The sequence below is a fragment of the Catharus ustulatus genome, chromosome 2, assembly GCF_009819885.2.
Source record: "Catharus ustulatus isolate bCatUst1 chromosome 2, bCatUst1.pri.v2, whole genome shotgun sequence".
Lineage (NCBI taxonomy): Eukaryota > Metazoa > Chordata > Aves > Passeriformes > Turdidae > Catharus > Catharus ustulatus.
Genome location: NC_046222.1, coordinates 30,302,255 through 30,432,275, shown reverse-complemented (window position 1 = coordinate 30,432,275; position 130,021 = coordinate 30,302,255). Strand labels below are relative to the sequence as shown.

The window sequence follows — 130,021 nt, the reverse complement described above, 5'->3', positions numbered from 1 at the left end:
TACTGAAAAGTCATCTTAAAAATGCTCATAAATCACTTTCAATGATTCTTGCTTTACCTGAACAGTGTTCAATGTTATACATCAAATAATCTTGAAGAAAAAAAGTAGAACAAAGACGTAATTTGTAACTCCTGTCTGAAGTGAAGAAGAGGTGGAAAGGCATTGGTACCATATGTGAAAAGCATTTCAAAATATCCTGTCCTTCCCTGTCACAGAGAATAGGAGGAGAGCATTGAAGCTGGTTGTGAAAAGACAGTGGCTAAAGATCTTAGCACAACCTAAAAACCTGGACTGACTACATGCTTTCTTTCAGCATAGGTTCCACCAGATAATGTTGAAATTATTATGCTTTAAGCCCAGAGAGCAGCTCGGATCAACATCTGCTATTAGGTGAGCCACTCCTTCCACCAGCCCTGCCCCAGAGAGATCAGTATTTGTTAAAGGTCAGCTGCTTTAGAATGAAGATTGATACCCTGATATGTGTGTGCAGGCTGTCCACAGCCAATGCCAGCTGTTGACACAATGCTATGAAGCTGACCTCTTGCACACTGGCATTTATGATCCATTCCTGATTATTTCATATGTGGAATATTGTACAGTCTTCCCAGTGGGAGTAGGAGAGGCCCATCCTAAACACTGAGACACAGGAGGAAGAGGCATGCCAGCATTCTAAAGCATCTCAGCAATATTTCCAGAGTATCATGTTAGAAGGAACCAGTCTCTATTGCTTTAACAGTCCAGGGCACTTTCCCCAGGAGAACAAGCAAATTAACAGGACTATAAGCTTGGAAAAAGACCTAACTCTCATCTGAATCCATTGGATTCTGTTTCATGTCTGTCATAAAAGATAACGTGGGGAAGCACCATGGACATCCATGTGCAGAAGGAGCATGGATGCAGCTGCATGTGCCTTCTACCTCCATAAAACAAATTCTTGTCATTTTATTAACTTTCATTTGAAGTACAAAGAAATTAATTATTTGCCATGCTATGTCCTTGGGAATTCTAGGAAGCAAGCACTTTTTCCTCAGTTTTCCATCCATGACCCAGACAGAGCAATGCATAGTATGGTGCTGCCAAGTGGCTGTCAGAGCAGCTTGACTATACCAATAAAAGAGTGGATTAGTATGTGTTGCATATATTGTCCCCCTGGAAGCTTGAATTTAATGATATTTTATATTAAAATTCTTAGATTAATTTAGAACTTCTCAGAGATGATAAAGAATCATTCATTCTGATACTATAGGGTGGTTGAGCTTACAGAACTGTTTTCTTTCCTAGTCCTGATTTCAACATACAGCCTCAGTTAATTCTTTGCAACAAAAGGATAATTTCAGACAACCAATGCATTTGATTAATGAGTAGGAAGGTGTTCTAAGGACAAGGATTTCATGTATGCAGAGGGTTGATGGTAGAGCATGCCTCTTTTGGAGCAGCAGTGAGGAAACAATTTGCAATTATCAACTGAGCATAAAACAGTAGCAAGACCAGAGGGTTTTCATATGGGCCATCTCAGACATGCTTGCTTATATCTTCACAAGTTTCTTGTCTTGGATTGTAGATTTCTCAGGGTAGGACACAACTCTTGCCAGAGAGTTCAGAGATAAAGATAACTTGATTCTTAAAATCAATAGTTAATGGGTCTAAGTATTACCCTAATACTCCATGAACCAAGTATTTGTTGAATTGGTTCATTCCCATTTAGGAAGTTCTCAAAAAAGCAAGTGGATGACAGCAATAATTTAAGAAGTGGAGTAAACATCAAATTCAGTGAACCACGATCATACACGGGCATATTATAAAACTGAGCTATCTGTATCTGTTTTGCACGTGCATTACTGAGAAAACTCTGTATATATGTGCATTTTATTGCAAGCAGCTATAGCAAAGACAGTTGCCTCACTGTCCAACATACATCATTCTACAAACACTAAAACACATCTTCTCTGGAGAAGAGAGAACTGTCCTGCAGTTTTTACTGAACTCTCAATGACTTTATAAAACAGGGCCTTGCCAATTCATAGTTTGAACCAGAAATTAGTATTTAGAGCTTTATAAAAACTTTGTATAAAGAAATAGTTGAGGCAGATTGCTGTGGAGCAACATATTTAATAAAAAAGATTTAGTGTGGACCCATATGTGACAATACAATTTGTCAGCTAATGTCTATTATTGCTGCTAGAGAAGCAAACACAAAAATTAGCTCCTGATAGTTATTTTAGACACAAAGAAGTAGTCAAGATACTCCATATTGTTATTGTCAGCAAAACAGATCTCATTTAACTACAAACAAGTGGATCAGAACATTCATTCTTATCACATTATCATAAACTTCAGTAATGTAGAAGACAGTTTGAGGTTAGCACTTTCTGGGAGGGGAGGAATGTCTGCTTTGAAATCATTGCAATACATTAGGAGGGAGAGGAAAAACACCTTGCAACAGCAAGGAGCAGCAATACTGTTTCAGAATTTTAGGATATAACTACATCAAAAAGCACAAAACTTGAAGCAAATCTTGAAGCAGCACATTCATGCAGAATATTACAGTGAAAGTGCTTTGCCTCTATGTTACTGCAGTCACTGCTGTTGCTGAGTCAGAGCCAGATTGCATTGAAACAGCTCAAAGGTTATTCCAGTGCCTCCTATTACTTCATCACCTGAGATTCACATGAGTGCCCTTCATGTATACGTGCCCAAATGAAAGAGAGTAGGTATTCCACATTTATGTATTAAATTTAATATTTCCAACAACTGGTGTGCCCATTACATCTGCCAAATTTCCACACCTCTAGTTTTCTTCTGTAGACATTTATCCTACACATAAATAAAATTATTCCAAAAATAGTCTGCATCATTGATCATCAACAAAAGACTGAGGAATCAACTTACTATTGGTAAAATATTCTGCCCCCTTTTGCACAAGGTCCTTTTCCAGGGTGCTTTTTTTAAATATGCAAGTCATTTTAGGAAACTGGAAGTAAAATTCCAATAGGAGCCAGTAAGAAATTTTTTTACAATGAAGGTGGTGAAATACTGGAACAGGTTTTCCAGAGAGGTGATGGATGCATGATCTCTGGAAACTTTCAAGGTCTGGTTGGTCAGGGCTTTGAGCAACCTGATCCAGTTGAAGATGTGCCTACTTGGTTTCTGGACTACATGACCTTTAAAGGTCGCTTCCTTCTATGATTCTCTATCCTATATACATTAGGCAGCTCCAAAGTCAGAAAATCAATCAGTTCTGATGCTGTTGATTGTAAGGGTTCTGTGCAGGACATTTGAAACCTAGGTATCACAGGATGCAATATTATGAAAGAAGGCACTTAGACACCAGATGCCAAAATCAAAAAAAGGCCTAGCACTGGTAACTAAATTATGGTCTGCCTCCTGCCTTGTCAAAGTGTTGTTTTAATTTCTATGATCAAATTTCTCAATGTTCATAGCAATGAAGAAGAATGCAAAATCAGAACCAGGTCTCACACAGCTTGTACTTCAAACTACCATTATCATTATTATTATTATTATTATTATTATTATTATTATTTTGTCACAAGGGGGAGTTCTTTCATAAAAATGACAGTATGTATTTCCATCGTAATTGTATTTCAGTGGTTTTCAAACTAGTAAAAATTCTAATATATTTGGGGCCAGGGATAGGATCTGGTAATCATTAGTTGTCCCCTTCTTGCTATTGCCTATTCACTATGAAATAGAATTACAGTAATTTCACGAATACAAGCCGCAGCAATTTGACAAAAATTTTGGTGGAAACCCAGAAGTGCGGCTAATAGTCGGGTGCGGCTAATATATTAATAATTTTCTGACATTTACAACCCCAGACGTGCCAGCCAGAGTGCCGAGCCAAGCACCGGCCAGTAAAAGCCGGCATTTCGCAATTGTTACAGTGTTACCGTGTTGCCCTGGCTCCCTGCAGGCAGCACGGGGGGCGGGAGAGAGGCGGGAGAGCTCTCTTTCCTCCTCTGCTGCAGCCCAGGGGAGGAGGGGGGGGGGGGGCGCCGCCATTACCGCGGCCCGGGGAGGAGAGGTGGGGGGGGGGGGGCGGGGGGCGCCGCCATTGCCGCGGCTCGGGGAGGACGCGGGGGGGCCGCGCCGCCATTGCCGCGGCCTGGGGAGCCGACGGGGGGGGGCGCCGCCATTGCCGCGGCCCGGGGAGGACGCGGGGGGGCCGTGCCGCCATTGCCGCAGCCCGGGGAGGACGCGGGGGGGCCGCGCCGCCATTGCCGCGGCCCGGGGAGCCGACGGGGGGGAAGTGCCGCCATTGCCGCGGCCCGGGGGGGGGCGGGAAGTGCGCGCCGCCATTGCCGCAGCCCGGGGAGGAGGCGGGGTGCTTTGTCCGCGCCCGCCGCCGGCGCCACGGGCGCGGGAAAGCTCCGTCCCCGCCCGCCGCCGCTGCCGTAGGAGCGGGGGAAGCTCCGTCCCTGCCTGCCACCGCGGGGCAGCGCCGACCCGGGGTGACCGAGCCCAGTGGCAGCAGCGGCTGGCCCCGAGCGGCAGCACCGGGCTGGGCCACCCGGCCCCGTCAGCGGCCCCTAGCGGGCCGAGCCTGCACAGCCTTAGCTCAGCCAGTAAACCCCGCCCTCCCACGGTTCTGTTACTAATTGCACGCGGGTCCTCGCTGCGAACGACAGAGCGGCTTATATTCGTGTGCGGCTTATCTATGGACAAAAACCGAAATATTTGCCAACACCCAGAGATGCGGCTTATACTCAGTGCGGCTTGTATTCGTGAATTTACTGTAATCTACAATCAGAGCAACATTTCACTGTTCCGGTTAATGTACCACATTGCTCCCATTTCCACAGATCAGTGTAAAGGCCAAAGGTTTTGAGAAGGACTGACAGCACTTCAGTTACTGAGATGGAGCAATACCTTCAATTCAATAACATTAGCCAACTCAAAAGCACACAGTTGAATTCCAGAGTGACAGCCTTCTGTCTGTCTTGCACTGGAGCACAAAAAAAAAATAAATTATGCATTCAAGTAAGAGAAATTGGACCTTTAAATAAATACACATGATTGCAAAGATCATGGATACTCATTACAGCACCTGCAAGTGAGAAGGTGTAGGAGAGGTTTGCAGTGATATTTCAATACAATGAGAAAAGAAATCCAGTGGATACAGCTTTTTCATTGTCTGCTTTGATTATCACAGGGTGATTTGGCTCAAAGTCTAGTGCTAGATAATAATCTTCAATTTCTTAAAGGACAAAGTTTCTGTTACTGGTACCATTGGAATGAAATGTTAAGACCATGGATTGCTTTCTGCTTAACTCCTGCGACTGGAATGAAATTCCACACTCCTGAGAATACAAAAAAACTCTGAAATTACTGTCCATTTCTCTGAACATTTCTTCATTTTTCTTAAAGTGGCGTGAGGCAGATGATAAACTGACAGACTGGCACAGCGTCGTGCCTGGAAGGGAACTGTGTGGATGCCTCAGTTGTTCATTGGATGGTTTTAGACTTTCAGAGAGAGACACTGAGAGAGAGAGAGAGCACCCATTTCTGAACTGTCTCTGCAATAGCTCTCATTTATCTATTCAACATCTCCTCACCATTTCTCTCTGTGTTAAATAGGAGCTCACTACTCAACAGTGATGGCTCAGTTATATCGGGGATCTATGGTTCAGAAATATATTCTTCCACAAAAAACAAAAGACCAGCTTTAGCTTTCTTAAGAGATAAATATCTCTGCTGAAATTTCACACTGCTGAAAGTCACCTAACCAGGTCATACACTCTCTTGATCAGAAAAATTCCCACTTTAAAATCCTCCCAGGAATAGCAATCACTTCTTTTCAAAAGCTTAAAGTGCATTCATGTGACAAAAATTTAAAACAAACAAGCAAAAACATCCATTACCTATAAAAAATCCAACCAACCAAACCAAACCAAAACCAAAACAGTCCTGCTAAACCAGAAATGTTGAAACTGCAGTTAATGGAGACTACCTTTGTTCAGAGGGCAAAATCTGTCAGGCCCTGAATGCCAGCTGAGTAGTAGTAGTTACAGTCCTTTTCAATCATTACAGTGTCAACAACTACCTTCATTCCTGAGGTCAGTTACAGGGTTTGGGAGAGTTTGGGGTTTTCTTCCGTTGTATATCAAATCATAAATCAGAACTTCAGTCATTCTTTGCCATGAGAGCCTTGCAATTTTGTGAAACTGGATGGGGAAGATCCTACTCTATGTAACAGTCTGGAAGAAGGCTTACTGATCACTTAGTTGAAAATGGATGAAATTCCATTGCAGGCTTCTTTTGATCATTTGCATTACATAGCTCAATAAGCCCACCAGCTTGGTACAAATATCAGTGCAATTGCAGAAATGTTTATAAGTAGGAGAGAAAAAATTGCATTCTTTTGTCATAGCACAGATGACATGAACTGCTCACAAAATCTTTACCAGCAGAGTTCTCCAAGGCTGACTGTGTGTGTGGCATGATGGGGAGTATATGAGCAGCTGGAGAAGACAACTGTCGTGGCAAAAGGGCCGCTTCACATCTTGTGGAGTGAAAAATAGAGGCTTCTTAGACATCATAGACCTCCTCATCCACAGCAGGACCGACCTCTTCACAGAGCTGGCGGAAGGTGTTGCGCCTCAGGATCTCCCAGCCACGGTGAGAACTAGTTCTGGATGTGCTCCGTGACAGGGACAGTGACAGAGCAGACAGTTCCTTCTTGCACAAGGTATCCCCATTGGTTTCCAGCTTTTCTGAACCTTTGTCATAGTTTTCCCTATCCTGAGCCTTAAATGCTTCAGTGTACCGCATCATCTTGTGTTTGTTGGGATCAACCCTGTCTTCAATTCTGGAAGAGGATTAGAAAATATAAACTGAACGAAGCAGAAAAGTGACAGCTTATCAAAAAAAAACCCTCCAAAAAACTGGCCTACTGACAGAGATATTCCAGAAAAATCTGCACAGGAAACTGATTATAGGCAGCATGCTAGGAGCTGCTAGCACAGGTCCCAGACCTTCATCCCCATCACTGACTTCAGTACCTTTGTCTGCCCGTAGTTTCTTGTCCTTTAACTCATTTCCCAGTCAGGATTTGCCCTTTCCATTTTGCCAGCTGTAAGCAATTGGCAGACCTTGTATATATGCATATATACATTTGTTTTCTGTTCTTGACTTTCCTCCTCTGATACTCTATGGCTGCTAGCTTCAGAATGTCTCCTCTTGCTGAACCTTTTTTAACTTCTCCACTTCCACCAATTACATTACTTATAGATGTCTTCTGAATTACTATCCCACACATATATAATGAACACTCATGTGATTTGACAGAACTAAATCACAGCAATACTCTTTTCTCACAGCATCCAATGAATACTGGCATTCCCAATTATTCCCAGTGAATTTCTAGACATTGCTTTTGCAATATATTGTTATATTCCATGCCTTGAACTGAAAGTGTTGCATATTGGCACCACTTTAGGTCTGTTTGTTCTACCCAGTAAATCTGAAAATCTACAAGGCTCAGTTTGTCTGCAAAACCTGTAGAAAGTCCTGTGCAGGGCCAGGAGTTGGACTTTGATGATCCTTGTGGGTCCCTTCCAACTCAGATTCATACAGTCACCACTCCCCCTTCTGGATTTATCAGCAAAAGATGGCACAGTTAGAAAAGGCAAATGCCCAAAAGTTAATTATTTTCTCACCTGACATAAATATTGATTAAAATCAGATATCATGAGGAATTTAGCGTTATCTAGACTACAGGCAGTTTTTTAGTTCAGCACCTAAAATGAAATCCTGGACCTGTGCCTTTGCCACCTGATGCAGTCAAGTATAGCATATTTACTAGGTATAACATATTTACTAGGTTCACACGAGAAAGAAATTTTGGCTTTAATTATTCCTCTTCTGATTTTGAATCATTCATGGGCAGCTCCTTGCTGCTGAATGCCTGACAGATTGATTCTGCCTCTGGCATATCATGTATCTAAGGGACAGGGACAGCCAATCAAGCACAGAAGTGAAGTTCATTGATACTCATTATAAGAAGTCTGAAAGAAAAATTCAGGTCTTATAACCCATGCAGTTTCTGGAGTCCAATGTGGCTACTGGATGAGAAGGCATCAGCTGGTTTCACAAGAAAAGGCACAGCAGACATTTCTGAGGGTGACAATACTTGTCTATCTATCAGCCACAGACAGAAAACAGATTGGGATGTATTCTGTAAGGACAGCACTTCAAACACTCCCTAGACCACTGGAAAGGCTCTTTATTAACAGCCATAGAGTTCTTCTTGTTGGATCTGTACATGCGCACACTCCCAGAGAACTCACCTGAGATACCATCGGTCCCCCAGCCCAAACTCCCGCCCACAGATTCCCGAGCGAGGCCAGAGGCACCGGGGCAGTTTCCGCTCCAGCATGACAGTAGTAGCAACAACCTTTGGAATGACAAAAAAAAAAAAACTCAGATGAATTATAAAAAAAATCTGACTCTCTTTCAAAAATATTAGTCTCATGAGCATCAACACATACTGTACTTCCATTAGAGCTCCTTAAGGAAAAAAATAATTACAGAGTGAATATGCCATTTCAAATAAGGCAATCACTAATTTACGTCTAACTGTGACATGTTTTGAAGAAGTAATGGAGGTCTTAAAACACTGTTCCATTTCTTTCCTTTTATATCTCATGGAAATGATTAATTGCAAGATAGAGAACAGGACAGTATCTATACCCATTTTAATTGTCATCAGAACTTGTGGCCACATGACTACATTTAACCATTTGTCTGACTGCTTTTTCACAGAAAAGCATAGGAAATGGATTTCCTGTTGATTAGCTATAGAACTGGTTGAATTTCTTTGCTTTTTGACCAAGACAGTCAGGCCAACTTCTTTAATAGATCAAAAGATATTTCTGGTCTTGCTGTAATCATCATCTAGTGTTCTATTCCCCCTCATTCAATCCCTATAATTATAATTTAACTCTCAGTTACACAGCAGTGTGATTTTCCAACTTCAAATTCAATTTAATTCAATGCAGCTTCAATTCTCTTTAACAAGAGATTCCATGCATAGGGAACAAAGATCTAGGAAGACAGGATGGACAAGAAAGGCTGATAGGCTTCTAGCTGCTATTTGAAATAGGGTAGGAATGCCCACCTTAACTAGATTACCTGGGCTCTCCAGAGCTCATCCTGCTCGTGGGCTACTCTCCAGTGGGTGTCACCCATCATGGCAATCAACAAGTTGAGCATAAGAAGGGTGGCAATGATGGCAAAAGCAAAGTACACCACACTGTACATGAAGGGCAGATCCACATCGTAGTTTGCAGGGCCATCAATGATAGTGAGGAACAGCTCAAAAGTGGTGAACAAGGACATGGGATAGTTGTAGAACTGCCCAAGGTTTTCAGGGTTTTCTGTCTGGAAGATGATGTAAAAAGCTGGAAGAGAGAAATCAGGAGAGAAAAAAAGAGAGTTTAGCAAGAGGAATCACAATCCAGGAGGAATAACAGAATCCTATAGGAGATTCTGATAAAAAAAATTGGTCTGGGCAGGATGTGCCTATGTTTCTATGCAAGGACAAATCCCTGATTAGAATCACTGGTCTCCATGATAAAATGATCCAAAATTACCTTGATCATTTATTTATTTATTTTGCAAAGTAGTGATCTTTTCATCCTCAAGGATATAATAAAGCTATGTGTGTTAATCTAATTTTCCACAGAAAAATATCATAAATGCAGTATGCTATTAAACCTTGACTTATAAATATATGGAATTATCTGAATTATCCTGTTTTCTATTACCCTGGAAAGAGCAAGAAGTGAAAACCAAACCCATGGTTTGAGAACAGAAGTCAGTACTAGGAAAGTGACCATGCTCAGAGAAATAGAAGCTAAACATCATTACCAGTTTTTCCAGTTATTCAAAAGTCAATCAGAGATTAAATCAAAACCCACACTCTTAATTCATACCAAAGCAGGTGGCAGAGATAACATATGATTACAGTAATTTCACAACTGTAAGGCGCACTCTTTTGACTAAAATTTTGGTCCGAACCCAGACGTGCGCCTCATAGTCCAGTGCGCCTTTTATATTGTACAAAGTGGTGAAATTTGCCAACCCGGAAGTGCGAGCCGTGAACCAAGCCATGAGGCGGGGTGGGACCAGGCAGCCCCCAGCAGAAGCCGCGCAGGGAGAAGGGGAGCGGGTGGCCCTGTGCCACTCTGAGTCGAGGGCGGCCCCACCTCGCTCTGCCCCTGAGCCGAGGGCGGCCCCGCCCTGCATCGCCCCTGAGCCGCAGGCGGCCCGAGCCGTGCCCCGAGCCGAGGGCGGCCCAAGCCGAGGGCAGCCCTGAGCCAAGGGCAGCCCGAGCCAAGGGTGACCCCACCCTGTGCCACTCCCGAGCCGAAGGCGGCCCCGCCCCGCGCTGCCCCCAGGCCCTGCGGGGCTGCGGTGCCGGGGCCAGTGGGGCCATAGCTGATAGGGGCAGGAAGGGCCGCAGTGCTGGGAGCAGTGGGGCCACAGCCAATAGGGGCAGGTGGGGCCGGCTGGCCGCGGCTGATAGGGGCAGGCAGAGCAAGCGGCATGGGCAGGCGAGGCCAGCAGGGCTGCGGCCATCACGGGCAGGCAGGGCCGCGGTGCCACAGCTGGCAGGTGCAGGCGGGGCCATGGTGCGGGGCCGGTGGGGCCGCAGCCAATAGGGGCAGGCCGGGCCATGGCTGGCAGGGGCAGGTGGGGCCACGGCCATCAGCCGTGTGGGGGGAGCCGGCGGTGGATCCTTGCTGCAAAAAAAGAGTGCGTCTTATAGTCCGGTGCACCTTATGGTCATGAAATTACTGTATTTTCTCTTTGTAGACTCACCTGATGCAAAGCCCAATATCACCACAGCCATGAGCCAGCAAAAGCGCATGAGATCTCCAAATATCATCTGTAGAACAAAGACAGAGCCACCATGAGCCCCAATTGTTTCACCAAGTCACAGTGCCACCCTGTGTAAACCTTTCTTCAGATTCTAAGACCGTAAGTGGACTAAAGGAAACATTTGCACCAAAGAGAGAATGTGAAAGTTCTAAAACACTCTGTGCAGACAAGAACTTGTCAATTTGACATTAATGCAAAATTAAGCAAATAGTCTTGAGGGGTGAAAAAGAGTTCTTAGAGTTCTCCCTATCTGCAAAGAGGTGCCAGGACAGCCCATACTTGTTTGTGTCTCACACCTTCTGGATCATGATGGTGAAAGGTCCGAGCATCTGGAAGCCCCTTGCAAAGTACATGACGTTGCACCATCCCAGCACCAGGGCGAAGGACATGGGCACCACCTCCCCAGTTGTGCTAGTGAGACGCATCACCATGGTCACCAGGATCATGCAGGCATATGTGATGCTGCAAGGAAGAAGAGACAGAAAAAAAAAAAGGTTTAGTAAAGGAAATATTAGTCGAGCCATTAAGAGAAATAAATCCAGAGAAAGAATACTCTAAAAAAATGGAGAAAGTGACTCATCTGGCAAAAGAGAGCAGTAGGGAAAATGATAGACAATTTATTTATTAGAATTAATAGGTTCTATACTTACACAATTATGTGGAATGGCCCTCCTAGGATTGTTTGCCCAAAGTATTTCGCTGCTCCAACTCTAAGGATATCTGGAATCTGAGAGAGACATCCTGTTAACTTTAGCATTCAGACAGTTTCCATAATACTACTAAATGTCATGGCAACCACCAATATTTACAGGTGTTCTTAGGGGTAGCCTTAGGGTCCTTCTTTGGTGGATCAATTTCTGTGCTACTTTAAAATCAGAATGGTTGAGCCAGGTAGGCCCTTCTTGGGATGAGACAGAGATTGTTAAAAAATCTAAGAATGCTTGGGCAGATTGAGAGATGTGTCACAGAGAGGTGCCTCAGTAACAAAGACTTTCTTGGGGAATCAATGGAGTTTGTTATTATTCACACTGTGTTAGTTGTAAGCTTAGCCCCAGAGTGAATTCCTGACTAAACACAGGAAGAAGGAACATAACCATAGAACAGAAACTGCACACCACACTCAAGCTGAAGTCACACCAGTGCAAAGCGGAGAAGGGACAACGACTTCCTTTGACCAGCTGGTTACACTATTCCTGATGAACCCCATATAGGCAGAAAGCTATTTACAAGATCTGTTTTATTTTCAGTTCTTCCTGTCATCATCTTCAGAGTTTTCTCACAAAAGTTTAAATCTTCTATTTCCTATTATAATAAAATCAAGTGGGGGGTGGTTGAGAAAGGCTCCTGTTACAAGTCCATAGAGTAACTGATCTCCACTTAAATATAAACTTTTCTGTTTATGCACAGAAATCTCTTTACCCAGCACCCCTAAATCCAGGAATATTTATGGGTACTGGGTGTAGCAACATTTGGGAATCAGTTGGACCATGGATGGTGCTAACATGAACCATGGATTACCCTGCAGACAGTATTTGAGAGGGCAACCAATCCTCCTAATTGCTTCTTCTGCATCTAGAGTCTTACTTAGGACACTGTCACAGCCTCTGTCTCATCTAATAGATACTGTTGGCAATGTCTATTGCCACAGATCTATGTTGAAGCACTCAGACTAAGCAAATAAGCCCAACCAAGTAATGAGCACAAATCTATGTTTGTCTAGTAAGTAAAATCTTCCTTGATGAAACTTGAAACTGTATAGCTGTTTCACTTACCTCAAGGACCAAAATTACTACAGCTCCAATGACTGTGATCAGCTCCCCCACCAGCCTCAGCTCATCCTCATATGCCACATATGATTCCTGGAAAAAAAAGTGAATGAAAATTAAAATTAAATTTTAAAGAAAAGTGATAGCAAATTTTAAAAGAGGATGGGGGAGAAGAAGGTCTATTGTCACTTATAATAAACATGAGTAGACCTGGAAATGCCAGAGGAACCAGCCCAGCCCCAGCAATGGAGAACAGGGCACACCTCCTATTGCTCCCTGACAAAGGTCAGCCGGCCAAAAGAGGGGAGGAGGAGAGCTGCAATGGCTGAGGACTGGGGAAGGCTTGGACTTTCCAGTTAAGTAGGTTAGATGGGAATTGCCCAATGGGGGCTCTGACTCCTCCAGGCACAGTACCTGAAGCATTTTCTGGACATAGACTGTGTTGTCTCTGCTGCTGGTTCTGTTGCCTGTTCGGGGTTTCAGAGGCCGGTAAACGCAGCACATGGTGAAGCAGACCATGTAAAGGATGTAGAATAAGGCTAGGAAACAGAAATAGGGACGACCATACATGTTCCACTTCAGGCTCACCAGCTCCTTCACAGGTGTTAGGTCCAAGATCTGGCGTGCCTGAGAAAGAGAGAAAGAAGGAATTAATTACCAAAAGCACATTGTTTCATAAACAGCATTCACAAATTTTCCTGAGAGAGTTTTAACAAACTATTCTCATCTGCCCTATTCAGCATTACAAAACTGAATTTACTTTGCAAAAGTGGAATGCTCTAGTGGGCATTGGATTTGCTCAGTTTGACAGTAAAGAGCTTTGGAAAAAGGAAATACATCCTACAAAGAACAGCTGCTAAGTACCAGTGGGAAGTATAAGAAAAGCATGTTAGATATCGGAATAAATTTGTCCTTTGTGTAGGAACATAAAACTGAGGATGACAGAATATTCCTGTTAGTACAACACCACAGGTTTCCGTATCAGGTGTTTCAAAACAAGAAAACTGAAACATTTTTCTAAAAGATATTTGTACTTGTCTGATGCTCTAAGGCTTATGTAAAAATGCTGCCTTTTAAGTTCCTGCCTTATTATCTGGGTGATAATAAATTGACTCACCTATATCAAGCCTCCAGCTTATACTATAAGACTGACAGACCATAAGTAGGAGAGACTTTGCAACTTAGGAATTTGAGCCACACACACCTTATTAAATATTTCTAGACTTACTTTCTATTGTTTAGGGGACCACTGCAGTAAATGAGAAGAAAACTGAGTCAAATTTTTGTGAGTGGGTTGCTTTAAAGAAAAACTTCTTAATGCACTCTGGATGTTTTTCTTCTCTTGCTACAATGCCCTGCTTCCTCTAAGTCAGCCAAAAATTGCTGAGTGCACAAAGCATAGAAAATACCTACATAAATGGACGTGACTAACAAAACTCTTGAATGACCTATGAAATATCATAAAAGATCAAAACTGCATGAAAGAGAGCCCACCTGTGGGTGTTCCAGTTTCTGCAGAAGTCAGTATTCCAGAATTCTTTGCAAAGGAAAGTGAATTTCATTTTCAAAGGGATAATACAAGTTTGAAGATTACTGTAGTCTTCCTGTAGCTTAGTTCCCTTCTATTTTTTTACTTTTCAACCACTTCAGGTTCAGAAAATATATCTTAGTACCTATGTATATATGCATTCCCCTGAACACAAGAGGAACCTGCTTCTGATTGGGAGATAAAGGTGCTTCTCTAGTCCAACATTGAACTGGGAGGGGATGATGGGATTGGGTCACATATGGCATTCTTCTAGAGACAGCAATTATTTTGGGCCAGATATACCAAGTACAAAAAAGAATTACTGGCTGTGCATCAAAAAAATTGCGACTAATATATGTAATAGCATTCTGGAAAATAAATCATTATATCTCTTGATATTTGGGGACATCTTCTGAAATTAGGATTCTTGGATCTGCATGTACTACATGAATGTTTTGGGATAAGAGAGAAGCCCAATATTCTGCTTTCTTTTTAGGATTATGGTCTAGTCTTCTAAAGTGGAAAACTTCTAAGCCTGTTATATTTTTTTTAACACAGGCTACTTTTCCCTGGATTTCCATATGTATCCCCACTGACATTTAGAGGATTTCACATAAGAGCAAATGAGAGCTCCATAGACATAGCAACTCCATAGCAAAGCTCTCAAGAAGCTCAAACTTTTGTTGGAAAAGTTTGACTAAAATTTTGATAGGTGGAAATAACACAGGATGGGCAGAACTGTGCTAATTGAAGTGTCTTCTGATTCATTTCCTGTCCTGTTAGGATTATTTAAGGTCATTACAACAGATAGGGTTGTGTACCTTGAAAGTCCTAGGGAGAGCTCTCAAAGCTTGCCACTACAGTCTGCTGCTTTTGTCTTACTAATCCCTTTACAAGCTTTTGAGCCTATAGCAGAGATAATTTGCCCACTTTGTTTTGAGTCATAATCTGCCATTACATGAAGGAAATAATAACAGTGAGTGGTTTTTAAATGCACTCCATTTTGGGACTTTTGAGTGTACTCCTGTCTCACAGGGATATTGTGGGAGCTAATGAGCATCACAGTTACAGGAAGTGTATCTTTGAGCCTGGTGAGAGAAAACCCTTTTCTGTAGTTTGTTCATACCTAGTTCTTTCAATGCTTTTCAATTTCCACACCTCAGAAGAAATGGTATATAAAGCATCAGATGTAGCCAGAGCATTAATAAACCCCTATAATTCACGTATCCTCTGCAGCTAATGGTACAAAGTCCTTGCTCTACACATTGTATCAGTGAGCTTGAACCTTCAAACTCATCATTCCTCTCCTTCTACAATCACCATGGTCTGCACACAGAATGCATGCGGTGCCTACAGTACCTCTCTCTTCTTGGTGGATACAATGAGCTCAAGGAAGGATTGATCTTCAGCCCAGGAGTCAATCTCTGTGATATCATACAGCACAGTGCTCAAGGGGCCAAAGGACCAGAGATTCTGCTTCCGCTTCTGCATAAGGTATTGAAACATCTGAGGAGAAAAGAAGGGGAGAGAAGATATCAGAAGCTTTCCAGGGTTTCATGTATTTGCAATGAGAATGAATCAAGTTGTTCAAAACCCTTAACTATGACATATTTTTCTTGACCTTGGTTGTGGTTTTGTTGTGGCTCTCGTATCTCTTGGGAACAACTACCAGAAGATGAGAAGTGGAAGAAAATTTTCTGATTCCTATTTGATTATTAGTTCATGCTTGATGTAAAAGATGAATTATTTTTACTGTAAATTCTAATCAAACTACTAAAGTTACTTGACACAGTTATAGTTCCTGACAATAGACTTCAGATGGAATTACATGTTGATTAGAGTAAATGTTTGAATATTCTTTCACAAGACGTCAGAAAAGAGGTGTGACAAGGGAAATGATCCTGTCCCTTTTGAATCTACAGAAGAAACACTAACCACCTTTGTCTTATCAGTGAGTGGAAAGATAAGGGTTTACATTAAATGCTAAGATTTTGTCTATGAATAAATGCCTGTGGGTAGCTGAAGAGGTTTCCCATGCGGCACATTTAGAGTAATGAAATCAAGGCAACCAAGACAATCATTTCTGTGAGCATTTCAAAACATTACTTGGGGTAAATGTGTCTGTTAATACCCATTTAACTCAAATGTTTCAAAAATGGGGGAAAATATCTATTCTTTAAGCACTCATTTCTTTCATTAGGATAAAGAAATTTCTTTTAAAGGATTATTGGGACCTACATAAGACTTGTGAGAAAAAAAAATCTTGTGACATATCTTCTACCCACTAAGAACACACACAAACTCCCTTGCTCTGAATGATGTTATTTCAAGGTCTCCATTTCTCTTTTGTACAGAGGTACCAGTGTCACACAAACTCACCACAGTGTTGCCCTCAACTCCAGCCAGTTTGAATGGACTAAGCCCTTCATTGTTAGGAATCAGTTCAAGTGACCCTGGTCCCTCTTTGCTCCTGTCATAGGAAAGTATCAGGCTGTACATGTGGCAGGCAAACGTCTTATTAGGTTGGAGAACCAGGATGTGAAGAACAGTGTTACCTATGAAGGAAGCAGACTGGATGAAGTATCTGGAATAGCCCAGCCCTGTTCCAAGATTGAGAATGGGCTGATGGCTTTTATTTTCCTCATATCACTCATCCCACAGCTGTTTCTAATGAGAGAAGAATATTTGCATGCAGAGATGACAGTCTGAATTAAAATATTCAGATCCATTCTGTGTAATTCACTGAGCCCCACAGCACATACCCAGAGAATCTTGAGCTCTGATGTCAGCTCCATTTTCAATGAGCAGCTGCACAATTTCTTCATTTCCCACACAGGCAGCAAATGATAAAACATGCTCTCCTGAAATGAAAGGAATGGGGAGAAACAACATTAAGGATCTAGGAGGCAGGAGAGGTTGAAGCATGCTGAAGGAAAGCTATCTATGTCTTGAAGCCACAGGGTATGAAAGGAGGAGTTACTTTAGGTACAGTAATTTCACGAATACAAGCCGCACCATTTTGACTAAGATTTGGCTTCCAAACCGGAAATGCAGCTAATACTCAGGAGTGGCTAATATGTGAATAATTTTCTGACATTTACAACCTCAGAAGTGCCAGCCAGAGTGCCGAGCCGAGCAGCGGAAAAGCCGGCATTTTGTGATTGTTACAAATTGTTACTCTGTTGCGCCACGGGTGGAGCCTGGCTCCCTGCAGGCAGTACAGGGGGCGGGGAGAGAGGAGGGAGAGCTCTCTCCTTCCGTCCTCTGCCGCAGCCTGGGGGAGAGATGGGGGGGCCCCGCACCGCCATTGCCGCGGCTCGGGGAGGAGGCCAGGTGCTCCATGCCTGCCCACCGCCGTGGGAGCGAGGGGGGCTCCGTCCCTGCCTGCCACCACGGGGCAGCACCGGGCTGTGGTGACCGAGCCCAGTGGCAGCTGCGGCTGGCCCCGAGTGGCCCCGCCAAGCGGCAGCGCCGGGCTGGGCTACCCGGCCCCGTCGGCAGCCCCGAGCGGGCCGAGCCTGCACAGCCCGAGCAGAGTCAGTAAACCCCGCCATACCGCGGTTCTGTTACTAATTGGCAACTTTGTTGCACGCGGGTCCTCGCTGTGAACGACAGAGCGGCTTATACTCAGGTGCATCTTATTTATGGACAAAAAACGAAATATTTGCCAACACCCAGAGATGCGGCTTATACTCAGTGCGGCTTGTATTCGTGAAATTACTGTAACCTGTAAATTTCCTGCCCCACTGCTTATCCTAATAAAAGAGGTTAAAAAACCTGTCCCACACAACACTAAAAGGAAGAAATGCTCTTTTCAGTGGTTCACCTCCATAAGAAAGTTGACAAGTAATTTGCTGCTAGGAAGACACTAAATTATTGATATGCATACAGGCAAATGTATAAATGTATTGTTTATATTCCCATAACATTCACATACTCAGAGGAACTCTTACTGTCTGCTAAAAGGTGTATGTGTAAAGTAAGGCTCCCCCATATCCCCTCACCACTCTGCTGGTCCCCTCCTATAGCAGCAAGGGGAGAGTCAAGGCTGTACCAAAATAGAAAAGGTTCTGGGAGCTGCGTCTGAAGAAGTGCCCAGTGGCCCTCGCTGTGCTGGCATTGGCTCCTCTCTTAAGCAAAGCCTTCACCAAAATGGTGTTCTGGTTGGCTGCTGCAATGTGGAGAGCTGTCTGCCCTGCAAGACAGAGAAACAAACCTTGCCTTTCAAGAAAGCAACTTCAGGCTGATCAGCAGCCTGCGGTTCACATGTCAGTCGTGGTAAATGGACAGCAGCTGAAGGAATTAGCTTTGAAGTTACCCCTCTTGTGTGCAAAAGGTTGTGCTAGAGATTTTCCAGAGGTTCCATTCTACTTCAATTTTTTCATTAATTTATTAAAATTGACTTTACAAATTGCCAAAAAAACTCCAACAGGGTGCACTTTCTAGTTTTTTTTCCTATGGAAAATCAAGACATGCCACATTCTTCCGGGAAGCAAACAGAAGCTTGTGAGATTGACTATGCTTTTCTTCATAAGAAATGAAGACAAAACTCCCAAACACCTCCTCTAATCCTTCAAACTAGGCCTTAGAATTTTTAAAACTCCATTATTATTATTTTAGTGGTTTTGAAACTCAGACTGGAATTTCTGTGTACTCAACCAGAAGCATTCTTTAAAAATCTGGATAAGAGTCTAGTCTCAAAAGCAGTGGACACATTTCTCATTTTCTCAACCAAATAACTACTTTTTCTCTTTTCAGGGGAGGTGAAGCAGATATCCCTTTTTTTACAAACAAGTATGTCAGAAAGCAAACTGTATATATCCTTGCAATCCCTTTCCAATCCACTGCAATTCCCTGGTCAAGGCCTTTGCATGTTTACACATGTGTGGATTCATGTTTAATATAATTCTACCTTCCAAGAAAGGTCAGAAGCCATTTGCATGTTGTTTTTGCTCTGTAACAGCTTCACAACATATTGAACCAGAAACAGTGTAAGCCAATTTCCCCAATGTACAAGTAGTGCTTCCTCTCCCCTCCTGCAGGGAATCCTGCCCATCCTTATTCCCAGTGATTCTACCTTCATAAAGTTCTGATGTCATCCTCTCATTGATAAGCTCGGGAGCTGCTTCCATCAGAGCCACTGCTGCCTCCAAGTTATCGTACATGGCAGCTACATGAAGGGCAGTCTCTCCCACTGCTCCTAGAAACAGTAGGACAAGCATGAGGACTGTTGAGACATTCAACTGTATGAGACAAAAGCAGAAATAGATTCATTGAGGTGGGGAATTACAGGAGGCCTGTGTCCTCCCTTAAGTAGTGCCTGGTACAGCCACATAACTGCACAGTCTCCGTCCTTCACTTCTTCAAAATCCGAAACCCGAGCAGAAGCTTCAGGTGTCTGTAAGTGATGGCTGACCTCAGGCACGAATGAGTACAACCAAGTCAGAAAACTCACTTTATTGCGAAGCTGCTGACATAGAGTTAAGCCATCTGAGTCTGCTGATGCAAATGTTTTAGCAAACTAACAAGCTAGTCATTGTAGGAAGCACTTGCCTTCCACAGAAAACCATTTTTCTCAAGTAATCCCAGTTACCTCTCTGATAAATATCACATGTTCCGTCAGTGAGAAGTTTCCTAATGGCAGCAAGGTTGTTCTCTTTGGCAGCCTGGAGGAGCGGGGATTCCCAGATCCTGTAGTCACGAAAAAGTGGCTGATAAGAAACAAAATCAAACACATGGTGCCTCTCTCCAGAGCTAGTGTGGCCTTTGCTCAAGACAGTTTGTATCTTGAACATTTTCACTGAAAAATCAGCAATGCAGCTCTACCATCTGAGGTATTCTTGGATGCACAATGAAAAAAAAAATTTAAAATAACAGGAAAAAGCAGAGCAGTGAATTCATAAAACACTGAAATCCATCATCTCTTGACTTATTGATGCTGAACCATATGGTGGCAGCAGAGGGAAAGACAGCAGAGGGAAACAACCAAAATATTTCTTGTTTTTATATCCCACTTTTTGAGGCACAGAAATAGTGAATGATGGGTCATTGAAGCCCTCCTGCAAGTAGACAGTTATCTCAGGAGCCAGAAAAAGCCAGTTGTTTCTTCACACAGCATGATAAAATAAGAAAAGGTCATTGTCTGAATTGCTCCCATAGTTGATAGAAAAGGGCAAACAAGAATTCCATCTGTGTTCTAGAAACACTTCTTATAATTAAGAGACTGAGCTCTGAAATGTAGTTCTTTCATATACAAAGTTATAAAGAAAAATTTGACAGCTTGGCTCTATTACGTTTTTCTCTAGTGCTGAGAGAATTGAGGAAATTGTTGAGAACTGAAATATGTTCATGTCCTGGGAAAGAGCATGCACTCAAGTTCCAGACAGAGTGGTTCACTTATAGCTGAGGCATGTCCTTGAGTCTTCCATGAGGATCTGGGTTATTTGAGTATATCTTTCAGGCTTCATGAAGAATTTATAAGTACAGTCACCAAACTTCACTACAGCAAGGTCTTTGGAAGCAAACAGCAGGTCAAGAGAGGTGATCCTCCCCCTCTACTCAGCTCTGGTGGGGCCATACCTACAGCCCTGTATCCAGGTCTTAGGATCTTCAGTACAAAGCACATATGAGCTACTGGAGAGAGTTCAGCAAAAGGCTGATCATGAGAATAGAACATCTCTCAGATGAGGAAATGCTGAGAGAACTGTGACTGTTGAGCCTGGAAAAGAGAAGGCTCAGGTGGTGTTTCTATCAATTTTTAAAAGTACCTGAAAAGGGTTACCTGCAGTGTTTGTTCAGCATCCAAACAAGGTTTGCCAATGTTCAAAATCAGCACAAAAGTTTAAAAAAAAGAAAAAAATCTACAAAACTGAGGTGACTATTTTCGTTATCCTTGAATATTTTCAGGTTTGGCTTTTAATTCATAAATTAAAAAGTGGATTTGGGTGGGCTTTTTGATTTTTTGATTTTATACAAATAATGAATTATAAGCATCCCATATTTAGGAGATAAAGATTAAAGGGGAGGAAAGCCTCTCAAACCAAAAGAAAAAAATTATGTCTCATGAGTTTTCAGTATGAAATAGAAAGAGATTCCTCTCTTCCAACAACACAAGTTTAGTTTTAGATTTTTGTCCAAATTAAAATTTTGTGCTGTTTTCTAGTACAGACGTTTAATTTCATCTTAATTATCTACCATGGCCCAGGTCAGGTTGCAATGTGTGATGTAAAATAAGTCTCAGTATTACAGTAGAAAATGACAAATTCAAGGATATGAACAAGTATAACACCAGCCCTTGTTTTTCCACCAGCCTGTATCTGTCCCTTTACTACAATCTAATAACTGGCAATAGTTGTCCTAAGCGCACCAGCCCAAAAGAAGCATGTGGGACATATGGGACAAATACATTTGTCAAACCATATACCTGCAGACACAGTAAATGCTTCCTCCTGGTGATGTTCCATGTATTCTGGCACTATTTAGTTACAAGATTTTGGGGATACAAAAATTCCTACATAAAGGAACAGGTGCTTTTTATTAAGTAGTAACACTGATGTGAGGATACATCACATCATACTCTTTTACAAGCCAAAATAGAGCCCACATCAGAGACAGAGAGAATATAAATGGCCCATTGCAAAAAATGTTTTCTTACAACTCTCCCAGGAGAGTTTAACAATTAGACAATACAAAAGCAGGCAACAGGAATTCTGTGGCTCACAGGAGTGTGTATTTCTTGCTTTAAATTATTATTTTATGAACAAGATCTCGAGTCAAAAAGAAGTTTATATGCCATTACCTCTGGATTTAATCCACTTGAGATGTGATAATTTTGCTCTCCTTTATAGTGGAAAAACACTGGAAACACTTGAGAAAACTTGGGGGATAAAGCAAAACAAAAAATATCTGAATGATACAGATAAATGGAAATCATTTGAGTAAGTATAAATTGATGGACATGGGCTAGAAGTAATAGAAGCATAACAGAACATCATGTTTGTCATTCCACAAAATAAGCACTTCCTGTCACCAAAAAAACCCCATTATCTAAGTCACTAGAAACGAAACTAGAAAACCCCTGAAAAGCAGAAGAGAAATAAAAACATTCAGGATAACAAGAACCAACCTCAACAAATCAAGAGCCAATTCTGAGATATTTTTATATGTCCTTCACACTCCTAGTTAGGGAAGTATTCCTTCTATAGCTTACTCATGCGTCAGTTTCATTAGTAACTAATGGCAAGATGATTTCATGAGGAGATTGCATCTAGGATCAAACAAACAGGAACTAAATAAAGAAGAGGCACTCTAAGCAAAAGTCCTAAGAGATTCTGTGTTAGTGAAGTCAGCTTGCCACCTCTGCCACTGTTTTGGCTAAGAAAGACTGTGTTTCTGGAAAATACAAGTTTCAGAGGCAGGAAGTGGGAAAGAGGTGGAGTTTCAATAGTATAAACAATGCTACAATTAATATGTTGATGCTTTACTGGGTAGGCCTTTATCCCTCAAATGACCTCAGAGAGGAGGAAGGATTGGGCAAGAGACGACATGGGAGGACACAAACACAATACCTTTCTCTCACAAATTGCCAAAGTTCTCGTAAACAACTAGTTAAATCAAGATACTGCTATGAGGAAGACACCTAAAAAACACCATACTCAGCTTTTCGAAACTGAGGAAAAAATTGTCAAGTATTTCTTCTTATTGTAGCAACCTCCATCTGGTCTTAAAATGCCAGAGATCTCAGGCCAAAGAGCAAACCAGAAGAGGAACTCAGAAATGTTGGCAAATGTCATGGCACACTGCCAGTGATGTCTCAAAGGTTCGTGAGTTACATGCTCCTAGCATATGCTTTTACTCTCATTTAATTTTCTGTCTCATAATTGGGGAAACATTTTAACCTCATTTAAAACATACCATTGTAATTATCAACTAATTTTTAATACATTACAGCAATGTACTGAGCATACAAATGTCAAAAACTAGGGGAAGCAAATTTGCTAATATAAAAAATTAAATGAAGTCACCTGAAACTAGAACCTTCAAAACATTTTCAATTATTTAACTTCTGCATCTTTAACCAACTTTCTTCCTGACAGATCAAATACAGTGTGAGTCTTCCATTTTACTTGGGCCCCTTTGTGTGTCAAAGCAGCAGCTGGCAGAATCTGTAACTTAAGTCTCTTAGCAGAGCTGCCTACAGTACATGCTTAGCTTCCATAAAGTACCATTATGTCACAGAATAGTGAGGCTGGCTTTCAGAAAATGATTCAGCAGACATATCTAGACACCTTGAGACAATAATTCAGCACATCTAAGTTAAGTTCCTCTTCTAATCCTGTTCATCCCCTTCAACAGCTATGGAATCAAGGAATACTAAGCTCCTGATTTACCCAGCTAAGTTAAGTTTTTGACATTAGGCAGACCGGATGTTGCCTTACAGGATCAGTCTAGGAGAAGTACAGTTCCATAGCAAAACAGTAATTCTGAGAGACAATGGGAACCAAGAGCTCCTGCGTTCTTCTTACTGATCTATGGAATGTGTCAGTGTGGAGGCAGCTGGTGAATCTTGATCATGCCAGCTTTCTTCATAGATGATTCAATGTGCAATCTGAGCACATCAGATGATGTGCTCAGGAAAAAGTTTTTCCAGTATAGGTGAGGAAAAAATCAGGAACACCCGAAAAACCATTGTGAAACAAAGAGAAGATAAAATGTAGGTCAGATTCTGACTGAGGGAGTCATGTAAAACAGTTCTAAACAAGGTTAAAGATTTCACAAGCACTTTCTGCTGGTAATATGCACCCTTTTAGGTTTACAGATTCTTAAGCACTTCTTTTGGAGTACAGCCTGCTCATTTCACTTATGGAGAGATAGAGAATGCAAAGACTAGTAAATAAGTTTTAATTTCATTATAAAAGAAGAATTTGGATTGCTATGGTAATTCTTTCAGAACAGGGAAATACATGAAATAGGTGAACTCTGGACAACAACCAATCTGAAAATTCTATTTCAAGACTGAACTCTCCAGAAGAGCAATGAAGCATCTCTTTCTATTCTTCCCTTATCAGATTCTACAACTTCAATCATTCACTATATGGAATTTCCCTATTCTTTGCTGTAATTTAAGTTTGCTTCCAGCTTCAAGATTTATGCCCAAAGAAAGTCAGTCCCTGAGGTTCTAAGGCAGTTATTTTAATTTAAGCTATAAATTCATCATCGGGGTATTATTTAAGCTTTCTCATCTTTCCCTGTTGTTCATTTTCCAGAATGAATCATGAAATGACCAGAGGAGATTCATCTTCTCCTTTCTGCTAGCAGGTGCATGTATGTGTGAAAGTCTTCAGGAGAGCAGAGGGCTACCCAGAGGAAGCCAACCAGATGAAAGAGGATCAAAGCAATCACCTAGCAAGATGCCAAAGAAGGAGGTAGAGAATAATTGCACAAAGTGAAAGGGAGTCAGATAACAGGGGCTTGGACAACCAAAAGGCTCAGCAAATTTCTTCAGCACGAGCAACAAGACTCAGCAAGTTAACTGGGACCTCTTGTTCGAGTATGTAAAAGACCCTTCAGCTGGGAGCAAGCAGAGCTTCTCTGGAAATAAATTAAACAGGTTAATAATTGCCAATGTTACTAGACAATTCTTATCCCTTCAGATATTTAACTATCTGCCACACAAAGCAATAGAAATCTTGTCCAGCCATTTCTAGCAGGGCATTCTGCTTGCATTAACATATTTTTTTTCCTAATTCTGCATCTGAGACCATTGTAAGAATAATCTCAAGCTAGAACTTCTTTAATGGTTCAGAAGTTGTTAGCTGTTATTCATTATCACTGAAGCAGTCATAAAATGAATTTGTTCTCTGATGAACAACCTCATTCTGCATCAAAACTTCCAGACCTCCTCAATAGGGTTTTTCTTGCACTTTTATTCCAGGTTGTTTTCCTTACCCTATGTCAATAATTTTTTTCCAACAGCTTTTTAATTTGAGGTGGGGTTTTTTCCAGACACAAATTTCATGTTTTCTTTTTTATAAGGAAACCTATGGCCAAGTTTTGGATACCAAATAACTTCCTAAATCTAAAAATAACTTCATAAAACTATGAGCCTGAGATGCATCTTAGGCTGAGATCAGGTGTGTGTATGTCTGTGCATTGCTGGGGAAACATGACTTCTGGAGGGCCTTTACACTTGTGCAATTGGAGATACTGTTTTCCAGTATTAGGGTCAAAACATTCATTATGATGAAGGTGTATCAGTAGAAGAAAAGATCAGAAATGCTGTTATTGATGCTTTTGATTTTATTTTATGTGCAGCAGCCAGTTGTTCTTTGCATTGACTACTCAGAAGCGCTGTTGTTGAAACAAGCTATGAATTAAGTGCTGGAGTCAGAAGTTGGCATCTTTATTTCACTGTCACCTTCGGTAGCAAATGAACCAATTAATACTGACAAGCATTGTGGATTTTAAGACAGTATAATCTTATGTTAAATTGTGGGATGAAAACTCAGTAATGTTGCTTAGACAAATGAACAGCCAAACTATAGGGACATCTCATTCATTAACAGCTTGAGAAAGATTTATAGAGAAGTTGAAGGCTCTCTGTGTCCTGTACAATTCCTAAACAATTCAGTTTACCTGTATTAGGCTGAGCTGCTTTTTTATTTGTGCCACATTTGTTTCCAGGGTAAGCAAAGCACCTTTAGTCTGGGAGACTAAAGAGCCAGCAAAGAATTTGGAAACTAAAGCTTTTATTGTGACTTCTTTGGAATGACCATAGCTCTCTGCAAATTATGCATGTTGTTCCAGGCATCTCTAATGCATTGCTTATTATTTATCAACCAGAGTTATGGATACAGGCAATATCAGGAGGAAAAATACTACATAACTTTTATACTTTTACAGGCAGTAGAACCATGTACTCGCTCTACTTTATAGATTGCTTTTTTTTTATGAACAGTGCAATTCTCAAAGGGTGGAATTTCTAAAATCCCATTCTAGGAGGAATTTTTTCACATTTCCTTAGAAACTCTTGCACTGAAAATAATTTCTAGAAGATCTAATACACTGTGAGAGACATGTGATTCTTCTCCACCTCTATCAGGCCCTAATTTTCATAAGTATTCATCTTCCTGTTCTCCATCATTATGAATTATGTTGAGGGTTTGTGTTCATATGCTTCAGGCAGTGTAGATCCCAGAGCTGGCTTCCAAACATGATTCCAGAGAGGACATACGAGATGTGACCACTGTCCCTGGGACTCCACATTCAGCTACAGGCTGTTTAAAAAGGAGAATCTTCAACAAAGAGAAACCAGATTAAGGCCAAATAAAGTCCTCTTCAGTGTTAGGAGATGGTATTGCATTTTCTGAACCTGGATTTCCCCTGGGAAATATTACAGAGTGCCATACAGAGTGCCTTTCTGTGAATAATGCTGAGATCTACTGCTAGTAAGATTCAAAGGACTGTTTCACACAAAAAAGAGAATGAATATCAGTGCCAGGGAAGGTGACAACTACCAAAACATTTAGTTTTCTGGTATTATCACCAGCCAAAAGGCTTGTTCTTCTCTTGCAAACTTTTCTGCGTGTGATCAGAGAATGCCAGTTAAATAGTAACATATTTACCACAGGTTTTCAATAAGACAATAGTAGAATTTAATGACTGCTAATTACTGTATGTATTTCAACACCATTTTCACTAAGAAAGACTCAGGCTGAAGCCACAACACTGCAGTTCTATACCACAGAATGACAGGATGCAGCAAAAGCCCTTTTGGCTTACAGCAGTTTTTCCACAAAAGCAGAGGTTTCCTAAGAGTAGTTCCCACACACCAGTCACCAAAGAAAGTCTTCCTGCTGTGTTTTTCTATCTGTACATAACTAAAAATGTGAAAGCAATGAAACTGATTCCAGTCCTCTGCAAAATGTTCATTTTTTTTCTCCTCAAACTCTGAGCATCCCTGGGGACAAGAAAGGAAAGAGTAGGATAATACAAGGAAGAACTGATCCTGTCCCTCTTTAGGAAAAGAGTTTCCACATATTGACACCATGTAATTTGTGACCAAATAGCAGAAGGCTAATTTGTGTTAGTTGAAAGCAGTGGGAATCACATAGACCTAAAATGGAAGGGAACAATCATGTCCCCATGCAACCCTGATTTCTCAGTGAATATTGTGCACACAGCATCTGTTTTACAGAGAGCTTTTTAAAGAAGCATAGAAAAGTTAACTTTGGGGCCAGTGGTGATCTAAGAGAAGTTTATGCAGAAGGGTTTCTATGACTAACATTTCTGTTTTCCTCCATCACTAGCAACACACAAGATGTTCATGGGCCTGTAGCACATGATTCATGAGGACTAATGTGCAGAGAGAAGTGGGAAGCTAACAGTAGCCTATGTGAAAAGGAGCAACAAAAAGGAAAGGACCAAACCCCTCTTGGCAACAGCAGATGGTAAAAAAGGAATTGGAATATCATCAAAATTTATTGTTTTGGAGGTTCAGATTGAATATTTGTGAAAAAAAAAACCCTCTCACTAAGAGGTTCCTACAGCACTGTGACATGTACCTAAAGATATGGCAGAATCTCTGTCCGTGGAAGCCTTCAAGACTGAGCTAGACAGAGCTTAAGCAATGTGATCTCTTGCTGGCAATAGTTCAGCTTCAAGTGGGAGGTTAGATGGAGATTGGCAGAGCTTCCTTCCATATCTCTTTGACTTAAAAATATGAAGATAATGTAATCATAAAAAATACTGTATTACAATTTATTGCTTATTGGTAGTAATTATTACTATATAAACAATATAATATATTAATATATTTGGAATTCTATTTTGTACTCATTTGGACCTCACAGAATCTGATGAGAACTTATTTTTCAGTTATCTGTGATGTTTTTCATGAACACACCAAAATGTAAACACTTCAGCATTCCACAGAAACACTATTGTTCCCATTGTCCCTCCCATTTTAAGTGTATTTAACTCCCACTGCTCTGAAGTAAACTGGAACGGTAGGTTAGAAGTTAGGTAATGATATAAGGTACACATTTTTCCCTCCTAATCTGTTTCTTTGCATATTTCTATGCATATATGTGTATATATGTGTATATATATATGCATACACATATGTAGAGATAAATTTTGTCCCACACAGCCACCTTTTTGTCCCTGGAGATGTTCAGAGTTATATGTGGTAAGAAAAAACAGATTTTACAAACAACTGGAAGCAATTTGTTATTTGAGTACTGTAGCATTTGTGCATGCAGAAATTACAATGAAAACCAGATCCAGCTGTATTTCCATGAATAGTCCCACATTTCTGTGTGTGGAGGGAGCAACCCTGCACAGCAGTAACAAATAGCCTTCAGTGTTCACATGGGAAGTCAAAGCCAATCTTCTAGATAACCTAAGGTCTAAGAGGAGTCACTGTACATGTTGACACCCAGGTCACAGGCCTGAGAAACCACAGTCTGACCCAGGAGGTGACTGACCCCCAAAACGTTCAACAACATTAAGCCTATTCTATCCCACAGCAATCTTTAGAGAGGCAGAAAGCAAGATGCTGACAAAAAAACACCACTATTTCAGCTGACTGCAGCCTATACATCACACACATGCCTAATAATAATAATAATAATAATAATATAATTATGCCAATAATAATAATAACAATAATAATAATTTAAAACAAACCTTCATGCATTTTCCTATGAGCTTTACCAATGAAGCAGGAAAGACAAGATAATACATTATTAACTTGTGACTGAAGTCCTGCACTCAGGGTAATTCAATTGCAACGTGGTAAATCTACCTGTGAAAGCAGATAAGATTGGAACTCCAGAAGCATTCCAGCTTGAAAGAAGAAATCTGATAGAGAAAAGTGCTCCAGGGTTGTTTAAAGTTTATCTACTGGCAGAAAAGCCTAAGGGGAAAGAGTGAGAATCAGCTACAGGGAGAGCAGCAGAAGAAAGAGAAGACAAGAAGGCTGAAGTGCACTGTACCTTTTCTGCTGGAGTAAGTAGATTTCATCCAGATGTTTATCCCACGATTTTTTGCCTTGCAGTTTCTGACCTAGTCCGTTCCATATGCGGGAATAGAAGGCATTGCTCTCCCCAAATAAAGGTACCCCCATATCACGTCCCTTTTTCGCTCTTGCCTAGCTGCCAGAAAGCCAGCAATCCCCACTTCAGGAAAAAGTCAGGAAAGGCTTACTGCAGGTCAGCACTCCTCTGCCCTCAGTTACTTACAGAGGAGACTGTCAGTCAGCTGCATCAGCTGATCAAAGTAGGTGTAAAAATACACAATAAAATCACTTGTTCCTAGTAGACCATACCTTGAGCCTCATCAATTACTTAAGTTTCCAAAATAGCCCAACCCAAAGGTGTGTCTGATGGAGAAGCAGCTTGCCAGCAGCCTACCCCTCAAAAAGACCCTGTCCAGCACTCAGGAATGCATACAGCATCAAGGTCCTAGGCTTCTACTATTTTGATTTTGAAATCTAGACTTTAGAAGCAATCATCCTCCTTTTGTATCTCTGAATTCCTCTGGAAAGCAACATGAAAGAAATAGACAGCTGAGCAAGTCAGGCAAAACACCTGTAAGGTGAGTGAACATGTGGGAACGTGCCCTAAAAAACACGGAGCTCTGGGAAGGTGGCAGAGAGGAGGACACACCTCCCACCTCAGCTGTCTGCAAATCCCATTAAAGAAATTATCATTACAGACTCCACCTTCTTCACGTAAAACAGAATCACCTTACTCTGCAAGCTGGAAGAGGAGTTTATGTAGATTAATGAGTAAACTTTACATATTCCATTTTCATTTAATGTTCTACAAACTCTAAATTCTTCTTATTTCTTCCAGAAAAATCTTATTTAGGAAAGGGATGAAAATGTCTATTGCACAATACCTATTTATTTATTTATTTATTTATTTATTTATTTATTTATTTATTTAACGGAAACTGGATTTTGGCACAGAAATACATATTCAGGGTCAGGAGGTATTTACCTGAAGGTAGTAGACCAAAGATCAAAATGAAGAGATGAGACATCCTTCTTTGTGTGAAGAAGCTGGAAGCTATGAGGGAGAAAAGAAAAAGCAAGAAGAAAAAAAAAAAAAATAGAAAAAAGAAAAGAGAGAAAAGGAAAGGAGAAAGCTCCTAGTTTCTTTCCAATCGCCTTTCCCTAAAGACTTGTCCCAATATTTTTCCACCTTGAATCAACAGAAATATCCCTTCATGTTATTATAGTGGAAAAGAGTTCTATTCAGGGTGCTTGGACCTAGGCAGAATCAGCAGGTAAGAGAGAAAAGTGTATATAACACAATAGGACTGGTTTATTTAGAGGTTTCTTAGAACTACAAAACCAGGATTAACATCCAAACTTCTATAAACTCTTGATGTATCCTATAAAATCATATATTGCCACGCAATTGTTAACAAAAAACAATACTTTAAGGCAAACTTGAGGGATCATACCCTTAAAAAGTAAAATTCACTGAGTTGACCTGATCTAGGAGAAAGTGTCAAGTTAAGCTGTCATAATGGGAAGAATGTATTACTTGGTACTTTGAGAGGTTAGAGTTTATACCAGCCAGGTGTTTTGAGCATATGTTGTGGTTTTAATTTTTTTTTTAAAGAATATCAATATTGATTCCCTCCTAACTTTGTGAGGGGTGGGGGGAAGCAACTCCTCTTGAACTTGAGAAAGGTGTTCAGACACTGAGGTGTTAAGTGTCTCTGACAGATGAACACAGTCTCTATTTCTCCCAAGTAGAGAATACTTTCCACTGTTTCTCCAAGGAAGCCCTAGAAGAGTGGTATCAGCAGGGCAGGAATGCAGTGATTTATTCCTGCCTCCTCCGGGCAGCACTGCCACCCTGACAGCAGCTCTCAGGTACAAGAAGTGAAGAACAGTCAGCAGGTTGAGAAAGGTGCTCTTAGCTAACCATGGGGGCAACAGCTGCAGCAGCCAGGGCAGTCCCAGCAGCTGCAAACCCATGTCTCAGGTGGACTCATCGCATGAGTGGTGGTTCATTAGAGCTCTCATGGCTTCAGACTGCAGTAAAGCTGGCTCAATCGTTTTCCTTTACCCACTTCTTTGAACATAAAGTCTAATACTAAAAAGAGTGTTTTCTTGTAATTCACGGTAGTGGGCATTTTCAGCTGAAATAAGATAGGCAGATGAAAGGTGGATGAAATGTTTACGCATATGGTAGGGACTGAAACCTCTTTAGCACATGATGACCACACCACTTAAGCACTGCTGGGCTTTCAGTCTAGCAGGCTGTAAATCGTTTTATTCAAAAACTAAGGACCTGATAAGACCTTGCAGTTGAGGTGTGGATTGTAGGTCCATACAGTTTTGGCATATGTGGTTTTCCACATACCTGATAAGTGCTTTTAGGTTTTTGAATCCCTTTCCTCAGGTCCTGAGTCATATTGTGACTGGCTTCTAGTTCCTTAGCTCCTGACATTATTCTAGCTCTACTTGTTCCTTGTTCCAAGCTCCTACTGCAAATACTGTTTTTATCCCGGTTGCCAGTGATGTCCTTTACTGCTGTATGTCTTGACTTCTCTTATTTCTGAAATGGGGTAATTCTGACTGTCCTGATTCCTGGACTCTTGATTCCAGCTTGACCCCTTCTAACAAATATAACAGCTGATGTCAATATCTCCTTGCACACCAAATCCCTTCTATATCCACAGGACATGCATAGCAATGTAAGCATGAAGAAATGCAAAGCACAATCTGTCCAAATGTTTTTTCACACCACAGTGTCTAACAACACCAAATTAAAACAGACCAGCAATGATGGAACTATGTGGGTCCTGTGCAGTTCAGTCACCCCACGGCTCTGGGGCATCTACCAACATCGTATATGGCATAGGTAGGATGTGCTACCCTTTGCAGGACTATAGAAACTGTGCAAATAAGCCAGATATTTCAGCAACAACCAATTCCTATTTTCCCGTACCTGCCATAAATACAAGGGAGCAAAAAACCCGCTTTTTTGCTGGGGATTGTTATCTTGCTAGAGACAATACTCGGCACTTTTTTATAGTACAATGCATTCCTTCTAGGTCAGCCTTGAATTTTTTTTTAATTTTTTTTTTTAAAAGCAAATCTGAATAGTCAAGTGTGAATGAGGAGACCTTTGGTGAATATGAAATTCAAGCTAGCATTTACCAGCAACATAATTGAAAAGGAAAACTTAGAATTAGAGAAAAACACTACAGGAGAATTCTTCAAATAATCTCCAGTTTTGTTTTCATCCCGGCCACCTTTTCAGTCCCTTCTTTCTTTGCAAAATTAAATTGACACCGCAATTACCTGGCCTACTATAGAAGTAATTTCAGTGCTAATGTAGAGACAGATATAATTTACACAGTACATGGATTCCTTTCCTTCTGAATGTTCCTGACCCCTACATTCCATTGTCTTACAAAACTCCTGTTAACCTTCCTGGAAATTTTGAGTGCTGGAGGTATGTAAGATTAAATCCAATGTGCTTATCTGGTGACAAATCAGGATGGGAGTGTGGTTTTTTGGTTTTGTTTATTTGTTTTGTTGTTTTGCTTTTTGTTTTGTTTTTTGGGGTTTTTTATGTTACAGGATTTTTATGGGGAGCGGGAATTGCAAGAGCTGCACGATATTTTAAAGTTACTACAAAGACATTAGTGTAATCCCAGGCTTCCACAAAATCCACAGGAATGCAAACTCTGAACAGCAGGAAATGGAGAAGATAAAAGACATTGTAAAAGTAAGGAAACCTATTGAACCTAAAGGAGAAACCAAATTAGCTAGACATGGTAGATATCCCCCATTTTGATTTTCTGAAAAGATTTTAAGGTCTCTGTTAAACACACAAGATTATGCAATGAGTGGTATCAGAACTTACACAAAGAGACTTTTTAAGAGAAAGGAAAGAAAGGGAAGTCAACTCATTTATTATGATGAATTGAAGTCTCTTCTTCATTTACCTTCCAAATTTGCCCCCCACATCCATGTTAAGCATCTGGTAGACAAATAAAGTAGCATAATTAGATGCTTAACATGTTCAAAACCACTGAGTAGCCAAGTTTTCTTGGCTAGGGTACAGACAAGTTTTATCTGTCAGAGATAAGTATTGCTCCCAACCATCTGCCTGGACAAATTTCCACACAAAGATTTGCCTGTTTTTCCAGAGCCACAGACTCCCAACTCAATTCAGAAACTCTTATTCTTCCATTTATTTTTTGCATATAATCTCTCTGAATCCCATATATGCTCAAACCTTAAAAATAAAACCACATTTCCTACTTTTTTCTCAATCTCACGAAAGAATTTAACTATAAAAAATTAGCTCATAGAAATTCCCAATTTGGAAATCACAAAAGAAATTCTGTTATTTCAGCAACAGCAAAAACAAAGTGCATGGATTGCATTCCCAAGTTTACAGTACCACCTTAAGAGCAAGACTGGAAGTGCAACCTACAGTCAGACGAGTCTTTCAACACTTCCCCTGTACATTTCTGGTTGTACTGCAATTCTTTGAAATCTCAACATCTAATAAAAGCTCTAAAGATGTAAGTTGTGAGAAAAAAGAATGAGAGCAGAAGTACAGGAAAAAGCAATGACAAATAACAGTTTCTAAGTACAGAGAGAACACAAAACAGAAAGACAAGAATTTGCCAAGTCAGCAGTAAACAGTGATATAGTTTCTCCATGTCTACAGTGGATAATTTTCCATCTGAGAAGATTGTAATAATAACTAGGCAGCAGCTGATTGATGTATTACAAATATGTTAGAGAATCATGTTGGACTGTGATATTTCCAGTTATTCAAGTTATATATCTTAGTTGTGTAGCATAGGAAAACAAAGCTGCAGATGATTGTATGGAAATGCACGGCGTTATGTGCACTTTGATATCACACAGCTGAGTGGTGACACCTATCAAAACCCAAAACAAAATAACAGAGGAAAATAACTAGATATTCCAGAAGCAGAATACTAGTGGTGTTATCTCCACCAGTCTTGAGAAATTCTTATCTTCACAAGATCTCATCTGCTGTGTAAATATGAATTACTTCACCACCATTAAATCACAGGTAACTCAGCAACAGACGTAACTTAACAATGCATAATAAACTATGTCAGCGCATAAGTGTCCTTGAAGGATCAACTCTATATTATGCAGCTAATTTCATGTGCAATTCCATGAATCCATCTCCTGGTTTGGAGGAGTGCAAAATGGTAGAGGGAAGCTGGTTCTAAGTAAAATATTATACTGAATTCCCCTAATTAATAGTGTGACCTTGTTGTGTGCGAATGTGTGTGTAGTAAGCTTGGTTAAGAGAGTTAAATGGAAGTAGTCTCTACTTCTTGACCCAGATTAGCAGAAGCAAAGACAACTACTCGTGGTGAGGAATGGCAGAGTCACAGACTTCCTTGAAAGATGCATTCCTGAAGTCCTGGTCATTTGAATGAGGGCTCGGTGATAGTGACATTGACTTACAGAAAAGCAGCACAAAGATTTTGTGAAACCTACCACCCACCCCCCAACATTTGCAGCAGACTTTGCAACATTTCCAGGAAAAGCCAAAAGATAATTGAACACCTCTGATAACTGTAGTCATATTGGCAATGTGAAGGAGATCTCTTAGTGTAATAGGTTCACCAAGAGTATTAAGATTTCATAAAAAACCTTGACTGAGGGAGTCAGTGGAATTGTACCTCACATGAGAAGCCCAGGCAAGGATCCTGGATGGTTTTCTACTGTTATTATTTGAGGTACTAGCTCAAGTCAGAAAGCTTTCTGCTAGCAAGTTGAGAAGCTTATTTACTGGCAGTTTACAGAGAGACCAATCCCCCAGCTCCTGTCAAGAGAGTATGTCCCGGGAACTCATGTACTCAATAGAAGCAGAAGCATATTCCTTTATAAAAGGTGGACTGAGTAAATGTGAAACCAACACTCTACTCCGGTAGATAGGGAACTGTTAGTGCGTCCTAACACAAAAATAGGTAATAAAGAAAAAGTAAAAATAAAGGGCTTAGATCTCCACCTGGACTGTAGACTGACATTAAAATTGTAATAATGATGCCTTGAGAAGCTACCTAGAACAGAGGCTAGATGGTGTTAAAGGAATAAAGTAGGTATTTATTAAAAGGCCTTCAAAGGATACACCTTGAGTAGTACAACAGCCAGGTTGAGGCTACACCCAAGATGGATGATGGATCACACATTTTCACACTTTTATAAGTTTTCGTCCATTTACATATTGGGACTAAATGTCCAATTACAGCTTCAGGTTATGAAGTCTCAGCCTCTCAGATTGTGCTCCTCAGTTCGCTGTTTATACTTTTTAGGTTTGAAACAGCAATGGTGTCCTTGGTTCTCAGGCTGGAAAAGGATTGTTTTGTCTAAATAAACTGTGAAGAGAACTTGCTAACATACAGAATCTGTAAAATATGATAAGGCATCAACAGTAAGGTTATAAGATACTGAAATCAAGTCATGAGAGCCTTCTCATTGAGATTTTCTCAAAGGAGGTCTGGGATTCAAAGGTAGCCCAAAGGTAGCCCAGGAATCTCCAACCCAGGCTGTAACAGAGTGGGAAAAACCATTAGCAAAAAAGAGCACCTCACTAATTAGTTTTATTTTGTGCCCTGGAATCCCACAAGAATATTTAAGTATTTCATTCAGCAATTGTAAAGTTCTGTGTATGAATGGGTATGAGATTCTCCTTGCTCTTAAAGATACACAAAAACATGAAAGTATAGCTGTGGGATACATCTATGGCAATGCTAACCCCCAATCTATGGCCAGCAACATTTTTGCAGTTTGGAGAAAGGAAGAAGTTGGTGTAACAGCTGCTTGGTTTTCATGCCTTATAGCATTGATTTGAGATTGGGTGTGAGTAGATTGACTCCCAATTTCATAGCTGGCATCAGGCTTAAGAGATTCTCTGAAACCTCTGAAGTATGAATAAATCCTGATTTTATTCTGAGTTTTCTTGGGTCTTAGCCTATAGCAACTATACTACTAACTCAGGATAGCAGACAGGAAATCAGATTTGGATTGCCACTGGGGTTTTTTTTGTGACAACAGGTGGCACCACTTAGTACTTGGAACGCACAGCTCTGAGTTGTCCAAAGTACCATTAGGGGAGCTCCCGAATATATACTTTGGTGTAAGAGGAAGAATTTTGAAGGCAAGTGCTGATGACAGATGTTAAACTTTGGTTGTGACAAACAGGGGAAATCTGGACCCCATTAAATGTATAATAAGAATAAGAATATTGCATCCCAAGAGCGATTCCTGTTAGAGCCATTCAACTGTACATCTCAGATTACAGGGTTTACTACAAATAATCTGCAATAATCTGTGAAATCTCAGAGTAGACTAAACATCCTCGGTTTTATTTCTCTGCCCCATCTTGGTCAGGCCCCTGAGCGTACTAAAAGGTTTTAATAATCCTGACCTCATCTGATATCTCCAGCCTCATACTCATCACCTCTAAGTCTGTATCATCTCCCACATAGCCTAGGTTTCCAGGTTTCCTCCCATGTTTCCCAGGGTTTCTTTCTCCCTGCCTCCTCTGCCTTGTCCCATCCCAACTCTTGTCAAGGGTAGAGTGAATTTCTGCCCCACTCTTCCCCTACTGTCTCCCAAACCCACTTAGCCTTTAGGAACCTCATAGGCACTCTGAGCTCTGCTATCCTGCCCAAATTTTCTCACGCTTTCTTCTCAATATTTTGTCCTTGGCTTTGTGTCCCTTGAAATTGTCCTATGGAAACCCACAACAACTATTCCACTCTACTTACAGTCCTTTCTGACTCCAGAACCTGAGGGGTGTGAGGACACTTTTGCTGGGAGGCAACCCTTACTGAGTGTACTAATGGGTTTTCATTGCCCTGACCAGTCTAACCCAGAGCCTCCAAAAAAGCTACGCACACACTGATAAGATTTCCCAGAACCATAGAAACCCTGTTTAAGGTCTGTCTTATGTCTTCAGCTCCTGCCTGCAGCTGCGCTTGTGTTTGACCATGGGCTCCAGTGATCTGAACTGCGCTTTGCTGACTGACTTCTAGCTTGACTTTACACTTCCCTTGTCAACATGGATATATACTTCCTGATAAACAGGCCTTGTCACCATCACTGGCTTGATCTTAGACCTGCCTCATGACTACAAAATTGACTGAAAATCTAGGATCTTGCTAGCGTGATCATCTCCAGGTCTGCCTACTCCCTCCCCTTGCTCAAATAGTGTGGGACTGTACCGCTGTGATGTGAGGCCTCTGTCCTGTCTGGTGTAGAGTCAGGCTCTGTCCCATCTTTAAGGTGCACCCAGCCTTTGCTGCTTTCTAACACTTCCCTCACAATTTAAGGGATCTTGTAAATACCTCTGCACTTATTACTCTTCAAATTGCTGTCTTGAAGGTAGTTCCAGTGAAATCTTGACCTGTTTCTGAAAGTTTTGGCAGTAGCAGAAGATCATGGGCAGATTCAGATCTGACTGGTTGCTCTGCAAAATTAACTTAGAGAATCTGTTGGTCCTAAAGTAGAAACAAATACCTCTGCCTATGTGAACTTGTTGCTTTTAACACCAGAAAAGGAATAATTACTAAAAACAGTAGATTCCACTTATGGTATCCAAAGAGCTGCTTACAGAAATTTTCTGGTAGAGATGTGACAAGGAAGAGAGTGGTTTATTGCATTATTGATTAGGTGAGTTTATCAGAGCTGGATCCCAAGCCAACAGAGTTTAATATGGTGTCTTCTGAGACAAAGCACAGAAGCTAGATATGTTCCTCTCAGAGGGAATATCCTGGAGGATATTCTTCAACATACTTGTTACTGGAAGGAACACTTACTGTTAGGTAAGAAGTTCAGAAGTATTTGTCTATTAATCAACTTTGGTTAGCTAAGCCAGGCAAGGTTCAGGTTTCTGTGTTACTGTGTGAGTAATTCTGCTCTTTGTGTGCAGATGGTATTGCAATAGTTAAGAAAGATAGTCAAGGGCTGCAGAACTCATTGCCCTGAGCTTCTGGGAAAAAAACTGTTATACACCTCATGGAAAATTTTATGGCAGAAATGGGAGCGTTTTACGCAAAGGGAAACTGATCCAGGGAGATGGCAGTGAGCTAAACCTAAAATAAAATTTTATAAGCCCTGAGGAAGGAAATAACCAATCTCCTGTAAGATGGAATTAGTTGGCTTTTATTTAATGCATTTATTAAAGTAATTTCTAGAACTAAAATAGTTTGATTATTTGTTTACTTATCAGCAATTCATTATGGTCCCCTTTAGTTTTCTGTTGGAAAACCTGATGATTTGGATCTTTTTGTCTGAACTTTTGTTTTTCCTCAGATTTTGTTGTATCCACCCTGTTGAATAAAGCAGGATTCTTCTTCAGATTCACGTTATCTGGTTGGACTTTATCAGCTAATGCACTTTGAGCCTGACATAACAGGAAATCCAAAGAGCTACAAGGGCTGTATTTGCATTAGTGAATTTTTACTCTCATCCCCACCAAGAAATTGAGAGAAACTTTATTCTACCACAGAAAGAGGTATGTTCTAACCTCACAATTAAAGACAGATGAATGATCAAAATTAATCATCCCATTCTCCCCCCTGAGAATGCTGAATATACCAGAAAGCTGTCCCCTGAAACAGATGTGCACTGATTAAAACTGAGCACAGAACAAAATTATGCTGAGAAGTCAGGTCTTTGACCACATGTACATAGTCCAGGCACAGCTGAATTTTTCTGTTATGAAGATAGTCCTGAAGATTTTCAAGTACACGTTTGCAGTGACAACTTTCATAAATGGAAAGAAGTTGCATTGACTTATATAACCCTGAATAGGACTGACATTTAGAAAGCAAACTATTAGAGCAAGTTTTCTATCTTATTGAGAGAATCTGAGAATAGAATTTGAAATTAAAAGTTACCATTTCCTTTGTAAGTATGATTCATGACTTCTCCCAGGCAGAGGCTCATTTATAGCCTCCCTAAAGTCTCTTACTATCATTGACCATGGACCAAGCTATTAAATATGTTTAAATGCTCCTTAAACAACATCTTAACCAAAAAATTATTTTTTAAATTGTTTTGATGATCCAAAATGACACCTTTCTCTTGAATGACCAACAAAAATATCACTCCTGCTACTGAAGGGAATATAGGTGCTGTGACACAAAGATCACAACAAGACACCACAACTTTTGTATCATAAAACGTGGTCAGGAGGTGACTCAGTGGTAACACTATTTCTCCTTGATTCACCCTTCATGTCCCAGTGTGGAACTGTGGTCAGTGTGCATCCACCATCACAAAACATAAGCTCAAGTCTCGGTCTAACAACTGAATAGCAAATATGAACGCATATTTTATCTTAGTTATTCCCAACAGTCTCCATAGTGAGTTCCCTAGTTTTTAACCTATTTATCTGTGAAATGCACCAAGAGTTGGTGGTGGGGAAGCTTTGACATGTCTCTGTGCCCTGTGTGACAATTAAGAGAGACTGACTGACCTCTGCTGGATTGATCAGAGTTCGTTCACACTGTTGATGGTATCACAAATACATTCAAAGTGCAGAGGGCACCTTCAGTAAGCTGATGACCCCAAAGTGTGGGGAATGCTCGCTGTACTGGAAGGCATGGCTGCCATTCAGAGACAACTTGATTAAATGAAGTAAGAGTCCCAGAGGGATCTCATGGGGCTCAACAAAGACAAAAACTCAGTCCTGGACTTAGGGTAGGAAAACTACAGACTAGAGAAAGATTGGCTGGGGACCATCTCTGCAGAAAAGAGTCTGCAAGTTGAACATAAGCCAGCAGGGTGTCCTTGCAGCAATGAAGGTCAACCACATGCTATACTGCATTAGCAATACTGTAGGCAGTATGTCAAAAGAAATTATTTTCCCCCTCCATTTCAGAGGGGTTAAGCTGCTTTTAATAAGACACTGAATCCAGGATTGGGCTCCCCACACTGGCAAACAGGAGCACATCAAACAGAGGGTCACTAAGATGGACAACACTGTTCAAGGGGAGACTGAGGGGTTGCTTTTGTTTGTCATGGAGATTGCTTAAGGGGAGGGGGAGAGAAGGGAAGGTGTAGGACTAATTGCTGTGTCCAGCAGGGTCACAGAGGTGATAGAACCAGACTATTCTAAGAGGAACCAAGGGAAAAAAGCAACAACTTTCAAACTGCAGTGAGGGTGATCCAGCAATACAATGGGTTGTCAAGAGCGGCTGTGGCATCTCTGCTCTTTGAGCTTTTCAACACTCAGTTGAACAAGATTCTGAGCAGGCCGATCCAGTTTTTATGTCAACATTGCTTTGAGCAAGGAGAGACTACAGATCTCTATGAATCTATGAATACTATGAATGTATAGAAGTGCTTCTAAAAACGAAAAATTCAGCAACTCTTGAACATGCATTTTATTAAGATATGAATGTTCTGTATCTGATCATTACTTATTCACTGATGTTAGTGCATGCTGGAGCCATACAGCCATCAAAATTACAATATTGTCATCTCATACAAACATTAGCCAAAGTAGTTAATGCAGGTGACCAACTATCCAAAAAATGTGACTGTTGTCCTGCAGGGTTTTTTGTGTGAACCAGTTCTGCACACCAGAGTACTCTGTAAACCAGCTTGTTTCTTAACCTGACATCTCTTGAAACATCTACAATTTTTGTGCTTATAGTTGGGAAGAATCTGCGTCTCATCTGCCCCTCCTGATTTCAGAGTCAAGTTCCTGGATGTTCAAGGCACTCAATCTCCAAAGAAATGAAATGGTAGCATCACTTAGAATGGGACTTCCACAAATACTAAGTCAAATCGACTGAAGCCCTTAAGAGGGCCATTTCCTATTCATACAGCAGAGTAACAAGCATTAGTGCTCAAGTCCTTGTCCATCTTCTGATTTGAAGCCTGCAAGATCAGAGGTCATGTCTTACAGCAGGAACTGCTGTAAGAACACTGTATCCAGGTGACCTTCATCCAAACCCTGGGGAAAAGACCACAAAGTATTTTTCCACCTGAACATCTCCTATGCACCCACGGCATTTTTCCATAATTTGCCCTCTGGAGTCACCAAGTTTATTGAAAAAAAAAAAGGTAACTGAATACAATTATTCCATTTGGCTTCTCCTGTTTTGAATTACCAAGGAAAATAGTTATGCCTTAAAGCCATCTTTGCATCTTAAGTTTTTTCTGACATCAACTATAAACATTTGACTCCCAATCTATTTTCATGTGGTGCCATATATAAACTTCAGTTGAGAACTGATTATCCCTATCACAGACCAGATCTTAACTTCAGGGTTTTGGTTCAAGTTTTCAAAAAGTGGCGTGTCACCATTGCTCTTTTCTTATTTAGGTTATGTGGTGTTTTAAATCATTCCTCGTTTGGAAATTTCCTTTTCCTAACTCTTTTGAGATATTTTCATTTCCACCATTCAGTAACAAAACTCTGATATCTGTTACTTTTTCAGGAATAATGTGCTCAGAACTTGGAGTATGGGAAGCACCCACATCAATACCTTAATGCTTACAAAACCTGCCAGAGTTACTTTGGCAGCCCATATCCGCTGGCAGTTCACAAAACTCTGCCAACTTGTAGACCCATGAGTGCTCTGCAGCTGTGCAATTATTTCATGGACGTTTTTAGCTCCAAAACATTTCTGGTTAAAGGAGACTTTGAAAAGGTTACATTTTTGTCAAGGAGAATTTAGAAATAACAAATTGGAATTAAAAAAAAACCTACTAACAATATAAATTTAAACTGTATCACTAAATTTCTTCTCAGAACTGGTAATTCCTCCAGGTATGGCAACTGTGTCTGACACTACCTACTGTGATTTCTTTGCCATGGTATGATAAACACAAACTCTTGGCGGCATTTTTAGTTCACACGGTGCCAAGCAATGAGTGTTAAAGGTACCTTGGTGATGACTTTAAATGGGGCAATCATTCAGCTTCTCTTATTTTCTTGCATTACCTGTGTGAGATAAACTTTGTAATAATAAGCAGAGTAATGATAAGCTGATAATAAATCATAAGGTAATTTAACACTGAATAATTTAAATGATCCATTTGACCACAGCTGTCTACCCTATGTGAGTTGTTTACATTGAAATCATACCCAAGTGAATAGATGACTTTAAAAGAAGAATAACTTATCACAGGGCTAATGAAAGATCATTTTGCAGTTTTAAGAATAATTCTCACTACTTGAAAATGAATGTAATTGCTAGCATTTTATCTTTAGTGTCAGTTTTCTAATATTGCCTATGCACAGTATAGTATTATCCTTGCCTATGAAAGTAGGAAATATTTCTTCTAATATTTCTTCTTCTAATAGCATATTGTTTATGTTACATAGAAATAACAAACATTCCAAGCCATGACTAGGAAGTCATAGGGAGAAAACCCCGAGAGTTTACTTTTAGGGTTAACTGTATAATTTCACATGAAAAGAATCTCAAAGGCAGTCACATGACCTACTAAATATAGGGCATTTGAACTTCTCTACCTTTGAGGTTCTTCTTCACATAAACCCTCATGAATCTGCTATATTTGGAAATAAGGAGGAACACCAACATAAAAATCTTCAAAACAACTTCTGCTATTTGTTTCCTAGGGCCAGACTGCCAGACATGCACAAAGAAACCCAGGAAGAACCTGAGCTCAGGTGTCGTGGTAGTGGGCACGGTTCACATTCCAAAAATTGCAGATGACATTGCAGATTGGGCATCACATTATCAAGAGAATGATGGGAAGAATGCACAGTCTGTCAACTTCTGCCCTCTGTTGCAATTCCAAGAAACCTTTACAGTATTATCCTACTAGGGAATAGTCCTGTCACAACTATGCTTTCAGAACATGTTCACCTGCATCAGAAACAGGAAAACTCATTTGTTGGCAGTATTGATGTATTCCCATTTTGAAAGGAATATCTGTAAAAGGGAGAGTTACAGGTTTAAAAGAGCAATATCCAATAGATAAAGAGAAAGTTGAGCACATTACAGAAGGTATAGATAATGTGGCGCATCCAAGATAGCTGTACATTTGCAGCTGTTACCTGTCCAGTCTGTCCTGCGACACCGTTCTCAGTCCAAATGCTTCATGATGGGACACAAACACTTCTCTCTCTCTCCAGACAACTCTGTTTACACAATTCAAATAATTTACCAGGAAATAACATTGAAACATTCAATTTTGGATTGACTGGTTTTTGTTTTGGAGAACTGAAAGCAATAAAACCCAGACACTCTAAAATTTTAGAGTGTTTATTGTGCAACTGCCTATGTCATACACCTTGAAGACTATTTGTATTACTCTCACTTACCTAGCAATCGTGCAGGCACTACTTGAGTGAAATCTTGCCTCCAATGAAGACAATGCAGTTTTGCAATTGACTTTTTTTCAAAATCCAAATATATTTACATTTAGAGGGACAATGCAATCTCTTACATCATTCTATTCCATTACAGCAAGTCAATATTACAGATCCTGACTTATAGATACTGAAGGAAGAAACAGTGAGACTCAAAGAGTAAAACTTCTCTGAGCTGAAGAGAAACTGGAATGATATCTATCCCATGGGAAATTCAGAAGTGAAAGTCACCAAGGTTAACAAGCAATGTTCAATGACTATTTAGAAAACATTATTAGAATAATAAGAATGAAAGAAGAAAACTTTCCTTCATAATTGTATTTAATTGTTTAAACATGGAATTATCTATTTAGTTATGTTAATACTATATAGTTTTCCTTGCTATTAAAAGTGACTGGGATGTACTTCATGAGACAGACTGTGCAGCTTCAGGGCCAGTTCAGGGCAACACCTCTGACAGCAGTGAACTATCACAGACTTTCTTACCAACTACCTAATTATCTTGGATCGCCATCTTATCACTGTACTGCCCTCATTTACCCCAAACCAAATTACAGCCTGGAAGGAGACTGCAGTGGTGATTTGTGTACTTTATCTGATGAACAGTTACATCATGTGGTCAACTTTGGAAAGGGTTCAAGAGAAATTAAGACAGAACCTTGTATAATTGCCCATTCATAAAGAAAGCATGTCAGAACAATGTCACTGATGTTTTGCCTGGGGAGAAAGGTATTCAAGGCCCTGACAATGCACCTAATGACTTTTGCATTCCCACGGTTGTTATACTATTCGTCTTCTTTGTATTTTCAGAAACCAAATGCAGAGTTGCCTCACATTCTCATTTTCAAGAACTCTGGGTATATGTAGACTCCACCCACTTGGAGGTCCCATTCTATTGCCATAATTATATATACATTAATTCATTAAATTATAACTACTAATTATAGTTTTTAAATTAATTAAATAGTCATTAAATTGTATCTATTTCTGAATAGGACTTGGATCATTTAACTAATTATGAAAAATAAATTAGCATCTACATCATAAAAGCTGAATAAAAAAGAGAGGTATGGATAAATGCAGATTGCATGGCACAAGAACATAAATTGCATTGTACAAGCACTGCAATATCTATGGAAAAAGTCTACAATGCATGTTGGACTGAATCCCTGGATTTTTTGAGCTTTGTAAAAACCAGTTCCTAGATTTCATTGCTAAACAAAGAACCCAGAAAATATTAAGCAATTATATTCAGAACAGAAGGCACAAAATATTGCCATATTTTATTTCTTATAATCTTAGATAGTTTATTAATTTTCTTAAGAACGTGCTTTAATAACTGTGACTTTCTGAAATAAGAAGCTGAAACTCTTTTCAAGTAATTTATGTCATATAGTGTCTAAATTTGGTCAGGGTAGTAAAGTAAATTAGAGAAAAAAACATAAAAGTGTTCTAAAAACAAGCATAGTAAGGCTGTTCTAAGAGAAATTTCAATATTTATTGAATGCATATGGAACTGATTGTTGACAGACATAAAGATATTTGGATTAATGATGTGAGGCTTAACAGACCACACAGAGCAGTGTATCAACAATTAAAGCTTCTTCTGACTCCTCCTATGATGATGAAGCAATCAGGCTCTTTATGTATTTGAAAGAAGTAGCCCAGCAATCAGTGGAGTTGTTCTGATTTAGAAGCTTCTAACTGAAATTTCTCCTTTATCTGAATTCACTTTTCTCAAAATTACAGGCAGGGCTATTAATTTCACTTAAATCTAGATATTTTTTTTTAATTTGGTAAGTCTGAGTAAGTGTAAAAAATAACAGCTCTTTGAGCTGGTTAGTAAGGACTGTCTTGTGGAGGTGACTCTCGTGCTTTTACAGAATACTAGATTTAATACAGGTTTAATTCATACTGTGTATCTCGCATATGATTCTACTGTTAATATTTTAAATAATTAATAGCAGTCCAAATAAGATAAAATGAAAATATAAATGGCAAAAGAAGAGAATGAGAAGAGAAAGTGTTTGTACAACCCATGCCTCAGTAGAAATCCTATTTGCACTATTTTTTGAAATAATCATCCATCACTCCCAGCTCAGGAGCTTTTCATTTGTTGTTTCTGTGTCATGATGAGATAGACAAAACCTTTGGGGAAAGGATGATACCCACATCTCTTGCATGGGTTGACACAACCTGGCTGCTACTACCTTCTCTTAAAAGAAGCAAGGTTTTTCCATTTCCTGAATCCTGTATTAGCAGTGAAAAATGGCCACATTTCAATATCCTTCTGCAATTTTGACCCGTCCTAAGTTTTCTTTTTAGTGATGACCTCAGAAGCTGTGAATTCTGCATGAGAAAGCAGAGAGGGAGAGTACCTGCTTTGGGATAGTCATGGGCAAGGAACTGGACAGATTAGTTAGCATTGTGATGATAATACATGACAGGTAAATAAAAAGCCTGGTTTGCCAGAAGGGAACAAGTTTCTCGGAATTTGAAGTGCACTTTATGACTCCCAGCAACACCAGATCAGCAGCCATAATACAGAACTGCCTGCAATCCCTTCACCACAGACTTCTACTGGCAGCTGTGGCCCAAGCTGCAGCTGTTGATTCATCTCAAACACAACACCCATCATTCCTGTCTTGCAGCGGCCGAGTCATTCCCAGACTACAGTCACAAAACCCTCTGTGAGTTCCCTCTGTCCTGTCTCACATCTCTCCACTTATTCCTGTTCTGAAATCTTCACAAAGTTCTGCTTGCAGCATTCCCCACTACACTGTTGCCTGGACTTTGCACGCCTGGGCACTCCCAAGGGAATCTGCTTTCAGTCATGTGCTGGAGTTCCCCTTTACAGGCTACAGTATCCCCAAGTTCTTCATCCATTTCTGATCCCAGCATCAGAATCAGCCCATAGGTGTGCCTTCAGTTTCCTGGCACTATCCTGTTTTCTGATGAATACAACCTTGGGGTAGGATGCAGAAATTCACTGATTATGATCTTTTGGTCCATTCCTTTCTCCCCTTCATTGGCTCCTTTTTTGCCTCAAGGCCCTCACTGCTCCATCTTGGGAATGACTTTACAGCCTCATCCACCTCCTCATTACAAATCCAATGGGGTTTTGACCTCACATAGGGGAGTCATCTGATTCAGACAGTGATAACCTTCCTGGTGCTGCCAATTGTCCTGAGCTTCACTGGACCGGAGAGTTGCTTTTACTGGATTTCATGCACCAGCTCTTTCAACCTGATGAGGGAGAAAACATACATTAACTAGTCTGTTTTATCCCCCTCCTCCAACCAAGCCTGAAATCAGTAGCCCATGTGCTGTTCTGCCTTGGGTATTTTCATCATCTTTGCACCACACTGAGTCATGTTGCAAAATCTGCTAAGGAAGGAAAATGTGAAATACTGAGTCACAATCCCTAGAAAGAGAAATTATTGCTCTAACTGGTTTATCTAACTGTTTCAGTGTATTCATCTTTCTCATATCCCGCTCATTCTCTGGCATTGTACAGACAGAGGAATCCAAATCCACTGTGCTTTTCTACCTTGGAACCTCAGATTCAAAGGAGTCCAAGGACAGTCCTTTGGACTGCATTAGCAATCCGTTCTGTTGCCTGCAGAAATGAACCTGTATCTCTTGGTCTAGCAAGTAAAGCACAGCCTTAGGTGGGAATCTGTTTTCCACTGCAGTGATTGTGACAATAAACAGAAAGGACCATGAGGATTCCAGGAAGGACCAGGCCATGTGAAGTGAGGTTTTTGAAGGGGGTCATTCCTCTTCAGAAGTAAGAAGTGAGGTTAACCTACTACTGTGCAAGCCAGGAGAGCCAAAGCAAAAAAAAAAAAAAAAAAAAAAAAAGAGTTTAAAATATGTCCAACTTAGGCCCAATATCCAACAACTTTTAAAACAAAACAGTTTACTGGGATAGATTTAAGAATGTAGTACAATCAATGGGGTGGCAGTGCTGGCAAAGGGTGGTTTAATTCTGGGAACAGAGATGAAGTAGGGAAAAAAGTAATTATTAATTTAATTCTGTCACCCCTTTTTATCTGTTGTGCAGGATGCATACAAATTGAAATTTGCAAACATACTTGTATTCACATATGCAAAACAGAGAACAGACAGAGAAATATGTACACAAAGTCTGAGACGGTCAGATAAATATTCTATACTGTCAACCACGCTAAGGAAAAAATCATTAGTCAGACAGTCTGGTTCTCCATAATTATTTTCTTTAAAAAAACTTAGCGGTTTGATTTTAAGAGGCTCTTCAGAGATGAAATGGTGTTTAAAGAGTAATACTTAAATCTTTCCTTTTAAAGCTTAAATCTTCTCATTTCACATTTCATCCTATTCCTATTTTGATTACATATACTTTACTAAGGAACATAAATAACCACAAACAAAGCAAAACAGGAGTCAGAACTCTGTACTCGAGCAAGGATTGCCTAGTCACCATTTCTTTTCAAGGCCATGGCTTCTTTTGAATTGAGTGTCTGTCACTCAGTAAAGTGCAGTCCAGCATCCTCTGTTCCATCCCAATCATTTGTTTCTGCTGGCTCACTGCAGAGTAGCCTTTGTGTGACTGCACAGTTAACTGCATCAAAAACTCACCCAATAGAAAAGTGACCTAATAAAACCCGTGTTTAAAATTATTTTGTCACCTAATACATTAACTGAGCCACACCAACACTAGCATCAGCTAAGGAAAAGATGTAGCAGCAAGCATCCAGGGGCAGGAACCCTTGCTGAGCAGGAGTGTGAGCTTATGCCAGAATGAATATGTCATTGTGCCCTCAGTCATAGTAAGAGTTTTCACATCTAGCATCTATTTACTTACCTACTTCAGTGAAATAAAGAATTTCAGAGGGGCAGGTGAGGACCTGAAAGTATCCCACACTCCCTGCGAGGAATGCAGAACACCTTTGAAATACAATCTCATGCTGATTTGGGAACAGATTACTTCAGATGCAAAGATCGCTGTAGGGATCATGCCCCTTGAAGTTGCTTTACTAACTGCTCTGAAGGACTGAAAATTCCACGTTCCAGTCCCACTCTCTCTTACTCTTTTTGATGCAGATCTGTTGAAGTTTCTGTCCTTACCCAGTGTTAGTGTATACACCTACTGATAGCCAGTGTATTGAACTTGTTATTACACCAATCAGTAGGAGGCAGTGGAGACGAAATTTATTTTACAGTCAAACACATCATTTATTTGTTGAATGTAAAATTCAGCAATTCCACTCAACGAGTATTTCTGAAAAAATCGATCTTCTGACCTCCTGAAGTATATTTCTAATGAGCACTTTGAGGGTTAAATGTAAAATCCTTGCAAAGTAAGCGGGAAAAAAGATCGCTGAATGTCTTGGACAGCAAGCTGAAGCTGACCTAAGACTAGTGTAGAAATCTCAATGCCTACAAATCAGAATTTATATATCCTTGCATGTGCTTAAGTCTGTAGTAACCATCAGAGGTTCAGGATAAATATGATCTTAATTTGATAAGCTAATTCCCCGATCTGGCTTTTGGGCATATAGAAAAGAAGTGTGAAGAGCTTGAATGGAAGGACCATTGTTAATAGTAGAAAAGGGGAAAAAAAATCCCACAAACAAGAAATGACAACCATCCCTCAAGACCACAAAAAACCCCTCTAAACAAAACCAACACAAATGAAAATAAATGCAAAAGCAAAACCAAACAAAATGAAAGTAAAATCCAAGGGATCTTAACATAAATCTGTATGTAAATTTCAGGAGTGTGAAAGAAATTTGGTACAACTAATAATAGTTTGGTTTAAATGTGAGTTTGAAAATAAATAGAGAAATGTTTTCTACGTTACATGTTGAAAAGTCATCATCAGAGTTCTAAAATGCACTCTGGACAGAGATTTAATTAGAGTGGGCAATTTGGTCTGGCAACTCAATGGCAAGGGTTAATGAGACGCGAGATGGTTTCGTCTCTGTAGAAGAGGTGCTTTTCAAGATGAGTTGTTTCTACACTGATGTTGTTAGATCACCATCTAGAGGTCATTTAAAACACATGCTTGTCATTCGACTGGATTTTTTTTAAAAAAATCATTCTATTTACTGAGGCTGTTTGAGCCAAACAGCACAAATTACTAATAATTGCTTAAGCACTGAAGTGGGAAATTCATTACATTTTCCACTCCACTTGTACCAGTTTTATAAAACACTTTTTGTCCAGTTTCAGTCAGTTGTCAGCTACAGAAATATTCAGGATTAAGTGTGATTTGTTCACATTAGGTAGTGTCCTGTTGTTATGATCCTATTCCCTTTGTTCTCTTTTTTACCTTTCAGCAGAGACATACTTTTTAAAAATCATTCCCAAAAGCTTTCACGCTCTCCTTGCTTTGGGGTCTTCTTACCTATGTAGTGGGTGAAAGCCCACAGTGTTTCTGCCTGACAGAATGCAACACCTTTGTGTGTCAGATGGTGTCATGATGTCACAATGTGCCCCAAACAAGACCATGCTGGTAGTTATGTCCAGACTCCATTTCCTGAAAAGCAACAAGGAGCAAAAGTGTCTTGTGCTAGACAGAAAAATAGGATGGGGAATAATCCAATCCTGATAATTTTCCTGGGATTTGCCATCTATCTGATGAGTTTGTTTTCCAACCACTTACTGCTCAGTACCAGTGAAAATCAGGGCATGACTCACACTGCTGACAATGAACAGAAGAAGAAAGCAGTCCGACAGCAGGTGAGAGGATGGGCTGAAGTGAGAGGATGAGAAATAAGGGGCTTGGAGAGGGGCTAAAGGCAGGAAATAAGATTTAGGTATAGACACAGAAGCTTGGTTTTGTAAAAAGAAAATCAGAGGAGAAATGACAAGATATATGTCCAGGGGAAGTGGAGGTCAGATGATCCCTAAGGAATAGGGAGCTTGCAAAGGAGTGGAACAGACACAAGCAGGACAGGCTGGGGTGTCAGTCAGAGTCAGACAAGAGGTCACCAGGAAGGTCCACAATGCTGAGACAAGTCCAAGTTCAAGGAAGAATACCAGTCAGTGTCAGGACTAAAGCTAGTGATGGTGACCAGGGTCAGACACAGCCCAGTGACGGCCCAACTCCACACTTAGTCGGGACAGAAGACTGGGGCACGCACAAGTTCAGGACTGATCATGGATGCTGAGGCCTCTTAGATCGCCTGCAGCCCTGACTGGAGCCTCCTGTCTCAGCTGGTCCCCTCATACCCTACAGAGATCTGAAAGGAAAGGTCCAGGACACCCTGGGGACCAGGGTGAAATAATGAAAGAAAATAGAGTCACACCCAGTTACATGACTTCCAAGCAGGTCCACAGTGACGAGGCATATTCAAGGTCAAACCAGGAGGTCAATTTGCACATCAGGATCCAGAATAGCAGGGTACAGGCACAGCTGTGATAGAGATGGAGCTGGAGATAAGTATATTTGCACCAGACCACAGACAGAGATCTAAGATCCAGACCTGAGCTTAAATGCAGCTCTTGGACCCATGGAATTCAGGTAAATGCTCCAGTCATGGCTTTTAAGTCATGGCTATTACAGTCTACTGCTATAGTCATGGCCCTTAAAAGATAAAAGAATGTATCTGGGGTGACTTTTGTAATGGAAAAGTACAGGAAACGAGAAAAACATGAAGATATAAAACGGAGTGAGGGAAAAGTGATTACTGAAAGAAAATATTACAAAACCAGAATCACAGAAACAAGAAAAGGACAAGAGAAGCAAACAGAGGAAACAGATATGAAAGAAAAGTTGCTGATGGAGGAAATGACATTCAGTGAAGGTGAACCTCTTGAAAGTTTAGAAAGCAGGGAGAATAAAAACAGGTGGGATGCCATAGGTAAAAAGGCTTCAAGTATGAAAGAAGTGAAGAAGAAGAAAGATTATCTTGTTCCGTTTCTGCTCATTTACAGGCTGGGAGGAAATGGAGGAGTCATTTGTGGCCTCATCAACAGGGGAAGGAATGGAGATAATCGATATGGTGGAACCTGAGGGCTCAGAGACACTGAGCAATTCAGCAGTGAAGGATTTGCTCTTAGATCCGCTTCTTCTCAAGATTGCTTTGTTTTTATTAATGCATGACATAGAGTTTGAAATATTCTGTGATCATGAATGACAATTAATTTGAACATCTACCTGTGTTTCATGATCACTGACCCAACAATACAGAAAATACAGGGTGTCTTCACCAACCCAGGGAACGAACTAGAATGCTGAAGACAAGGGCAAGGACCCTGTGTACATATTGAAAGTGTTTTCCTTTCTTCTTGAGAAACACAATAAATTATCAGTATTTTTTCCTAAGCCAGAAGTCTCTTGTTGCATTTCCCATATGTTTTTTGTGTAAAAACATCATGGCTATTAATAAGAATTAATTCAACTCACCAATTTCATCAGTGGCCCTGTCTTTTAAATCAAATGTTATTAATTCAACATAAAGGAAAGCATATTCCAGGGAACTCTGTCTACCTATACACTTAACAAGATAGATAAAAGAAAAGTTACGTGTCCTCAAAATGGATATTGTCAGTACCTTTTGCTTTTTCTAAATACAATAAACACAGAAACCAAGTACAGTAATTTCACGATTATAAGCCGCACCATTTTGACTAAAATTTTGGTCCGAACCCCAAGTGCGGCTTATAATCAGGTGCGGCTTATATATGGACAAAGAACAAAAAGCTACTGTTTTAGTTTGGAGGACAGGTGTCTGCTGAGAAAGGCAGGAGCTTCTCTTTGAAATGGAGAATGTAACTACCTCCCTCCAAATTATTATAATTTTGAAATCAAGGGGCTTTCAGGCAAAGATACAGGAATTAGGAATAACAGTTCTTTTCTAGGGAAATTAAAATAGAAATGCAGTACTACAAAGAAACAAACCCCAAACCCTGACAGAGCACAACCTGACACCCCATCAGGCAGGTGTTGGTAGCAGTCCCATTAAATGGTGGTTGCAGTCCCCTTGCAGTGACAGATGTGATGCAGTCGAAGCAGTGCTCCTGTAGAAGGTGCAGTTTCACTCCGGAGGTCCAGTGGTGATGTGGAGAAATCCGGTTTTCCTCTGGAGTCCAGTGCAGAAAGGGGCTCCCTTAGTGTCCCAAAACCTCTGTTTTTATTTTGGTAAGAAATGCTGGACTCTTCCCCCTGGCTGGAGCAACTTCCAATGGGATGCAGTAATTTTATCAGTCACACAGTGGGACTCAGGGGCCATTAGCAGAAATGACTGGCTGGAGGAAGGATGGGTTGTGAAAAGATAAAGAACAATGTCCTGCCTGGTTTCAACGGATGGCCTCTTAGCAGAATATCTCCCGCAGAGATAAGGATTGCTGCCCCCACCCTCAACAGATGGTGACAGAATAGATACTTTTATCACACTCTGTATTGTACCCAAGACAGTTGTTGACCACCCAGACGTGCGGCTTATAATCAGGTGCGGCTTATAATCGTGAAACTACGTAATTTCACGACCATAAGGCGCACCGACTATAAGGTGCACCCCCCGGGAGTCGGCAAAATTTGCCACTTCGTAGATCATATAAGGCACACCGGACTATAAGGCGCACTTTTTTTTTGCAGCGAGGCTCCGCCCCCAGCTCTCCCCGCACGTTTGCTGGCCAAGGCCCTGCCCCCACCCGGCAGCCATGGGCCCCCAGGCCCGCCCAGACCCAGGAGGGGTGGTGCCGTGGGTCCCCGGGCCCGTCTCCACCCAGCTGCCGTGGAACTGCCGGCTCCCACCACGGCTCATGGCTCGCACTTCCGGGGTGGCAAATTTCACAACTTTGTGCATCATATAAGGTGCACCGTACTGTAAGGCGCACTTCCGGATTCGGGGAGGGTACGCCTTATAGTTGTGAAATTACTGTACTGTAGTCTCAGAACACTGAAATAATGTCTATGTTATGCACTAAGTGTAATGCAATGTTATTTGCTATTAGCATAATTTTAAAAAAACTGGCTGGACATGCTGCTAGGAGAAAGTCGATTCAATGAGTGAAGGGAGAGTATATGCTGTTTAAATGGTAATGACAAGCACAAGCCCAATTTTGTTATTTTTTATGATGGCAAATAAATCAAATTATCTTGAGTATTCTTATTTATTACTTGTGAACTTCAGCTAAGAGTACCAGACAAGTTGTAAACAGTATAAAGACAGAAAAAAAGATACAGGTCTGATGATAAAGCATTTGCAATCAAAGTAATGTTTTTTTTCAGAAGCAAACACTTTATTAATATATTTGTTAATTAATGAAAACAAAATCTCAGAACAGTCCATTCTTGGAAAAAATTTCACTGTATTTGTCAGTACTTGAAAAGGATTAACACAGTTATTTTTAAAATGCTTACATTGATAAGGGATGTTTCCATTTACCATTGTCTATTCCACAAACAATCCCCAGTCAGCTAATACAATAAGTAAAATAAAAATGTTCCCATAAACAAGAACAGTTTGAAGAGTATGCAAAAGGTATATGTATTTTGTATAGTTAATAATGTCAGTAAATTTTAGAAAATTGGTATAAATTTTCTAATTATGAGAACCTGAAATAGATAGAATTGTTACATTGCTCTTAAGAATCTACTTTAGGCCTTTTCACTACCCCACATCATGTTGCTTCTAACTCTTGCTTTTGCTGTAAAGCAAATTGATACCTAAAGTTCAATTTCAAGTAGAAAGTACAGTCCTATAACAGCTCTACTCCTCTGCTTGGATGGTAAATATTTGCAAATATAGGGAGAGAACCAGGTTTAGGATCCACAGAAGCTCTTGGAATTCTAGTTGTTCAACCTTCAGAACCTTCTAGAAACCTTTGTGACTCTCCCACACTGCACCCTCTACCATATCTTCAACCCTAGACACTAAAAACAAGAGGATCTTGTCAGAAAAAAGAAGATAATCTGTTCCCAGCTCCCCAGTTACCCTCCCTGTCATGGGGAAGCTTTCCTCTTTCCTCTTATGTCTGAGTTTTGCTGACGAAGCAAAAACAGAACAGAGAAGGCCTTCAGTAAACTTCATTATTAAGTCACTTACCTTTCAACCTACAAATTGTAGCCACCGAGTCTTTCCTAGCACGTGTCTCAATTTATTAGCAAAAGAAAAGAATAGGATTCTTTCCTCTCTTTAAGTTATGTATGGTTTGCCCAGACACCCACAGGATTCCCCAAGACCTATCATAAGATATGAACAAATCTTACAGCTCCAGTTTATTGATTTGCCCTTTCAACAGGACTGTGAGGCTTCTGGAGCAGATAGGAACAGAGGGACTAACAATGTAACAACTCCTCACAAGCTGCTGCCTACTAGAAACTGGCCAGTCACCTTGCTGCCCTGGGACTTGTCACACATCTGCGACCGAGCACTGAGAGCCTTGGAGGAGATCCTCTCCTTACAAGACCAGTTTAAGAATTTCCCTGTCATCAAATGCTGAGGAAAAGATAACAAGAGAAGGAAGGCAAAGGTGTGAGTAAGAGCACCATGTCACCATAGAGGCCCTGAGAATATGGTCATATTTCATGTATCAGGCCTTCCTCTCTCTGCGATCACATCTCTCTTCCTTCTCTTCCATGTGCATTACCAGATGCGGCATTTGATGTCTGGGTTCATTGGGGATCCCCTGGGACACTGGAAGCTCTTGGAAAAGTCCTGGCTATTGCTGACAGGCCCAGAGACACGAAGTGGCAAGGGACTGTGTGGATCTGTGTTCAGGGAGGAGTGGAGCTTCTCTGGATCCTGGTGTCCACACATTGCCTGAAGGGCAGCAAAATAGAAAAGTCAGTTTGGCTGAAAGTCCTCATGTGAACAAGACTAAGGGTTCCTCACGCCTCTGCACATGTCAGAGGGTGCTGGAGTAAATAAGGAAACGTGCATACATGGCTAACAATGGTCAGATTTTCTTCAGATTGTTTTCCCTTTCCTTAAACTTCTCTGTCCCCATTCCAGTCCATGACAAGTCATCTGTACTTTTTCTATACTGCATAGTCCAGAACACAGAAAATTTAGGCCAGCCTGGCTAGGTTCATCTAAAAAGTGGTACTCTATCTAAAAAAGTGGTAAAGATGTCTCAGTGTCTTCAGCTTCTGAAGTGAAATCGATGAGTGCTCATCAACAAGGAGAGCACTTATACAAAATCCCATTACTACTCTAGAGACTCAGGAGAGTATTATATGACTTTACTGGTGTTAAACTGGCAATCGTAGTCCTCATTCTCGCTATTTCAGTCTTTTTTTATCAACAAATGACACAGTAGCTGCCATTTAGCCTCTAAAACACAAATCTTGCCACCAAGACCCAATAAGCTGTTTTTTCATGCACTGCTCTGACTTAACAATGACACAAAACAACTTCCTTTGCACAATTACAGTGATTTATAAGGATGTGATTTTTAAAGCACAGAAATCCAACCATCTATTATGAGGAACATAGCAGCACAGCTATGCATAGCTGCACAGTTTACTGCAGCTTCCCACAGAAATAGCAAACTATGGGTGCATGTACTTCCAGTTCTTGATCTCTAAATAACATTTGAAACTCTTTTTTTCACGATCAGTCACTCAGAGTGATGTGACATCCAGCTATTCACCATAACAGAGAAATGAATGAAGGAAGGGAGGCACAGATACACAACTTTCACAGTCAGATTTCACTTTCCATGTGTAAGATTACTCACAATGGAAGAAAAAGTACTCAGAGGCTGCCAATGCAGCCTGCTATCTCTGGCAGTTGGTCTGCTATGACTTAATTTTGGTGGATTTCAGTGCTTTGCAAAAGATATATTTGTAGACAGGTCTTTTTGTTAGCTTTGAGATCCATAATAGGTTAGGGGCTGTAAATATGAATTTTAGTTTCTAAGTCAGATTCTGAATCTCACAGAAACACTAGTCAGTCTCAGTTCTGTGAATGGGGGGAAGGTGATTGAATATTGAGAAAGACAATCTGTAAGAGTGTGGAAGAAACGGAGAATGAAAAAGACACAGGACTAGCATTCATTACATGAGCAAAACTGAGGTAGAAAAGTTGATCATGTGAAAGTCCAATCTTAGGTAAATCCTTCTCTTCTTTGTGGTTTTTCAACCAATTCTTATAGGCCTGTGGAGAGATAAAATGGATAATCATAAATCTTCCTTAGACAGTAGTGCAAGCTCATGTCTTCTGTCAATGAAATATATCAATCTAAGATATATTTAATAAATTAGCAAGTTTGTATCTCTCTCCTCATTCTGAGGCTCTCTGCTGCTGGCCATGTCCTTAATAGATCTAAAGTGGGAGAACACAACACAATTTCTTTCCTTACCATTTCAGATGCTACTACACAGATACTACCATACATATTGGCACAGGATGTGATAATTATACTATGAAAGAATGAAAATTATTTTCAAAACAAATCACAAATATTTGACTATAAATTAAAGATTTTCTGTCTCCCTATGTCCTTCATGAAAGAATGTAACAAGTACCATATTAGACCTGGAGATCCGCATTACCCTCAGCAGCTGAACTCCTGAAGTACTGCATAAGGAAACAAAAAATTCTCTCTAAAATACTGCTGAAAACATTGCTAGGGAGTCATTTTACTACCACACAAAATTGTGTTTCATGTCTCAGTTTACTTCCTCAAGTATAACATAGGTGTATATACAATAGCATGTTTTTGTATGCTTGATATGAACAGGGACAAGTAAAGGTGGTGAAAGGGAGAATTGAGGCTATGAGCAAAGCCTTGTGAGGAACCTCTCTGCACTAACAAACTGAGGACATGCTGGGCTTATGCTCCACTGGCACAGGTGTGCAAGAAATCTGGAGTTGGAGCGAGATGTGGGAGAGGGGAGCATCACGGTGATCTTGTGTTACGTAGTGAGACTATGACATGGCAGAAGTAAGTACATCACAATACCTGGTAAGCGACAGCAAGCCCTCCAGTGTCAGCTGTATTCTCCAACAGTGTGAAGGTGCCATTGATATTCAAGCTGTAGCTTTCATACTGTTCAACCAAGCAGTCTATAGATCTTTGTAGTGCACTCCTATTACATTCAGGACAGCCCTCAGGCAACACTGTGGGGGAAAAAGTCTTAGAAGTACAGCTATTTATGGCATTCACCTGTGTTCCTCACATTAATCACTGATTCTTCCTAGTAGCCAGCATGGACTGAAATATGTTTTCCTTAAGTTTATCTACCTTAATAATATATGTCTATATTGATGTAAGGACTAAGATTTCAGATCTTCTAAGGGGAAGTACAGTGGAACCTAGAAGAGTAAATGAAGACACCACAGCCAGTACCCACCATAACCATAGAATGAGTGAAGAATTTCATGTGCCATGAAGACCCCGATGGCTCCAAAATTCACAGCGCTGAAAAATAAAGACGAAAAGAGTGCTTTTGAAAAGAAAAAGAGGGCAGAGGATCATTCTTTATAGACACTGAGCACAACTGTGTGTTCCATAGGAGTGTTCTACTCTGGGACCACATGGAAACACTTTCTATGTACTGTCACTCAGGTGTGTAAAAGTGCAAATACAAGTGCAAACTATCCTACCAATGCTTAAAATTGTACTATGGGCTTGTTTTAAAGTATTTGTTGCTAATAAGCCATCATAACAATGAAGAGTCTATGAATGAGAGTCTGCCTTTTTTAGCTGTAATGAAAGGTATTATTGTTGCTGATATATGTCCCTATTGAACCTCTACTGTCTGACTGCTGCACAAACACCAACTGCAATGGTAACCCTTCAAAAGCAGGATGTTTGGAGAAGCAATCTTGCAACTTTTGTCTAGTGAGAAAGGATACATAAAATTGGCAAGGCAAATTAAAATCATTATGTTTTGACTGCAATTACTCTGGTCCAGCATTGGCAATCATGCTACAAGCAAGAGGCTGTCCTAGAGACCTCCAATAGTTCTTTCCAAATGGATTTTCTATGGTTCTAGGCAATGAATTTACAGATACTCTCACAAGGAAGAGAAAACTCAAAATGGATTTGCATTATATGAAATTATCGGCTCATTCTTTGTTCTCATGCACTGATTAACACTGCTGAAGCATGACATTTTTGTACTAGTTCATTATTCTTTCACTGGGAACTCAGTATGAGCGCTGTAACTAATAATTTATAAATTTTACCCAGAGAAGCTGTGGATGCCCCACCCTTGGAAGTGTTCAAGGTCCAGTAGGATGGAGTTCTCAGCAACCTGGTCTAGTGGAAGGCGTCCCTGCCCATGGCAGGGTGGTGGAATAGGTGATTGTTAAAGGTTCCTTCCAACCCAACCTTTTTACAATTCTATGATTCTATAACAATTGTACTGCTTTGCTGAGTTCTTATTTTAAAAATTATCCTCACAGCCACCTGAATTAGGTTTTTCCAGTAAAGTTTAAACTCTGGAGCATCATCTGAGAAAACACTATTGTACCAACTCACCAAAAGCTGATCAGGTTTTACTTATCAGTCTATCCAGCTGAGGTGACAGTGAGAAAAATGTACTTTACTAGCACTGAATACAGAAGGAATAAAAAGGCATAGACACATTTTCACAGAGAAAGAATATAGTGACATCCCATACCACTGAGAAAAAAATTACTTTTCTACTATTCTTTTGAGATTTCCTTTTCTTCATACTATAATAAATTAATTAAATGCTGCAAGCACTAGAAGATCACCATCAAGAAAATAATTAACTTTTCACTGAAACATGCTTCTTTTAAACTTAAGCCTCTTGTCACAATATGAGCTTATTTTTCAGTACAATGGTATTAGGACAAGTATGTATCCACTAGCGGGAAGAAGGACATAGAATTGCATGTTTACTGTCAACTGTTTGGAGTGCTTTTATTATCAGAACAAATATTGCTTAGGAGATCTGTTCCATACGATGAAAGAACAGAACCAGAGAAGGATGGTCTAGAGAGGTGTTGTTATTGTAGGGGAAGACTCAGAATTTAAAATCTATTTGCTTAGTAGAAAGGGTTTCTTAAAAAAAATGAGAGAAGAACTGTGATACAATTGAAGAAGACTTCTGACAAGAAATTGCTCTGTGAGGCTCCTATTTTCTCTGGGTTAGAATCCTTGGAATTTAGAAAATGAGAGGCAAAGGTGAAACGTCTTCTTTGCAGTTAACCTACATGTGACTTCTGCCTCTTTCCTCTGGAGTAACATCTTTGTGTTAGTTCAGTTTGACATAGGTTCTGATTTTGCTTCAGCAGTGTCAATGATTACTCTCTCTCAGACTGCATCAAGCAGTATCAATCTGGCTTTAGAAAAAGCTGGGTTTCCCCCTCTTTCCTGTGTCTTTCTAGGATGAAGTAAGACAAAGATATTATAGAAAAACCACCCACTAAGATTCCTCCTGGAAGCATGGTGCAGCCCAGGGACTACATTCAGCTTGCACCTCTGAAGCCCCTTCATACCTGGGAAACTCCATGCGGAAAAAAGGACTGCGGAACATTCCAGCCGGAAAGACCACTATGTGGTCTCTTATTGAATAGTATGAATGCACACTCCAGGGGTGCACATGCCAGCTAGAAGCAAAATGAAAAGAGAAATTAGAGAATGTATTAACTCCATATTTCACACTTAATCCTTTCCTTCACTGAGTTTGCAAAAATAGTTCAGCTGTTCACACAGCACCAGCAAATGATGAAGTTCATATTATCTAGAGTTACAGGTGTTTTAAATAAATCTTCAGTTGTTTACAGGTGGTCAGAACTAATAACTTTGTTTTCACAGACATGAAGGGATTCTCCCTCACAATTTCCCCGTCAAGAAAATTAGGATTAGTAACCTCCTGTGAAGTCCTGCATAGAATACTCTGCAGGAGGTGTAAGGCCCTAAGTCCATCTGTCAATGCTGCCTTCCTTCTGAGGCATCCTATGTCTTGCCTTTGAGGTGACTCCACCAGCATTCCTGTCATCCCAGGGCTTTGCTGTAGGCTTTGTTAGGAAGTCCAGAAGAATCAGCTATTCCTCTTAATTAAGGGAGCATGGTCAAAAAAGTGGTTTTTTCCAGGGGTTCTGGTGCTCTCTTCACAATGATGGAGTACTTTGGTAGCACTGTTCAGGCTCAATGTAGGACAGGCTGCTAGATTCAAAGTTTCTTTAAAGCAGGATGCAGTGGTACAGATTTGCAGCAACATTCAGAACTGGTGAAAACACATTCAGAGGAACTGAATCCAATTCTGTTCACTGGTTCCTACCTGCCCTTCCTCATCTTCCACAGCAAAAGAGAGATATAGACATAGTTATCACAGTTCTGAGTGACCTGCTCTAACTAATCCTGCTTTGAGCAGGAGGATTGGACTGGTCATCTCCACAGAACATGTCCAAGCTCAGCTGGTTCACAAGTATGTGATTCTGTTATATTTTTCAGATCACTATCTGACTTACTTTTTCTGTGGGTAATGCTGAAGGAGCTTCAGGTAGGAATTTTCCCTCAGTACTTTCAAGCAAGCCACCACATTGAGGAAAAAAGTGTCTTCATTTATCTCCAGCTGAGGGAAGAGACAGGGAGTGCAACTGTCATAGGGCATAAGTGAGGAACAAATTGAACAATTGAGAAAAGGAAAAAATAAGGAAAAAAAAAAAAGTCTCGTGGATCCAAAAAGAGTTAATCAAAACAGAAACCAATGGGATACTTGTAGTTTTTTTCACTCCCTGTTCTAAAGACCTTCAGTGTAAGATACAACAGGAATGTTATCTGAAGGCCAAACAGAACATACAAACAGGTAAAAAATTACTTCTATCAGGCCAGCCAGTCTAAATAGGAGACAGTATAGCCAGCAATATAGAAGCCACTAATAAAGGTTCTCTGGTCCCATATGTTCTCAAAAAAGGAGCAGTAGGAAATGTGCTCCAGAGGCCATAGCCTCTTCTGTAAGCAGACAACATAGCAGTCGATACAGGTAAACTGCCAATAATGAGGTAGGCATGTTTACATTATATAGCTCACATTCTGGTATTCCAGGTTCACTTTGTCAGTCTGGAGTATGTGAGCTGGATAACCAATCTCCACTTGTAGTTTGGATACCTAAAATAATAAAAAACAAACAAACATAAAGAAACTTGATCAACAGAGGTTTTACATTCTGGAAATCAAAAGGCTATTTCTAACCAATGTACGCATGATCTGTCAGTCAGCCCTTGAAAAAGGACATCTACTCTGTTTCAAGAAGACATGTTGTCCTGCTGCTCTGCTTTTTCAACTCTACTACCTGAGGCCTAATGTTGTTCTATTCTTTGTATTGCCTTCTGCCATTCACCTTTTATAGCTTTTAACCTTACTAGATGTATAAAATTGAATTTTTATCTCAATAAAATTAATTCAGAGTATTCATGGACAGACAAAAACTGAGCCTCTCTATGCCTACACATCAGCGTATGTACCCATGTATGCTGGCACTTATAAAACCACCTTTGATTTTCAGTATGACTAATGCATCTATTTAAGACTGTGTGTCTGTAGGAATATGTAAAGGAGCAGGTCTCTTCCATTCCTTCTCCAAAGGCTTCAGGGAAAAGAAGGCCTCAGTAATTTCTGCCTTCTGCACGCACCAAGGCTTTAGCATTTTGGCGACTCTGTTCATCCATCCATTCCACCTGATCAAGGCGGTCACAGAGGGCATCTTGGATCACAGAGAACATCTGCTCAGCCTGCCATGGAGAAAAGAAGTCATGGTCACACAACTGCACAAAACCACTGCTCACTCTTAGCTACTATCTTCCCACATTCTAGCAATTCAACCACAGAGTAACTGGGGCAAAATTCCTTTTCTTGTGTGTGTGGTGAAAGAGAAGATTTCAGTTTCTACAGTGATTTAATCTTCAGTTATTTGGCATTCACTTTTTCCTCACAGGGCTCACCGTTCTCTCCCACATACCTTTTCATCTGGCCTCTCACAGTAATTAAGAGGGAGACAGTTCTTTCTCATACAATAATGAATAATTGCCCCTCTTCTTGAGCGAAATGAAAATCCAGTATCCACAAGTATTTCTTGCTAGTGTCTCCCTTTCCAAAATTAGGGCAAACCTTCTCAAAATCATGCTTTATGCATTAAAATTTACACTTCACTATGTGCAGCCTTGCCACCTTATAGACTTCAAACTCTTCTCAAAACCTGGCACTACACTAACTTACTTCAATAAAAGAAGGAACTCTGACCATCACAGGATGAAAAGAAAATCTTGTCCACACTGCAGTCAGGTGTTCTTTTTACTGTGGATCCATTCAGAATGTTTTTGTATGATTGCTTAGTCTTTGCTATTGAAAATCTTATTGATATATCACACTGGTGATGAATACTGTTAACACTAGCTGTTATTCCAGGGAACACACAGAGATTGCATGCATTCGTAGGACTGTCCTATCTATTGGTGCTGCACATATGACTTTTCTAACAGTTGAGATAAAGATATAGCTGGTATTTAGCATTGATTATTCTAGAATGACATCAATGCCTTGTTCTGACATATTCCCAAAAAAGGAGAGGAAGTGCATAAGCAGAAGAACAAAAGGCAGGAAACCTACAGATGATTTTGCTGCCTTGATGTGGTCTTAAGGTGGTATGTCAAAAAAAGAAAGAGGTGAAGCTGAACTCTGCTAGGGGGTTTAAGATGATGAATACCTACAAATTTCTTGGTCTGCTCAGGGAAAATTTCTTGCACAAACATCTTCCCCAGAACTGCCTCAAAGAAAGAGCTGGTATCAGTCAAGCACTTCCTCCATCGCTCAGCTGGGATCTGCAGGAACAAAGAAGTAGAGACACATGAGAGCGAGGACAAAGAACTAAGAAATCAGTAAAGTGATATGTAGATGTGTGGACAGTAGCACTGTCTAAAAATGACAGCAGAGAATGAGCAATGTGGTTCTGTGTTAGCTACCACTTAGTAAACATTTCTAGTAAAACACATATTTCCTTATGATATATTCCACTTACTTTTCCTCAAGATGCAAATTTGTATGTTAGCAGAGAAAAAGCCATAGAAGAAAGTTTTCCCTACTCCATGACTCAGTGCACTCAGCTCTGTAAAATTCCGAGTGTCACGTCTATTCACACATTTCTTTTGCGAAAAGAAGCACTTAATGACCACGGGAGGGTAGTTTTTCCCCCCAAATCTAACAAACTCCATCCGTCTAAGGTATCAAGAGAACATTCAGAAGGAATCACCTACAGTGTTCAGTTGTTGTGGAGGCTGAAGAAGCTGATAAAAGGTTAACTCACCATTCTAGATCCCATTTTTCCATAAAGGATCTTATACAGCTCCAGGCGTGCATCTTGGAATTGGCTGTCCAGGGCTGGGGAGAGATTCCCAACCAGACAAACAATCATATAAATGTGAAGGACCCTGTAGACAGAAGATTGAAGGATGGTCACCATAAACACAGAAGCAAGGCAAGCATCAGAGGAGTAAGCTGAGGCAGAGAAATCCTAGGAACCTGAACAACAATCAAGTACTCTGAATGGAATATACCTGGGGCTACTAAAGGAGGATGATTGACATGAGTCAACTAAAGAAACTCCCCAAAACACTGTGGAGACTTAAGGGATAACTTCCTGATGGGGCACAGTACTCTTCATGGAAAGCTGGAGAAGGATACTTTTTAGGACTGGGTGAAACATATAGAATATTATGAGAGGCCTGTGGGATTATGTAAGATTTATGATGACATATTTATGTCATCTTTATTGACATGGCAAGGACCAAAGGCAGGGAAAGGGAAGGATCATAGTGGATTGGGAGAATATATGTGGGAAAATGGAGAGGAAAGCCAGTAAGAGGGAATGGTTGAATGTAAACTTGTGCTAGCCAGGGTGTCTGCCTGACTGAGCTCTGCACATGGTAACCAGGATATGTCCTTCTGTTTTATTAAATACTATTGTTAAGTAACATTCTACTCACTGTGTGTGAAGATGGAACTGAATGCTGGAGAGATGACAAGTTTGAGAGTTGAATACTGGAGGGACTTTGGATCCAGCTAGCTTCTGGAGAGAGCAGCAATCTGAGAGCTGGCTATTGGAAATACTAGTAGTTGGGAGCAGCTACTGAAGAGACCTGATATAGGTGTGTTTGTAAGAGGAAGACACCAGAGTACCAACAATCAAAGTAGGGCTAAAAGACTCATGGGCTCTTATATTCATGTGATATATCCAAGTGGACACCAGGGGATCTTGGTCAGCTTCTTGACAGACTAAATACCCATGACCAGTTATTGGAGTGAGCCACATCATGCATGTGCACACATATTTCATAGTATATGTAGTTTCATAGTATAGACCAATCCTGATCATCTGGAGCTGAGGAATAGGATCAGTCTGGGTTCATGTTGGTATGAGTGCTACAGGTGGATAGGTGCCAGTCAAGACACTATGTTCCCTCTCTGTGTGACACACATAAATATATTACTTTATTTTATACGTGTATTTATACATGGTGCATGCATATGCAAACCTATTGGGAATATATGCTAATCCATAGCACTGGCCAAACCTGTGGGTATAAAGCCCCAGCAGCCTTGCAATGGTTAGACTACTGAATTCATCAGCCTCTAAGACAGCAGCCTCTAAGCTATTGAACTTACAGTATTTGAAGAAAATATTTCTTGGGGCAACCATAGATATTGACTCCTACCTTTCCTTGTTACCTTTCCTCATCCATTTCTCGATGAGCTGTGACATGTTGCTTAAGTAATCCATGTCATGCACTGCAATCGGTTGAGAGAGGTTCATTGGCATAGAATAGAAGACAGCATTGAGACATGCCAGCCAGTCAATAGCAGGTGCCTTTTCCTGCAAGTAAAACAAAACTTACATGCTGAACTATGAAACTAAAATGGCTCACAAGAAACAATAGAGAAACCAGGATAGTCTTCCTAATAGTGTCTAAGAGATACTTTCAACAAGTTAAATTGTTTGTATAATGTGCATCTTGAAGAGGATAATTTACTTTTTTTAAAAGGAATTAGCACTGGAGAGGGGAGAGAGTTGTGGCCTGAAAAAAACTCTGTCGGTTAAAAACCCTAAGTTACTGGGTTATTTAAAGCTCAACAGGCTCCAAGTGCAATTTGCAAGACAATTGCATTTAAACACAGTGTCTCATATCTCTTTTGATCTGGATCTTCAGAATGAGGACATAAATGCCACATGTAACTGTGTTGCTCAAGCTTTAAGGCATGGATACCTGTAGCTCCCTAATGGTAGTGCGAAAGAACAGCATCCCCCTCTGTCGTCTTTTCTGCAGTGGAGTGACAAATTGCTGGAGGTTAGAGATGAAGGACAAGGTCAGGGAAAAGGAATCAGAAGGACCATCCTCTGTCCATCCAAGTAGGACTCCCAGTTTCTTCAAATATGAAAGATACACACGGAGAACCTGCAACACAGAGCATATGACCAATGGAAGATCCATGACCGAAAATTATTCACTCCATCCATCCATCCATCCATCCATCCATCCATCCATCCATCCATCCATCCATCCATCTTGACCATATAAACATCAGTCTTTCAAAACTACTGCAGATCCACCCCATCCCTAAAACTGTTTTCTTGCTGCAACATCCTTATGTAATTATTCATGAGGAATACACTTTGCCATGTACAGTTCCTCTCTCACTGAAGAACTCTGAATTCCCAAAAGATTATTTTTTCCACAGTTCACGAGTCAGAAGAGAGAAATTCGTGGTATAATGAGCCAGTATTTTAATGGAGAGAAAATGTCAACTTCTTGTTTCTATCTTCATGAAGTTTCAGAGAAATGCTTGTGATAGCTCAGGGGTTTTTTTGAGGACTTTTCTAAAAGACTCAGATTGAGAAACTGACATAACTCAGTTTTTATGAAGTTCAGAAATTACAAAGTTCATTTTGTTACAATGTCCCAAGGTTAAAGAGCTTCTTCCTCCAATGTATGTTCAAACACTTTAAAGTAAGTTTTAAAATGCTAGCTATGCCTCCCTACAATACACAAATTTTGTTATAAAGCCTTATTTTGGACAAAAACTATTTTTAAAAAACATTCATTCAAGGCAAAAGCTAAAAGAAATCCCAGGTTCAGACAACTTAGCAAATACAAATTAACATTATAACATTCTGTTTCTATACCAGAAGTTTTAAACCTGGCATCTAAAATGGGTTACATTTTACAGTCTATCCATTGGAAAAGTTGAGTTTCATAAAGAATTCCTTCTGGAGGCATTTTTAGAGGTCACTGACCGTAACCCATGGAAACAGACCACTCTGAACCAGGAGGCAATTCAAGGAGATCCCTGCATCAAATAGCTATTTTTACCTTTCTTCAGCCTCTGATATGTTACCTCAAGATAATTTTTCTCTTTGAATTCACTCTCAAGTGGAATATCAAACTCAGGATGGTCGATCTGCAAAAAGGAGTAAAGAAAAAACTATTTTCAGAAACATTGCAAATGTGAGGATATTTTGGTAATTTCTGCATCATGGAATTTGAAATGCTATTAACTTGCTTTTACTTTTGGAAAATGTTTGCTAAATTCTTCAGAGAAGGATATAGGTTTAACTTCTGCAAGCCTTGGTCTGACTCTTTACTCACAATGCTTCCTTGATAATGGTCTTTCTTTAGCACTCACCTGAATAATATTGGTCTTGGGGTCAAAAGGACTAGGTCCCACATGGACTCTAAAAAATGGAAAGGTGCTATAGTTGCTCATGAGAATCTGAAGAGTTTCATTAAAATCTTTTGTTTCCCTCACACCTGTGTTATGCCATCCACCAACCTAGAGAAAGACAGAAATACTGCAAATGAGAAAAACTGGTTGGATACGTATTTACTTTTTTTTTCTTTTACACCTATAAGTTCAGTCATTCTGATAACTGAGAAGCAACAGAACAAAGAGCACCCAGGGAAACTTGGGAAGCGCTCTACATACCCTCCTGGCTTTAAAATGACCTGACACCTTCCCCTAAGCAAAGCAATGAACTGCAAAATGACACAAGGAAATGGAATTGTAATTAGCAACAGAGTAACGTGTGCAGGAAAACTGCTGGATAAGCAGGAGACAGGAAATAGGTCTCATTTTTCTAAAGTCATCCAAAAAACCAAAAAGGGATCAGTGAATACAGATTCCACCTCCCTTACAAGCAGATTTACAGGTGGGCCTGTAGTCACTGTTCCTTTTGCTGGAAGGTTCTGCATCCTCTTTTCACACAGGGCATAAATGCTCTTTGATGAAAGGAAGATGTCCAACCCTCCCTGGCACCAAGAGGAGTGTCCAAGAATGGAAAGAGAAGGATTTTCTCCTTTAAACAACCTACCCTGAAAACCTTGACTACTGAATGATCGTCTGGTTTATACATAAAAATTTCATCCATCTGGAAGATGTTCCCCAATGTGTGAGGCAGATCCTACTGAACCAAGCTTTTGAGGTCAAACATGATCCCTCTTTGTAGACTTGGTTTTTTTACCATCCTTAAGTAATACATAAGGTTATGAGGAGAAATTCAAGTACCTGACGTCAGAAAATCAATTACTGAAATAGCATTTCAAGCTAGAAGATTTATCACTTAGAAGTTGTAGTGTGAATCATGACTAGGGTCAGATTCTAGAAAAGTTACATCACGAAGGGGTCAATATGACGCTGCCTGCGAACTTTCGTTCTCCCTGCAGGAATTCTCTTGCTGAGGGAGAGGGAACAGCACAAACATTCACCTGATTTAGGAGGTCTTTCAATGGCTGAGCTCCTTGGGATTCTATTCGTTCAGTATCCATGCAGGAACGATAAAATTGTATTGCTTTCTCTTTGGCTGAGCCTCTTACCCCAAATTGTGAACTTTCTGAGGAAAGTAGATTTAAAATTTTAAAAAGCAATTAAAAAAGAAGTTGGGACAGTATTAGAGCAAAGAACAGTTCTAAGAAAATACTGTACTTTGATCCAGAACTTTTTAACAAATACATCCACACTTCCCACAGTGACCCAAAGCAAGGGCCTTTCTAGTGCCGTGACTCTTCCTGAGGTCAAATATGTGAGTTTCTTTGCATTGAAACAGAAGCACAACAGGAAGTTGGTGCATATCTTGGCTTCAGGCCCCCACGGAGACAGGACACATCACCAGAGTGCACATTCAGACTAGCACAGCAACAATGGCCTGCTTTGACAAGGTAACAAGGTTTGGGGTGCTGTCAGAATTTTAAAGCCTGACTTTCATCTGTTACAGTTGGCAAGAGGAACTAAAATGTTTAAAATGCAGCTACTGTAACATGACATGCTCAAAAAGTAAATCTGTACCTGTAATAACAGAAGAACGAAGAGAGGGGACTCAGTCCCTGTTAGGAATGATTGTGCTCTCAGTTACTACTACTGTCAGCTCTGATCGAGGCAGATGCCGAAGGTAACACACCAATCATCTGTCCCTACCTAAAAGCCTTTTCAGGATCAACAGGTTTTCTTCCAGCAACACATCAAATACATTTAATGATTCTTCTCTGGCTCTGCTTGACTGTTTGCCTTCCCATCTGCTACAGGCATATTTGTAGAAGTTCTCACAGGGGTTTACAGTGTCATTCCTAGAATTCAGAAGTCTTTCCAACAGAGCAAGATCTGACTCAGCATCACAGGATCCTGAAGAGGAAGCAAATAAGAGAGAACTGAGAAGTGACAATGGAGAGTGAGAACAATTACAAACAAAAATCTTTTAGGGGACATTTATCCCAAAGGACTTATTTTTGGCACAAGCTGCTTTGCATGCAGTGTTGAATTCCTTGTAAGGTATTGCTGTATGTGGAGGAAGTATTTTCTCTTTCACATCCCAGGAAGATTGTTTGTAGTATCTAGGCAGCCACAGGTTGGATTATTCTGCCTTCTCTTTCCTCTGAATCAGCCAAATTTAGCCACATGATAAACAAGAAGCAACTGATGGTGTCAATACACGACACAAGAGGACGTAGCACAGAGAAAGTAATGGGATAAAATTAAAACATGTTTTTTTCAAGCATGGGAAACATTTCTCAGCAATGATATTTGTCAAAAGAGGCCAAGGACTTTCTAGAATATCTTGCTTTGATCTATAATTTTCTTTTTCTAAACTGCTTGAAATCACTGGGTATACATTGTAATTTTAGTTCAGTATCTTACATCAACATCAGATCAATTATTTACTGAAATAATCCACCTGTAAATCAAGGTAAGACTTCCCATACAATGATTTCAAAGTAGACATGGGAGAAGGTAAGCAGAGTGGAAATGGACTAGATCTAAACAGTTTTTCCTTGGTCTCTGCAGTGAACCATCTCCAATACACAACAAGAGCTAAAGAAAAAAGCTAGGTAAAGGTTCAAGAGTGCCTTTTTTGGAGCAAGGAATGTCACCAATATAAATGCACCTTCTATATTGAGCTTTCTATATGCAGAGACATTCACATGGACCATTCTGCAGATAGTTCTTCAGCAAATTTGGAAGGCAAATTCGTATTTCTGGTCTATACTTACAGCTTCTCTATTAGCAAGAAACTAACTTTTGCTTTTACTCTATGACTGCACTAATCTGTGCTAGAAAACCAGAACTAGACTTAAGTCAGAGATAGAAAGGCAAAGGAGGAGCTCCAAGTCCCAGATTCAGTTCAGTTTCTTGACTACAGACAAGGCAGAACACAATGATGGGGTGCAAGACAACATAAGGCTGTTCTCCCTCAAAATTAGGCTCAGGCATATTAAATAGCAGGCAAAGGAGGATAGGTGTGGAGGATCTTTCCCCACTGTGACTCAAGGAAGAGGTAGAAAAATGTATCTTTTTGATGAAAGGTGTTATGATTACTGGAGATTCTGAAAGTCTGGTTCTTAATACTGATCAGTGGGGGTATGTAAGAGAGAAACGGATCTTTAAAATGGGGTGGATGAGGAAGAATGGAAAAGGATATCTCATACCTAGAGCACAAGTCATCACGAGGTAGGTGATAAGCAATGTAAAGCCAAGGATGGTACTGAGAAGAAGTGCACACAGAAGTAGGCTTTTCCCCTGAAGGCATCGTTCTTTCTTTGCATCTGTTCTCAGCTCCTGGTCACAGGTCTAAAGAGACAGAAAAAATAAAGAAAGAAAATTTCATTTTAAGGTTAGCACTAATAACATACTCCACCTCCCACCTAAGCTACTAGAAAATCATTCACAGAACTAGTGCCAAAGCACCAATAATCATCTACATGACTGTGCTCCCACAGGCTTTCTCACTTCTTAATTTCCCTGTCTTTTCAAGCTGTAACTATTGCACAGTGTTATGAATTACTCACTGAAAATCCAGCTTGCTATGAGAAGACTTCCATGGTTCATTCTGGTTTATGGAATCACCTTGCATATATTTCCTGAAGATATCAAAGCCTTTTTGAGTCTATAAAGCTAATCATAGGATGGCTAGGACTGGTGGTCCTTTATTCTGCCAGAATCTGGCAATCTGAGCACTAATTTCAGATCTCTCCTCAAGAAATGAAGTACTGCATCCTAAGCTCTCTAGTCAGTTCAAATGAGAGAAAAGATTTGTTCTATTCTACCAACTGGAGTAAAGTGTATATTGCTGAGTAGATCTTACATAGAGACAGGTTTTATCTCACTTAAATTTAGTTTTGCTCACAATCTAGGTGTGTTTTTTAGTCCATGGAACAGGCTAGGGACCTAATGAGTACACCTTCCATTTCAGATATCTGTTTTGGAGTTATTTGTCCTTTTCTCTGTTGGCTGCAAAGGAAGCTAGATGACTACCATAGGATACACCCTTTTAATCTACCTGAATACAGTTAGATAAGATGACATTTTCTCTCTTTCTGCATACTTTAATGTACATGAGACTGGAGAGCAGCAGTTTATGAAAGAACAGACATGGGAATGCATGCTGGTAATATATAAGGAAAAGAAATAACTGGAAAAAATGAGAAGTGGAATGACTGAATAAGAGTATACAGTGAGAAAAGGGAGGCAGAAGAGGGGAAAAACCTAGAAGATAATGGAAAACCTCAGCTGTAGCAAACAAGCACAAAATCTTACAGCTGAGAAAGCTGATGGAAGTGCTACTGGGAAGGTCCTACACATCACTGTCAAGGCCTGGCCTGTACTGTTCCCACAGGCTCAAATTTAGCTCCCTGTTCTGTCCTGGTTCTTTAATAAAAGAAATCTGTTTGAGAAACCTTGTCAGGCATTGGAAATCTTTGAGGAAAGGCAAGAAGCAGACTTGGTGCACATGCCCACTTCTTCACGTGCCATTTGCAGCCCTCCTGCAGAGTCTCCATCTGAGCTCTGCTGCAATGGCAGCCATGCCTTTGTCTGGACAGGCATCCCATCAAACTGGATCCTGACCATCACTTACAGACTTGATTCTGCAGGTTTGCCCTTGGACCTGCCTCCTCACAAGGGACTTGCCTGGCAATCTACACTCTTGGTTGACCCTGGGCACTGTCACCAGGCCTGCCTTACACCCCATATGCCCATACTGGGGGATGCACTCCTTGCTTTTTAAGCAATTGCTTCTTGCCTGCCTTGTCATGACTCTCATGTTCCAGATTGTCACCTCTTCTGCCTTTGCTACTCCCTTACATGCAACAGCTAAACTGCATTTGTCACCACACTCAGTAGCTCTGTTCTTTGTCACAAAATTAGGAAACATGGATCTTGACAAAAATCACAAGAAATGGAGCAAAATCTTACAGGAATTATGTCCCAGTATATGTCTCTTCACCTAAGGGAGCGTTAAGAAAATGAATGAGTTTGCTGTTAATCATCTGAATTATTATACTATGTACAACTTCTGCACAAAAACATTAATAGAAGAGAAAACGAAAATAAGCAATACAAAAACAGACCTCATAATTTTATAATCTTTCAAATATGCATTTTATTCAGTCTTTAATAAAAGCCTCTGAAAGGCTTACTCAGCTCCTGGAAATTACTGACAGGAGTTGAGTGCCTAATGTTCTCCTCCTTTAAAATCCTATTCTCCTAACTTCTTCAGGCAGGATACAGAATAATCAAATGGAGAACAAGTGCATACAACTGACATTAGAAGTTACTAAATACAGAACATGGTCATACTGGTAAAGTACAATATAGAAACTACAAAGGAGGAAATCCAAATTCCTTTCATAAGTCCCTGTAGCAAAACACTTGTTTTGCTCCTGCAGTAAAAATAAGTGTCACAAAAGAATGACAGGGAAGTGAGTGAAAGAAAATTAGCTTAGTGGATAAAGGAAATAGAAAAACTGTTCTTTGGCATGCAAGCCTTCACCTCTCACCATTTAGGAAAGAGTGAATGATTTACATTCACAATTCTCCTGACTTCTCTGTTGAAATAAACTTCTTGTTTTTCACATGGAAAATCTGGTCTATTCCTACCACAAAATAACAACACTTTTGCAATTGTTCAATTTGTAATCAGAAGATATCAGTTTCTCGCTTTTGAGTAATAAACAGCATGACTGTGGAGATACTAACAAGAAACTGTAGGTTCAAGACTGTAGGTTCAATTTCTTATGAATTTTTGGTTAACAGCTTGTTTCAGGCTATGCATGATGTTTATTTTGAGATGCAAAACGCATCATATAACAGATTTTTAAAAATCTCTAAGAGAAACAGCACTGCCCCCCCTCAAGTCTCCATTGTGAAACAACTAGAGAAGTACCTGGCTGAGAGCAGCACGCCCAAAATAATAACATAGCACAAAATAAATGACAGGGGATTGGAAATTGTTTGTGGACCTCTATGTAGAAACTGGATTATGGTCTGTGTTATGCAAACCATAAGCATAAAATAGTTCTTCAAACACTTTAAATGTCTTTCTAATCTTACCTCTGTAACTGGGGTGGGATTTGAGAGAAATTGTGGAACTACAGAAACAGAGAAAAAAGAGGAGGGCAGTCATGTTTAGTTCTCCTTTATGTCTTTTTCATGACAACAGCTTAAACAAATCCAGACAGACAAATAGCTGCTTTTTCAATACTCTCACAAAGATACTGACCAGGGCAAAATTCCTGTCAGACTCCTGATCTAGAATGAACTTCACTTTTATGTCACAATGGATGAAGTGGTTCACAGGCACTAAAATACAGACCCGTTCCTAAGGCAGTGATTCTTGGCCAAGGCAGAAGTGTGGATTTAACTAGATGGACCCAGAGCTGGCATACCAACACTTTGAGGGCACAGGATACAGGAACATTACACAGCTCACAGGAAGTGGCAGCACTTCATTGTGGAATGTTTTGAGACCCTGATTGCTTCCTCCAGCATGCTCCATATAAAGATACAAGTGAATGGTTTGAACAAGTCAGTGGAAAAGGATAAAAAGACTTCAACCTCTGACAGGGTTTTTCCTTGTAGGCCTCACTTATGGGTGAGAAGAAAAATCAGTATTAGCATGAAGATGAATGCAATTTCCAGTACAGTGTCAGTTCTTTCATGCTTTTAAGCATGTGTAAATGCTCAAATTTAAGTGGCTTCACTACAGCTAAGTGAGAACACATGGCTGTAAAATCATTAAAAGATGAATTCTAATAATTGTAAATTATAAAAATTTATAAATTTAGTGTACTATATGTATCATCTGATTCAAATGCAAGCAAGACTTAGGATAGCAGAATCATGACAAGTACTGTTATCACTAAAGCAAGAAATGTTTGATACAACTAAATCAACCAAAGAATTGGATTTTCCTTCAGTATCTCCTTTCTGTTTGTGAACCATTCCTGAGTTCTGAAGGGAGGCTGAAGTTACTCTGCCTAATTCTTACTCCCCTTGCATTTCCACAGTTCCTAGTGCTATTACAGAAAAAGAAGCATTTAGTTTTCATGAAAATAAAGTAAATTAAAATAAAGCAATCAAAGGAAGAGAGAACTGAAGTTATTTTTCATAACTATTTACCAGATAATTTAGAGGTATTATTTTGCAGCCAGTAGATTATTCATGAATTACTGAATTTGGCTGTTACCCAAATCATGTTTATCACAGATGGCATATTTTCAGACTAATGCCCCAATATCACAAAAACCCTCATTTTCTTAAATTTGTCTTTTGTCAGCAAATTATTTAAGCACATAAATTGAGCCCATTAAATGCCATTTGAGAAACATTTTAGCCTGTGTTTGAAATAGAGTACCTGCTCACATGAAATATGAAACAGAAAGGCTGCTGAATTATATTCTGGACTATTAAAATTGTAAAGCAAAACCATGGCCAACAAGTAAAATTATGATTATGGTTTGATGTTCATCACACAGAAATTTGGGAATGGATATACAAAACAAACATTTCTGCAAATTCTTCAACTGTTAAAATGCAGACAAGATAAAGATAAGGGTCAGTTTGCATTACAGCCACAGTCACACTGAACACATCACAGTGTAAAAACATACACATATTTTAGTGTTTGTATTATTTAGTAATTCAGAACACTACACTTATCTCTGTTGCCCTTGAATGTTTTGTACTTTTTAGCAACCTTGAGCTAACAGTTCAGTTCAGTGTAATTTGTAAATATGCAATTAAGACTTTGATAGCTATTTATATAAGACATCAAAGCAGAAAAAGGACACCATGCTACATGGGAAGCAATTAGGCTCACCACGTCATTCCCACATTCCAATAACTATGCCTCGCTTATCCACAACTCTTTGTGGGGGGGAAACTACATGTTTCTGTGTACTTTCTTATAATACCTTGCTTAAAATTTTGATATAGAATAAAAGATGTCATTAACATTATTGTTGTTGCTGCTGTTGTTATCATTATTACTACTACTAATAGTTTTACTATTACTATTATGACTTGGTCGGTGCTTCAAACAGTTCTCAGAACGGCCATTAGCACGACCAACAGGAAGGACAAGAACCCCTAAATCATCACACCATATCCCAAATCATTAGTTCTGAGACCCTGACAAGACCTTTCTGGATACAAACTGTCACAAATGCTACCGCTCTGGTCCCCCAAGGCAATAAGCAGTGTAGTTACAAAAGGGACAGGAAAAGAGAGGAGTGCAATGAAGGTATCTCAGCCGATTGCAAGACAGACCCATTTCCTTACCTGTGGAAGAGTGCTCATGCTTGTCACCGGGCAGGTTGTGCTCCTGCAACTACCACAGTTGTGAATTCTGTTTACTTGGTTGCTATCAGTCTTCTGTGCCCACACACTCTGCTAAGTTCGGAGACAATCTCTTCTTCCCAGCTTGACTGCTTGCTGTGGGGAGAAGTGAGAGGAAAAGCTCAGAGACAAACACCCTGAAGAAAATGGGAGGGAGGGAGGGAGGGAGGGAGGGAGAGAGGGAAATGGTGTTTCTGCAACTCCCCACCCACCTTCCCTAACACCTCTACTTCTCATAAAAGGATATTGTTTTCCCCTTCTGTGTCTCTGTGACCCACCTGCCTTTCTTGCCTCTTGGAGCTCCACTGAAATCTTTTTGAACAGAACTATGTGATTCTCTATCTCTCTCAGCCTCTTCTCAACTATTTGCTGTTTCTTTTCTCTCCAGCAGCCTCACTATCCTGCCCACCCAACAAGCCTGTTTTGGTCTGATATTCTCCCTGCCACTAGCCTGTTTCAACCTGCTGCTGCCTTGGGGCCCGCAGGCTTCTGCCTATTGCTAGATAGTGTAGGCTACAGATCCTAGTGCTCCTCCTCCCAAGAGGAAAGGCCAAGGTGCCGACTTGATTCTTGCTCTCTCTCTCTCTCGCTCTCTCATCTGCACCCTAGTGTCCATTCAAGGGGTGAACACATCTGACTCTTTCCCACTAAGAGGCATAGGAAAAAAAATCATTAATTACTGGTCCTGTTTGCACTTGTTCATTGCTTCTCAGGAGATGGCCAGTCTGTGTGTCTTTGCTTATTTAAGGAGGCATAATGGGAAGATTTGGGAGGGAGATTTCTCTGCTTTGAGGACTGGGAATCTGGATTACTTCTCTGAGAAGTAATTAAATTAAAAACTGAGTAGGAGAGTGAGACATTGGGATTTGAGATCTTCTCAAGTGGCAGCTGTGAGCTGAGAGAGGTAGTGGGGACCAGCTTGGTGTCAGCTTCCAAAGTGCTTGAAACAAGCAGAACACCAGGACGGGACTGTTTGCCTCTCCAGGTTGCAAGTTTCTGAGGGGAATATGATATCTTGGTTCACGAGTCTCAAGATAATTTGGTATCTGCTCAGTTGTTCAGAGCTCCTATCAACCTGATTTCGCCCTATTTTTGTAGTGTTTGCATAATTTAACACTCTACTATCACAACAGATTTCTTGCATAGCTGAAACCAGTTATTTACTCCCAGTTCTTTGTAGCATTCAGGTTACTGGTAGCTATATGTTTCTCTATTTACCGAACAGCTATAAATACAGCAAAAAAAGTCCTTGCATACTGACAAAAAGGTCCCCGCTGACCTTTCTTTCCTTGTAGTGTGTAATTTCCCTTCACCTTAACATAAATTGCATAAATTGATTGACATTTGACTTAATGAAAGTGACAAGAATCTTTTGTTAGCCACAACTGAGATCTTACAGTGAAGATGTCTTTGTAAACTATCTGGACAAATTTGTTCATGACAATATCCATTTTTTTAATCTGCCTTAACTGTACCTGAACTCTCCCACCTTCATAATTACCACATTCAACAGATCCCAAGCTATATGTAATGAAGTAAATTTTACTTCTCTTTTCTCTATGAACACTAAGTTTTAAAATTTACCTGGGCAAGGAATTTATTGGCCTTTTTTATTATAAAATGGTTATGATAATTTTGAACACAATGTAGTTAAAATTAAAGCAAGCAATAATAACTTAGCTGAAGTATTCACTTTTAAAATTATGCTTGAGAAGACAAAAAAAGCCTTTGGTTAATATGCTGGGAGGATGTGGTTTGAGTTAATGTGTTTTCATGTATCTGTATCTTTTAAACAGGTACTCTCATCGCCTCTTGATTAAATGGAATTTTACCACATAATTTGGCAAAACATTACATTGATATTGCCACAATACATGGATTGTCCCATACATGCTACCTAGAAATACTTTGAATGTGTGTGTATGGACAATTTTACCAGAGGTTGTAAACTAATCAGGACACATCCTGAAAAGTAGAGGGATCACAACTTCATTTCAAGAGTGCACAGGATGTTTCAGGAAAGGAAACCTGAGAAACACTTCTCTTTCTAAATGAGGAGCATGGCTCTTTGACTTAGTACATGTTTCAATGGTGCTGTGATGCTGAGAAAGCTGCCTTGGAAGATCTAGTGTGGCGGTGACATTTCTTCTCTGGAGGCATGACATACCATAGTAACATTATATGTTGAATCTAATATGCATTATTGTTGGATTCTGGATACTGTTGGAAAAGTATACTCCTGAGTAGCATACTGCTCTAGTGGACACCGGGTTTTGAGTTTGTTAAGTCATTCAGTAAAGTTGAGCTGTTACGGAGAAGTTGTTAAAACTTCTATTAATTCCAAAATTTGTATATCTCTTTGGGAAGAATGTGGATTTGTTTCACACAGATGTTGCCTCTGTGACTGAGGTCTGAGATATCTAGGTATAAGACATATTTTGTCTGAAATTATATGATCCACACTTCAGAATTTTTTTTTTGGCTGTGGTTATTAGTTGTTGCAAAGTAATTCAGACACTGTAGTCATGTACATTTTCAAGCAGAATTTCTTGCACCTGTCAGTGTAAGGACAGAGCATATTTGCATCTGATGGCAATAAGGCTGTAAAGCATATTTTACATTTTCCACATCACCAACTGGATATGGAAATTTCTTTCTAATCACGTGCCACAGGACAGTGGCACTTTCTGTCTGAAAGTGACAGTCTGTATATATATTTAAGCCTTGAAAAAGCTCTGCCTTGGGGGGGATTGCATGATGGTGTGCTGGCATCCTGATGGGGTTTTGAATATACAACCTGTAGAACTTTGGGCTTCTTGAGAGCTGAATGCATGAATACATACATGAAAATGGTTCTATTGTTTTTCCTGCTAGCACGTAGGTTTCTTTGAAGACAATTTTATCACCTATGGAGAACAAAGACAAAAAGTTACCCTGTAAAATTTTTCTAATTACAGAAGCAGGAAGAGGGGCTTAGGGGAGGGAGGGAGGCAGGGAGGGAGAAGACGTCACAAGTAATCCTTATCAACTCATTCCCTTCTTATCTTTAAGGCACATATGACAGCTCTGCTCCCTTGAGTCCACAAATTAGTAAGAGAACCTCTGACTTTTTTTCTCTGTGACAGACGCTTTCTCCTCTCTATACAGTGCACATTGAGCACATTGATGAGCACATTGAAGAAAACAAAAGGTTGGACATGCCTTCCAGCTGTTGCACATAAAAATGTGTAACAGCAATTATCTTTTAGAAACCTCTTAGAATTAAGTAGACATATGATTCAAAGAAATATGAATGTATTAAGTGTGTAAATGTGCATTTGACAGATGTTGTTGCAAGTATTTCTTATGGTAATTTTAAATGGTTAGTATTTCAAATGGTTTGGAATCAAAAGCAGATTTCAGCAAATTATTTTCCTAATATTTGTCCTGAAGTGAAATTGAATTGGAACCTTGATCTTCTATATCATGTGAATAGTAAATTCCACTGCAACAGTTTGGTAGAGTGAAGTTTTGCTTCATGGATTGATATTCCATCCTCAACATTCCAAAATACCTATGTATCGGAGACTGCACAAAAGATAGCTCTTTTAAAAAGAGCATTAGAAAAACATGGTGAGGCAATGTTAATGTCACTGGCCATCTTGAAAACTCTTGTGAAAAGACTACAACTCACAAAGAGACTGTGCTTAGGTTTAAAAAAACCGACTTGTTTAACTCAAGCTCTTCTACCTCAGTGGTACTACCACTGAGCAGTGTGACATGTGGATTAAAACAGCATGAAAGATAATATCCTTTATATGAAAGACTGTCTGCTAAAGGTTAGTAATAATTTTGGTAGCTATGAAAAGCACAAATTTGTCTGAAGACATCAAAGCACTGTAGCACTTGTTACTTTGTTAAAGAAGTTCAGAAAACTGGAGGCAGGACAGTCTGAGAGCCATAATATTCTATTGTGGATTGGAGGACTGATGACAGGATAAATTCCATTTAAACAGCCCATAATTGGAGCTGTCAGTCAGGGATCTGGTAGAATGATCTAACTGCCCTTAAGGTGACAGAGAGGGATCTCTTCTGGGGCAAAAGTGTTCTCAGACTCTCATATGCAGATGGCAGCTTTTCACCCTTTTATCCACCAAAAACTTGCTCTCTCATTTAGCTTCAGTCCATCAGTACACAAACTCAAAGACTCACAGAATGGCTTGGTTGGAAGGCATTCATCCAGTTCAACCATCCCACTATGGTCAAGTTGCTTAATCTCTTTCCAGGCCTTGAACACTTCTAGTGAGGGGATATCCACCACTTCCCTGGGCAACCTGTCCTTCCAGGTTTCTGGGACATCTTTATTCAGGAAAAAAAATCATTGATACTTCTAACCACAATCACCAGTTAATAGACTTTAAGTTTAGAGGAGGCAGGAAGAAGGGGAGAGACCGAAGTTTGTAACCACAGATTAGCTCAATGTGTGGCCGTTCAGTTAATGAATGGATGAGTGGATTAACTTGTTAAAGACAATGGGGAAAAAATGAGGAATAGCCTGACCTGTGTGTGTCCCTCAAACAAAAGATTCATCATTCCATCCATAAGGAAGACTGTACTCAAACCTGGGCTCCAAGTGGATAGAATGGATACAAGATATGTGAACTCAGAGGTAGACAGGAAGGGTATCCTTGATGACAGGAAAGAAAAGGGGTCAGTTTCACATACTAGGAAAGGAAAGTCTCAGAATAAAGGGTAGGAGGGTAGAAAAGATTAGGCAAGAAAGACAGGAGAAGTAGTGAAAATAAGAATGGCAGAAACACTAAAGTTGAAACTAAAAAACACCTTATTTTTCCCTGTCCTACATGAATGTACATGAGTTTCCCTGGTCATAACCCTGTCCTACATTAATGTCCTACATTAATATCTCATTTGTTGCTTCATTGGGCACAACCTCTAAGAATAAATAGCATGATTAGAATATATGGCAATTTTATATATATATATATATATATATATATAAAACAATTCAGGCAATTGTTAAAGATTCTGTAGTTTTTTTGTAGCTACTGTACCAGTGAGAACTTGACTTTTTTTTCTCTGCATCAGGGTAAAGACTGATATTAAAAAAAGATTATTGTGGTTGTATATCTTTTTACTCATTCAGACATTCACTGTGAAACCATTCCAAAATACCCATGAGGCATAGTTTTCCATTCAGAAAAGCAAGTCCTAGCTTCTGAAACATTTATCTAACAAGAAGAGCTAAAAAATAATAAAAGCATGAATAAGCAACCACACAGCCTTCTACTGAAGAGGCATGCTAAGGCAAATGAAATATCTGAGACTAGCAGACTGCCAGAGGGCTTCTCTTAGAATTGAATGTGTATCAGCTCTTGCTTCTTCACAGTGCACCACCTTCCAAAACACATCCTAGAAAATCATTTTCCATAGCTCTTTAAAGTGCTTGCTATCTGCTTTGTTTTTCTCAATTGCTGATAGGCTGATTTAAAGGGATATTTCCTGTAAAACTCCATTTTGTTTCTGAAAAATGACTATAACAAAAATACCCTTTCATATGCAACATAATCAAAAGTGGTGAATTTCATAATATAAAAGCTATGTCCTGTGCTTTACTATATTAGCCTTATGGATATAATTCAGATGAAAGACAACCTTGTGTGAGACGTGGAGTGGTACCTACATATGAAAAAACTCAAGCTAATTGCTGTGCTTGGTAACAGCAAAATAGAACAAAGCCTTATAACCTAAATTATGTATGTGAGGTGAAAATAGCATTGAATTTCAGAGATTATGGATCTATCACACAGCATTGTTTATATTTCACATCTAGATTCTTCTGGTGCAGAATCACTTGAATCATGAATGTTACAATGCAATAACCACTTCACCACAATTCAGATTTATGTCTCAAAATGTGCATTTTAACTGTAATGCTGCAACAAGAAACTATATGGAAGCATAGCATTTACAGCTAATTTCAAAAGTATATTAACTTCATGGCCATCCAAAATACTTCAGAAGGTATCAGCAAGACATTGTTTTTAAGTTTTTTTTTTTTTGGTAGAAAAAAATACAGTAATTTCACAATTATAAGCCGCACCTGATTATAAGCCGCACTTCCGGGTGTTGGCAACTTTTCGTTCTTTGACCGTATATAAACCACACCTGATTATAAGCAGCACTTAAGTTCGCAGCGAGGACCTGTGTGCAACAAAGTACCGAATTAGTAACAATTGCACGATTGTGGGGTTTACTGGCAGGTGCTCAATTTGCAAACATTTTTCACGGATTGGGGTAGCCTTTAAACGCAGTCTAAAAACTAAAAAATATACAGAGAAAAATCACTCACTTTTATTAAACCTGCTGGCTCTGCTCTTACCCAGGTGAGGGGAGGGCATGGCCCAGGGAGGGTAGCAGGGCCGGGCAGGGTGGGGAGCGCTGCCGGGCTGCCCAGGGCCAGGGAGTGCTGCCGCTGCCCCACCGCTGCCCCACTGCTGCCCCACCGCCTGGGGCTGGGTGGGCTCTAGTTTGGCTTTGGGCTGCTGCGGGTTTGCACTTCTGCGTTGGGAAATTTTCAAACTTTGTTCATATATTGGCCGGTCCTGAGTGTAAGCTGCACTTCCGGGTTGGGACCAAAATTTTAGTCAAAATGGTGTGGCTTACAATCTTGAAATTACTGTACTTAAATTCATAATATCTACCATTAGTTACATATATGTACCAGACAGTGAAATGTCATCAGTCACAAAAATTCTCTTTGGTTCAGCCCCTAAATCTCCTGTCCCCATTTGTGTTTTAGATCCCACTTAGATACTAAATCTCTTCATATACTTTGCAATATCACAAAGTAATGCTTATGAAATCAAAGGCTGATATATTAAAAAAAATTAAAATCACCTCATCTCTCCTGAGCAGAACCCTCAAGTTCTCTCTTCTGTATTTCCACCACAATTTCATTTTATGTCTCTTCTTCTTGCCCTTTTCATCCTCCTCGGTATCTCCAGTTATTGCACTGTTTCTCGGAAGTTGAGGCTTAAATTCAGGATTCTGGAGATTTCAAATTCCATTTGTATCTTTGATTCTGTTGTAATATGTAGTTTTGCATCATCAGGTAACTTGCCAGTGCAGCTGTAAATTGGAGTTGTTTGCATTTGCCCAGCAATGTGGCATATTTTGAACGGAACTAAATCATTTCCTGTGTGACTATGAGGTATTATTAAGTACCAAACACTTTGGTTCACTGAACAGCCAAATTAGCTGGGAAAGATTTTCTCCTAGACTGATTAAATGGAAACAAATGTATTTTTAGTAGTTTTCTGTATAGTTAGATGAATAAGCTTTGTTTTCATTCACTTCTGTTCTCCAAGGCAGGATCAGCTTTCCCTGTGACACTCCTGCAGTTTCTTGTTCAAACCTTTTTAAAAAATTTGCAATGAAAATATATATGACTTTTTTTTCTCTAAGTTTTAATACAAATGGTAAAAAGGATTTGGCTTTGTAATTATGAAACCAGGCACTCCTTGTCCTCTCCATAAGGCACTTTAAGAAAAGTTTATTCCTGTGTCTTCAGAGTTATTTTTGCATGTTTGTTAGCCCTTTCTAAACTAAAAAAGGTTGTTGCTTCCAATTCCAACACAACTTTATTAGAGCTACATACAAGAGTACAATGCCTTAATTTATAAAACAAACAAAAAATTTTGCTTGCATCTCCCAGCATGGCATTTATTTTTATTACAACTTTCTTCACAAATTTATATATGCATGTGTTTATTCATATCTGTAGGCATTTGTCCATATTTCATCAGTCTCCAGTTTGCCAAATTGATTTCAAATTCTGAATGTGTCTTCCAAAACCCTGTGGTCAGGCTAAGCTGGTGTTATGTGTAGATTTGGTAGTGTCCAGTCACCCAGAAAAATAAAATTCCCTTCCAAATTCTGGATGCAATATTCCAGATACTACATTAAAAAGTGTGAAGAGAACCACTTTCCTGAATCCACTGGTTGTTCTCCTAGTAAACCAGATTAGAGTGCTGTATACTTATTCTCTAGACATTTACTGAACTACTTTATGTACTTAACTACAGTAATTTCACGTCCATAAGGCGCACCGGACTATAAGGCGCACCCCTGGGAGGTGGCAAATTTCACAACTTTGTAGATCATATAAGGTGCACCGGACTATAAGGCGCACTTTTTTTTTGCAGTGAGGAGCCGCGCGGTGCACAACGAAGTAACAAATTACTGGCAGGTGCTCAATTTGCAAACATTTTTCAAAGATCGGTGTAGCCTTTAAACGCAGCCGCAGGCACCCTCCCCGTGCAGTGGGCCCCGGCACTCCCGCCCGCCCCCGGCGCTGCCTGGCATGGCTCCTGTCTCCCAGTGTGCGACCGCTCTGCGTCCCGGCTTCCCCGTGGCCAGCAGCGTCGTCGTTTGTCACCACTTCCCCACGGCCAGCAGCAGCGATGCCGCTTCTCGCTGCTTTCCCGTGGCTGCGTCACTTGTCGCCGCTTTGCCGCGGTCGTAGGGGCCGTGCCGCCGCCACTTTTCGGCGGCCGCAGGGGCTCAGCCAGCACCGCTTTTCAGCGACTGCAGGGGCTTCGCCGCCACCTCTTCGCCACCACCGCTTTTCAGCAGCCTCAGGGCCTCCGCTGAGTCGCTTTTTGGTGGCCACAGGGGCTCGGCCGGCGCCGCTGCTCTGATGCCACCGCTGGGTGGGTTGTGCTTGGAGCTGTTGCGGGCTCGCACTTCTCGTTCCCTCCACGCCCGGGCCAGGGCTGCCCGGGTTCTCGCTTCCCCCGTGCCCGGGCCAGGGCCGGCACTGCCTGACTTCTCATTCCCCCCGCGCCCAGGGTGGCGCCGCCCAGCTTCTTGTTCTGCCGGGGTCGGGGCCGGCAGCAGCTCCCTCCCTCCCCCTGCAGCTCCTGTCCCCCCTTCGCAACTCGGCGCTCCCGCGGCACCGCCCCCCCATTGCGGCTTGCACTTCTGGTTTGGCAAATTTCGCAACTTTGTCCATCATATAAGGCGCACCGGACTATAAGGCGCACTTCCGGGTTCGGGGGAAAAATTTAGTCAAAAGGGTGTGCCTTATAGTCGTGAAATTACTGTACCCATCTACTGTGGTAGTTAATTCTGATTTCTTTGTTAAGCCCTTTGAATTTACTTGTGTTGAATACTGCTGATATAATTCATTTTGCCACCAGACAGTAAAAGGGTTGTACTGGGAAGGACTTATTGATAAAGTTCCCAGGTACTGCTATGGTAAATATAGTTAGGGGCTCTGCATTGCTTTTGGGGTTTTGGCTTCTGAGTTTCAGAGCCAACTTCCACAGCACAGCTGACTGACCCTTAAAACAAATTGCTGGGACAAGCCTCAGTATTTCTCAGCGCCCCCTACTTTCAGGAGCTGCCTCTAAGCTGGGTGCTCACCCTTGAGCTGTGCTTCAGCTTTGCCTGGGTGTCTCTACCTGCCTAGCTCACCTGGATACTGATCCTGGCCTGTAGACTGAAATTACTGGCTTGATGTCTTATCACAATGGACACATCTGGTATGACTGGACTGCTGGCTGACCCATCACAGAGCTTCTCTGCTATCCTTGCCCATATGAAGGTGGGACTCCATGCTTGACATCCCATTCTTGCCTGCCTTGTGGTGATGCTGACTTTTGGATCTCCTTTCCTTATGGAACAGCTCCTCCTGCTGCTCCTTGACATGGCCATTGTAATCTATGCTTCAACCATCATTTTCCCTGTGGGCTTACAGCATGTTGAGCAGCTTTTGAAATAGTTGACTACTAAGCTTCTCTATATAGGCTTCTAGTTGACTACTTAGTCTTTCTAAAAACTGTGTATGGGGATATATATGTACTTTGTTAGTTGACTCCATGAGGATGGGGTGTTCAGGTTCAGCTAGCTCTCATCTGATCTCTGATGTTGATTTTGACTCGTGAGTAGACATTCTGGAGGATGGCCTGAGAGACTTTTGTCTCCATCTGCACTGTGGGCTCACACTGGGTGCCTGACAATCAGCATCAAGTGAGTAAGGCTGCAAAATGCAATGGAGCACCTTCTGATGTGTTGGCAACCAGAATGTAATACGGTGACAGTGACTGGCATGAAATCACTACATAGAACCTCAAACTGACCCTTTTCAGGTCAAAATGTGTCACTTCCTGCTGTTCCACTAAAGTGCACAGCACAATATGATCCCAGGAACTGGATGGTCATTTTCCACAGGGTAAAGGAATTATCCACCCATTAGAATCTTCCTCTGACTCGTCCTGAAGAAAAAGGTTTGTCCAGTACTTTCTAGATAATTCCTGAGCATGACCATAATTGTGAATACATCAGCAGAATGAAATCCAGCAGCTGGGATGGCAGCAGTGTCACTCAGACTGTCAGTCCATTGCCAGACAGGCTAGACTTGGCCTGGCTTTTGAGGTCTGCAGTGAGTAGAATCTTATGAGTCACCCTGGGTCTCTTAGCCATGGAAACAAAGGTCATTCCCCGACGTGGGTTACCAGGATAACATAAAGTTGCATGAAACAACTGCAAGTTCTCTAGTTTGTTGAATATGGTATGAATTGCAATTTACTAATCGCCAATCAAATCTAAATTTAGCATTATTTCTGTAAGCAGTTTGCTGACTGCAAACTGTGTCCTATTCTCTAATTATACAACATTTGGAGGGTACTGTAGTATGTTAATAACTACTAACCGATGTTGTTCCATTGTTACATAATTTCATTAAATGTCTAACCTATCCGGTTGAAACATCTCCAGCAGAGATGGTATTTATGATATTTGTTAGAGTAGTCTCTATACTTGCTATTGTACTTAGATTCTGTCATGTATGGGCTGTATTGCTGAAAGTGGATGAACCCGTTATCCCGATGATGCATGGATGCTATGGCTCTGTTTTCTTGAAGTCAAGCTAGGGAGTGAGGCTGAGCACAGACTCCTTGGATATGTATCCCTGCCCGTGGTGGGGAGGTTGGAACTAGATGATCTGAAAGGTCCCTTCCAATCCAAACCATTCTATGACTGAATCACCCTGTGATCTGTAGAAAGACAAAAGCATACGGTCAGACTACTCAAACACACAGTTGGTCATGCAGATCACATGGACCGGAAGTACTTGAAAATTTTACTTTGAGAATGCTTTGAAAATTTTGATAATGTCACTATGAAACCATCAGAATTAGCAAGACATTTAAAATCTAAGCATCCAGAGCACAGAGACAAACCTCTACATTTTTTTCAGCAATGTTTCAAGCCAGGTGACATTTAATTCAGTACTTCACAAAATTTCATCAAACCTAATGGCCAATGCGTAGAGAAGCCTCTTTGAGGTTTCTTGCTTCACAGAAAAAGAGAAAATGTCACACAGCTCCAGGGAAACACTTATTCTTCCTGTCATAAAAGCTAAAACTTGCTGTGATAATACACAGAAAGCCATAGAGCAGCAAACTAAAATGCATTGCTTTGTCAGCAAACACTGTTAGAAGACACATAGAAAATTCTGAAGGTTTGAAGAGACAAGTATCAGTACAAATTACATAGTAGAAGAGGATTCCTGAGTAGATGGATGGAAGTACAAATGTTTCTAAAATGCCTCAGATTAAGGTATTTGACAAATTCTGTTTCAATAGTTGTTGGGGATTGGGAGGGTTTTACTCTCTGTCTTTTGTGGAGAATTTTTCCCATTATCATGTTAAGTCTTTCGGGTGGCTCCCTTAGCTTTTAATTGCTCAAGACAAAAGGGATGGGTGGAGGCTGGCTGGCTGGCTGAATGGGTGGCAGGGGTTCTGGGGACCTGGGTGGCTGGTTGTTTTTTTCTAGCTGGGGACGAACTCGCCGGTCCGACGCTGAGGAGAGAGGTTTCTTCTCTGCGGTCGGATTTGCCCTGCACCCTGCACTGCTACAGTCTCCTGCCTCTGAGACCACCGTGGAGAACTGGGACCAAAAAACAGTGAGAAGAGTCTTCCTTCACCCTCCTCCCACCTGGGACACGGCTCCTCCGCCTCCCTGCTCCTGCTGCTGCTGCTGTGGCTGTGAGGGGCCCACCCTGCCCCGCTATCCACCGGGACCGTGTGGAGAAGAGTGTCAGTGACTGGAAAAGGGACTGAGTCTTGTTCTGTTTTGTCACCGATTTTTTCATAGCTGATGTTGTTCTTGTTTGTCTTGTAGATATGTCAGTAAAGAACTGTTATTCCTAAACCCATGCCTTTGCCTGAGAGCCCCTTAATTTCCAAATTATAGTAAACTGGGAAGGGGAGGGATTTTCACTCTCCATTATAGGAAAAGCTCCTGCCTTTCTTCTGGCAGTAACCTGTCCCCTAAATCAGGACAATAGTGAAATAAATTAAAAGCTACCTTTTGTAAACCACTGAAGGGAAGATGTACCACAGAAGCTGAATTCTCAGTAAATTATTTCTTTAATAAAAATGTTATCAGGAACAGCTGTGCTGTGGAACAGCTGCTTTGACTGGCATAAGAGAAGGATTCGGTGGTAAAGTTTCCACCAATTCATTCATTGAATTGGAATTCATTTACTGGAATTCATTCACTGCAATGTTCGTAGACCAGTTTTTACAGCAAGGAAACTGGAGCCAGACCTACAAAAGGTGCTACAGGATATCAGTTTGGTTCATTTCATAAAAACAAGACTTTCAAACACTACAACCTTTAAAATACTGTGCAATGACAGGGAAGAAACAATGAAAATCCTTTATACCTGTGGTGGGTTGAATTTAATTGGCTGTCACATGCCCACAAAGTCTATTAGCAAATATTCTATTACATCTGCTAAAGGCAAGGACCTGCTCTGGTATTAGGAGACCTCATAAACTAAGACATGACAGAGGAAAGACGAGGACAGATTAAGGCATTAGATTTAAAAAAAATCTAGGCATGTAAACCAAAGCAGGACATCAAGTAAAAACCCACAGTTCTATAAACCCCAGAAAGCTGGTCTATAGCCGTTCCAATACAAATTCCTTCACCAAAAAGAAAACAATGTAATTGAATCTTGACCCATTTTGCATGCTTACACAAATCAGCTGAGCTATCAACCCCCAAATCAAGAGTGAGTCATTAACTCAAGGCAAGAAATGCAGATACATGCATGACAGATCCCTACAGGACCCCTCTCTATTTGCATTCCCATAAGCATGCCTGGAATTTTCATCATTGAAATTCTGGACAACATGCAATGGACTCAATCTTCAGTGCCAATCAAACGTGATTTTAAGAACGAAAAAGCCTTGTGCCAGGATATACTGCTTTTCTGTGTGTTGGGACAGAGGAAGACAAAAAACTATGAATGGACTTTCTGGTGAAATTAAAGCCTTGCTTTTGGGGGTTTGGCTGCCTCGATTCAGGGCCAACTTCCACAGTGCAAATGCCTGACCTTTTAGCACATTACTGGGACAAGCCTCAGTGGGGCTTAGCCCCTGCTACATTCTGGAGCTGCTTCTAAGCTGGGTGTTCACCCTTGAGATCTCCCTGAGCTGTGCTACAGCTTTGCCTGGGCCTTTCCACCTACTTAGCTCACCTGGATACTGATCCTGGCCTGCAGACTGGAATTACTGGCTTGATCTTGGATGTGTCTTATCACTCTGGATATGTCTGGCAATCCCTGGCCTTGTGGCTGTCCCTAATTGTCCTCACAGAGCTTATCTGCTATCCTTGCTCATATGTGGGTGGACTGCAGGCCTGACAGTGCTCTCACTGTCTTTGCCTTGCCTGGAGGGGATTCCTTCAACGTGGCAAAATAATTTAATTTATTGCCAATCAATAACAGATTAGGGGAGTGAGAATGAAAGAGCAGCACCTGAAACCTTTCCTCTCCCCATCCACTTCTCTTTACTCTTCCACCTCCTCCCTCCTTGAGCAGGGAATGGGGACTGCAGGGGGGATTCTCTAGTGGGTACAATCTTCCAAGAACAAACTGCTTCAGCATGGGAACCCCACAAGCTGCAGCCCCTGCCAATAGCCTTCTCTATCATGGGATCTCCACAGGATGCCAGGGGGTCTCTTCTCAGGCTGCAGTGTGGATATCTGCTTCAGTGGATGGACTAATGAGGTACTCCGTAAAATTATTTTCCTTTTCTCTGTGCTTATCCTCCAACAGAAGTTTAATGTTCTCCTTTGGGGCACTCAGAACAAGTATGCAAGGATACTTGTGCTTAAAAGTCTCCACACAAAATAAAAACATGATAATACTCTTTGCAGCAGAAATTTGAAAATATATGATGAAAAAAATTGAGCTACCCCAGTATTAGAAGACATCATGGCAAGTATGTCTCAGAAACACTAAATAGATAACAGAGTAACAAAGGGAGACATGAAGGCATCAGACAGAAAAAGCAAATCTAGACATGTAAAGCAGGACATCAGACAGTGGAGTGCAAACCCACGTTTGTCAACACCACAGTTCACCTGCTCCTTAATCCTTCCAATGCACATCCTTTCACCAAAATAGGAAGCATGTAATTGAACCTTGACCCAATTTGCATACTCAGACAAATCAGCTGAGATATCAACCCCCAAAACAACATGTAAAACAGCAGAAATATTAAATGACATTATTATACTGCTGCCCCTGAGATAAATAGGTGAGCATTGCCCACAACAGCTCCTTGGGACTGACAGTGCCTGACAGAACTGAGGCTTTCAGGGGCCCAGGTGAAGCTGAGTATAACTCAGATCTTTTGGCTTACAATGATGACATCATTTGCTCTCCTTTGTCTATCAATTGCTATAATTGAATCCATGGCAGGAATTCTAGGAAATGGAATTATCTTGGCTGCCAGTTCATCAAGCTGCATTGGGAGAAAAACATGGCCCCCATATGATATGATCGTGATCTCTCTGAGTTCATCTAGATTAATTTTGCAGTCATGGACTACTCTGGATTTATTAATGACTATATTTTATGAACCCTCCAGTTATATCGAGCACGTGTTTGCAGTTTCGAAGACAATTTTTACTGTTCTGAACTACTCCAGCCTCTGGTTTGGAGCCTGGCTTAGTGTCTTCTATTGTATCAAGGTTGCCAGTTTCACACAGTCTTTCTTCATCTGGCTGAAGCAGAGAATTGCCAGGCTCATGCCCTGGATGCTGCTCGGATCATGGGTCTGCTCCTTCACAGCAGCAATTCCCTTCGCCTGGGATGTCTACAGCGTGCATGACAACTTCACTGCTCCTCTACCTATGACAAATTCTTCAGCAATGAGAACCTCAAGGAAAGACAATTTGGGTTTATTAGCTCTTTTCTGTAATGCTGGTATAGGTATGCCTTTAATACTGTCTGTTGTTTCAAGTGTTCTGCTGATTCAGTCTCTGTGGATACACACCAGACGGATGCAGCAAAATGCAAGTGGCTTCAGGGACCCCAGCTTAGAGGCCCATATGAAAGCCATCAAGTCAGTCTGTTCCTTCCTTATCCTGTACATCATATATTTTATTTGTGTGCATGTCATCTTATTCCACAGCTTTTCACCTTTAAGCAATGCAGAAACAATCTTTCTTGTTTTAATGATTGCCTGTCCTACAGGACACTCCTTAGTCTTAATTTGGAGCAATCCAAAATTTCAAGAGCTGCCAGCTAGGATTTGGCACCGCATTAACTGTCCTGCATGTAAAACACAGTGGCTTAGCCTGGACTTTCTAGTATAGATCCAAAATTAATTAAATTGAAATCATCACAGGTATAAAGAGATGTTGGAATGAGTAGATTAGGGCCTTGATCTGGAATAATGAACAACATGGCTATTTGCTTTACTTGGGTGTGAGTCTTGTTAGAAATAAATCTGTAAGTTGTCTCCTATCTGCTGTACTTTCCTTGGAAATCACCACAGTTTCTCTAACATAGCAGAGAAACAGGGCCAAGACTCATGTTAAAATGTTATTTCTTGGAATGCTTTAAGTTGCAATTCATGATACTAACAGAACAAACCAGGTTAAGCACAGCCAGGTTAAGATATGCATGGTCACATTTTCTTTATGAATATAAGGCTTGAGTGCTGTTTCTGAATACTAAAAGCCCCTAATGAGGATGCTAAGGAATTCCCAATATTTTCTGAATATACTACTGATCATATTTTGACTCTGGTTGAACGCTAGAAAAATATTTGTTGATTCTAAAGGTGTCTATAAAATTCCAGTATGATTCAGGAAAGAATGACATGATCTTTTGAGCTTCCTGTTCTTGCTGAAATACTGATCTGTGTCACTGCATTTTTGTTACGTCAGAACTGGGGCCTCCAGATGCTTTTCAGCTGCAGTGGGATTTTACACACTTTTAATGCAACTGCCACAGAAACATTCATGATGAAAGCCTTATGTTCACTAAGCCTATCCTGATTCAATGTGTCTGGTTTGGATGTTGTCAATGTGTTTGAAGCAATGTACCCGTAATTGATCTGAGTCTGTTCCTGAATTGTTCTGTTTTAAACTTCAAAGAAATACCAAGTCAAAGGATAACTTGTGTTGGAGTCTTCCTTCCCCTCATGAGAGAAACTGTTTCACAGTGGCTTGCAGGAACATTTTTAATGCCATTGAACAGACATGCAGGAAGTTCAGCACATGGCAGTGACACCCTGACATGCCGCTGTCAGCACCAGTGACACATGCTGGTTCTCAGCTCAGCACCATGAAACACCTGCGTTGGGAGAGTTGGTCCATCCTCTGCCCTTCCCTGCTCCCCCGTCACTGGCCTTCGGGAACAAACCTCAGCTCTCTGCCCACACCAGCAAGCACAACATGTGGGCTGTGCTCAACCCACTGTCCATGTGTGCTGTCCTGCTCCTGGCTGAGCTCTGGGGCACACGGCTGCTCCGCAGAACACCCTGAACAGCTGCTCTCACACAATTTGGCTTAACATTCCATTATTCCACATTCCTGATGCACATGAGATTCAAAACCCACTCCTGTGCTATCTTCCTGCCTCTTTAAGTACATCTGCCTCCCGAAGCTCCCTTTCCATAGAATGATATCTAATACTTACCTTTTGGAATGCTGCTAGTGAACAGAACTATGAGCCTTGCTCAGCTTGTCGCAACTGACATGGATGTGTGAGCCATAGTAGGCTGCATTGGCTAGCATTAGCGGGATTCTGAAAAAGGAATGTAAGAGATAAGAGTGCTTGGTACAAGGTGCTTAGTGTGCTGTTTCATGGAGAATCGTGCAAAATACTCTATGTATCTGGTTCGCTTAGAGCGAGGCATTGATTAAGCAATATTACTTAGTTATAATTAAGCAATATAGTCTAGCTGCACAAATATTATTGGTGCACTCTATTTAGCAATAACTGAAATGGTATATAAACTCTGCTTTGTGTATTAATAAACAGCTTCTTGCCTTCATGCATGCAAATCATGAAGACCCATCTCTTCATTACAACGGCCATCAGTAACCAGTTCACTTACATGAATTTAGGGAACTAAGAGGGAAAGGGGAAAACCCTTTTAAGAGGGAAAAACTATTTCCTATTAAAAACACCTTCTTGAATTTAAAGATTTAAAAATCTTCTCTGAGTAATTCAGAGGAAGAGATCCCGACTTTTTTTTTTCTAAAAACCAGCCTTTTCCATGTGAAAAGACAATACAGTAATTTCACGACTATAAGGCGCACCCTTTTGACTAAAGTTTTCCCCCGAAACCGGAAGTGCATCTTATAGTCCGGTGCGCCTTATCTGATGTACAAATTTGTGACATTTACCACCCCGGAAGTGCGAGCCCGCCGGCATTGGGACGGCCTCGCCGGCATCAGGGCGCCCCCCCCCCCATGGGGAGGGGGAAAGCCACCGGAATCAGAGCGGCTGCCGCGCGGGGAGAGAGAAAACCGTCGGAATCAGGGCACCCCCCCGCACGGGGAGGGGGAAAGCCGCCGGAATCGGAGCAGCTGCCGCACGGGGAGGGGGAAAGCCGCTGGAATCGGAGCGGCTACCGCGCAGGGAGGGGGCAAGCAACCGGAATCAGGGCAGCGGCGGCACGGGGCAAGCCTGCCGGCATTGGGTCACCCGGAGTGCCAGGGGACTCCCGGAGTGTGCCGGCAGTGTGGGGTTCCCGGTGCGCTGGGGAGCGCGTGACACCCAGAGCACCAGGGAACTCCTGGAACAGAGGGCCCCTGGGGACTCTGCACAGAGCGGCGGCGGGCATAGCCCGGCCCTGGGGACGCTGCACAGAGCGGTGGCGGGCATAGCCCAGCCCTGCCAGGTACAGGCAGGCCTGGGGGCCAATGGCTGCCGGGTTGAGGCGGGGCCTCGGCCAGCATGCGCGCGGGGGGAGCTGGGGGCGGAGCCTCGCTGCAAAAAAAAAGTGCGCCTTATAGTCCGGTGCGCCTTATCTGATCTACAAAGTTGCGAAATGTGCCGGCTCCTGGGGGATGCGCCTTATAGTCTGGTGCGCCTTATGGTCGTGAAATTACTGTAATTTGATTAGAGTCCTTAGCTCAAGGCAAGAAATGCAAATATCTATGGGAAATCCCTACAGGACCCCTCTCTATTTGCATTCCCATAAGCACGCCTGGAATTTTCATCACTGAAATTCTGAACAACATGCAATGGACTCAATCTTCAGTGCCAATCAAACATGATTTTAAGAAAGAAAAAGCCTTGTGCCAGGATATATTGCTTTTCTGTGTGTTGGGACAGAGGAAGACAAAAAGCTATGAATGGGCTTTCTGGTGAAATTAAAGCCTTGCTTTTGGGGGTTTGGCTGCCTCGATTCAGGGCCAACTTCCACAGTGCAAATGCCTGACCTTTTAGCACATTACTGGGACAAGCCTCAGTGGGGCTTAGCCCCTGCTACATTCTGGAGCTGCTTCTAAGCTGGGTGTTCACCCTTGAGATCTCCCTGAGCTGTGCTACAGCTTTGCCTGGGCCTTTCCACCTACTTAGCTAACCTGGATACTGATCCTGGCCTGCAGACTGGAATTACTGGCTTGATCTTGGATGTGTCTTATCACTCTGGATATGTCTGGCAATCCCTGGCCTTGTGGCTGTCCCTAATTGTCCTCACAGAGCTTATCTGCTATCCTTGCTCATATGTGGGTGGACTGCAGGCCTGACAGTGCTTTCACTGTCTTTGCCTTGCCTGGAGGAGATTCCTTCAACAAAGAACTTTGCAGATGTGATAGGGGGAAAGCCATTCAGAGCAAGTATAAAAAGAAACTGAATGTGTAGCCAGACATTTGAATCACTGTGCCACAAAGTAAGAAACCCAGTGTCTAAGAAAGTAATGAAACATATCAGATCACATTGTTTTCACTAATAATAATTCTTAATAATATTTTTATGAGAACAGAAAAAGAGTTTCTACCAATACTCAAATAAATTAGTTTTTAAAATAGTGTTTATTTCATCTTGATTTATTTCATTCTTTATTTGAATGTGTTTTACAGTATATCAGTATCTACGTAACATGCACATAGCACATACAATAGTATATGTATGAAATATATAAACAAATATACATATATCTGAGTTGTAATGCTCACAAAGTTTTACTCCTACAGATGTATAATCAAAAAGGTTTGATCACTGACCTAGGCAGTCATAGATTACATTAAGCATTGGGAAATGCAGACTACCCAAAGAAAAAACCTTGAAAATGTCTAAAAATTTCTCATTTGATCACTGCCCACAGATTCTTACTGTACTACTGTGAGCTACTTGTGTCACAACATTTATGAGAGCCTTTGTGTGTTGCCTTCTGTGTTCTAGGCTACAAAAAAGAACGTGAGTCCCGAAATTTTTCAATGAACCCAAGCCTCTCCACTCACCTTTTTCTTTTCAGATGTGGAAAGTGTTTGAATTCAGTTTTTTTAGCAAGTATAACAGAATTTTAAAGGTATGCTTGTTCCATATGGGAGCAAAACTGACTTGATTAATAGTTGTGTCATTACTCCTGTATATGATGTTGTATATTGCCAGATTGTCAATTCTTTTGTCAATTCTGGCATTTTTTCAGGAAACTTGTGAAAAATAGGCAAGTCAAGTACCCTGGTAACATGATTTTCCATTTCTCTGTGCTTATCTTGCCACAGATTTTTCTTGTCCTCTTTTGGGACACTCCGAGCAAGCACACAATGATAAGTAAAAGGCTTAAAAATATCCATACACCAAAAAAAAGTGTGAAAACCCTCCTTGTACAAGAAATTTGAAAACACCTGATAAAGCAAAGGATCTGCCCCTAAATTAGAAGATGCTATGACAAGTATTTCTCATAAAATTGCAAGCCATAATAGTTCAAGAAGGGAGACATGAAGGCATCAGATAGAAAAAGCAAATCTAGACATGTAAAGCAGGACATCAGACACTTGTAAACACCACAGTTCACCTGCTCCACAACCCTTCCAGCGCAAATCCCTTCACCACTGCAATGCAAATGTTTTCACCAAAATGAAAACTACGTTAATTGAATCTTGACTCAATTTGCATGTTTAGACAAATCAGCTGAGACATCAACCCCCAAAAGAATACGCAAAATAGCATACTGCTACCCCTGAGATAAATAGGTGAGCATTGCCCCACAACAGCTCCTTGGGACTGACAGTGCCTGACAGAACTGAGGCTTTCAGGGGCCCAGGTGAAGCTGAGTAATAATTCTGAGCTCCTCATTTAAAATGATGTCATCTTTTGCTCATCTTTTTCTATCAATTGCTATAATTGAATCAATGGCAGGAATTCTAGGAAATGGAATTATCTTGGCTGCCAGTTCATCAAGCTGCATTGGGAGCAAAACATGGCCCCCATATGATATGATCGTGATCTCTCTGAGTTCATCTAGAATTACATTGCAATGCTGGATTATACTGGATTTATTCTTAACTGTATTTTGTGAACCCTCCTATTTTGAAGAAGATATAAATGTAGTTATCAAGACTGTCTATATGTTTCTGAACTATTCCAGCCTCTGGTTTGGAGCCTGGCTTAGTGTCTTCTATTGTATCAAGGTTGCCAGTTTCACACAGTCTTTCTTCATCTGGCTGAAGCAGAGAATTGCCAGGCTCATGCCCTGGATGCTGCTCGGATCATGGGTCTGCTCCTTCACAGCAGCAATTCCCTTCGCCTGGGATGTCTACAGCGTGCATGACAACTTCACTGCTCCTCTACCTATGACAAATTCTTCAGCAATGAGAACCTCAAGGAAAGACAGCTTGGATTTATTAATTCTTCTCTGTAATGCTGGTATAGGTATGCCTTTAATACTGTCTGTTGTTTCAAGTGTTCTGCTGATTCAGTCTCTGTGGACACACACCAGACGGATGCAGCAAAATGCAAGTGGCTTCAGGGACCCCAGCTTAGAGGCCCATATGAAAGCCATCAAGTCAGTCTGTTCCTTCCTTATCCTGTACATTACATATTTTATAGCTTTCACTTTTCTTTTATATGAATTATTTTTACGTTTTAGCACCCCAAGATCCATATGTATAGCTGTAATGGCTGCCTGTCCTACAGGACACTCCATAGTCTTAATTTGGAGCAATCCAAAATTCCAAGAGCTGACAGCTAGGATTTGGCATGACACAAAGTGTCCTGTCAGAATTGCATCCATGTAAAAGATCGTGATTTATCCTGGACTTCCTAGTTTAGTTGCAGATGAACTAATTTGAAACCATAAGAGTTATAAAAAGATAGAAGCTGAAATGGTTAGATTAGGTCACTGATATGGGATTATAAAGAAGGTGGAAATGGTCTCCTATTTACTCTTTCCTTGAAAATCACAGTTTCTCTAAGATGGAAGAAAAATAAGACCAGACCAGAATGTAATCTCTTGAAATGCTTAATGTTACCAATTCATGAGACAAACAGATCAGACCTGTTTGATCACAAGCATGTTCATATTTAATTGGGGCATATTATGCTTGAATGCTGTTTGAGATTACTACAAGCTCCTAATGAGGATGCTTAGGAATTCCGAGTAATATGGGAATATTTTACTCATAATATTTAATGACATTTGAATTGTAGGAAAAAATATTTGTTGACTCTAAAGGTGTCTATAAAATTCTAGTATGGTTCAGTAAAAAAAGACACAGTCTTTTGAACTTCCTTGCTGTTGCTCAAGCAGTGACCAGTGTCAGCGTTCCCAGTGAAATGATGCATTGGAGGACTCGCTAAAATCCTGTGATTAGAGCTAATAGGAAATGTCTCAATATATTCTTGGTACATTAGGACTTCAGCTTCAGAACTCTTTTCAGCTGCAGTGGGATTTTACACACTTTTAATGCAACTGTCACAGAAACATTCATGATGAAAGCCTTATGTTCACTAAGCCCATTCTGATTCAATGTGTCTGGTTTGGATGTTGTCAATGTGTTTGAAGCAATGTACCCGTAATTGATCTGAGTCTGTTCCTGAATTGTTCTGTTTTAAACTTCAAAGAAATACCAAGTCAAAGGATAACTTGTGTTGGAGTCTTCCTTCCCCTCATGAGAGAAACTGTTTCACAGTGGCTTGCAGGAACATTTTTAATGCCATTGAACAGACATGCAGGAAGTTCAGCACATGGCAGTGACACCCTGACATGCCGCTGTCAGCACCAGTGACACATGCTGGTTCTCAGCTCAGCACCATGAAACACCTGCGTTGGGAGAGTTGGTCCATCCTCTGCCCTTCCCTGCTCCCCCGTCACTGGCCTTCGGGAACAAACCTCAGCTCTCTGCCCACACCAGCAAGCACAACATGTGGGCTGTGCTCAACCCACTGTCCATGTGTGCTGTCCTGCTCCTGGCTGAGCTCTGGGGCACACGGCTGCTCCGCAGAACACCCTGAACAGCTGCTCTCACACAATTTGGCTTAACATTCCATTATTCCACATTCCTGATGCACATGAGATTCAAAACCCACTCCTGTGCTATCTTCCTGCCTCTTTAAGCACATGTGCCTCCTGAAGCTCCCTTTCCATTAAATTAAACCATATAGTTACCAGTTCATTAACATGAATTTGGGGATCTAAGAAGGGAAGCTGACAAAAATATGGGAAGGCAGCTCATAGGGTCAGTCATGTGGAAGACCTTTCCATCTGTAAATGACCAGCACTATTGCCATATGAATAAAAATATCTTCAACATGGATTATATACACTATCTACTAAGTCCCTGTATTCTATTGGATCAATTATAAGATTAGTTTGATAAGGATTTGTTCTGGGAAAGGAAATAAAATCCCCTGTAATTAGTAGGAAAATCACAGTTACCGGGAGTACAATCCTCTGAAGACATGCATCTTGTCTGAGAGCAGGCAATCTCTCTTTTCTCTCTTCTCTTTCTAATCCAAAAGTGACCTTAGTCCTACCAGTTTGCAACCTGAAGAAGGTTTGAAAGTCATGTAATCAGACACTTCCAAAACATCTGAACTATTTCCACACACACCTATGCCACATAACTGCAATGGCAGCTCAATTCAAGTCTTGTACAGTGAACCAATTCAGGAAACAAACAAAATTCAAAGCTCATCCTGCTCTAGCACTGCCATAAGGACATCATGCAAATCATGTTGTCTTTTACCCCTTTCCACTGAGCATCCAGGAAAAAGCTCACAAAATTTTCTAGGAAACTGTTCACATATACTATAAAACAATAAGGCCAGCATTTGAAACAACGTCCTTTCCATTAAAAGCACTTTTCTGTATTACTGTAATTTAATGAAGAAAAAAGTCATCAGTGAGCAATTCAAAGAAAGACAGTAGTGCCCATTTATTTCCTAAAGCACAGTCTTTTCCAAGTAACAAACCAACAATTTGATTAGAATCCTTAGCTCAAAACAAGACATGTAAATATCTACATGAGAGATGACTACAGGATCCTTTTCTGATTTGTATTCTCATAAGCATGCCTGGAATTTTCATCACTGAAATTCTGGATGACATCTGATTGACTCTGCTTTCCATGCCCATCAGAACATGATTTAAGAATTGGGAGCAAATGTACAGCTGATAACTGGGCACATTTTATTATGGTCCTTTATTAGCTCTGCATGTACATATTGAAATGAAAGGCAGTAATGGAATATTTATCTGGATAGCATCTAACACCAAAACACACATCTATTAAATGGACAGTTTCTTCACCATAATTCCTTTTTTCTCATCTCAGAGGGGCTTAGTTTGTTGAGAAATGCATGGAAATTGTAAGTGTTACTCACGCCGTCAGGTTGCAAGGGTCTTACGCAAGCTAAATTTTGTTGTTTATTCAGGCCAATTCACTGAGCTCTTTTTGCACCTTTTACTTATGCAGTGAAATCTCTTAGAACAGTAAATTTCTCTTATGAAGGGACGTTAAAATACCTGCACTTAGCTTTTGAATTTTTTTCATCTATCCTATGAAATGGAATGGAACACTATACTAAGCTCAGAGTTGAAAAATGAAAATTCTATTATCTTCAAGTAGTTGCACACATATGTAAATGTGTGTTGAATTAATCTAAAATTCAAGATGAGTGGAAATTTCAGTTCAGCTATGACATCATATATGTGTTTGTGAAAGCCCAGGAGCAGTTAACATCAGTTGCTCAAAATGTGAAGGAAATTTCTGCTTAAGGGAGTTGTCAGCAAATCACTGCTTTTTTTCACCACAGTCAGAGAAAGCATGTATTTACAAGTATATCTTACAATCATGGATTCCCAGCTCACTTATTTTACAGGGGAAAAAAGAGATCTGAATAGAAAATCTCATTATTCAGTGTAACTGAAGTTGAGACTGCTTAAAAAATCACCAGCAAGAGTATCAGTAAAAATCAGACTTAATACTAAGCAACAGCATGACAAGTTCATTGGCAAGGTTCACTCTACTACTTACTAGATGTTTAAGGCACACCAAGGGTAAGGAAGCATCAAACAAGATGCACTCTATCAAAACAGAAATGAACCAAGAACTATCTATGTGTATATGTGTTTAGGTGTGTGTTTCATTGTGTGTGATAGAAGGATAGAAAGGGCAAGGATAGAAAGGAAAATGGCCTAAAACCTTAACAGCACTCAACCTTAACAGTACTTAAACTTTACTTGTACCTTAAACTTGACAATTTTAGCAACGGAACAAAACTTAATAGCATTTAACATAATTTAAATTATACCTTAAATTTAAAATTTAGTGAAGGAATAACACTCAACAGCATTTAACTTAGCTTATAACTTAAAGTTACAGGCCTAACTTACCTATATATCTAAGGGATAAACACCTAAGAGAGCAGCATTTCTCCCATTCTGCCATAGCATATGCACACTTCTATGCACACAGACAAAGTGTCAGTGCAAGGTACCGGTGAACAATTCCCCTCAAAGGTAACAAAATCCTCACTTTATATGCCTTTGCATCTCCTCAATGGGCAAAGGGGTCTCGAGGAGCAGGGCTATCAGCCCAGATTCGGTGATCTCCAAGTGCAGTAAAGGGAAGTTTGCTGGCTCTGAGAGGCCCCTCTCAGAGGGAGGTTTCTGGTCACAGCCGCTGCAGTCCAGGAGAGCTCCAAGAGTCTCCTTTTGGGCCCCTGTTTATAGGCCACAAGTGAGTGGTCTTAATCATAACAATGCTTCAACCTGGCCACACTTCAGGTCAGCATCCTTTCTTTGAAAGTGTGAGGGTAAGGAAGAAAAACAGTTTCCGAGGCTGCTCATAAAGCATGCAGGAGTTCATTAGGCAGCGCGGGTTCCCGGGAGCAGATGGAGTTTCTGAAGAGCTCAAGAGGAGCCGGGCCCAGGCGCTGCTCAGCAAGGTCGAGGCCTAGCGAGCATTTCTCAGATCACAGCGTGGTCTGAAAAGGGAGGGGTGGTGGATAAACCACCACAGCCAGTAAAAAGCTGAAGTGATAGACAACAGCCTAAATAATCTAAGAGGAAAGACCTACCAAATCCTTTTCCAGCCTTCTCTGAACAAACACTAAGAAGATCCCACCGCATAAGAATAACACATGAAAAAACTTGCACTCTCAAAAGTGGGAAGAGAGTCGAAAGGGCAGATGAACATAACACACACTCTTGGTACAGAACCAAGGGAACAAAAGGGTCAGAGAAAAAGTGAACAAGGTAGACTATTGTATAACTGGGTACAAATGCAAGAGACCAGTAGTGCAAAGGGAATTAATTAATGAATTAATTGGTGTAGCTTTCCTTAATTATCTCTTGCTTTATCTCAGCATCCAAGTTTCTTCATCATTTATGTTGGACGTCACCACAATTTTCAACCCCTGGACAAGCAAGATCATCAGAGTCTTTAGCATTTGACACATTCCTTCCAGTCAGGGGCAGGATCATAAGGACACATTATGTGTCCCTAAGGGGATTGCTTTACCAAATCAATTTCATACAACCTCCATAGCCTGGTTATTGGTAATACCTAGGTTGACTCTATTCTATGTGTATGATGCTCAGTTTTTCTGTTGAAATCTCTTCAGACAACAGTCACAAAGCTGATGCAGTTTAATTGACACAACTTGCACTGAATTCATGATTCTTATATTGCCTGTTCTTTCTGGGCACAATATGGAAATGCAAAGAAGGATGATCCACAGGTTCTATTCATTTAACATAGAAAGAGTTAAATGCAGCAACTAACAATATGCAAACAGCTATTCACTGTAGTTAACATCCTTGTGACTACTGGTTAGGCTTTTACAATCAAAGCATTTTAGCCTCAGGTAAGAGAAATGGAAAATCCTATTGCATTTTAGAGGTTTTCCTGGGCATCCACATCTTTGTCTTTTTCTGAGTATATACCTTAAAAGCAATACTATCATCCCGGTTTAGTTTGATTAATGCCTATATACAGATGATACTTGTCAAATGTGACATATAACTTTAACATACTATCTTGAAAATATGCCTAATACATTTTTGCATAATAAAAAAATTATAAAACCCTCCAAACATTCCTAAAAAGTGACTAATCACATCTGATGCTTATATTTTCAGTGCTGAAATTATTGCCTTTAAAAATATAGTCATTCTTCTATATTCCAAATATGAAAAATTAAGGATTCACTTAGCCATACATAACTGCAGACCTGGCAACTCTTGAACAGATTTTCTACTTTATGTATCAAGACATGAGACATGTTTACTGCAAATTCCATTTTCCTTGACAGAAGATCCTGCCATGCAGAAAGAGCACAAAAAGTATTTACTTCGATGTCTTAATTAAGAGGCTATTTTTTACCACACATTTTAAATTAATAAATAGATATTCACAAAGCAAATACACTTAGCTTGCATCATTTCCTCTGTCTTTCCATCTCACATGCACACACACACTCATAGTAACCTGCAATTTAATTTTAAAAGGATAACATATTTAAATTATTAGCAATAAATGATCACCAGTGCTGAAGGAAGTACAGTAATTTCACGAATACAAGCCGCACCGATTTGACCAAAATTTTGGTGGAAACCCGGAAGTGCGGCTAATATTCCGGGGCGGCTAATCTATTAACAAAATTCTAAAAGCTGCCAACACGGAAGTGAGAGCCCGCGGCAGCCCCAAGCCAAGCTGGAGCCCGGCCGGCCCCGGCAGAGGTGGGAAAGCCTGGCAGAGGCGGGGCCAGCAGTGTTGGGGGCGGGCGGCAGAGCCTGAGCCAGCAGGGCGGGGGAGCCCGGGAGAACTGGGGCTAGCAGTGCAGGGGAGCATGGCAGAAGCAGGAAGGCCGGCGGGTGGGGCTGCCTGGCAGCGGGGGAAGCCCAGCAGAATCGGGGCCAGCAGCATGGGGGAGCCTGGCGGTGCGGGGGCCTGCAGTGCCGGCCAGGGCAAGGAAACGCGGCGGCGGTGCAGACGGGAGGGGGCGGCCGGCGAGCCTGGTGGCGGCGGCGGCAGCCCTGCCGGCGGGGCGAGCGAAAGCGGCGCTCGCGAAAGCGCCGCCCGGCGAGCGAAAGCGCCGCCGCTCGCGAAAGCGCCGCCGCGAGCCGCGAAAGCGTCGCCGCGAAAGCGCCGCCGCGAGAGCGCCGCCGCGAGCCGCGAAAGCGCCGCCGCGAGAGCGCCGCCGCGAGCTGCGAAAGCGCCGCGGGGCGGGTGCGGGGCGGGCGCAGCGCGGGGCGGGCGCGGCGCTCGCGAGGCGCGGCGCGGGGCGAGCGAAAGCGGCAGCGGGGTGAGTGAAAGCGGCAGCGGGGCGGACGGCGAGCCCGGCGGCGGCAGCCCTGCCAGCCGGGCGAGCGAACGCGGCAGCGGGGCGGTGCTGACGGGAGAGGGGGGCCAGCGAGCCCGGCGGCGGCGGCAGCACCACCCGGCCAGCCCCGCCGAGCCGTGGCGCTGAGCTGGGCCACCCGGCCCCGTCGGCAACCATGAGCGGGCCGAGCCTGCCTGGCCCCGCCCCGAGCCAGTAAAGCCCGCTATGCCGCGATCCTCTTACTAATTGGCCAATTTGTGAAAGCTGCGCACGGATTCTCGCGACGAACGAAAGTGCGGCTAATATTCGGGGTGCGGCTTATCTATTGACAAAGACAGCAACATTGTCGAGGCACCGGGGGTGCGGCTTATAATCCGTGCGGCTTGTATTCGTGAAACTACTGTAAATATGCAAACATTGCAAGCAGCAGTAGAATGTTGATTAATGAGTGATTTGCATCCCTCAGATCACATCTGAAATCCCTTTCTTAAGCTGTGGTGTTTTGCTGGTTTGGTCTGGAGAAATTGTGGGTCTGGAGACCAGCTATCAGAGATGTGGTCCACTGTTTTTAATTTGTGCCTTCAAATTCAGGCATGGAAGATTTAAATATTCAGAGGAAAAGTTTAGAAATCTTATCTTACAAGAAGAGATAAACACAGACATACATGTCACCTGGTTCCTATTGAAACTTGAATAATTTTGATTTTGAGAACTGAGATGCTGGCATTTAATTAATAACTAGATGTGTCCTCACAATTCTCTCAAGCAAAGGTCAGAGCATAATCTGCCATAATTTATGCAAATTTTCAGTGGCCATTGGATCAGTTGTTCCACTATTAGCTGACTGCACACTTATCATGAAGTCCTAACAGTGACCCCAAATTAATTTTAATACACATGGTTTGAATAAATAGTGATTCTGTGATTACTTGGAATTAAGAAAACTTCAGGGGAAAAATAGTAACAGAGAATCATATAAAAAGATTTTTAAATTATTAAGGAAGAATGATACAGAAAGGAACAAGAGTCACAAAAACACCCTGTATAAATGTATGTATAAATTAAAATGTCTCAGATGAAGTGCACTGAAAACATCTACCTTAGACCACAATTGAAAGAAGTCATTAAAATTTTACTTTCAATTTGTTTAACTCTTCATTCAATGGGTCATAAGATTAAAATACAGTTTATTCTGTAACTGAATAACATCTTATCTTTTCTTGCAATAAAAATCATATTGGCTCACACTTAAAGTCTTCCAGAAACCAAATTTTGTCAAATATTAGTATTTCTTTAGCGTCTGCTTTCTTCAAGTGATACTTTTGCTGAAAAATTTCTGACAGACACTTCTCCAAAAGCATTTGGGCTCACAAGACATTAAATATATAACTATCTTTTGGAAGATTTTGAAAAAATCATTCATAAAGATGACATGAGGTAAATACCACTACAGATAACTTCATTTCAGATGTATGTTTAAACCATTGTCAGTTTGAGATACAGAGATTAATCCGTCTCAAAGCTCAGGTTTATCTTAACCACAGGCTAATCTCATTTCTCTAAAACTCAAAATCCCTCCAGCACAGCCTGCATAAGGAAGAAAGTGGTTTCCTTCCTAACTGCTTGTTTTCCTTCAGGCAGCCCCAACTTTACCTTAGCACTTAGCATATTACCTTCATCTCTTAACTCCATCTATGTTTTGTTTAAAGATAACGGCAGTTCAAAGGCACATGTACTTACACAGCCCCAAAACAACTTTTGAAGCAGCCTGTATTAACTTCAAACCACAAGACATGCATTGGGTGTACTTATCTTTCTCACTTTCACAGGCGTTTGGGACTGACAGTCGTAAGACCTGGAGGAAGCCTTCAGAAATATGTACAGCCTTCTGTACAAAAGGTTCATACTCTGAATTGAAACAATTGGGCAAGAGTGGTTTGTCTATTAGTTATCTTGCAGTGAGTGATGTACTTCAAAATTCTGTGTTTCAATGTGTAGCAGTAAAGGTATAAATTTCCCATAGATACAAAAGAACTGTGTTCAGAGGGATTGGAGGTAAAGATTACTGCTGCAAGATGAAATCATGGGGCAGGACAGTGTCCTGTGGGACACCTGATGACTTTTGGATCAACTGTGGCTCTGCATTTCTCTCATAAAAGACCACATGGGGTGAATTTGAATGAATGAACAAGGCCTTTGCATGTGATACCAGAAACCAGATCAAAGAAAGAATGGGTAGGTGCTGAGAGGTGAGTGAAACTCTCCTAAGAGTACATAAGGTCAGGAGACTCTCAGTCCTGCAGATTCACAAGAACAGAAAAATTGAGAACATCAAGATTCTCAAGTCTCTCAAGGCCACAAGCACGTCGTGATACCAGGTAACAGTCAGAAAGTGCCTGAGTGTGAGGCAATAACTGAGCATAATGTATGAATTGTTATCTGCTATTAATAATAACAGCTTGATTCTACTAAAAGTCTAACTAGTAAGAAGTGATCTAATAGATGTTAATTGCGATCTTTTTCTCTCCTAACTTGAATATATCTCATTGTTAGAAACCTCCTGGTGACATCCAGTCTTAAATGTCTTCATAACAATTTATGCTTTTCTTTACATTATATAGTCCTTGTTCCAGTTTGTGTTAACCTGTCTCAAAATACTTAGAAGTAAAAGTCTGTTTTGTTAGGCTGACAATTTTCTGAAGTCTCTTCATTACCCTTTGACTGTAAAATGGACTTTATATTCATCTGATCATTCCTGAAGGCATTCTTTGTATTGTTCCAAATCCAGTGCATCGTTTTGTGTTCAGTTTCTTAAGCAAAATATCTCAGAGTTGTTCTGCTGTTTCTAAGTCAATTTTCCCAGAATCATAGCACCATTTTAGTTAGCAAAGATGTTAACATCATCAAGTCCAACCATTAACCTAGCGATAAACCTAAGGGCCTGTGGCCAAGTGCCTCATCTACATATCTTTGAAATAAATCTGTGGAAGGTAACTCAACCACTACTGTGGGGAGTCTGTCCCAGTGCTTGACAGTCCTGACAGTGAAAAATTTTCTCCCAGTATCTTACCTGAGCCTTCTCTAGCACAATGTGAGGTAATTTTCTTTCATGCTGTCTGTTCTAACATCCTTGGTCACTGGCGTGTACCTGGCCACATGGACATAGTGCCCATAAAAGAGGCTCTGGTCATCAAGTGCCTGTACACTGAGAAAGAGACCTTACTCTAAAGGCTTCCTGGAGTGGGTTTAAAATGTCAGTGAGAATTCAGCTGGTGGACATCAATCAGCAAAGAATAGTGCCAAGTGAAACCACTGAACCTCAGTATAGGAACAAACATGATAATGGATATTTTACCTACCTCTCATTAGCACATCTGTAGTGGGATTTTTTCCCCACCCTGACCACATTTCCAATGGAGTGACAATGACTTTTTGGTTTTCAGAGTTCTGTTTTGGGTAGCAGAAGCAGGATGCTCTGCAAGGGAAGGTCAGCAAGGAACTGAAGCTGACAGCAAACCAGGCATGAGGCAAGACCGTCACAAGAGTTGCAATCCCATAGTACCTGAACAAAAACAAGCTCCAGAATAGGTCAGCAACAGCAGCAAGGTTAAGCCAGCAGTCCAGGCAATCCATACAAAGCCAAGATCAAGCCATGAAGTCAAGTCAGCAGATCAGGGTCAGGTATCAGCAAAGTTCATGGCCAGACCCCAGCCTGGCTGCCCTGTACCTCCAGCAAAGACCATAGGCAAGTGTTTGAGTTCCTGAGCAAAGAACCTGCAGACCCCAGCCTGGCTGTTCTTCCTCTCAGCTCCTTCTGCATCAGTCTGACCCAAGGCTATCCTGTTGCAAAGTTACACTGAACTTGAACAAGCAAAGCCCAATGAGAAGGGGAAGAGGTTGCAAAGATTGGTGTTCTAAGGACCCAACAGCATGGATGTTACTGAACTTGGGACTCTGGATAAAGAGCAGATAGAGGCTATCAGACAAAAACAGGGTGCTGTCAAAGAGAGGAATGTGTGTTCAGACTGGTGTAAGCAGCATTCTGCAACCTGTTCCAGTTGTCAAAATGAGTCAAGTAGCCACTGTTTAATTAACATCAGCTTTTATTTCCCTGAAGTTGCCATTCTAGAGTGAATGAGAGAGGGTAGAACTACCAGCAATGGTCACCGGAAATAAAAAGAAACTCAGCAGAAGAAACAGGAAGGTCTGTAATTTAATCCTAAGGAAATTTTTTTTTAAAGCACTTCTGCCCAGAAAGTTTTGGTCAAATAAAGAAGCCTTAAGCCTGCCCCAAAGACAGAGAGGGTATCATTTTTAACTCACCGAACCACCTCTATTTCTGTTGATTTCTCCCAATAGGGCAGAGAAACTACAGATAAAAGGGATTTTCTTTGTGTTTTTTCCTTCTGAAGTGATTCATAAATAGCCAGTGTTCTGCACTTTCATATTCCTTTGTCAGGTCAGAAATAACCACTTTGTGCATTGCTCTGCCTGTGCCACCAGTGTTGGTCCCACGTAAAACAATTCCGATGATGACATCAGATACACAATCATCCTTCATATAAGGTCACAAGTACACTTTTTTGAATTTTATTGGAGGTTTTGACTCCTTCAGATTGGAGATTAGTCTGCTGATAATGTCTAAAAAGGTGAACAATATTTCTATTGGTTCCTTAAGGTAGCTCGTGCTAGCACGTGAATCGATATATTTCCTCCTTTGTAGTCATTATCAGTCCGTATCAGTGAGATACAGGAATGCCCAGCCAGAGTTTTATCTAGGCAGTGCCTTGAGAGTGAAGTCTCATCCATTTGTGGTCAGGATGGCAACAAAAGGACATCTTTCTGCTCCAGTGCAGTGGTTGATTCTCCTCTCTATTCAGGTCTCCCTTGGTAAGTACATACTTTATTTTGCATAAGGCAGTGAGATTAAAAAAGTATGCAAATTTAATATAAATAGATTGTTATTCTACCAACCTCTAAAGCAAAGTGACAAAAAGGTGTTTAAGTATGTATCTGTATTTGATTCAATCTCCTTGGTAATCCTGAGATATTTTACTTTTGTAAAATTTTTGTATTTTACTCAGATATCAGAGACTGGCCATTCTCATAAGAATTCAAGTCCAAATTTTGTAAACAGTTTAGCTGTACTAAAAACCAGTTGGGTATTCTTGCTACTGTTTTATCTCTCCTGCTGAGCTCTTTGTAGACAGAATTAATAATTCCAGGTCTTTGTTCAACACCAGTTGAAATGATGCAGTTCTACCCTGTGTGTCCAGTGGAATTTGGGTAACACAACACCTCCTCACTTGCTCCTGTATACCTGAAGCTTATCACTATTGGTCTCTCTGCTCTTTTGGAGTTTTGTGTATGTGCTTGATGCTGGTGATGAGAGACAGATTTTGGAAACCTCATTTTTTTTCTCTCTACACATGGAGGTGACATTATAGCATTGCGGTGGTGGTCGCATCCCCATATGATGGGAACAAGACATCACGGCTGATGTTTTGCTATAGAATGGTCCCAGTCTTGAAGGTTCTCACAAGTTGTCTGGATGCAATCAGAGCTCACATGGCAGGGAACAGGAGGCACTCTTGACATACATTTTCATAATATGAAACATTTTTTATTTAGACACCTTTGTAGTCATGTTTTAGTGTCCACTGACCTGTACTGCAGAAATGAGAGTGGATTTTTTCCCACCTACATGTTAACACCAGGGAACAGTAACAAACTGACTGGAAGATGCAGACAAAAGTAGCTTTCCAATGACACCATTCTCAGCACCTCCCCGCCTCATCTCTGCTTTGGCAGCACTTGCACTCTCCATGCTGCTGCAGGAGTTCTGATGCTCCCCAGGCACACAGCACTGTGCAGACCAGTGCAGGAGTCACAAGTCTCAGGGACTAAGCTGGCAATGTGCCCTTAGGCAGCAGGCCTGGGCTGGAAACCTCCTCTTAGGGTCTGGGGACAGGAATGCATGGTGTGCACTCATCCTTTGCCTATGAGAAGAACTGTGTTTTCTGCTGGAGCAAGCAAAAATCTCATGCCTTCTCAGCCAAGCAGAGCACCAAACCACTGAAATAAATGAAGATACTTGTGGGACATGCTGTGGAGTGTGAGGAAATACAAAGTTGCACCTGTACGTAATCATAAAAAATTCACAGAAAAGTGATTACAGCAAATGATAGCTTTTACTAGGAAATATTTAAATTTGCCTATTGGGTTATGCCTTCCTCTGCATCCAGTCTTGCATGCTGTTACATGTTGAAAACATCAGATGTACAATTATTTTAAAATTCAGGTGCACAGAAGTCATACAGTTGAGTGAATAGTTTGTTTTGCTCCTGGATACGGCTAATAGAAATCGGTTATATGGTTATATTAAAGGTTTTAATATGGCTTAATGGTTTTAAAGGTTATATGCCTTTAAAATGTATTAGGAATTCAACTTTTCTTAGAATTTATTTATCTTTTAAATGCATAAATGTTATAGCTGAGAAAACTCTTTTTTTGGAACTATGTTCTTCAAATAGCCTGCGGGATGTTCTCCAGAATATCTTTGTAGAGACTTATAAGATTTATCACAAAAAGATTATGCTCCCTCTGATACAATGTTGCAGGCACAAAGTGGTTTTGTAGCTACCTGAGGATTGTGCTATGCATGTGACTTTCTTATTCAGGAGACTTGAGGAGAGAGGATATTTTGCAAAAAAAAATGGTTTTGGAAGTTACCAATTGTCAGTCACTCAAAAAACCACCTTTTTTTTTTGTTTGTTTCCAAATTGTAAATGATAGGCAGGAAATTGTGAGGAAATCCAGTAGTGTTAGCAAAGAGATAAAGCCTTTGCCTGTGTATGACAGGTAATCAGGTGCCAAAGCCACACTGTCTGCGTCTGATGAAGCAGTTACAGACCACATGAAGATGGAGGCAGAATTGCCTTCCAACTGACTACTGTTAGCAGTTTACTCTGCAATAGGAGATGAAACAATGGTTAGTTTTGGAAAGAAATGGCTGCATTAGCACCAGCTCATGGGTTAAGACTGATGCACTTGCAGTGAGTCGAGAGAAGAATTAGATTTGCTTCCAAATGTGAAGAAAAATTAAATAATCTGATTTCACAATGTCAGACAACAGCAAGATGTGTGATATGTAGAAATGCCTTTCTTTTGAGGAAGAGAGTGAAGGTGATATTTTACATAAAGGATTTTTTTAAAAAAAATCTTACAGGAAAACCCAAGGCTCTTAGTGCAAATTATCTTTTCTCATTTCTCAAATGGCATCATAAATAGGAGATTATCTTCCTATTTTCACTGTTTGCAGAGCTGCACTGCTTTCCATCCACAGTGCTGGGCCTGGATGAGTACTGCAGGTTTCTCTTGGCAGCTCGTCACTGTGGCTGTGAGTGCAGATCAACAGGACCTATGTCCAGGCATGGCTGTGCCAGAGTGGAACACAGATGCACCTCCCACATAGCACAGGCAGTGAGAGAAGTTCCAGGTCTGTGCTTGAAGCGGCCCTTGGGCAGAGCATGTGGGTGGAAAACCCAGGTGGGGAAGGCCAAGGCCATTAAGGATTCTTAGTGCACTCAGGACATTGACAGTTGGATCAAACCAGTCCTGTAAATGTTTGCTTTAATATTCTATTGTATGTGTCAGGTCTTGAAACTGCAAAAATTTGTGACCAAAGTTATTAGGCTTCTTATGTGACTGTCCTGTAAACCTCCTTTAGCTATGTGGTCAATCTGAATAATCTCCCAGGCCCAAAAGAAGCTGCCATCTTTCTTCAGAGATTTACCTGTTCCATAATATGCTGAAATGCAAACCTGATCAAACTGAAGACAAAAGTCAGACATAGTGGCCAACTTCTTCCTGTTTCCTTTGCACGTATAGCTTGTAGTTTGTCGTTAACCTGGGAATACAACAGTCCTGCATGTGGTCTTCTACTATTTGATTTTCCACCCATTTCACGAGTATCCTCTTTCATGCTTCAAACAGCAGTGACTTAGATCCAGCTGCTAGTGAGGCTAACTTTTAGTCCAAAACCTATGTAATACTCACATACAAATATGTACTTACACACACCACAGCTGTACATGGCTGCCCACACAAATGGAAACATGCGACATGTGACACATGACACAAACATAAACAGCACCAGTGGCCTCACAATGATCCATCTTAACTTCTGTAAGGCCTTTGACATGGTCCCACACAACAGTCAATAATTAATTATTTAATTAAATTGGACATATGTGGGTTTGACAGACAGATTATTCAATGGATAAGAGAGATCAATAACAAGTGGTGTCCCTTAGGGGATGGGATGTTTCCAGAAGACACCAAGCTCAGTGGTGCAGCCATTGAGGGAGCGAATGCTATCCAGAGGAATCTTGACAGGCTTGAAAAAGGAGCCTCATCCCATGAAGTTCAATATGGTCAAGTGTAAGGTGTTGTACCTGGCTTAGGACAACCATCAGGATCAGAATGGACTGGAGGAAGTATGGCTTGAGAGCAGCCCATGGAGAAGGACTTGGGGATAGGGGTGGGGATAAATTGGACATGAGCTGGCAACGTGCCCTTGCAGCCCAGAAAGCCAACTTTGAGCTGAGTCTTCAAGTAGATCCCCCGACCTCACCACCTCTCCAGTAGCTGGTCTGGCCCCTCTGGTCCCTCTGGTAGCCAACTCCTCCAGTTACCTCACTCCCAAAGACACACACACAAACTTGGCTTCCAGGCCAATTAACTCACAGGATAACGAAGTTTGATCTACTGTATCAATCATACACTGACAGACAGTCCCCTCACCCACTCCAGCTGTCGGTGTTTATTGTGGCAGGCTTTGTGAATCACAAAACAGTGACATTACTCTGCATCTCCCAACCCTGATAACTCAGTAAAAGAGAAAGTTTGCCTGTCATAAGAAATAATTTACATTTTAGTAGCACAGCCAGTTCAAACTTGTAAATACAGATATAACTCTTGCAAAAAAATGCTCTTTAAATTGGAATTATTAGGAATGGTGAACCAAGTAAGTCTGATGTATGAGTAAATTAAGAGCAATAATGATCTCATTAACATCTGCAAGTGGTAATCATGATTAAGCTCTGTCCTTTCTACAACCTTGCTCTGTCTGAAGGTGCTGATGAATTGAGGCTGTCAAATGGAACTGGCCCTTGCTCTGGGAGAGTGGAAGTAAAACATGAGGAGCAGTGGGGAACTGTGTGTGATGGTGACTGGACCATAAAGGATGCTGAGGTTGTCTGTAAGCAGCTACAATGTGGATTTGCTGTTAAGGCCCTAAATCGAGCTCCCTTTGGAGAAGGAACTGGACCAACGTGGTTGTACCGAGTTGATTGTCATGGTGATGAACCTGCTCTCTGGAACTGCACACATACAGGATGGGGTGCTTTTACCTGCCCTCATTATTTTGATATTGGAGTGATCTGCTCAGGTAAGAAGTGTTCCAATCTTGTATAATAGAAAAAAGATACGAGCCTGGGATCAAACTTTGTCCTAGTTGGATAAAGCCAAGTATGTACTCCCTTTACTCATCTAAATCAAGTTGCTCCAGCATTAAGTCTTCTGCTGACTATGAGCAAGCTGACTTTACCTGGGCACAGCAATGACATAGAATGAACATATTAAATGACATAGAACAGAAAAAAGAAAGCACTATTTGTTTCTACCACAGCTCTCCCAGGCAACAGGAGAGCAGTACTGAACTTGTCTATGATCAGGAATGGGGACTAAAAAAGCAGCTGGAGGCAGAGAACCAAGAAAATGCAGTGTTATGTCATACAACTGCCCTTCTTCTCTAGACCTTCAGTAAGCTGAGACACAACAGTCTGCAAGGGCAAAAAGAAGTCCAATATCCGTTTGGCTGCTTCCTGTGCAAGAGGGACATGGTTTTACTCTTTGGGAAAAAAAAAAAAAAACACTCCAAGAGGTTTTTCCTTCCCACCTTCAGAACTTTACATTTGTCCTTTTTTGATTTTTGTAAGGTTCCTGTCAGCCCATTAGTCCAGCCTGTCTAGATCTCTGAATGGCAGCTCAGTCCTCATAGTTACAGTAATTTCACGATTATAAGCCGCACCATTTTGACTAAAATTTTGGTCCGAACCCAAAGTGCGGCTTATAATCAGGTGCGGCTTATATATGGACAAAGAACGAAAAGTTGCTGTTTTAGTTTGGAGGACAGGTGTCTGCTGAGAAAGGCAGGAGTTTCTCTTTGAAATGGAGAATGCAAACCCCCTCTCTCCAAATCATTATAATTTTGAAATCAAGGGGCTTTCAGGCAAAAATATGGGAATTAGGAATAACAGTTCTTTTCTAGGGAAATTAAAATAGAAATACAGTACTACAAAGAAACAAACTCCAAACCCTGACACAGTCAGAGTACAACCTGACACCGTCAGGCAGGGTGTTGGTAGCAGTCCCATTAAATGGTGATTGCAGTCCCCTTGCAGTGACAGATGTGGCTCAGTTGGAGCAGTGCTCCTGCAGAAGGTGCAGTTTCCCTCTGGAGGTCCAGTGGTGATGTGGAGAAATCCGGTTTTCCTCTGGAGTCCAGTGGAGAAAGGGGCTCCCTTAGTGTCCCAAAACCTCTGTTTTTATCTTGGTAAGAAATGCTGGACTCTTCCCCCTGGCTGGAGCAACTTTCAATGGGATGAAGTAATTTTATCAGTCACGCAGTGGGACTCAATGGGCCATTAGCAGACAATGACTCGCTGGAGGAAGGATGGGGTGTGAAAAGATAAAGAACAATGCCTTGCCTGGTTTCAATGGATGGCCCATTAGCAAATTATCTGCCATTGAGATAAGGATCACTGTCCCCACCCTCAACAGATGGTGATAGAACAGATACCTTTTATCACACTCTGTATTGTAACATGCGTCTTATAATCAGGTGCGGCTTATGTATGGACAAAAACCAAAAAGTTGCTGAAACCCAGAAGTGCGGCTTATAATCAGTGCGGCTTATAATCGTGAAATTACTGTATCTCCCCAACCCCGCAAAATCGTAAGAGTGTACAGTAAATTCCCGAATACGAGCCGCACTGAGTATAAGCCGCATCTCTGGGTGTTGGCAAATATTTCGGTTTTTGTCCATAAATAAGCCGCACCTGAATATAAGCTGCTCTGTTGTTCGCAGCGAGGACCCGTGTGCAACAAAGTTGCCAAATAGTAACAGAACCACGGCATGGCGGGGTTTACTGGCTCAACTAAGGTTGTGCAGGCTCGGCCCGCTAGGGGCAGCTGATGGGGCCAGGTGGTCCAGCTCGGTGGTGCCGCTCGGGGCTGGCTGCCGCCTCTGGGTTCGCTCGCCCCGGCCCTGCTCCCGCCGCGGCGCCGGCCGGGCACAGAGAGCGTGCCCCGCTCCTGCCGCGGCGAAGGCCGGGCACGGAGCACCCCCTGCTCCCGTCACGGCGGCGGAGGGCGGGGGCAGAGCCCCCCGCCCCACTCCTCCCCGAGCCACGGCAATGGCGGTGCGGCCCCCCCCGTTCCTCCCCGAGCCGCGGCAATGGCGGCGTGAGCCCCCGCCGGCTCCCCGGGCTGCGGGGTCCCCCCGTCTCTCCCCCAGGCTGCAGCAGAGGAGGGAAGAAGAGAGCTCTCCTGCCTCTCTCCCTGCCCCCCGTGCTGCCTGCAGGGAGCCAGGGCAACAGAGTAACACTGTAACAATCGCGGAATGCCGGCTTTTACTGGCAGGTGCTTGGCTCAGTGCCCTGGCTGGCACGTCTGGGGTTGTAAATGTCAGAAAATTATTCACATATTAGCTGCCCCCGAGTATTAGCTGCACTTCCGGGTTTCCACCAAAATTTTTGTCAAATTGCTGCGGCTTGTATTCGTGAAATTACTGTACTCCATCACCACCTCCATGAAGAGAAAACACTGAGCAGAACAGGCCCCTGGAAAGACCCAACAAGTGATATTCCACTTACTGACAGTCTTTAGGTAGAGTGCAACTCACTAATGACTGAACCTGACCATTCAATCAGCTGCTTAACCATGTTGTCCTTCCAGCCAGACAGTAACAACCTATTTTTGAACATAAGAATATTGTGCAAGACAGTGTTAATGGCAGTGCTAAATGTGAGGTAAATGACATGCTGCTGTCCCCTCATCCATAAATCCATTTTAATCAGAGAAAGCAATATAGTGCCACAGGCATGATAAAACCATGCTAGCTCTTCCCATTCATCTCCTTTTACCCACAAATTATTTCCTAGAAGTCTCACTCCATGTTTTTCCAAGTACCAATGTAAGGCAGGTCAGCCTGTAGATCTCCAAACTGTTTTTTCAGCAATTTCTGAAACTGGGTGCAGCATTTCCTGTTTTCTGTTCCTGGGGTGCTTCAGCTTCCTATTCATTGAAATAATGAAGTCTCAAGGACAGACACTAGTAAAAGGCTATTTGTCTATTTATCTATTTGGGGATTGCTACTTCTCAGTCATTGGCAAATGTTCAAAGCTTCCTTCCTTCTTTCCCAAGGATTTAGTGTTTTCACATACTGAGAAGTAAGCCATGTCATACACCACTATTTTTTTTATCAGTCCTGTATAGGAATTCCCACAGTCACAATTAAAAAGTATCAGGGGTCCTCATAGAAGTTAAATGTGTCTTGCCCATTAAGATACAGGAGTTATAAAAATAGGTCAGTACAATCTACCCTTGATGCTGCATTTCTTGTTTTTTGGGTTTTTTTCCAGGCTTCTCTGATCTGCGTCTGACTGGAGGGGACACTGCCTGCTCAGGACATCTGAAAGTAAAGCAAGAAGAAACTTGGGCGGCTGTCTGTTTCTCACACATTGATTTCAAAACTGCCTCTGTTATATGTAATGAGCTAGAGTGTGGCCAGGCTGTGGATACCTTGAGAGGAACTCACTTTGGAGACACACATGAACTCATCTGGCAAGAAGAGTTTCACTGTGTAGGGAATGAGACCCACCTTGCAGACTGTCCCAGGAACATACACCATACTAGCACGTGCTCTCATGATGCCACCATTGTGTGTTCAGGTGAGAATTTGGACTGATGGGCATAATTCACCCATGTCCTATATGCCTTCTTTCTGTTAACCCCCAGTTCAGGGCATCTGTGCACTTCTGTAGTCCTCAGGATCCTCACATGCTTCCCCTACCATGTCTTGAGCCATCCAAGAGGGCTAAAAAATACCAGAGAGCGGCCCCACAATGTCTCATTCATTCTACTGAGAGTCTCATCTAACATGGGCAGTTCTAATCACTTCACTACCTCACAGAGACCTCAAAAGGGCTGTTATTTCTTTTATGCTATTAGAAATATGCACTAAGAATGCTCTACACATCCTTCTCTTATGAATAAAAGGAAAAATGGCCAGAGCAGACAAGCAGGAATACTGAGACAATTATTTTTTCCTGTGGTGCCAGTGTGTATGCTAATCCCTGGCACTTCATGTAATTATAAAACTGGAAGAGGTACCATATCTCCAGAAGGTTGAAGGAGGCACAAGTTACAAATGTAAATTATTTAAAATAAAATTTAAAAAAGAAAAAGCTGTCAGAGACCTAGATGACTTTCATTGTGACTGGAAGGGAATATTATTTAAGAACTCACTACAGTCATGGCTGCTGGGGGTTCTGAATACAGCTATGTATTGCCACCCACTGAAAAAGTGAAGATTAGACCTAACAAACACAACTTTTTTCCTGAGGCCACAGTTCTAAAGGGGTAAACTAAACCCAGGGTAGAGCTGTTGGCAACAGTCTGACACAAAAGAAGCCTGGAAAAGGGCTGGAGTTTACATCCACTTCCTGCCCAAAGGGCTTCAGTCTGTTTCAAGACTGCCTTGAACACTGTGACCAGTGGCAGCCAAATACCTCAGTTAAGGCATCTAACAGACCTTGGCTCCTGCCTCTGTCTTGCAAGAGTCTTAGCTCAGAGCTGAAATCCTGGGCTCATTAGGGGTGCAATGCAACGAGACAAGGTAAGGGTAGAAAGCAGCAGTGTGAGAAGACAGAGGGACTGCATGGGGTTGGCAGTAGGACACCACAGTGCCATCCATGCTGCCCTTAATTTATTGGGAATATACTGGTGGTTATGGCCTGTTGTGTTCAGAGCCTTGCTCTGGGGTATGGATGAAAGCTGAGAATTCCCCACTGCAGTTTCTGCTTACCAGGAAATGTGACATGACCAACTACTGTAAAAGTGATACCAGTTGCTCCTACTCTGAGTTCCTCACATGCAAGGCAGTGCTGAAACTGCCTCTGCAAGAGAAGATGTTGAAAGGTCGCAGCAGTATTGTGAGGGGAGGAGAGAAAGAGCAAAGAGGAGACACTGAACATTAAGAGCCAAAAGACTTTTAGTCATACAATGCAAGCTACAACATGGACAATGGACACTTTTTTTCAGAGCTGGCTTATCAGCATCCTGTTCTAAGATGCTTTCCAGTAACCTGAAACATAAATAAGTGCTAGTTTCTTGCAGACAGAGAGAACTCTCTTAGAGTACAGAACTCTCATACCACAAAAACCAAAAAGTAACTGCTTGCTAAGCTCCTTTATTCTTTCTGCAGGCTATGGCGGGTACAGGCTGACAAACAGGTCGACAAACAGCAATACCACGTGTTCAGGGAGAGTAGAGCTTCTTCACGGAGGCACATGGGGAACCCTGTGTGACTACCTGTGGGATTTACCAGCTGCCAATATTCTCTGTCAGCAGCTGGACTGTGGAGTTGCACTACTGATACCAAGTGGACAGTCCTTTGAGGAAGGAAATGGATCTGTCTGGAATGGCACATTCAACTGCCAGAAGAATGGCTCACTCCTGAGAGACTGTCCCGTGCATGCTTTAGGTCATGATAAATGCCCTGCTGGAAAAGAGGCTCGTGTGGTGTGTTCAGGTGAGCAGAGGAAAGGTCTAGGAAGAGAGCTGAAAAACTCCTTCCTTGAGTAAAAATATGGACTCAAAATTCAGAGGGCATATGTGGAGTCAGGCTCTGTCTTTTGACTACTGCAACAAGAGTCAATGCTGTACTTCAACTGTACTACAAGGCTGCTCTCTCTGAAATTATCCTAGTGTCAGGTAACAGCAAGAGCAGGGCTGCTGCACAAGCCAGGACAAGCCGGGCACAGAGGCTGAGCACAGCACAGGCAGAGTCCTTGCCACCAAGACACAATCCAAACCATCTGCACACAGGACAGAGGAAGGTACTGGTAATAAGGTCTATGAGCAGTCCCAGACAAGTCAAACAAAGAGATGTAGGATCTGGCTGGAGAGAACAGGCAGGCATAGCATGAGATACGACAAGACTGGAGAGTTATACCTGTCATGTACTTGAGGCAGGGACTGAATTCCTGGTTGAGGTTTATGTGAGGACTTGGACCAGCAGTTGAAGGATCCAGAGCTGTCAGCCTGCGGTGATATTGGTCTGGAAAATTAAGGTCCATTGGTTGACCCAAAGTCCCAAAAACCTAGTGCCCTGATTTTAAAAATTGCAAATGGGACCTGGTCCTGAGTTCTAGTCATTCTTCTCAGTAGAACAGACTGGACTGAAGTCTAGTTATGTGTATGAAAATTTCTAGTTATGAGTATCACCCAGTTAAGTAATTTTTACTACTAAATGATAAGGAAAATTCATTCCCATTTCCCAGTCACTTCCAGATCCTGCCCATGAGCAGTTGCAAATGTAACACTCCAATATTCCCTTTCCTTTTACATTCAGGATGTCCAGGAGGCAGGTTGGTGAATGGTACCACATGCTCTGGCATAGTGGAGATCCGTCATGGAGACACATGGGGAAGACTCTGCCACTCTCACTGGAATTTGCAAGCTGCCAATGTTCTCTGCCATCAGCTGAACTGTGGCTATGCAAAATCAATCCAGATGGAAGACGGTTTTGTGGATGGAAATGGGCCTATATGGAGAGATGCTTTTCACTGTAGAGGGACAGAGTCCTGCCTGTGGGATTGTGCTCAAGTGACTTTGGGCAATCCAGCCTGTTTAGCCAAAGAAGTAGCCACTGTAACTTGCTCAGGTAAGTCAGGAGTGGCCTTTTACGGGTGGTGCAAGTTCAGACCAAAGCAGTGCTGGTGATCTCACTGACAGGATCTAGTCTTTAAGGTGGGGAAGCCTTTCTTGCTTCTCATTGCAGGCCCTTGTGTGATGAAAGCAAACAAAGCCTTAAGAGGGGCAGCCTCCTTAATCAGTGGTGAGAATAAATATTTTACCAGCACAGAAATTTGTCTTCCATAGCTTTCCTGCAAGTTATTTCTACTGCAGTGAGATAAGTAGATGTTACTCAACATATTTCCCAACTCTCCTGAGCCCAGGTCTTGCTGAATCACTCAGACTCTCAGGGGGTGAAAGCCGCTGTGATGGGCGAGTTGAGATCTCCCTCCATGGTGTGTGGAGTAGACTCCTGGATGACGACTGGGACATTAAGGATGCCCATGTGGTGTGCAGACAGCTCCAGTGTGGAACTGCTGAGAAAGCCTATTACCTTCCAAAGTCTGAGCGAGGCATGGGTCTTGTTGGCCTAAGGAGCATTCAGTGTACTGGAAACGAGACTCAGCTGATGCTCTGCAACACCTCCCATTATCAGACAGTGCCAACAGGAGTTTCTGAAGATGTTGCTGTGATTTGTTCAGGTGAGTCACTGTGTGAAAGGTACAGAATGTTTCCTAGGGTTTCTCCAGCCCACGTTGTGCTGTGGTGTCACAAATCTTAAGTCGGCATGAGTCTGAGCTTGATGATAGTTAAGGAAGCAAGTGTAATTTATGTAATGCTTTCTTCATCTGAATTTCTTACAGAATTATCTTCCAGAGTCAAAAAGAGCTATTAGAACACAGAAGCCATAAAAACACTAACTGGGCTATGATTACCAAGCATTCTCACTGCCACTTGATAATTAAATAGCTTTTATTTTGTGACGTTTCTATATTTATAGATACTTACAGCTGTTCTACAGAATATTACAACTGTTTCTACTCTTCTCTGATTTTGTAACCCATTTATGACAGGAACAGTGTCTGTCTCCAACTAAATTAGTATAGAAAACAGGTTGTCTGACTTTCTAAGATAAGGTGACCTCTGCAAATACTTAGTTTGACTAGACACTTCTTGCTTGCAATATCTCACAGGAATTATTCAAACATTCGCATGGTGCAGCACGAGGCCTTTCCCTTTATCCAGTTTTAGCCTCACAGGACTTCTGCTCAAGCAATCATAGCAGAAGAATAGAGATACAATAAGAACATGATGTCTTAAAAGTGCTTTAAAAATATTGTCATTATGCTGACCTGTGCATTATAGTTGTGTTGCATGTTGACAGCTGGATTTTCTTCCTACAGGCAGCAGACAGATGAGGCTGATGAATGGAACAAACCGCTGTGCTGGGAGAGTAGAGCTTTATCATCATGGCATCTGGGGCACCATCTGTGATGATAACTGGGATCTATCAGATGCCAATGTTGTCTGCAAACAGCTTGGATGTGGACATGCCATCGAGGCATTTGTCTCTGCTCATTATGGCGAAGGGTCGGGGAAGATCTGGCTGGATGATGTGAATTGCACTGGGGCTGAATCTGATCTCTGGGCATGCCCCTCTAGGGTATGGGGACAGCACAACTGCCAACACAAAGAGGATGCTGGAGTCCTGTGCTCAGGTGTGTTTGGAAAACCCTTTTCTGAGCCTGTGGGTTCAAACAGGGCTGTATAAAAGGGAAGTCAAGATTAGTAGGGACTTGCTTGGACAGCCTCTTCCTGTCTTGATGACAAACACAGTTAGTCAGCACCTACCAAGATGCGAAGGATCTACAGAAGCCCATATTATGTACCAACATACACACACACACACACATGCAAAAGCCTGTGGTGTGGTAGGATATTTGGGAGATAAATTCAAAGAGTTTGTAAAGATTTCCACAGCAAGGCCCTGTGTTCTCATTACAGTCAGTTACAGCTGGCTCTGAAACAAATAGGAACAACACACTCTGCACCACAGCACCAGACAATCCAAGTAGCTTATGGTGGCTCTGCTCACACATATTTAAGACAGAATTGCAGCAGCAAGAGAGAGAAGAAATGAAAGAGAAGTGGAAAAAACCACTGATGACCCCTGAAGGGAGTGCAGCCTGTTAGGGCCCACGCTGGAGTCAATACAAACCCTGAAAGGACTGCAGCCTCTGGAGCATCCATGCTCACAACACAGGTAGAAACAATACAAGTAATTAGCACTGTAAAAAAAGTGTTACTACACAGGAAGGAAAGCAACATATCACAAGAAGTTTGTGGCACTAATTCCATTTTCATGCCTTCACTTCCAGATTTCCTGGCTCTGAGGCTGGTGAATGGCAATGACTGTGCTGGGCGTGTGGAAGTTTTCTACAATGGGACGTGGGGCAGCGTTTGTTCCAATCGCATGTCCCAGCTCACAGCAGCAACCATGTGCAAACATCTGGGCTGTGGAGATGGAGGAGGAATAGCAACAGACTTCAAATATGGCAGAGGGTCTGGGCCGACGTGGCTAGACCACATTGAGTGCACTGAGCAGCACAGCTTGCTCTGGCAATGTCAGTCAGACCCCTGGGATCCTCGGTCCTGTGATAACCGAGCCGAAGAGACCCACATTACTTGCATTGGTAATCAGAAATGCATTTGTATATGGCCAGACATGTGCATTAACCTATGCATGCACATATGGACACCACAGTAATTACTTTATGTTCACTTGTTATCTGGTGTATATTATTTCTAGTTTCATGAAAAAGGTAGCAACTTTTTTTTTTTTGTCTATATCATTGACTTAAATGAGTGAATTAAAAGCACAAGATTATCACAGAGTGCTGTGGCCCAGTGAAATCCTAGGGAATTCCCTAATAGGATGGTGCCATTGCATGTTTTTTTCAATGCAAAAGTCTATGATACACGGTCAGTCTGTGAGATCTGCGTTAGAATAAGACTTCCCAAGAGGTCTAGAGCCAACTCTATGTTTCTATATGTAAGGAGACATATCAGTATATAAACATAGCCATAGACAAGTGTACAAATCAGTTTGGTTCTAAAGGTCCATTTCTAATGCCTCTCTTATGACAGTACTTTACACCTATGGATATCAATATCTATATTCATATACATATTCACTATAATAAAAACTAATTCTACATGACATTCAGATATTCTGAAAGAGCTGCCTCATGAGAAGAAGGAAAGCATAACCACATAAGCATCAGGAAGATTATTATGCACAGCAACAGCCAAACAGCCATCTGCCAAGAACTAAACAGGCCATACACATATCTCAGGAAATAATTAACCTGATGGTTAAATTTTAGGCATTTTACACTGCCCCAATTTTTTTCAGAGAATAATTTAATTATTTACTTCATTATTTAAATTCCGCAGGAAGAAAGGAGGCAACACCTCCAGCTGCATTTGCTGAGTGTCCAAACTCTACCAGTTGTTCAGGTACCTCCATCTCTTTGTTTTTCCTTATTGGTCACTGTGGACCTTCCTGCTGTTTCAGTAAAACAGAAGGTTTCTGTGTTTTGCAGACAGGGAGAAGCTACGAGTCATGGGAGGAGAGGATGAATGTTCAGGCAGAGTGGAGATGTGGCACCAAGGTTCCTGGGGAACAATCTGTGATGATGCCTGGGACGTGGCAGATGCTAATGTTGTATGCAGGCAGCTGGGCTGTGGATCTGCTGTGTCTGCTCTGAGTGAAGCTGCCTTCGGGGAAGGGACTGGTCCCATCTGGCTGGAGAAGGTGCACTGTAAAGGAACAGAGCTGTCTCTTTGGGACTGTCCTGCCAAGCCTTTGTTTGGCAAAAACTGTGATCATAAGGAAGATGCTGCTGTGAATTGCTCTGGTTAGTGACTGGTCCTTTATTACACAGACCTGGGAAGTAAGTAGGTAGAGAGGCATTCTGCTAGCTGTACTTCCCAGTGACAATTCATTTTCATAATTTTGACTGCAAAAACATCACAAATTACATGAAGATGTTCTCCCTATTTTTCACACTTGCCTCTTCCTTAACCTGGACCCACCTTCCTTTTGCAGGTGTGACAGAAACAACAGCATCACCCACAAGAGCAGGTAAATTCTTTGTCTCTCTTTTCTTTATCCCATCAAATGACAATTCAATATCCCTGATACTTGGCAGATAAAAACAGCTGTTCATTTCAGCTCATCAGAAAGCACTTCACACAGCCTTTCATAAAGGAAAACCGAGTGGCACCGCCCCCAGCTGCTGAATTTTATCTGCTTGAGCAGGACCCATAACAGAGCAGCAGGTGCCCTGCCTCACCCTGCTAGCAAGGGCACAGCAAGGGGCTGCAGAGGAGCAGCCCTTTGGGACACGTGATTCTCTACCTTTTCCCTCTTTGTTTCCATTCAGATCGTCCCCGCCGCCCTGCCACAGGCAGTATGAGACTTTCAGTGCCTGTCATCCTCTGCATTATCCTGGCGACCCTTCTCTGCCTGGTACTTGCCATTCTTGCTGGGCAGATCCGACATTCCAGGGCACAGCAGAGAGGTGGGTCTCAGGACTGGTATGAAATGCCTCCTTTACACGGCCCCAAATGTTTAGTTGGCTGGGGAGGCAGTGGGGATGGGTGACTGAGATGAACTGAATTTGTTGCCACACTGACACTTTTTACTTACTTTCTGGCATGAAAGAGCCCAGAGTTGTTTATCCTCAGTCAGTACCTCTTGGTGCCTTTCTAGGTACCACGCCATGTAGACACCTGTAAGGCACTTCTCCTTTTCATGACCCCAGCCTAAGTATGAGCAGAGACTGTGAAAGTGATCATTACCTTTTACTTTCAGGCTTCAGACTATCCTACGACCCCTTCTCCGAGGTTGTCTATGAAGAGATTGATTCTAACCTGACGAGGGAAAAGCAGGGTGTGACTTTCCTCTCAGGTCTGTGTGTGTGCCTTGCTTTTCTCAAGGGAAAGCTCCTCCTTTCTGATCCCAATCTGACACTTCGCAGCTCCCAAATTTACTGGGAAATTAAAAATTCCTGGATTTGAGGAGTTTCCTGCCCAGTGGACTCTGTCAATTCCTCTCCTAGGGACAATTTGTTTTGTGCAGTCCTAGCTGCAGCCACAGACCATAGATCAGTATAGGTCAAACAAACAAACAACAACCTTTCGCTACAATTATTTAAAGCAGGGACAAATGAAGGAATAATTTGCAATTCCCTCACAGCAGTTGTGTCCCTGTAGGTTTCCTCCCATGGATTGCTTTTCTCCCTTTGTGGCTTGCCTCCCCCATGATCCATGAGAGGCGTTGTGGGGCCCCTGAGGGATTCTTGGTTATTCCATTGTAAGCCCTGCAGAAGTAATACTGACTGCCAAAGAGTGTGCTGGATTTGGATGCTATTATTGCATCCTGCTCTTTTTCTCATGGTGAAGTCTTAGAACTTAAGGAGAGTTTAATCTGGTATCATGCTCTTTCTCATTTGCCTAGATTCTTATTCAGAGAGCTCAAAACCAAAGGAACATTTTTATAGAGCAGACAGTGATGAAGAAAATGGTCCTGGAGCAACTCAAGGTAATGTGAGAAAGAAAGAAAGAAAGAGATCCCAAATCAAGGTAACTTTTAATATCCAAAGTATTACGAGTGATTAAGACTTTTATTTTATGTTCTAGTGATGTTTCCTTGTGATCCAAAATCTTCTGTGTAACTCTTGTGGTGGAAGAGTGTCATACAATCTCATAGTCAAGTTCTAGTTTTCTATATGAGAAATTCAGAATAAATGTTGGCTGGTAGTTCTGCACATGCTTCACAAGATCCAGTCACATGAATCCAACAATGTGACAACTGTTCCTTCCCAGACATTGCAATCGTAACAGCTTGTAAACTGTTGCCTTATTTCTGAGACAAATGGGAAGAATTAAAACAGAGGAAAGACATACTTCAAATAAGAACACTGGTGTAAAATTTGAGCTGATCAAGGGATCTTAATCCAAGAGATCTGAAGAAAATACAGATTCCTAGCTGTGGGATATGCCAAGCATTTGATTTGATGGTTGTTTTTTCTGTTTTGTTTTTTTTTTAACAATTTTAAATAGGTGAGGGAGAGCAAGTGTTTGGAGAAGAACAGTTTTTTCCTAGAGCTGATCAAAAAGCTCTCTTAACTATTGCCTGGTGTCCAAGAGATCAACTGCCAAAGGCACAAGCAGTTTTGGAGCTCAGTTGCCCATATCCTGGATTCTGCTGCACTGTATCTTTATTTTATACTGCTTTTTTTACATTAAAGATTTTTTTTTTAGTTAAAAAACAGACTAAAAGCTTTTCCTTACTTGCTTTAATGTGCTTATAGAGAAGACAATTATTATAAATAATTTCTCTTTCTCTTGTTCAGATTAAATATCGATTTCTAGGTAAAGTGAAAGAGAAGTGCTTTGATTTACCTTAAAGTTTATACACTTATTATTGCTAAGCATATGTATATGCAATAAAAGTGTGCACACTAACATTCGCTGAGGGATGGATTCCAGTTAAGTACAGACATGTCAGTATTACAGCCCTGTGTTGCTGGATCATCAGCTATTGCTTTCCCTAGTGGAAGTTAATACCTATGCTGTTCCAGAGACCTCTCCACTGCCTGAAAATGCCCTGGAAGATGGTTATGATGATGCAACAGAAGCTCCTGGACCTAGAGATGCTTCTCTTTCTGGGCAGAAGGAACAGGAAATCATTGGGATCCCTGGAGAAAGTGACAGAAACAATGATTCATGGACAGGTGAGTCTAGAAGAGCAATGCTGTTCTGTTCTTACAGCCAGCTAATCTATACCTGTGCTCTGCTTTCCTTACATCCGTAAAATTCCTGCCTGTGGCCAACCCAACCTAAATTTCTACTGCACTAAATTTTGTCAGGCCCATATAAATTAGTAAGAATTAACAATATAAACATTTAATTAAATAATTAAAGAAATATATTTAAGACAGACTTATTTTTTTTAAATCAGTGCATTTAACATAACTGTGGAACACCTTCTGATCTGAACTCTGCTTTTTAAGGTAGTGATAAATATTTCTGGCCTATTGGAGACATGGAAAAATAATCAAAATACAGGACTCAAGGTAACTAGAGAGAGACATTAGAGATTTTTTTAACAGCCCATAAATATATTCCTTTTAACATTGTGTATAAAGCTTGATCCTTGGATATGTATTTACGCAGCAGAAAGCAGAGTGACATAAGCATTTCTCAGATCTTTCACAGTCACTCCTATCTAAGGTTCTAATATCTGGAGGAGACAACAGGCAGCTGCACAACCACACAGAGGTAACACGTACAGGACATGCATTTATCTATCTCAGTGTTCTTCCCTTCACGTTTTCAGACTGGACTCCCAGAAACAGCACCTCTGAGTCTAAAAGACCCTCATCCCCTGCTCTTGAAGATACAGGTTATGATGACATTGAAGAGCTGAGGCACTGACAGAGACTGCTGAGGTGTACTGACTTCTTCTGGAAATACACCACAGTTCATAAAATGCTGTACTAGCAGAACTAGAAGAGCCTGCATCTAGGATTTGTTTGCATAAGTTCAGGTTATTTCCAGAGAAGAGATTACAGTAATTTCACGAATACAAGCCGCACCAATTTGACCAAAAGTTTGGTGGAAACCCGGAAGTGCGGCTAATATTCGAGGGCGGCTAATACATGAACAATATTCTAAAAGCTGCCAACACGGAAGTGAGAGCCCGCGGCAGCCCCAAGCCAAGCTGGAGCCCGGCCGGCCCCGGCTGAGGTGGGAAAGCCTGGCAGAGGCGGGGCCAGCAGTGTGGGGGGCGGGCGGCAGAGCCTGGGCCAGCAGGGCGGGGCAGGGGTGGCGGCAGAGCCCAGGCCAGCAGGGCGGGGGAGCCTGGGAGAACTGGGGCTAGCAGTGCAGGGGAGCATGGCAGAAGCAGGAAGCCCGGCGGGTGGGGCTGCCTGGCAGCGGGGGAAGCCCAGCAGAATCGGGGCCAGCAGCGTGGGGGAGCCCGGCGGTGCGGGGGCCTGCAGTGCCGGCCAGGGCGAGCAAAGGCGGCGGCGGTGCAGACGGGAGGGGGCGGCCGGCAAGCCTGGCGGCGGCCACCCCACCGGCAGAGCCTGGCAGCGGCTGCAGCCCTGCCGGCCGGGCGAGCTAACATGGCGCGGGGCGGCCGGCGTGCCTGGCAGCGGCAGCGGCGGCGGCAGCTGGCCCGCCGGCAGGGCGAGTAAACACAGCAGCGGGGCGGCCGGCATGCCTGGCAGCGGCGGCAGCGGCTGGCCCGCCGGCAGCACGAGCAAACGCAGCAGCGAGGCGTTGCTGACGGGAGAGAGGGGGCCAGTGAGCCCGGCGGCGGCTGCAGCACCACCCAGCCGGCCCCGTCGGCAACCATGAGCGGGCCAAGCCTTCCTGGCCCCGCCCCGAGCCAGTAAACCCCGCTATGCCGCGATCCTGTTACTAATTGGCCAATTTGTGAAAACTGTGCACGGATTCTCGCTACGAACGAAAGTGCGGCTAATATTCGGGGTGCGGCTTATCTATTGACAAAGACAGCAACATTGTCGAGGCACCGGAAGTGCGGCTTATACTCCGTGCGGCTTGTATTCGTGAAACTACTGTACATACATAAAATATAAACAAGCCTGGCTGTTAAGAAAGTCTTTCAAATTTCTCTTATAATTTCTTATTGCTAAGATTTACTGGACACTTTTTGCTTTTATTTTTAAATACCTTATTTTTTTTTTACTGGGTTAATTTTAAAAATTATTTTATTTTCTTATTAGAAACTGTCCAAAGATCTCAGATTTATGCTTTTCCTCCCAGATATATGGGGACAGCTTTTGGGAATTATTTGGAATGGAGACTGAATTGCAAGAAAATCATCAAAATTCTGTTTCAGCCAAGTCTTTGAGAAAGGAATTCTTGCTGATTTCTTCTGCAGCAACATCAACAAGATCTGACAGATGTGCTGCAGGCATTTTGTGAGGCACAGAAGGAGAGAAATACATGCACCCAAGGGATTTAAATGCATCATGCAATCTACTTTTCCTGGCTCACTAACAGGAAAACTGAGAAAGTATAAAGTTTTTGCAAGGAATAGGAAAAGGCAGAAGGAACTGACGGGGGCAACCAATTCTATGCCAGAAAAAGGTGTAGCAACCTATTTATCCCTGTCAGAACTATCTACACAGGACAGAACTCCTCCTTTCCAGGTGCACAAAGCAGTGACCAGGAAGAAGGAATCCCTGGGGACTCAGAGATGACAACAACTGACGTCATAAGTATGATCCAGTTGAGCTGAGTGCTCCCCAAGTGACTGGGGTATATAATCTTCAATGTGACTAAGCAGACTGATATTGGGAATATGTTAAAATTTGTAGTCAAACTCTTAGAGCATTCTGCCTGCACCTGAATGGCACCTGCACAAGGAAATTTTTAGGATAATTGCAGTAATTGGATTAAAAGCTTATTAACAACAAAATATTAATAAAATATGTAAAATGGCTTAACTGTGGGATCTATCAGTCAAAGTTTCTCTTCTAAGGGATGAAAACAGATGCATAAAAGATGAAATCCAAGAGAATCAGTCTACAGCTGAGGTTATTATAAATCCATCCTTCAAACTTTTGAAAAAAAACAGGTACAAAAGGAAGTTGTTCGTGAGTGGGGTTACAGACAGCAGTGCTTGTTGCAGTCTGCGTAGCCAGCTCTGTTGGAGTCACTTCTGTGTATAACATTTATCTCTCTGGGACACACACTCACTACTGGCTGAACCAGTACTTGAGAAAGCAGCAGTCACATCCATAGGCTCCAGTGGCCTGAAGAGAGGAACCCACAGACCCCAGAGGATGCCTGAGGCAGTGACTTACAGTAACTCTTTGAAGTCACACTCTGCAGTATTTTTGACCCCTTGAGAAAAACGTAAGACAGAATTTCCTTTTGGAGAAGCCCGAAATAGAATTTTCATTATTTTTTGCCACCAACAGACTTCACACTTAAGTTTGTTTCCCAGCTCTCTCCAGAATCTTTTCTTAACGCTTGGCTCATTGCCTGGTATTCAGGTGTTAAGAAAGACTTCATTGAGGGGTCACAAACTGTTGTTGGCACTTCAATCCTGAGTTAAGGTTACTCTTAATTCATTAAGCTGCCTTGCTAAAAGATCAAGATTACGGCCAAAGCAGGGATCCAGCAGCACGTTCCAGAACACACCCAGGACTAAAAGGCGACGCTGCGCTGCGGGCACAACTACAGCGTTTTGGGATTGCGCAGGACTTCCTGTGGGATGGGCAGGGGAGGAACCAAC

At 41.5% G+C, this 130,021-nt stretch overlaps 5 protein-coding genes across 10 annotated transcripts; 3 read left to right on the top strand and 2 right to left on the bottom strand.

Moving 5' to 3' along the window:
- Nucleotides 1-6,546: 6,546 nt before the first annotated feature.
- Nucleotides 6,547-29,323, bottom strand: LOC116992675 (transient receptor potential cation channel subfamily V member 5-like). Its single transcript, XM_033052519.1, has 15 exons — nt 29,193-29,323; nt 19,790-19,887; nt 19,274-19,396; nt 18,251-18,391; nt 16,959-17,057; nt 16,576-16,751; nt 15,556-15,702; nt 13,083-13,295; nt 12,675-12,761; nt 11,553-11,629; nt 11,199-11,364; nt 10,843-10,909; nt 9,151-9,419; nt 8,307-8,413; nt 6,547-6,826 (listed from the first exon to the last, which is right to left on the bottom strand). Exons 1-15 carry the CDS (start codon nt 29,321-29,323, stop codon nt 6,547-6,549), a joined length of 2,181 nt encoding a protein of 726 aa, XP_032908410.1.
- A 24,561-nt stretch (nt 29,324-53,884) lies between these two features.
- KEL (Kell metallo-endopeptidase (Kell blood group)) lies at nt 53,885-92,764 on the bottom strand. Of its 6 annotated transcripts, none has more exons than XM_033053035.1 (20): nt 81,760-81,775; nt 75,938-78,565; nt 75,603-75,755; nt 70,472-70,613; nt 68,967-69,170; nt 68,261-68,385; nt 67,182-67,328; nt 66,894-66,956; nt 65,765-65,953; nt 65,216-65,373; nt 63,808-63,931; nt 63,215-63,325; nt 62,141-62,239; nt 61,539-61,616; nt 60,977-61,080; nt 60,002-60,112; nt 57,883-57,950; nt 57,492-57,649; nt 56,588-56,683; nt 53,885-55,345 (listed from the first exon to the last, which is right to left on the bottom strand). In XM_033053035.1, the coding sequence occupies exons 3-20, from the start codon at nt 75,618-75,620 to the stop codon at nt 55,169-55,171; spliced, it is 2,172 nt and encodes a 723-aa protein (XP_032908926.1). In that variant the 5' UTR covers nt 75,621-75,755; nt 75,938-78,565; nt 81,760-81,775; the 3' UTR covers nt 53,885-55,168. The 6 variants fall into 6 exon arrangements, with proteins under 6 accessions (XP_032908926.1, XP_032908925.1, XP_032908929.1 ...); XM_033053034.2 differs by lacking the exon at nt 81,760-81,775 and adding an exon at nt 79,851-80,545; XM_033053038.1 differs by lacking the exons at nt 75,938-78,565; nt 81,760-81,775 and adding an exon at nt 92,668-92,764.
- Nucleotides 90,381-91,337, top strand: LOC117011612 (taste receptor type 2 member 40-like). Its single transcript, XM_033087035.1, has one exon. It carries the CDS (start codon nt 90,381-90,383, stop codon nt 91,335-91,337), a length of 957 nt encoding a protein of 318 aa, XP_032942926.1.
- Nucleotides 92,765-95,164: 2,400 nt separating the features above from the next.
- Nucleotides 95,165-97,381, top strand: LOC116992631 (taste receptor type 2 member 40-like). Its single transcript, XM_033052441.1, has one exon. It carries the CDS (start codon nt 96,288-96,290, stop codon nt 97,221-97,223), a length of 936 nt encoding a protein of 311 aa, XP_032908332.1. The 5' UTR covers nt 95,165-96,287; the 3' UTR covers nt 97,224-97,381.
- An 11,194-nt stretch (nt 97,382-108,575) lies between these two features.
- LOC116992729 (antigen WC1.1-like) lies at nt 108,576-126,562 on the top strand. Its single transcript, XM_042780214.1, has 15 exons — nt 108,576-108,645; nt 112,892-113,206; nt 116,463-116,771; nt 118,307-118,633; nt 119,456-119,767; nt 120,063-120,380; nt 121,083-121,397; nt 122,058-122,372; nt 123,136-123,198; nt 123,285-123,599; nt 123,791-123,826; nt 124,128-124,269; nt 124,566-124,664; nt 125,220-125,287; nt 126,330-126,562. Exons 1-15 carry the CDS (start codon nt 108,576-108,578, stop codon nt 126,560-126,562), a joined length of 3,237 nt encoding a protein of 1,078 aa, XP_042636148.1.
- The last annotated feature ends 3,459 nt before the right edge of the window (nt 126,563-130,021 follow it).

Coding starts and splice junctions, on each gene's coding strand:
- LOC116992675 (XM_033052519.1), bottom strand. CDS start 29,323: ATGGGGGTACCTTTATTTGGGGAGAGCAATGCCTTCTATTCCCGCATA. Junction 16,752..16,958: donor CAGAGCTCAAGATTCTCTGG/GTATGTGCTGTG, acceptor CTTCCTTCATAG/GTAACACTGTTCTTCACATC. Junction 11,630..12,674: donor TAGTAATTTTGGTCCTTGAG/GTAAGTGAAACA, acceptor TGTCTCTCTCAG/ATTCCAGATATCCTTAGAGT.
- KEL (XM_033053038.1), bottom strand. Junction 69,171..70,471: donor CGTGATGACTTGTGCTCTAG/GTATGAGATATC, acceptor CTTCCTCTTCAG/GATCCTGTGATGCTGAGTCA. Junction 63,326..63,807: donor GAAAAATGGGATCTAGAATG/GTGAGTTAACCT, acceptor TTGTTCCTGCAG/ATCCCAGCTGAGCGATGGAG.
- LOC117011612 (XM_033087035.1), top strand. CDS start 90,381: ATGATGACATCATTTGCTCTCCTTTGTCTATCAATTGCTATAATTGAA.
- LOC116992631 (XM_033052441.1), top strand. CDS start 96,288: ATGATGTCATCTTTTGCTCATCTTTTTCTATCAATTGCTATAATTGAA.
- LOC116992729 (XM_042780214.1), top strand. CDS start 108,576: ATGGCAACAAAAGGACATCTTTCTGCTCCAGTGCAGTGGTTGATTCTC. Junction 124,270..124,565: donor AGGGCACAGCAGAGAGGTGG/GTCTCAGGACTG, acceptor TTCAGGCTTCAG/ACTATCCTACGACCCCTTCT. Junction 124,665..125,219: donor TTCCTCTCAGGTCTGTGTGT/GTGCCTTGCTTT, acceptor TTATTCAGAGAG/CTCAAAACCAAAGGAACATT.